Source organism: Macrosteles quadrilineatus, unplaced genomic scaffold (genome assembly GCF_028750875.1).
Source record: "Macrosteles quadrilineatus isolate MER2022 unplaced genomic scaffold, UCM_ALF_1.0 Scaffold_2__2_contigs__length_208266976, whole genome shotgun sequence".
Lineage (NCBI taxonomy): Eukaryota > Metazoa > Arthropoda > Insecta > Hemiptera > Cicadellidae > Macrosteles > Macrosteles quadrilineatus.
This window is the reverse complement of record NW_026542595.1, coordinates 129410918-129555096: the sequence shown is the minus strand read 5'-3', so window position 1 is coordinate 129555096 and position 144179 is coordinate 129410918. Positions and strand designations below refer to the sequence as shown.

Here is a 144179-nt window from a genome sequence, read left to right as displayed (position 1 = left end):
CTTCAAATTTTTACAATTTTGTTTCAGGAAAAAGTAGAGCGAATGCACTTTTTTAATTCTCCTTGTTAGCAAAATGAAATTAATAAATGTACGATTTCTGATGTTGATCTTTGTGGAAATCTACAGAATGATCAATTGATTGTTAGTTTTGTTACCAACCATCGAAAAAGTTGTAACACGCAGGAATTTGCATACAGCACTTTAAATTAATTGAAAATGATTAAGAAATGCTAATACAATTGTTGTTAGTACTGAAATCATTCTTAAAACATAAATAACATCAGATTGTAAACAAACTTCAAACGTTCCATTGCAGTACTTTTGACTTAATTCACGGTTAGTTTCGATGAGAAACTAAGGAATTACACAATCAATATCCACTGACACAAACCACGTCCACACCTCCGTTACGACCTTCTACAAGAAGCAGAGTAATCAGAGACCAAACACAGTTGATTACCGATGGAGTAGGTGTCAGAGGTAGGGTGACCGGAAGCGGCTGATGGTATTGTTTTCCAGACCAATTATCAGCAGGGGTCACGTCGGCCGGTTTCATTAGTCTGATTAAATCTGATTATCAGCGGCATCGAGCCTCTACGTGCTAGTATGCGACGCCAAGATGGGTAGCGGCACCATTCAACCCGGCCATTCAAGTCTCCGGTAACTACCGGGCGTCTAGAGCAAATACAGCAGCGCTCCTCGATCCTTGGGCGAGCTTAATTTGAAATTGACCTCTGAGGAGTAAAGTTCAACATAAGTCAAAATGCAAGGTCATAAAGTTTTTACTGTATTACTGGTACTACACATATGCAATGTTTCCCCGTTTAGGGAATTATTTCCGCCTAAAACCCTGAAATGACAAGACTATTACTTGATCTCACTGAAACATCACCAACTGTAACGATAACCCCATTTTCATATGAAAGTAAATAAACTTGTATCATGGTCATTGGTCATGTGTCTTGATGTAAACAAATGTAAACTTTAAAAAGTTAAGATAATTGACAACAGAATTCGGCACAAACTATGAAATTGTAAAACCCAATAGTGCGAAGGGCTTTTACAGGATATCATCCAAACCCACAAAAGGAACATCTAGAGGACAGAAGCTTTAAATTGATACATAACATGCATATAAAAATTAATATTTCGGGAACGATTTGTTGCACACAAAAATTCAACAAGTTCTTTTAATAATATAAATTATTAAAAATTTAGACGAGGTTATACCATCTAGGTGCGTATTTGGACACAAATATGAGTAAAAGATGAGTGGAATGAAGTGTGATGCCTTGTGTAGCTTTGTTAAGGTTGCGTTAAGTTGCCATGTATACTTGTTAAGTAGCCATTATTATTTATGAAAAGTCCAATGATAAAGACTATATAGCTAGGTCTAGTTCCGAACCATAAAAAAGCTACTACAATTTCTATGGATCGAACTGGTGACCTTTTAAATAACTATAAGATCACTATAATTTGTTATCACTTTAGTTTTGATCACATTTAAGATAATGTAATGGGTGGAATGTGATGCAGGACAGAAACATTGATATCACTTGTGACCCCTTTAATTTCACCGCACATAACAAAAGATTTTCGAAAGGATTTGTTAGCATAATCGGCAAAAAGGTTTAAGGCTCAATGTATCAAGTCAACGAAGGAAGTCTATAATGGTTGTTATTTTGATAACTATCAGTGACGTAGCCAGGGGGGGTCCTAGGGGTCCGGACCCCCTTCCGGTCTTAAATATAATATTTTTTGTTAAATTAAATGTAAAATTATATAATCATACCGTATTGACGTTGGGGTTGATTATTTTCAATGCCAAGAGGGCAAAAACCCCCGATTTAGGGCCTAAATCTTTAAACAATTTTCCCGGACCCCCCTTTTACCTGTGGTATAGAATAGTCCCCAGGCCCCCCCTCTATTTTAAAATCCTGGCTACGTCACTGGTAAGCTTATTGGGAAAGAAAATCGGTCGAATTTGATGCAGGACCTGTCTAATTTATTTGTTTCACTTGAAAATACTTCAGTATTACCAATCATTAAATAGGTTTGTTACTATGGCCAGAACAATTACGATTATCAATAGTAAAAAAAAACATAACTGTATACATAAAACCGTAGCTTCGTTTGATAAATATTTAGCAGCCTATATACTTACCCAATTTAAAATATTTAAAATACAACTTTTTCAGCAAAAAAAAACTTCACCTCATTATTTCCTTTGTGCAATAAATAATAAAAGCAAAGATATTTCCTTCAATACCTCACCTTCCGCACAAAAACAGTGAAACCAATCATACAAAGCCAATAAAACGTTTGATTTAGCGCTTACCGTTTCCTCCGTCGGGAGCTGTGTGAAGACATGTAAATGTAAATAAACCGTTCCAGACACGAAACCTGGTGGGGTTGCGTGTTGGCCAGCTACCACCGAGGAATATAATAATATTCAACACAACACAACACCGTGAGAACGCAGGGCCATTATCTGCCGCTTATCGGCCCACCATTAGCCCGAAATACTCGACATTCGGGAGCACACATGAAGACGTTCCTAATCACATTCTGCACGAAATCTGCCCAATCTGCCGGGCCTATAATTGGATTGTTGGTAACAAGGCGAATCTGGTGAGCGATGGAAATGAGTTTGAAGTTCCCAGCGATACCTTATAGGGAAGTAGGAAAAGGGATTGTGTCTGTTAGGTACATCGTTATGTCAATACTCTAGCCTGAAGCAAATTGGAGTTGATGTTTTAGGGTTGGACACTTATCATATCAATGATTAAAATGGTTGCGAAATTCCTAATTTGTTCAAGATTTGTGTTCGTTCGGATTCGTTGTGTGTAGACAAGAAATTGAAGGTAGAGATGTAGCAGATGGGAGTTGCAAGTCCAGCGTAAAACTTGAAACATTTTACCATGCAGCCGAAAAGTTAAAAGTCTACATACATCATTTGGGAGTTGAAGTTCAGAGGAAGATAATGCAAGTCTCTGGTATTCCAGTTTTGCCACTTTTTTGTCAAGCCGCTTATGGTGATTGTGGACGATAAGTTTAAGGCAGATATGTAGCAGATGGGCAGCTTGTGTACAAGCCCAAGGTAAAAATCGTGACTAACCTTTGATATAACATTTTTGTCAAGTACTTCTACGTGTAGTACCTGTAGAAGATAAGTTGAACCAAGATACGTAGCAGATGGGCAGCTGCAAACAAAAAAGGGGAAAACCAGGACAGACCTTTGAAATTACATTTTTGTCAAGTACTTCTACGTGTAGTACCTGTAGACGATAAGTTGAAGGTAGTCTGTAGCAGATGGGAGTCGCAGATCAGAGTCCAGTGCGGGTAACTGTCGGACGAGAACCACTCGCCATTGGGGGCAGAGCCCGAGGCGTCCATCATACCAAGCTTAGGTCATGTTGGAGCTTCTCGTACGGAGATATCTTCGAAGTCCTGTACATAATATGTATCTGTAACTTGTAAATCTATACTCTCCTTAGTACACGTTTGTGTGAAGGCCGAAGGGCCATAGGACTTTGAATCAGTTTCCAAATATAAGATTAGCTTTAATATGCTATCTATTTATTTTGAGTCAATTAAAGTCAGTAGATTTGTTAATGCTACCCTTGATACTTATAATTACTTCCGTACTTTGAGCTGTGGCCACCGGTACCCCAAATGGTATTTAACCTACAGCCTTTTCTGTCGTGAGTCTGTTCTTTATTTATTTACTTGATACTTACAACAAAAATATTTTTTTTTAACCCTTAGAATTCTTAATGTTTATGAAACGCATCTATAGAATAACCAACGCAGATTTTCAGATAAAATATATTTGATAGTAATCAAAACAAAAATAGAGAATGTGCAATATCAAAATTTTCCCACTAGATTCTACACTGTTGCACCCAAAAAATCAAACACCTATACCATCACCAGCCTAACAAAATATCCTCAAACCCAACAGATTCCAAACCAATATCCTCGAGCACATTTCCGAGGGATCGAGCCGCTCGCAAAGTGGCCGCCACAAAGACAAATCTGTGTCCAAGTGTCACATCTAGACGTCTCTATAACGCGGCTGGCTATCATTTATAACGTTATCAGATACCTGACTGCCTGACCGCTACTCACAGCTAATGTGGGAACCCGATATGGGCCTAATGTCCCGTCTTCCTCCGCTCCCATATATTATGAGCAATTAGTGCGTGTTCACTATGAGAACTCTGCACGCGTTATGGGAGCATGCGTGCGCTGATGTGTGTACAATCATGTTAATTAGAACACGCCTCCACAATGTGGCATTTGGGAGAAAGGGCTCTCACCAGGTTCTTGGGTGTCCCGCGGTTTTACCTCATGGAAAGTCTGTGTGACTTTTGGTTTGGAATGAAAATATTTTATGGAATTCACGTATGGTAAAAAGGGGCTTTAGTTACCAAAAAAAGATATTGAGAAGGATGCCGGCAAACACGCCGTGTGTGGCGAAAAGATTAATTATAGGTTGTCTTGTTTTGTTCGTCAAACCCCCCAGAGGAGAGTATACTGTGGATTTTCAATTGGGAATAACAGAAGCGGTACTAAAGGGTTAATATCACACAAACCTAGACGATAACAAGATGGTACATTCTATTCTACCAAATCTGCTCACACTTTCCAAACTTTTCCTACTTGGAGGTCCATATGTGGCCAGCGGCATACACCCCTATGTAAATTACGTCTTCAAAAGCCGTTCCAAAAAGGACAAAATGACGCAATCTGATAGACTAGCTTGGAATTAAATCAGGGCGAGACGAAAACAAAAGCCTTCCACCACGTAGGATATGTGGCAGCACAAAGACAATCTAATAACATAGATTATGTGAGATCGGGTCCTCACATGTGGGGTTATTACTCGGTGTAGCTACTGCTGCTATCACGCACGTCTGCACGTGTGTGTGTGTGTGTCGGCTGAAATGCGTAACTCCACAGCCTATCATCAACGCCACAATGGACTGGATTATTGGTTCATGTTCGTATTTTTGGGAGCAACTCCGTCATTTGCCTAATCACACAGCGGGCCCAGCTCCGCAGGCCTAACTAGATACCAATGATTGCGAGTGGCTAAGAGCTATTGGACCTAAGAAAATGACGATGCCAATTTAAATTTGGAATTAAATCACGCACGCTATACCGCCCTTCGCGGCGATTTTAATTTTTGGGTCGTTATTAGTCGGGGAATATTAAACCGTGATGGATACTGGTGGGTTGAATGGGGATTAAGTGCGTTACAATGTTACAAACTGTATAGCTTAGATATTTAACCAGATGTGCAATAGTTTGATAAAATATCCAACCTTTTTCACGGGGGGGGGGGGGTAGTTGTTGTCATAGAACGCTAGGCTTGAGACCGGGATTGTATTGGACCTAATTAAGGCTAGACCTAGGGGTTGCGGCATCAATGTATAAAGCCAAAAGTACCCATGAACTTTTGAGAAAACTACAAGTCACACCCCCATAAACCATATACTTAAGATGTTCGTCATGACGGGAAACCATGCGCAAAATTATCCATTATTTCATAAATTGCCCTTTAAGGTCGTAATTCCTTTATAAAGGGAACTTTTCATATACCTAATGTTAAAAATACCGCAGCTGTACTTATCTGTTTGTTATTCTTTTAATTTATTACCTTACTAGTGTACCTGTTGCTCGAATTCGAGCAATTGCGAAGCATTACATGCGACTCAAAGATTATGGAAATCCTCATGATCTACACAACAGTTAGATAAAATCAAAATCCTTTGTAAATATCTTATCTTTTTTCAAAGAGCTGATTTTGTTTAAAAAAACATTTGCCTATTTCTATTTATTTTACTTGGTTGTGTTCTATGACTTTTCTATGTTTCCATTGTTTGCAAATCGGTTATTTCAATGATTGCCCAAGAAATGTAGCACAGTGTTAATTCAGTTTTATTTTTAGCCTATATCAAATTGTCCAGGATTTCTCGCTCTTTACCATTGTAATAATTACACCAACCCAAGTCTCGTCTACAGATGCAATATGCCAAAGAATATCACCTACGTACAATCTCCAAGAAGTGGTAAAAAAAGGCAGAAACCAACCCATACAATAGATACTATAAGTTAACTCCCTAAGAAATAATTTTAAAAGTTACTGTGATATTAGGATTTTCCACTGATTTGGTAATAGAACATTATATTGCAAAACATGACACGATGCAGAAGAAAATCAATTTTAAAATCAGAAAAATCCATTACAAATACTGTACTTCATTTTGACAAATTCAATAAATAACAATTTAAATATTAACAGCTGTTGCATTAAAGAGTAGTGTAGAATTATGCATATGGTCGTAATGTAAACAAATCTGAAGAAGCAACTTTAAAGGCTTCTGGGGCAGAGCCCCAAGGGAATTTACCTCTTTCCTCTTTTGATGGCTCATCTACAGACCAAGACCTTTCTTTAGAGACCCCTACCTAGTTTCTACGCCCAGCCGTTCTCTCAAATTAGCTGTGACAAAACCCCCGTTTTCCTCCATAAGAATAACATGGGATGGGAATTTAAAGGCCACGGGGGCAGAGCCCCCAGGGAATTCACCATGTTTCTCTTTTGATTGCTCATCTACAGACCAAGACCTTTCTTTAGACACCTCTACCGAGTTTCTACGCCCAGCCGTTCTCTCAAAATAGCTATGACAAAGAAAAACAGTTTCAAATTAATATATAGATTAAAATCAGGTGTGATTATTTGTTTCTTTTACTTTATTTTGTGTATTTCAGGTTAACTTAACCAATCAATAGTTTTATTAATACTTACTTATGATGTCAAACGGGGTGAAGCCCGTGGGTAACAGCTAGTTATCACTAAGATAAAATCCATTGGTGATTTGGGCGAGATTTGATCCCGGGACCTCAGGACCTTTGAAGTCCCTTGCCCTAACCACTAGACCATCTCGCTCCCCTTGAAACGGGGAATTATAACAATCATACCCGTAAGAAGAGGTTTGTGTATATAAGTTATGACAGACTGTTAAATAATGAGCTATACAATCACAAACATCCCACTCTTTAGGCTCACTTATATTTAAAATTTGCTAATTTAATGAGTTGCAAAACTGCCATTAGTCACAATGTATTTTCTTAGGAGATTACAACATTTAATTAGGAATGCATTGTGCATAAACACCAAAACACAACCATCGCCATCTACATTTCCAGCTGTTCAATACAAAAACACAAATTACTCGTTGAATACCACTCCATCATTGTCTGCAAACAGCCATTAAGTACCCAGTCGCCTTGTGACAGACATTTACTCAGCCAATTCCAATTCTCACACCTAGACAAGCGAGCGATGCAAGTGCTAGATACTAGATACACAATACGATCTATGTTCGCCGGTGTAGAAAGCTGCCATAAACAGATCCTCGGTCAATTATTCCGTGTTGGCCGCCGGAGAGTTATGGCAATCATATTGTTTGGCGCGCTGCTGCCGTGCTGCGCGGGTAATTGACACGGTCAGCTGATACCTTCTGATCTGATCAGCTGATTTTATCCCGACAATTCACTGCGCCGCGGCTGATCTCATGACGATACTGTTCATGGGGTTATTGTTTCTACGAGTCTTGTCCGTGGACTTTATGTCCGCCATTGTGCGCTACCGCGTGGGAATCCTAGACCATGGAAATATGCCTGGGACATTCTACAGACCTTTCAGTAAAGGTCGGGAAGAGGCAATTTGCTACGTGAGGGAGGCTTATAGCTTAGAGCAATGGGAAGAAGAAAACTATAAATAGCAGTTTTTATAGGTATTCCTTGTTTTCAAAACGAGTAGGAAACAGATGACATTACTAATAGTACCAAGGAGGATCCTCTTGGTTTAAATTTGGTGCTAACTATTCAGGGTGTTAAACAAACGTAAATCGGGAAATATGACTATATAGCAGATGTCCGAATTATACAATATACTATTTTGTTAACTTAAGGAAGGAAGCTGACAACCCTTCATAAATTTAAAAGTTGAGGGCGATCACATTATAATGTGTGCGTTGTTAGTAAAATATACTAAATTTCTCCAATACACCATAATTTATGAACAAGAATCAATCATACAAATACATACCTAACTAAAGTGTATGAGAAGCAAATGAATATAATACTTGGCAGTCTTGGTAGCACTTATTCATAAAATGCCCATAAATTAATAATAAACAAATGTTTGCAAAACAACGTGTATCTAAAGAGCGGAAGCTAATTAATTCAAATATCTTAAATATTTCCGGGACAATATGGAAGAAATTGTGAAACCTTTTCACAAAGTAAGAGGTTATTATATGAGGAAAGAAGATAACGATTAATGTTCCCATTAAGGTTTAATTTGTATGAAGTAAAATGAAATCGTACTCCTAAAATACATTGGTACAACATACATTGGTAAATAACATTGGTGTTTGCTAGTTTATATGATTTCTCTAAATTGTGAATAAGAGATTTCGCTGGAAGAGACTAAATATTTTGCGATCACTAAACGATAGTACACAATTCTAAACGGGATGGCTGCGAAAAAAGCAATTTGAGGTATACAAAATTTCTATATGATCATCGGTAAGGTCATAGTAAAATGAGTTTAGCTTAGACACAAAGTAAAAAAAAAGATTGGCAAAATTCTGAATAAAATTGACATGAAATTACAAAAGTATATGAGACAGAAGGGTATTCATCTAAAAGAGAACAATTAATCAATATTTTGGAAGCTGCTGCATTATGTAAGGACTGATGGCTTATGGCAAAATTATTTGGCGATCTTCGTTAAAGAGTTTTCAGTGGTACACATATATCCTTTTCATTTTGTTTCATATCCAAACAGAGACATCACCTATTCTCTACTAAAAGCAGTGTCATTAAACATAAACAAATTACCATTCGTTTCCGTGTAACCAGTTAAAATTTAACATAAGTTAGTTTAAGTTAGTTTTCTGTTAACATGACAAATAAAAGGGGTTTCTGGAAATTGCCAGTGTTAGGTGAACCATAATGCAAATAATAACAATCTTTGAAGAGCTAATTTAAAGCTGCATAGCATGTTCCTACAGCTCCTGCAGTCTAGCCTTTTTACGTGCAACAATTTTAACGATGCAAACCAGCACATTGGAGCCAACTTATTACTATTAGCGAACTGCCAGGAGGCGATATATTGCAGTTGGTATCACTGGACTCCATAAATCTTCCGGTTGGTAGCTCTTCGCCATCAGCGCCCCCGTTGGCGTTATCTGGAGTTGAAAGGCCAACATTAATGGAACTAGAGGCAACCGTGCTTTCAGATAATGGGCAAATTTATGTCGCTGGAAGCGAACTGTGTGACAGACCGAGGAGTGTTTCTTGAGCTCTCTATTGGGTAAAATATAAGGTAAGTTTTTTAATTTTGTGTTGATTAATATATATTTTCAATTTTACTACTAGAACTGCATTTTGCCATCGAAATAACCAACATTAAAATGTATATGTTGTAAATAATTTCTGGAAATAAAACAGATTTTGATTTGATTTGATTTATTCTTTTAATAAAATTGAGTGCAGTGTGATTTATGGTTTCATTTAAAAAGTTACTGTTACACGGAATGTACTCAAAATATTTGCCATTCCTTTTGTAGACGAATGTTCTATTCTTAACTAAAGTTATGAGTATGATTTGATATGAGTATAGTATGAGTTAATGGTTGTCATGCAACAGTCCTAGAAGAATCAGAGTGTTTAAACATCCTCCCTGTATCTTTTAGGGTTTTTAAACGTTTAAGCTCATTAAAAATAATGATAATAAATTGAATATTTCGTTAAATTAGGTACGTATTTGTTAAGAAATGGCTTTTGTTCATCAGGCAACTTGAGCAAGCACAGAAGAAGCTAGCAAACCTCTTGCATACTCATTAAGATCATGCACAAAAGCGTTGAAACCATTTCAAACATCACTTTTAATTTAGCATTGAAGATGTTTGCTGATTTCTGCCACAACCTGCAACGCATTACCACGGTCAGCACTTCCAGTTTTATCTCCCAACTCCACTGAATTGCTCCTGAGCCGCAACGCAATCCACTCGGACTCAATAACTCCATCAGAACCATTAATCGCCGTAGGAGGGTGCCGGGTCATTATGGGATGAGAAAAAGATCAAGCGAAACAAGTAGAACTCGAGTCTAAGATGTAGGATTAAAATAGTTACAGGTAATTACAGGTTGTGAGGAATGTAGTGGAGGCCATATGTCGCTGAGCGCAGCCCAGTAGCTGACTACCGCACGCACTCGCACCCATGCGGGCGCAGTAACTTCCGATGAGTCCCGTGTACTCGCCACTTCTATGCTAATGCCGCTGACCTTAATTTTCCCGACAAATTTAAGGTCTTGGGCACTCTGCCTTCCTTCGACACGTCCTGTCTCGCTTTCTTATGCTCCCTTTAATTAAAAACAACGGCGGTCCTGTTCCGCCACCTAGTGGGATGCTTCGTGTTTGTTTATTTTCTCGCTTCTCTCCCCGGGGAGCGTTCACCTCGGTGATCAATCGAGGGTCCGGGGTGAACTAGTCCAAATCTATGTAAAATCATCTGGTAGAGGGAAACAATGAAATTTTTAAAGGTATAAAGAGTATTCAATTGAGAAATTGGTCTTTGTACTTGGCCTCGGCATCAGTGGTTAAAAAGAATGATATGGAATTTATCGGTCCTAAAAGTATTGGTACTCCACTACAGCATCAGCGTATAATCAACAAGTCATCCAGTGAATTAACAGAGTTTGTAGTGTCAAAAGGATAATTTCACGTCGATGATCCAACATGTAAATCTCTCCTCCAGAAAGTAGCTCACGTGAACACTTTTATTCAAAACATCCATCTGAACAAGTCTGATAGAGACCGGTCCCACAAATCAGAGGAAACACAGGTTGGTGGATATTAATATTCCGTCAGTGATTACTTGAGCTCGGTCGCGAGCGGCGAATAAACTGGCCTAACAAGAGGGCGGCGTGCACTATAACTCGCGCGCTATAGCCGGTGTCACGGGGTAATTGCAACGGCGGCCATCGGCTACCGCGTGGCTCCTGGTCACTAGTGGTATATACCTGATAGTATATACCCTGATACTTGTAGAGCAACGCTATAGCCGGTGTCACGGGGTAATTGCAACGGCCATCGGCTACCGCGTGGCTCCTGGTCACTAGTGGTACATACCTGATAGTATATACACTGACACTTGTAGAGCAATGCTATAGCCGGTGTCACGGGGTAATTGCAACTGCGGCCATCGGCTACCGCGTGGCTCCTGGTCACTAGTGGTACATACCTGATGGTATATACACTGATACTTGTAGAGCAACGCTACAGCCGGTGTCACGGGGTAATTGCAACGGCGGCCATCGGCTACTGCGTGGCTCCTGGTCACTAGTGGTACATACCTGATAGTATACACACTGATACTTGTAGAGCAATGCTACAGCGTGTGTCACGGGGTAATTGCAACGGCGGCCATCGGCTACCACGTGGCTCCTGGTCACTAGTGGTACATACCTGATAGTATACACACTGATACTTGTAGAGCAATGCTACAGCCGGTGTCACGGGGTAATTGCAACGGCAGCCATCGGCTACCGCGTGGCTCCTGGTCACTAGTGGTACATACCTGATAGTATACACACTGATACTTGTAGAGCAACGCTATAGCCGGTGTCACGGGGTAATTGCAACGTCAGCCATCGGCTACCGCGTGGCTCCTGGTCACTAGTGGTACATACCTGATAGTATATACACTGATACTTGTAGAGCAACGCTATAGCCTGTGTCACGGGGTAATTGCAACGGCGGCCATCGGCTACCGCGTGGCTCCTGGTCACTAGTGGTACATACCTGATAGTATATACACTGATACTTGTAGAGCAACGCTATAGCCTGTGTCACGGGGTAATTGCAACGGCGGCCATCGGCTACCGCGTGGCTCCTGGTCACTAGTGGTACATACCTGATAGTATATACACTGATACTTGTAGAGCAACGCTACAGCCGGTGTCACGGGGTAATTGCAACGGCGGCCATCGGCTACCGCGTGGCTCCTGGTCACTAGTGGTACATACCTGATAGTATATACACTGATACTTGTAGAGCAATGCTATAGCCGGTGTCACGGGGTAATTGCAACGGCGGCCATGGGCTACCGCGTGGCTCTTGGTCACTGGAGGTATATACCTGATAGTATACAGGGTGAGTTTTAATTGTCCCCCCCCCCAACTTTTTTATAAATTTTTTCAAATATCAATCCCAGACCACTTCCAAACATTGTTGGGTAGTAAGTACTTCATTTTGACAAGGTGGCCATTTCCGGCCGCCATCTTGGATCCACCATATTGGATGCAAATTTTTTTTTCAAATGTAAAGGTGGGGTTGTGACCCATTATTTCGAACTAAACTTTTACCCTGATTACAATGCCGCAAACCGTTTAAAAAAATCTTGATTCATTCTAAAGTTATGAGGGCTTTTTAAAACTTTATTTTTAGCCCATTTTAACATTGTGCATTTACAAACTAAGACCATAATCTCAAAATAGTGCTAGATAAAGATAAGTATACACTACCAGTAATTGTCGACCTATTTTCACTTGGTTATGACTGATGTATTTTTTCCGGCCGCCATCTTGGATCCGCCATTTTGAAATGTGATAAATTATTTTAAATATGAAGGGGGCGTTGTGACCCATCATTTCGAACTACTTTTTTAAGCTGAACTTAATTCCATGATCCGTTTTTCATTTTTGTTTTTTGATTTTGAAATATTGACATTTTTAACAAAAAAATTTCAATATTTCATAAATAAAACTTGATAACAAAAAATGGGTTGCGGCATTGTCTTCAGCTGAAAAAAGTAGTTCGAAATGATGGGTCACATCACCCCCTTCATATTTAAAATAATTTATCACATTTCAAAATGGCGGATCCAAGATGGCGGCCGGAAAAAATACATCAGTCATAACCAAGTGAAAATAGGTCTACAATTACTGGTAGTGTATACTTATCTTTATCTAGCACTATTTTGAGATTATGGTCTTAGTTTGTAAATGCACAATGTTAAAATGGGCTAAAAATAAAGTTTTAAAAAGCCCTCATAACTTTAGAATGAATCAAGATTTTTTTAAACGGTTTGCGGCATTGTAATCAGGGTAAAAATGTAGTTCGAAATAATGAGTCACAACCCCACCTTTACATTTGAAAAAACAATTTTGCATCCAATATGGCGGATCCAAGATGGCGGCCGGAAATGGCCACCTTGTCAAAATGAAGTACTTACTACCCAACAATGTTTGGAAGTGGTCTGGGATTGATATTTGAAAAAATGTAGAAAAAAGTTGGGGGGGGGGACAATTAAAACTCACCCTGTATACACTGATACTTGTAGAGCAACGCTACAGCCGGTGTCACGGGGTAATTGCAACGGCCATCGGCTACCGCGTGGCTCCTGGTCACTAGTAGTACATACCTGATAGTATATACACTGATACTTGCAGAGCAATGCTACAGCTGGTGTCACGGGGTAATTGCAACGGCGGCCATCGGCTACCGCGTGGCTCCTGGTCACTAGTAGTACATACCTGATAGTATACACACTGATACTTGTAGAGCAATGCTACAGCTGGTGTCACGGGGTAATTGCAACGGCGGCCATCGGCTACTGCGTGGCTCCTGGTCACTAGTTGTACATACCTGATAGTATATACACTGATACTTGTAGAGCAATGCTATAGCCGGTGTCACGGGGTAATTGCAACGGCGGCCATCGGCTACTGCGTGGCTCCTGGTCACTAGTGGTACATACCTGATAGTATACACACTGATACTTGTAGAGCAATGCTATAGCCGGTGTCACGGGGTAATTGCAACGGCGGCCATCGGCTACTGCGTGGCTCCTGGTCACTAGTGGTACATACCTGATAGTATATACACTGATACTTGTAGAGCAATGCTATAGCCGGTGTCACGGGGTAATTGCAACGGCGGCCATCGGCTACTGCGTGGCTCCTGGTCACTAGTGGTACATACCTGATAGTATACACACTGATACTTGTAGAGCAATGCTACAGCTGGTGTCACGGGGTAATTGCAACGGCGGCCATCGGCTACCGCGTGGCTCCTGGTCACTAGTGGTACATACCTGATAGTATACACACTGATACTTGTAGAGCAATGCTACAGCCGGTGTCATGGGGTAATTGCAACGGCAGCCATCGGCTACCGCGTGGCTCCTGGTCACTAGTGGTACATACCTGATAGTATACACACTGATACTTGTAGAGCAACGCTATAGCCGGTGTCACGGGGTAATTGCAACGGCGGCCATCGGCTCCCGCGTGGCTACTGGTCACTAGTGGTACATACCTGATAGTATATACACTGATACTTGTAGAGAAATGCTATAGCCGGTGTCACGGGGTAATTGCAACGGCAGCCATCGGCTACCGCGTGGCTCCTGGTCACTAGTGGTACATACCTGATAGTATATACACTGATACTTGTAGAGCAACGCTATAGCCTGTGTCACGGGGTAATTGCAACGGCGGCCATCGGCTACCGCGTGGCTCCTGGTCACTAGTGGTACATACCTGATAGTATATACACTGATACTTGTAGAACAATGCTATTGCCGGTGTCACGGGGTAGTTGCAGCGACAGTCATCGACCTTCGCACGGTTCCATTGGAAAACTGAGGGAAGACACCGAGGGTACCTATGGGGCCGTTGAAAACGAACGATGGAAGGCCACAGACGAACAAGATGTAAAGGAAGATGTTGAGGTGTAACCTTAGGTGCAACTTCATGTCTCGTAAAATGTACCACAACACTATCACCTGCAACATGTGCCTTAACAAGTCAAGTAAGGAGACGTGTTAGAGAGGATGCCACGGAAGCCTGTCAAGGTGGTAAGGCCGTCAAGAAAGTAGGATTGTCATCTGATGATGGACTCAGGGTTCTGAAGGTCAAGGAATATAAAAAAGAGTCTTTAAGTGTCAAATAGAGTGAAAGGGTTTCTGGACATCCAAAAGGGAAAGAATTGGTATATGAAAGGAGTTGTTCATCAAGAGGTATGGGGATGGAATGACCTGAATCAGCTGATCGTATACGTTTAATCCCGTGACAGAAGCTGGCTCGGGAGAGGGAAAACTTATGGAGAGTGAGGATTCTGGCGAAAAGGACTTTTGTGATGATTGTTCAGAGGGTGGAGGTAACTCTGATGGGATGTCATCTCTCAGGACTATGGTGGAACGTCACCGTGCTTTTTGGACTTTGGAAGAGTAGCCGAGAAGGTGGTTGACGTGTAAACCGTCTTGGGATATGTACAGAGTTTGCAATGAACTTTCTTAAGGAGAAGATTGTACAAAAAGAAAAATCTCTAAATGTGCGTTCCCAGTTCACTGATTACATACAATGGTTCTATGGTCGTAGGCAATTTAACTAAAGTTTGTATATTACAAATATGATTTTTAACTCAAATTAAGAAGACGTCAAATATTTAGTATTATTTAAAAACTCTTACTCCCTTGATGAACTTTTTCTGGAAACGGAAACAATTCATCTCATGGCTTCGCCTCAAATGGCTTGCGGTATTCTGGAGCTGTGTTTTTGTGCTAAGCATATTGTTTGAAAGCTATCCAAACCGTGTATTCTTAAACCAAGAAAATAAATGACAGCTATAATAGCTATATGTGTACATGTTGTTACTTTTTGGTGAATATTATAATATTCAACTATCATATTAATAAGCTACCGTATTACACATGATTTCGGTCTACAGACTCGCAAAACTCGCTAACATCGCACATGATCAGAACAATCGATTGATTTACTTTCTACAAGTATGTAGTGCGATCTGATACAGTGGGAGAGAGGTGTAGAAAGTCAATGCGAGGAAGCGACGAGAAGCGAGCGGTCATCTGCTCATGAGAACCGAGGGCACGCACACATAGAAAGTACGGCACTTCCCGCCAAATACTTTCCCGGGAAAAAACAACCTTGGCGCGCAATTAAGCTCTAATTGCACGCAAGATGGTCCGATAGCTCGCCCCTTGTGTTCGGCTCTTCATTGACGGATAATGACGGATTCGCACGGCCGTGCGTTGTACGTACGTAGACGTTCGTACCGTGTGAAGACACGGCAATTATCTCGTGCTAATAACACCGCTGTATTGCTCGATGCGTGTAAACATGCGAGTATGTGCGACGATAACTTGGAAACTGGGAAATGTTGACAAGTTAATTAGTTCGGTTAAATATTCAGATGCGGATAACTTACGCTTATTGGGTGCAAACGGAGTCACCGAAAACGGCGGTTTTGCGTGCTGCAGATGTTTTACGATGCGTTTATTCAAAATGCATTGCTTATTAGTTTAGGGAATGGAGATGTTATTAACTTTCGTGCGTTTCATGAAAACATATAAATTTACTGCTGCATCTTCTAAAATCCCCTCAGCACCTTATATAAAGAGATAATTAAGAATTGTTTCAATCTTTTTTTTGGTCCGTTCTTAGTGAGGGATTCATTTGTAAATCATCCTACTTGTGTTTACACTTGACTATGGGAAATCAGTTTTCAAAATGCAATGAGAAAATTACCAAAAAAATACCCGGCATTCTTTGGAGTTAAAGACGTTCATCAATGTCTTTGCTAAGAATATGAATATCCTTTGGTACTCCGGAGCAAGCTCTTCTTTAAACTGACCAACCAACTCTACCCGCTTTGCTCCCTTCTTTGCAACAATTTTTATCTTTATTTATTTATTTGTTGTTATTAATATTAAATTCTTCCAATAACATGTAAAATGAAATTAAGATTAAAGGTGTAAGCAAAGGCTTTGGAAATTCACATCAAGATCCTTTTAATGGAACATTTAGGATAAAATATTAATCTAATTTTTCAACAAAGGAATGAGGCTTATAGTGACATTTAGTTGTCTATAAACAGACCACCTCTACACAATTTGTCATGTTCATCGCCCAACAACGTATACGTAGAATATGGTTGAAGACTATTTACAGATGGAAAAGTCACAGAAGACACATGTCACACTCTGGCGCCAGTTAATGGTGGTAATATGACTCTAGCACAGATAATATAACCCCTGGTTATATTATCTGTGCTCTCTAGTAGGGGTTATATTATCTGTGGACTCTAGACACGCATGCTACCAGGTTAAAATTAGCAATTTCCTAATTTATTGTACAGTAAAGTCTCGCATGCACAGTTTAAAATACATTTTCTGTGTTTACATATTCTTTCTTTATGAACTTTATAATATTCCTCCTAATTTATTTACATGTATGCAAGTCACAAACGGATGATGACGTAAATGAACAATAGGGCTAGGTTTTGAGTTTTACAAGAATATAGTCCCAGTAATATGGACTAATTATGAACGTTCACAATCTAATCCAAGTAATCCTAATGATCCTAATCCTAAAATTTCATAGTATTCTTCCCGGGGAACTTATGCGGCGTTTTCATATTTGGAAATAAAAACCTACTTGAAAATTTTGCAGGGTCCTACTTAAGATACATAATTTGGCTGTTTTTTATTTCAAATTTTCTGTTCAAAACAAATTTCCCCTAAGTCGGAATAGTTTCAAACTCTTATTTTGGTGTGATTAAGATATTTCAATAAACAATACTGTGAATGATTGTATTATAAATCAAAATTCTTCACCAAATCATGAAAATGCATTAAATAGGGGTGAAACTTCCGAAATTAGCAAAACTTATCAAGTCAAATTAGAAAAAAAAAACCAACTCGTAGTAAAAAAAAACTGGGTGGAATTGAAGCTGCATTCAGATTCAAAATAATCCGTCCATAAAAACTTCCAAACCTGTTTTGTAACTAAAATGATCAATTTTTATATAGCAATTTTGAAGTGTAATAACTCACGCTAAATCTACTTCTTATTTATTCTTATTTACGAACTGTCCAAATGAACAGATTACAAAAGTATTTGGTACAGTAACCCAGCCAACATTGTATGCAGCTTGTCACCACCGTGATTACCAGCGAAGGCAGGCACCCGTATCCGCTGTACAGCCACGCGGTGCCCGACGCTGATATGTATATGACGCCCTCATGCTTCTTCACACACGCACTGCTTCGTTATAAACGCCGGTGAAACTTGTTCCTGGAGACCTGCTGGTCCCCTGCCAACATCCTTTGCTTGATGTATGAAAATCGAGACGACGCGCTGTTACCGGAATCTGTCAGTCTTCAGATTTGCTGAAAGCGGTAACTGGCTGTGAAGTGAGTGGTGTTTTCTTAAGCTTTTTACGCTTGTCAAAAATGTGTAGAATTTGATCACTGCACGATTTTTGATCATTTAGGATATTAGGTGAGCCCAATACCACCCAACTTGGAAAATGAAGAATGCCTAAACAAATATTTTTCACCACCGTCATTGCAGCTTAACAACTTCGGTCCTAAAATAAAATCATCCGATATTTTTCAGAATAGGGACGTTACTTTTTAAACTGTGGAATGACCTAAGTTTAGTTTAGGTTAGGTTAGGTTTATTATTTACTGATCAGAAATAATCACAAAAACTATGGGGTTTCCACAGTTTAAATAGTAGTGGCCCTCTTCTGAAAATACCCAGATCGTCTCCTCCAATTGGAAAAATCCCAAAGTGTTTTCTGATTTATTTAGTTAGAAACTTTAAGGTGTTTTAATACGTGAGGAGTGATGGCAATTGTGATCATCGAGATTACGACAACGCACTTGTTTCATTCATGAAATTATGAGAGCAAAACTTATGATTACACAGTGCTAGTATATCCAGTATTTATCCACTTGAATTGAAGCATTTGCAGAAGTACTTCCAAGATGTTATTCACAACCCGAATCCACCCAAGACACGCAATGATATTGCACTGTAATCACCGAACAATATCGGTCCTAAGATGTATCCCTGTGGAACCCCGCACTGTGTTTACTAGCGATTACCGCGTGGCGTGCCACTGATGCGTGCTGCGGCAGCGATGTTTTGCGAGGCATCACGCCAACGGACACGTGAGCACAAAAAACTAGTGCGGACTCCAACATGCACCGCCCTTAATCATACCGAGCACATCCGGTCAATCATTCGCCTAGGGCGCCGCGGAACGAGGGAAGGCGCTACAAGTAGAGGCAGAGATGAACTTATCAATCAGCTGATCTGGAGCTGGGCAGTGGAGTGGCAAGACGTTGGCTGTGTGAATGACGCAAAGGAACACGATGATTGTATGATATTCTCTATTTAAACTAGATTAATTAGCTACGTTACGTCAAATATGTAGTTTTAAATTGATAAAGAATGGCCACCGGAGTACATGAAGCTTGGGAGAGTTTACAAAGAAAATGTCAATAAAGAGCTAAGAAAATGATTGTTTTGACGACACAAAATTAGCTAGGCTATTACCATAATCAAAGAGGTTTGATCTACTTTACACCTGACCTAAGATAAAGTGGACAGTTTTGTCAACTTCAACAACTGTATTGATTTAACAAATTAGTAGTCAAAGAAGGGCCACATTGTGTGCTGCTGTAATGTAATGATTTACCTCACAATTATTTACAATTTAATAGCTTTGGGACGTTAATTTCGGTCAGCAAGAAGTGGCTAATCAGCTGGCATGAGAAAATAATCACTAACCTCACGTCAAATAAGCTGGAGGTTCAATTTACCTTTCATTGTTTTATTATGAGAAACCACAACTTTAACGGAAACGTAATGAGTACTTAACTTTAGTAGTGTTTCTCTTGACTGTTTCATACTGTTAATAGGTACTGTTCTATGAAATGGCGACCATACAAAGTAGGTATTTTAAGCCAAGTATGAATGGAGATGAGTGTAGGATGAGTGGGGCGATCTTGTAGTCTTGTTAGTGACTAAGGCTGACTTATTCCTTAGACACAGCAGTTAATTGATAGCCCATACAGCTAATGGCAACTAAGGGACCTACAGTTTATAGTGGAATCCGAACCACATTTTTGCCTTGGTAATTACGAATTGGTCTAATTATCAGGATAGTACTGCGGATAGTCGTAGTAATCACCCGTGCGGACGTTAATCCACACCAGGGAGTATCGCATCCACAGTGCATGCCTATAAATATCCACAATTCGTGACCTCCTAATAGCTGGATTACAGGACGACACCACCCGTCCCAGTCATAGCAATGTTTACAACGAAAAATAATATTTTTACAAATGCATTTGTAAAATCAAACTAATTTTCAACTACACGCACTGAGATACAAATTTAAATGTTCAAACCCACCAAATACTTCCTTTTCGTAATCCATAGATTGCGTTTATACAGGGTGTTGAAAATGTCTGGAACCAACATTATATCTGGTGAGTGGTTAAAGAAAAACAAATGATATTTTGTGTACGGATAAACTATGGTTTTACTTATCTTTTGGTGCCTTATGAAAATTTTTACCACTTATAGGGAACGTCCTGTGGAGGATGCAGTAATAAGTTTAAATGGAAGCCTATGGTAAATGATACATCATTTTAAAGGTCATTTTTTTCTGAGTAAGGAGCCACAAGTTTCATCTCAAAAGGACCACCCTAGCAAAAATGACGACTGTTTGAAATTTAAATAACCACTTATAGGGAACGTTCTGTGGAGGATGCAGTAAAAAGTTTTCATTGAAGCCTATGGTAAATGATACATCATCTTAAAGGCCATTTTTTTCTGAGTAAGGAGCCACAAGTTTCATCTCAAAAGGACCACCCTAGCGAAAATGGCGACTGTTTGAAATTTAAAAATTCCGTTCCCTATAAGTGGTTTTTTAAATTTCAAACAGTCGCCATTTTTGCTAGGGTGGTCCTTTTGAGATGAAACTTGTGGCTCCTTACTCAGAAAAAAATGGCCTTTAAAATGATGTATCATTTACCATAGGCTTCCATTAAAACTTTTTACTGCATCCTCCACAGGACGTTCCCTATAAGTGGTAAAAATTTTCATAAGGCACTAAAAGATAGGTAAAACCATAGTATATCCGTACACAAAATATCAGTTGTTTTTCTTTAACCACTCACGAGATATAATGTTGGTTCCAGACATTTTCAACACCCTGTATAAGTTTCGGCACACCATCCTGAGGCTGTAAAAGGTTCCATCTTTACGTCTCTTATCATCGACTAAAAAGACCACCATCGACCATACGACCAGATCAAAAATACAAATATATTTATTTTGTCTGCTGGCTTTGTCACCTTAAAATCCGGTGGGAGTAAGGTAGTTGAAAAGCCTGAGGAAACGCAACTTTTGTGCTGAAGATATCTGCTAATTTCAATCTGTGCCTTACCTTAGCAAGTGTTCCCTCCCTTTTCACCACAGAAAATACAAATAGGCCTACAGTCTCCAACAACATTTATTCCTCCCTGTAAGTCAATTGAACCATCACAGCTTTGTTCCGACTGAAGCCCTCGGCGATTCCGTCTTTTCCAATAAATCCACCTGATTAGTTGGACAACGCTAGTAGCTACTACTAATTGTACGAATCAATTTATCAAAGTGCCGGCCTGATGAGCGGCAATACCAATAAAAGTTAATGACGCGATAAGGTCTACCACAATGCCGCATTGTTTATTGTATATTGTACGCCGGTATCTTGTATCTTATATATTGTTATACGCGGCTTGTTAACGATTGTCCCCCGGTTTTGTCCGATTGCCGATGCCGGGTGTGATTTTACGGGTCGATTGTCCGATAAGGCCCAGATGGACGTACGGTCTACTTCCCAGGGTTGTCGTCTGGACGGCTGCATCCCGAAAGCCACGAATGTTAATGGCTATAAGCTGGGGAACGAAAGCCACGACAATTAGTGAAGTGTCGAAAAGGTTTTAATCCTGGGGACGTAAGCCACGACTGCTGTCAGGTCAGGGTGGCAGCTCACAGGGAGAACGGGAAATTTAAGCTCCCTGTTTTACTTATGTATCTCAATCAAGCAAGTTCGTCAGTCCAATCTGAATCCGCCCTGCTATAAAGGTTAGAAGTAGACCTTTGAGCTCTACTAGTGTTTGTTACATATTTTATTCTACTGTCTAGTTATCGTTAGTGTAATATATTTGTTCTCTCTTACAAATATAATAATTAATTTCAAGCAAATAATAACTAGGGATAAGGCTATTACCGTAGATAGCACGGTAAACCCTAAACAGTTTTACTTTTTCGATTTAATGTCCTCAGAGTCCAAATATGTATTAAATCTATTCATATTTACTCAACGAAATTCGTTATTAATGTGTGACGGACGATTACTGAAGTTATAAAGGAGAATTAACCACCAGGATCTTCTGACTGTTCACTCTGAAAATATCTTAAAATCATGTTTGTTGCTAGAATACTATTGCTTATGTATAACTTAGGTTTACACGTTTAGACATAATTTTTAAATAGAAGGCTACAGTCAGTTCTACAATAACTTTATTAAAAAGTTATATGCAAATTTAACTTACATAAACACCGTGCTTGATGTTTTATTGTGGTACTTATAACCCTCAGAGGCCCTAAACAGTTGCAGGTTCTCCTCAAATTACCAGTAAAAGGTGTTATTAAAACTTGATGTCATGCATATACATTTCTCAACAAAAACCTAAACAAATTTTGTAATATCGTTCAAGCGCGTATAGTTGACACAATACATGAACTCCTATTAAACAGCAACTTATTCAACAGCAATTCCAAGAATTTGCATTTTTATTAGGCTATAAGTAGGAATGAACGGGATTGCACTTATAAACAAATTCTGATCTTTTTTCTTGAGCACCTTCTTCTTGACATTTTCTTGAATAAATAATCTTAGTAATTGGAGAAGACAGGTACCATGCCTCAAAATAATATCTAAAATTCATAACTGCCATGATATCCCAAATATGAGGAATGGTACTAGTAGGGTTACGCAGCATTCAAATGACTAATTCCAAAATACCTTACCCCAAGCCAGAAATCAGCTGTGTGCCCTATATGTTCTGTAAAATATTACATGCCCGTATGGTGCTGGTTCTTTAAAACAAGTACAGTAATGTATAAGACTTTAACCCAAACAATGTTATGCCATATTATACCATATTCGCCGCATCTAAGTTGGTATATTGAATCGGTTGGTAATGAATTTATGTGTAATAATCATAAATTAAATATTAATAAAAGGATAAGACCATTAAAAATATTTGTGTATTTATAAATTTCTTTTTATTACATTACAAAGTTGTAAAAGTTAGAGAAAATACGACAAAGGTATCCATATTAAGGAATGAATGTAAGTATTTAACATAAAGACAAGCTTGATAACTGATCTGCTACTATACTAATATAGAACGAAGAATCAACCATAAAAAATACTGACGGAGTTTTTAAAGTTATTTATAATACATACGAATAAATGTAATTGTTTGGATTTTTGAAATTAAATATCGACAATAGTCACAGTTATTATTTAACAAAAAAGAGTGATAGAAGATACACCTCATCACTGCATTCAACATTACAACATGTAAAACTAAACATGTAATGGACTTCCGTCCCGACGTAAAACCTTGTATAACTTAAGTTTTATGTGTAACTTTTATCGTTAAATAAGCATATTATCTTCCATAATACTCAATACAATAAGGGGTTTTCGTCATACTAAAGCAAAAACACGGATATTTATACCACATGCGTTGCGGGTCTAAAGTAAAATTTTTATTCCGAGTAAAAATAAGCTGTTATAAACAACAAAGTGGGAAGTTATACGATAAAGGTTTTCGTCAATATTCGTCAGCCTATGGCCGATCATGTAAATTATTCGTACACATAAGTACGTGTAAAAACCCTACACTTAAGTTTTTTGTCCTAAGGACGCTTAAGTTTAGAATGAATATTGTTCATATTGGATCGAAAACAGTTTTACCAATACAAACAAATTTATCTATTTACATATTTGATATTGATTCTACAGGAAATGAAACTAAAACAGCAAAATAATTAACTAAGTGATTAACAGTCATAATATACATGGAATATAGGGTTTCATTTGACTGCTCCCTCATTATTCTTAGCTCTTACGGCTGTATTTGAAATCCGTTGAGACATCATCAAACAGCTTTAGCAAAATATTTGCGTCCATCCCTGCATATTATAATTGTCATGTTCAAGTGAAAGATTCCCGTTTCTCCCTCGCCCCTCCCAACTACCTGACCTGCCGTCGTGGCTTTCGTTCCCAGGATTAAAACTTCTCAACCCCTCGCTAATTGTCGTGGCTTACGTCCCCCCAGCTTATAGAGATAAACATTCGTGGCTTTCGGCCTGCGCCCGTCTGGACATCAGAGGTCGCTGGAGGCTGCACATTCTGTCTGGGAAGAGGTACTCCGGGGAGATCAGGGCTTGCTGCGATTACCACCTTTTGCATAGGCGTCTTTGTATTTTGATGACATAAAAACTGTAATTGATCAGCTGATTTTAGTAAATTATCCTGGCTTAACAGCTGTTCTTAGTCAGTCACAAAACTGTCACCTCACTAACCTCATCAACGCTCTTCCTCGCCTTAAAGTACGCATCGTGTCGGTTTCGTATGAACCCACCGTATCAACTTTTGTATATTTGGATTATACAGACTTTTTTAACGCTACCCAAATGATACAACTACCTTGAGACATGTTTAACAACAAAACCAGCTCATATGATGGAGTCTATGTTTTCCTAACTTGTTGGCGATCCGCTAATATGCATCGTTCCAGTTATATAATATTGTGAATTTCTTGTGAAAATGCGATAATTTTTGTTGCGTCAAAAAACCCCGTATTATTAATTCAAAATGGCTGGTGCAAGTGTTTCGAGTCGTAAGTTGTTTAAACGTAATTAATTTGTTTATTGTACCTGCTTCTTTCTCTCATGTTACTAGACAATTAGTTTTCATTGAGGTGTAATCTATCTAATTAAATCTCTTAAATTAATTTAAACTACTCTTAAACGATTGGGGGGTTTTCTGCAATAGAATAGTTATTAGTTCATTGAGTTCCTAATCCATGTTTTGTCATGAATATTATTAGGGAAATGATCTAATATCCGAACAAACTACCAAGTATATTCTAACAAAGTATTTCAATGTTCTCGTAACATAAGCTGTTTCTCGACACGTCTAAAACTACACTGTATTTATAAGGAGTTTATAACAGTGCGGTATATAATTTGCTTAAAACAAGTGTCTGAGATTTATTCAAAATAATTGTATTTATCGGTTAAATTTAGCCTAACTATTAATAAAATGCCACGTGACTTTATTTTGTTATTATGGAATTTAATGCATTTGTTAGCATGAACTAACACTCTTACCTCATGTATAGATTTTTAAACACATTATTAGTTGTAGCGATAATTTACTCAAAGTTTGTTTAGGGACTCAATGTGCGACAAAGGAACTCATAAATTACTAGATAAGTTGTGAAAATTACATAACTGTTATCTAACATTGATGTCATATGTGCAATACAATGCCGCACGTAAGTTAATTGTTTTGGTCAGTAAACCATGCAACTATTAAAGCTAAGAATAGTTTAATGTTGTTAATAGTTCAATAGTTATATTAATGTAAGACAGACATTTATATATAAAAAGTAACAATGTAAAAAGATTGTTTTCAAACAAATAATCCACCTTAGACGAAAGAAGAAAAAAAGTAAGAGTAAATTATGTTGACCAGATCAGTAAGGGTTCAAATAAAATTAAATGAACCATTGTTTTGCACAGCAATTTATTTATACTGTAATAGCGTTAAAATGTTCAACAACAACAAAAAACCCACACAAATAATTGAAATAAAAAGTATATACTCTTTTACATGCATTAGAAGGTCGATAATGTTATAAATTTTAAAAACCAACTATTTTCCACACTTGTGAAAGAGATCAATGTTTCTGGGCTAGAAATTGGCCTGATTTGTGACACAGTTTCACAAGGCTAGTCAAAGAGTCTTCAATACTAATCAAATTAAGTAAATCATATGTCCTCTCATTGAAATATCTTTGTAGTTAGGTAGTTTGCTGCTCCTCCTGCTGGAGTATTAGTATGAGGAAGCCTCAGTAGTTTGTAGCTTTTGCAGTAAGTAATATCATAAACGGAATATCATGACCTATTGTTTATGTTATTTTGTTGTTTATGCTTTTCTATGTTGTTATTCTTTCTCTCTTATTTAAACAGAATCTGTTACCACTATGGTCATCCAACTATATTCAATTCTTCTTTTCTTTTACCTGTTTATATACATTATACTATTGTTATATTTATTTAATATTTGTATTGGCTTTTTATTATATTTTGTTACGTTATTTCCTATTCATATTGTTATGCATTATATATTGTTATATCGTGTTGTTGTATTTATTTTTCTATTATTGTATGTCTGCCTTTTAAATGCTTTCTTAAACTGTTATTTTTTAGATATCACATTTTGTCGTATGTTTATGTATTGATTGTTTGGCCATTGGAATAGAAAAATAAATAAATAGAATCAACAACCATTATACTAATTCACTTCCATGAAATTATAGGTACTTATCCACTAGTAAAGCTCTGGGACTTGTTACCACAACACTCTCTGGGACTTGGACCACCTGGGACTTGATTCCTGATAGAACTGTTTAATGTTAACAAAAACATAATGTATACCTTCTCAAATGAATTAGTGCTCTTTCCTGAACAAATTATATGGTCATTTTTTCGAATTGAGCTTATTGGAGGGAAATCTTCTTGCCTTACGCCTGTGTTTATCCCACAACAATCCCGAGGATGGGATAAACTCTGGCATAAAATATTGTGCTAATCCGAAATCTGCTCTGGATTTAACTCCCTACGCCACCCAACCTCTACAAGCAACCCGTACATTTCCTGTCGGCACATAAATTACCTCCAGCTCATTTGGAGTCGGAACCGGGAGCCAATACCGATGCGGTAGATAACCAACGCAATTTGCGAACAAATTAAATGTAGATGGAAGATTATTTTGTAATCTGTTTTTGAAGTCCGATTCATCGATCTAGTGCCACGGGCGACCCTATTGTAAACAGAGATTCGATAAGGGAACCGGACTCGGGCGATCGCAGATAGCGGCCGGTCATTGAAACGGTAGGCGAGCTACCTGTTGGCGCTGGGAGCCCAGTGATTGGTCGAGACGGTGTGACAGGGAGGTGAGGTTGTTTCTGATTGGCTGAGAAGGACTCCGCCTCCTCAAGACGCCGGGCCCACGTGCCGCCCGACCTTGCACTTCACAGTCGTCTTGTAACGCTGCGGCAGCACGCATCTCGCGGTCCTGTGCGATGATAGTAGCCAAGGTCGTCTAGTTGTGTTATCTGTCAAGTGTTTGTGATAGACTCAGCGATGGAGACTTGTGTTCTGATCCCGCAGGAGTTCTCGCTTGTGCTCACCCCGGGGTTTGCCAAGAAGAGGGGCCCCGACGTCGGAGTCAGTGTGTGGACCAATGCCAAGATACCCCAGGGCACCCTCATCTACCCCTTCCAGGGAACGATCCGTCTGGACAAGCTGGAGGTCTACAGCTACCTGGACGATAATGATGTAAGTACCATGAGCTGTCAATTATCAAAGATTGTATCCCTCCATTCTGTTGTCATATACATTTTATTCTTCTCTAGTAAGATCTCTTTATTCACATTTTTTGTGACAGTAACAATTTGATTGCATTAGTAAACTGCTACTTGTTGCCATTAGATAATATTGATAAGAATAAATTCGTCCACATTAATCAGAATCCATCAAATGCTCACGGACATCAGTCCAACCCAGCATCAAAGTCTCCAAGGAAAACGAAGCAGGAGGAGATTCTATACTATTTGCTCGGCATCTTTTCATGATGTTCAACAAACAGTGTCTTCGTATTGCAAATAAATCGTAATAAAGATTAATTTATGACAAATGCAAATGATTTATTTATCATATTCAAATTCATGCCACCAACATTATTTATTTTAAATACTACTACTCAAAATCAGTAAATTTGGCGTGTCCAATTAAAAAGTGAAGAGTAAAATTCATTGCCGCTGTTATTTGATTCATTTTTTTTATCAAGTTATTTTTCTATGTACCAAATAAGCCATAAAAATTGTTCGGTTGACAAGCTACCAATTACTAACTTATTTGGCATGATTACAGATAAATAGATTAACAATTAATTAATTAACGTTTTTTTATTCGACTACATTCAAAACGTAACATAATCAGTATAAAATGCCAATTAAGTGTATAAATTCTTTAGTATTTATTTGTAAAATAACACATACTCTTTTTAATATAAATGGATCATATCAACAGATAAATCATATCATGGTGGAAGTAAATATTTTCTTCCACCATAAAATCATATAAGCATGTAGCCATTGAAGAATACGTTCACTCTGATTTTCAAATAAGTTTCAAAACAATTTTAACTTATGTCTATATTATTTCAAAAAAATTTGTTTTAAATATTACTACTAAAAATCAACGTAAATAAATAAACTAAGAACCTTAACTAGTAAAGAGTTTAACGTACATCTTTGACACAAATTTCAACCATATCATTGTAAACAATGTAAAAAATATAAAAATAATTTTGAGAGCTAAAAATATTTTGAACATACTAATACTAGAAAAATTGAATCAATTATACCGCATCGTACAAAAAACAGCCAATGTTCAAATAAAAAAAAATACAGTAGTACATAATTTTCAGTACACATTTAAATTTCGTTGCAAATGCTTCGGCATAAACAATAAACTGGTCATATTATATATCAGTTGACATCTAAAGCCATTTTCTACACCATTAGATGTGTATAACCACATAGCTCCCCTGTTTAACACCCTTGCTAGCCTTCATGCTAATAGAAATACCACCCTGTTATCTTCCGTAGCCGCAGTAGGTATTGTACAGTAGCCACGTATCTTTATATTTTTATCTCAGCCCATAAAGTTTCATTTCCAAGCTCGATATTTTCTTGCGCGACTTGTAAGGTGCTGCAAGGTCGAATATGGCTTGCACAATGCTAATCATTCCATTCACTGGTCGACAGTGAAGGTCCTTACGGACGATTGAAAATGACACTTAACTTTGTTTGACGTGTGTATTGGTCTGAGAAATTTGATTTGTAGGCCACCTACATACATTTAATAATAAGACCAGAGAGGAAGGGTTTTGTTGTGTTTTAAGAGTGTTGTATGTAATAATAAGACAATAGGATACGTTTTACACATTTTTATAAGTTTCCCAAAAATTTGACAAAACTTGTTAAATACATATAGATAAAAATATAGTAGGGCCTATTGATAAAAAATTACCCCAAGTGTGTGTTTTCGTACAATAATTTAACTGCAATTTATATTAGTTTCTGATACCTTTACTGGCAAGGAATCTTTACTATTTGTTTTTTTTTATGCAAAACTCTTGAGACTATAGACATGTTATCTGTAGCATTTAAGGGCTTGTATGTAGTCAAGGGAGTCTATATGTTAAATAGTAACTGTAGGGTAATATAAACCCTCCGTTACTTGTACTAATAACATTTTATATCAATTTTGAACAGAAATGGAATTGCAATAGAAACACTTAACCGTTCAACTCTTTCAGTGTCAAGTGAACATTTTGTTTGTTTTTATAGTTACGATGTATTAGAAAATGTTGACTTTTGTATTGATTGTTTGGAAATTAAAGTAGATTTATTCAATGATAAAGAATAATATATGGAAATTGAAAAGTAATTTAATCAATTTATTTAAACTATGAAATGAGATCGCGATCTCCTAAAGTAAGATAACCAGAAATACCGCACTAACCCATACAAATAGTGCGTTTTAGTCGGAATCAGAATAAAAACCTTTTTATTTCCAAAAGATACAGAAAACTAAAATTGTAATTTAAAATTTTAAAGGTCACTAAAATTGAACAGAAGTAAGATACGTGTGGGCTACAAATAAAGATACAAAATTCAATTGGTACATACTATTAACTAAAAAATGAAAAAAAATGAAGAAACTATAGAATTCTTTAACAACAAAAGTTACCTCAACCGATAGTTAAATTTGTAGAAACTGTTTTCACCTTTCGTTAAGCTATGAAGTGAGTTAAAAAGGGTGTACGCACATTATGGCATGTTTTTACGAAAATTGATGCTGAATAAAGGAATATATGTCAATAAAGAAGCCCATTTAAACCCACAATTAAAGCAACTGAGGTATCAAATGATTCTAAATTCGAATTGCAAGCTGGTTCTGCGCCACGGAGGGTGTCGGTGTTAACACAGGCATTTCACGGTGTTTAGGCATCTCGGTTCACGGTCCGCAAACCCAACCTATGTTTGCTCATGCCACCTTTTATTTGCCAATTACTCACTCACGTACCGGAGAATTACCTCTGATGTTTACAGCCTTCTAAATTACGTTGAACACGCGTAAAAGCGTAGCTTTGATAGAGTTGCTGTACATTGTATGGTATATAAATTAGGAGACTGGTTAAGAAAATTAAACCCCTGTTGCGTCAAACTAATTATAATAGTTAATGTCGTAAAAATCACAAAATGTCTGACCATTTAGAATTTAATCTTTAAAACACTAAAATGAAGCACCAATATAATGGGTTTTATCTGAGTAAAACATAAAATAAAAACTTAAGGCACAAAATTACATTTTCAGAATTTATATTCTGAGGTTTTGCTATTAGTTGTTGTCTAAATAGCAACTGCCTTCGGTAACATATATTTTGTACGTCAATATTACCTGTTATTTATATTAGTTTTGCATATAAGATACCCCGTGTAGTAAGCAGTAAAGTAGCTAAAGAACCAATAATATACATCAAACAAAATATGTCACCGGAATTCTTTTTATTTTTATATAATAAGTTATGCAACAAATACTCCAATAATGTACATTTTACATATTTAAAGGCACTAATTTAACCTACAAAGCTAATAGTACCCGCATCTTGTTTATGACGTGCGTGTGCTTGCACTTTATATTAGTCCTTTTCTCACATATTTAAACAACTTCACAAAGAACTGTTTAACTTTCACTGTGCTGTCTACGCTGGGAATTAGATTTGTTTAGCAAATAAAGGACTTGGAGAGAGTTAAACATAAGTTTACTCTGTGTCGCGAGAATCATACTCTAATATCACTTTATGACTAAAACCAACATTTACTGTTTATATAATTGTCAACAAATGAACATTTGCCAAGTACGATGTGACTTGAACTCTCAATAATGCACTAAATAGGCCGATGAGCTGTCAGTTAAGCTAATAAAAGTATATCAGCAGTGATGATATATTCCTGCCTTTTTAACTGGTCTCCATGATCGTAATTTAATTAGTTTCAAGTAAAACGATAAGGAAGTGCAGCATATATAACATATTTATTTTAGAACTTCAACCACAGACAATATAATTCAATAGTCTGTGCTTCAACGGTATACTATTAAAGATTTTATACGTTTTACTTTACTACTTTATAAAACAGGTATAACAGGGAGAAATGTTTCATTACGTGATTATAAATTTAAATTGTACCTCCAATATGAAAAAATCTAGTGAACAAACTCTTGAACTTACAAATTTGTTTGGTTGTATTTTATACAAAAAAGTATTAGAAACAATTTCTTTGAAAATTTTTAGCTAAATACAACCATTGCAAGCTTACAATACATGATTATTATCACTAAACAAAAAACATCATTAATACATCAAAAAAGTATTTCCACTGGGGTTAAATATCTACTTCAAAATAAAAACCTTCACAAAATTTAAGTCAAAATACGATCCAGCTTCCAAGTCACATTTGCACAGCCCTGCAACGTCATAAAACTCGAATACTCGAAATTAACCCCAAACCCGAGTTAAACACACTTAGGACGTTTAGCAGAAGATTGCTTACCACAACAATTAGCGTAGAAAGATGAGTCAAGGTTCCATTCAAATTTACCCCGACCCCTTCCCCTGCAGGTGATAGTGGAATTGTCAAACAACTCTCAGATTATAATATTGTACCGTGTAATAGCGCCATCTTGAGCGGTCCCTTTGAACATTTGATGGTTGAGATTATGCAAAACATATGACGAAGTTGCAGTCGGTCGAGACTATTACGTCCGGTTCGGATAATTGCGTTTGGTAATTGAAAAATAAATTGTAGATAAACCGAGTCTGTTTAGCCGCCCAATGAAGTATGTTGTAAGTCTCTTTGTTGTAAGAGAGGTTTGTAATATGTAATTTTCCTTTTGAAAGTAAGATGTTGAGGTAAATCGGTAAATGCCTAATGTATTTGGTGCGTTAAATGATTTAATTTGTGTAGATTAGCTGGATATAGATAAATTATGTAATTAATACTAATGCTATATTTAGGCTCATTGTTTGATATACGTTCAAAAGTATGGGAATTATTGTGCTGTGTACAACCAAGATATTTAGTGTCATGCGTTTTAAGTGCATAACAATTGTTTTTTTGTTTTAAAACATAAAAGTAATCACACTCCGCATCGGTTTTATATTTGGACACGTGAAAACGTGAGACATTTTTACATTATAAATCAAGCGTATTTGTAAGAAAAACATACAAGTGAATATACAAATGCATACCGTACAGTATGTGATAAAACCAAAATAAGATAAATACATAATTTAACTGGTCGTAGTATCCATTCATTAACCAAAAATAAAATAAAGGATGCAGCGTGTGCAGTGTGTGTGGATTGGTGTGAAGTTATTATTAAGTTGCGATTCAAAATAAAGTTAACGCCTATAGGCCTATTAAAAAGCAAATTTTAACAATGCAAATTTTCTATGCGTTGAATTGGAGGTTAACTATATTTGTTCACCATATGTTTAAGAACAGAGCAAAGTCTAAGTTCTATATGGAACAGGAATGGTTTTCGCCCATGGTTTTTGTAATCCTGAGGTCATAGATCATCTTTGTGAAATAAATTCAACAAAATGTTTTAATTAGAGATGTTTGCTTGAGGGAAAGACAAATGTACAGGCATCCCAATATACATATACATATCCGCTGATATTAAGGAAACTATTTTGTTACATAACCCACATAAAATTACAATATTGATATTGATAATCCAGATTACCACATAAATTACAAAATCTCTCCATATACAAAATTACCATTCAGCTATTTACGATGCATATTAAGACATAAATATCAATTGATGTAAGACCTATAACCCTACATATTAATTAATGCGTATAACCGTACAATAAATATCAATATATATAATCAATAAGCAATAACTGTAACCGATAAGGTCAGCAGGTTTAACACAACAATCACAATGTTGGAGTACTGCCAACCTAACACCGTTAACTTAGTATAAAGTTGGCAACAGTGATGCTGTCAAACCTGTGCACTTGTTGGATATGTAGTGATCTAGTGCATGTGACGTGAACTTATAGAAATCCACTTACTTTGCCAACAATCTGTCATTCTGGTTGAAAAATATCTAGAAGTAGATGAGCCGGGGAGGGTTAAGTTTTTTCTAGGAGAAAGATGCAGGTCCTTTTTATACAAGAGTACAGTGCAATTAACATATTTCTTGGTGTAGCATAAAAACACACCTGTGCATTTTTAACGATCAAAACTATTAAAAAGGAAAAACATAGTATAAGAGTATACATAGAACTACTGCTGGATCAGTTCTAATCAATATAATAATTTTGAAAGATATTCTAGCTTACGATATTAAGTGTACTTTTTGTTGTCTAAATAAAGCCGTGTAAATAGCGGCAGTAAATCTTTACTAATTATTGTTAAATATATACAGATTTTTCAACACGCTGCATGTGTCGCGTCAGGTGTTACTAAAAACATTTAAGTTAAATTGTCATACCCAAATTCGAAAGTTTCAAACAAGGATGACTTTATCGTACACAATTTTCATGAATAAATTACATTTACTACTGTAAATATACGTTATTCACGATTTTAGTTTTTATTAAATGGCTGACAGTAATAAATTACTTCAACAAATTTTAATAATACAAAAAAGTAATAATTTAGTCATTTTCGGTTTTCAAAACCAAAACCAATTGCTTGTTGAGGACAACCACCGATACCTAATGCTGAATTGGACTTTTCACGGCAAACTCGTCAAGGTATGTCAAAAGTTCCACACCAACTACAAAATACAAAGTCCAGTACAAAATTCACATTCCTATCTGCAGTCAATCATCTTCAGCAAAGGATTTCGTTTCCACCCAATCCTACCCCATTTCCTGATTGGTTCGTCACCACGCGTAAACAGGGCGCGGTGAAAGAAGTTGTAAAACCAATCGTTTGACCATCACTAAAGCTCTCTACGGTCGGGTGGTGCACAAAACAGCTGATCTGTAGCTGACCACGGCACGGGCGACTGCGACCCAGAATCCTATGGTAATGACAGTCGGACGACGATTAGGCCCGGACCGTGACGTCCGCGTGACGCTCTGATGTCTAGATCATGCAGCATCCCGTTGGAGCAGGGATTAGGCGGGAAAGTGAATGAGTCCGAGGAATGGACGGATTCGGAGGGAGACATCAACAGAAACTCACGGACTCGGCAAAGTTGAAGAACTTTGAGATGGCCAGCTTTGAGAATCGAAATTTTGGTTTGAGTTTGAATTTATCTTCAAATGGATTCAGAGAGGAAAAAAACAGGAACGAACATACACTGAGAGGAAAAATGGGGACATTTGAATTAAGAACTTTGAGTGTTTTTGTTTCTGGCACTCTTATTTATTTTATAGAACAGATACATGGACAAGGCCAAAGATGAAATGGAAGTGATTCGGCTTCAAGATACATTTTATGCAGTATGTATTTATGATGATATTTCTGAAAGATCCAACTCTTATGCGTTTATGCACATAAAATCTTTACAATTTCTGAAAAAGTAAGTATTTTTTTATTTATAAAAGTCAAACCACTAAGAAGACAATTTAAATCGGCTTAACAAATCATAGTATCAAAGAAGCACTATTTTTTGTGTCTGTTAGTAACATTGAAATATTGTTTAGAATATGAAGTAGAATGAAGTAAAATATTATCTTGATGAGATCGAAGTTGATCACATACTTGTTGCAAACAATAATATAAATTCACAACTATCTCCACCAAAACCAATTCAATTATTCCCTATTTTCTTTTAAAACCCATTAAGACACACCGTCCAACACTTGTAGAACCCAAATTCAAAAAGATCACAAACGTAACCCTCCATATGTTTAAACTGGAGCTAAAACAACACGACCGCTGTCAGCCCGACCACCACGATTGTTTTGAGAGCAACAGGTGGCAAAACCTGTCAGGAACAAAGACCATAAGTCAGCGAAGAAAGTGGCAATGCCACATCACGGTGGAGGCGGACGATGCAGTCATCAAGGTTGACGATGAGAAGTCCTTCCCAGGAGTTCCCAGCACTTCTTTGTTGGCACTAATTGCGAGGACTTTCACTGAGTAAACAAAATGGCCTCTGTGACAAGGTCATCAATGTCAAACTGGGGTCTAGGGCGTGGGAGGTGCAACCTGTGATAACAACAAAAATGGTGTGTGATAACAATAGACTTCTCTGAGGTGAAGTATCCTTCCTAGCTGAAAGTGGGTTTGCATATTGTGAATCAATTGATTCATCCTAAGTGTGATTTCGTGGGCACATTTTGTTGCAATAATTGACTGCAGGTTATGTTCATTTTATGCATCCAATAACTATGGTTTCGGTTCTCTCAAGAGGAGTTTGAAACGTAAGGACGGATTGTACAGATTTAGTTTTAAAGATTGTATTAACCTCTCTCATCAGTCTATCCTGTGAGGTAACGAGCTAAAATTCGCTTGGCATAAGTTAGGCAAAACCTGTTCTAGAGGAGGAATGGATATCCAGAATACATGTACATTTTTCATTAGCTACATTTGGCTAGAAAATATAAAGTCAAAAGGCACTTAAGGCTATAAGTATGGCTTTTCACAAAAGATGGTTTGGATGATCGATTATTATGTACTCTTTAAAAAGACACTAAGGAAACATTAGTCTTAGTGGAAATAATTTGACATATAGATAGGTAATCCTACAATGTATAAACATCCAGAGTAACTTGAAAATTCATCAACTCTTACAACAAACTGACTTTTATTCAAAATACTCAAGACTACTACTCTTGCTCAATTTTAACGAACTTCTTCACCAAACAAGACCTCCAACCACCTTCACCTCAAACAGTCTTCCCAATTCTGAGATAATTGTCATAGTTGTCGCTGTCCAAGCCACGAGCGACGACCGCGAGACGCGTGCAGCCCCACGCGCTAACGGAGTCACGCGCTCAACAAAATGTCAATTTTCTAGTAATTTCATGAGGCTGACTGAGCGTGGCGTGGCCAATCGCTTTATGTCACCTGGACGACGGTTGTTCACGCTGGACTTTGGACACTACGACGGAGCTTCGAGACACTACGAGATGTACACCAGTGTGAAGAAGATGTAACAGTTCTTTTCCAAAAAGAATAAGTCAGGATATACTACAGCCGGTGCACTGATTTCGAGCACTCACTGAAGCGGCAGTAATGGGATCGCTAATCCTGTGGTGATTTCGAGCATGGAACCTCCAGGTCTAGAAGGACAATGCATCTATCTGTTTATTGATGAAATAGCTACCTTAAAATATATCATTGATTTTGGATCATAGGCAGCCTAAATAGGTGTTCACAGTCTGAGTTAACAAAAACGTACTACTGTATTATACAGTTCAATTTTGTTTCTTAATTAAATTATGGGTGAAACCATTTTAAGGCTTTTTCAAAGAACCAACTTTGTATCTTTTGCATACTGATCCCGTTGCAAGTTTTGTATAAATGTCTAAATCAAAATTTATTCGAACGAGTTCGTGAACAAGCATGATCTGACCATGGGGACGGAGAATTATGATGGTTTTATAGGGTGAATTTGGGTTTCCCTATTTTTGAGCGTCAAAACTTAGGATTCCCCGATTTCTTTTCACACAATTTTCGAAAGTATGTTTGTACGGTTAAAAGTTCAAATTAACAAATTGAAAATTGATTCAAATAATTTAATCTATACGAAATAAAATTCAAAACATCGTAAATCTAAAACACTCAAGTTATTCTTGTGCAGAGTAAGTAATTTTATTAGTTTTTTGATATATTTCATCACATTTGAAAAATTTGTTTATTTCATCCTAAGCTTTTATTTTTTTTTACTATAAAACAGTCTAAACTAGGCCTTTAGGCCTAAATAGACCTTTCCTGTGTCAGAAAAGTACTAAGTATGCGTTAAACGTAATGGTATCTAAATAGAGAATACATCTGACATGTTTAAGGAGATATTTAAGTATGGATGGAATAAATATTTGTTTATTTAACAATGGAAAATGAAATCAAATTATAAAAACCTAGATTGTACGGGTCGGAATTTTACCCCCGGACTTTTACCCCCTTCATGAGGTAAGCTCAAAATGTACGGCCTGGATTTTTACCCCCGGAATTTTACCCCCTGGCCAGATATAGAAATTATCAAGGATGATTGATTTTCGTATTTCTGTTTTTAATTAATTGTAAACATTTTATTATTAAGTAGCCTATCTTTATTTATTTATTTTGTAATCTCAACTAAGTAAACAGAATTCACTGTTTAATTTTTATGATCGGGATTTGCGTTTGGGGCCAACTGTTGGTTAATATGTATGTAAAATAAACTGAGTAGCTCATTTAAATGATAATTGGGTGAACATTTCTTCGTGAAGAAACAATAAGACATATTTTGTTATTGTTGCAATACAAACGGAAAACATTGTTTTACCACGTTTGTATAATAAATCGTTAAAGAAATCTTCGAATCAATTAACGTTCTGATGTTTGTTTATACGTCATATTAACCAACAGTTGGCTTCAAAGATCGAATCCTGATACTCAAATTTCAAAATTTTAATTAAAAACCTGTTCGATTAGTTGATGTTACAAATAAATTAAGATAGGCTACTTCATAATAACATGTTTACTATTAAATAAAAACAGAAATAGGAAAATCAATAATTCCTAATAATTTCTATATCCGGCCAGGGGGTAAAATTTTGGCCCGTACACTCTAGGTTCTAATAATTTGATGTGTTCTGATTAAATTCACAACCGTGAAAATATTCATTTAATTCCGCGAAACTCAAAAGTTCGCGGCCGGAGTTTTACCCCCTGGTTTGTGACGTCACGTTTGCCCAGGGGGATAAAAATCCACTACCTCCATACAGCTTAGCTCCGCCGGGAATTAAAAAAAACCTTGTAAATAAAAAAAAAACATGGAGTAGCCTACATAATATTTATACACGTATTGCATTTTAAGTAATGATTCAAGCAAAGAAGGGTTTCAGAGGTACAGCACGCACGTTGTAAGGGACGCACCCGGAACGACAGCGGTATGCAGCGTATGACTTTATGACAAGATAAGACGAGGCATTCTGTGACTTCATTTCAATAGCGCCCAAACCGAAACGTACATACGACTGTACAGTGCGTTGCGCAGAGAAGAAACGAAGCAAAGGAAGGACACCTGAGTACGGCAAAAGTTTATCGATGTGAAACTAAAACAACTGAGGGACTCGCACATTAATTTGTTAACTTTTGTCAAGTGTGTTGGCCACAAGGTCAGGAAATAAATGCGGTAGTTTGATTTGAACGTTTTTCCTCATCTCCCCTATTTAATCATCCTTAAAGTTCTAGGAAGGCCAAATGCTCGAAATCACCAAAGTATTAGAGAACCCATTATTGCCGCTTCAGTGCAATGCTCGATTTCACCGCGTTTTGGGTTTTCGTGCTCGAAATCAGTGCGCCCACTACAGCAGATGAATTTTTAATTGATGTCACTGAAACGGTTAGGGCCTGACTGATTCATCATAGGTTTTAAAGCAGAAGTGTTTATTCCAACTTTATGACCATATTAACTTTCCGTTTTTAAAGTTACTGAGACGTATTAATCAGAAACTAAGGGCTTCTCCGTGTACAAGTATGAATTTATTTTCTACAATTTCAAGTTAAAAAATATGCTGTATTCAGCCTAAACAGCTTCAACGTGATATCAAGAAGTGTGCATACCTTCTTGGACTGTGTAGAGTAACTTTATAACTAAATAAAGATTAGATAAAACTAATATTTGAATACTTTCTCTAAAACCCCAAGTTCGATAGTGTGTGTAACGAAGTTCAAAATTACCTAAAAAACCGAGAGTTATTTTAGCACTATCTACGTTTTCAAATTGGAACTTAATCATAATCCCTGGACAAATACAATAACGAAACCTCAATTTATATAGTTTATTTATCAATATATATGAAGCACAATCAAGTACAATTTGAAAAAGTCGAGTGGATTAAGTCATCAGTGTTTACCAGCGTTAAAGTCTCTACACGAACCTGATACAACAAATCACGAAAATACTACTTGTACAACAATGAAAATACCGAACATCTACATAATTTCAACGGTTACATTTTACCATTCCCTCCATTGTAAACAAAACCCAAGTGTTGTACCGTAGTACACAGCAGCGATGGCGGCCGAGCGATCGTGTGCGGCAACGTATTGTCTCCAGTATCAAATTTGGTTAGCGACAAAGACTGGCGGACAAAGGGAGTTTTTGTGAGATGAGACCACGCGATGGCGGCCATTGTCAACGACGTCGTAGACTCTTCAGCGTCCTCGGGTTGTCACAATGTCAGGACGAGGATGTCCAGGAGGTCGAGCAGGGAGAGAGCAGAATATTGGAAGGAAATATTATTTGTTGTGCCACGAATAGTGAAAAACAACGGTTTAAGTAACAGTGGGTGTACAGGTGAATACATTTGGAGAGATTATGTCTTTCAATCGAAATTTCAATGACTAAAGTCAATGTTAGAAGAACTCTAAAAGGCATATGCTGCTGCTCAAGTTGATTTTCAATTTATGAAAAGAAGTAAAGCGAGGTAATAACTGCGAGACTTTAATGTAAATATACGTGGTTTAAAAGTTATTGAAATTTTTAATACATAAACTGGGTGATTAGAACACATATGTATGTTTTCCATCATCTTATACTTGGTAAAAATCTAGCATGTAATCTGGATTACGTAATATCAGAAACAACGGTGTTAACTACAAACTACAAAATGTTATGTGTATTCTCAGTCATACACAGTTCAACCACATTCCAATTGTCTTTATCGACACATAAAACCGTGCTGTAACACTGTTTTAAAACTTTGTACCAGTAAACAATATACAGTATAACATTGACTGGACCATTTACGAAAGAATAGCTTAAAACATTACTACTACGTCCTTAGTAATTAGGTCCTTAGTAATTAGTCCTTAGTAATTTAATAATTGATAAATTAACGCATTCGAAGTACCTATTAGTCAGTATCGCTCATATTACTCAACCTAGGGAGATATATACATTTATTTAAACTATTAACTAATCTTTTCCAAATTTACAACCCAGACCGATTTTTTCACGTCGCCTCCCGCTCCAAAAACCAGACGCGATTTCAATAGAACAAAAGGCATCACCGGAGGCACTGTGGACGTTTTACGTAAATTTACAACCGATTGTATCACGGCGGAGATTGTATGCGAGATAGCGACGTCGGTGGCGGTGGCAGCGACTGAAGGATCTCTGACACTTATTGCCTTCAGCCGGGTAATGAATACACAGAGCACAGCGGTGGGTGGCTGTGTCGCTTCTGTCATCCGTATATATCTAAATTACACCGGTCGCTTAGTTTCTTGCTCTGTGTAACGGCGACTCTAGTAGTTCACCGCAAATTGAGTCATAGAGAGATTGATGCGACTCCTGGATACTCTCAGTAGGAAGTGATTATTGTGTAGTCCTCGATGTAGTGCTCACTGGTTTTAAGAGATCGTATGGTTTTTGTTTTTATACTCACAGTACCTTTTTGAAGAATTTTGAATTGAGTGTAAAACATTTCGGGATTATTGTGTGGCACTGAAAAGTTATGTCACTATAAAATACCCCCGCCGCAGCAAACCTGCAGACTAAGCGAATTTCCATTAACCTGATTGGATTTATACTAAAATGCCTCCATAAAAATAGCACATTTATTTCCTATTTAAATAGAATTAGTTTTACGAGTACTTAGGTTTGCTGCAACAGGGAGGGTAAAAAAGATTTTTTTTATAAAATGATAATAGTTTAGTAAGAAATAAAAGTATTTTCCAAAATCGATCAAAATATGTTCATAAACAAGCAAACTATAACAGTTGACTTATTCTCCATAAGAATAACATGGGAATTTTAAAATTACAATTTTTTTGAATTTTCTCTATAACAATTAGGCGCATAATAACGCTTCAATATACTAAATTATTTGTTTTTTTAAGCTCTACAAAATGGTTTAAAAATAAATTATGAAATTTTGTGTTTTTAGGGTCAAAAATGGGAAAAACCTATTTTTACCCCATAAAACCCCCCATAAACCCCCGTTCCCATAGTCCGATCATGCTGGTTCGCGAACTCATTCAAGTTTATCCCACCTTACACCTTCAAACCAAATTTTATCAAAATCGGACAAAAATTACTCAAGTTATCGTGCGGATGGACACACACATATATATATATATATTAAAATTAAAACATATATAACAAAGTACCCTTTTAGTAATTATTTTATTTTTCATGACGACATGTTTCGGAACTAAGACAACTAACAATGGACTTAGTTCCGAAACATGTCGTCATGAAAAATAAAATAATTACTAAAAGGGTACTTTGTTATATATGTTTTAATTTTATTATATTAGTAGCCCTAAAAATGCAAGAAAATAATATATATATATATATATCTATATATAGATATATAAAAATTTGAACGAATGGTGTTTTTGGCCTCTGGGGACATCAAAATGAAAAAGTAAATCGGTCCCGGGCTTAGGTCTTACCATGAGACCTACGGTAATAGCTACTTCCCTATAGGGAAATTCGCTAAAAATACCTTCTGATATATATAATTTTACCAATGTGCGCTGTAGCGGTGCTGTTGCTTGAAACAATGAGTGTCTGTAGTTCATAAGCTACAATGGGAGATTCCACAATATAAGAGATGATACATCATGCTTCACATTTCATGACTATTTGCCATAATGTATTGAGATCGTGAGCAGTGTTCACTTTGCAATTTTTCTCGTGGTCATTTTCTTATTTCCTTAGATGGTATCAACTATAAAAATGTAGTAAAAGGAAGCTTTTCAAAGGTCTTAATTTAATAAGTGCTGAAACCAAGCATTTCAATCTTGAATCATATTTAAAGACAAATTCACCTACAATCCAAATCACACTGTTTTAATAAAGTAGCAGGGGTGCCCATCCCCCCCAAAGCTCACGTCGCAGAATCCCCCCCCCCCAAATTCGTTGTTTAACCCATGCCGGAAAGTCTGGGGGCTAACCCATAGTAATGTTTATAATGCGGGGAGGGAAGGGGTGCCCCCGACACTTCTTTAAATTTATGGGAATTTAAGCGTTTGAATCAAACTTTTAACCCAATTTAAATGGACAATTTTCCTTTAAAACTCTAGTAGCAAACTATTTGTTAGTTTAGTTTTAATTTAAATGAGTTGGATTTTTAACATGCACACAGTTTGAATCAAAATTGGCCATGTAGTTTTTTTTAAATCCGATTTTCCATGAGTTAATAGGTTTTAAAAGGGAAAATCACAAAAGTTGCAATAACTTTTGAACCATATTTTTTACGGCATAGAGGGTTTATACAATTTTTGTCATAGTCAAAGTGTAAAACATGTTAATTTTTAATCAAAATCGTTCGGGCCAATTCTGAGAAAATTTTATTCATCCATTATTTTATAGGGTTTTATGGAATATCACTATTAAAAATCCAAAATGAAAAAAAAAAAAACATCTGGAGAGACCATGGATTGGTACCTAAAATACCAAATTTCATCAAAATCGGACTCGGAACACAGGCGTGGTCTGTAGCTCTGTACCATACATACACACATACAGACAGACACACACATCACTTCGAAAAACACTTTTTTGGGATCAGGGTTTTTACATAAGCAATTCTTTTACCATATTAAATTGTAGGGGAGAAAGTACTTGAAGTTAAGTAAAAAAGTTTGAGATATTTTCTAAATTGCCCTTTGATCCACTTCTGAGTTTGGTCCTTTTTAAATAAGTGTAAAATATTCAGTCTCAAAAATATTACTAGGCCTAGTATATTTCGTGCCTAGGGCCAAAACGAGGTTTTGCTGGTAGTTTTTAAGTTCAATACGAGGTCGAGGACTTAAACACGATCGAGAACTGCAAAACCATTTCAGTCCGTGGTACGAACGTTATTATTCACCACCCCACACTATACCCTATTAGGTACCACTAATTCACCTCAATGATAATGCACTGCACACTGATATAGTCAACAAAACTACAACTTTAAGGTCATGTGGATAAATAATTTCTGGAATCAGCAAAAATAATAATAAATAGTTGCTAGGCAGCGGTGACAATAAAACAACTCTATTGCAATGCTATGGATACTGATTGTGTATTTAAAACGGGCAGCTGATTTTGCGGCCCTAGGGATGAAAAACCTGCTCGATCCCCAAATGACGATGACAGCTGGCATGCCCTGCAAAACGTAACTTTCAACCACCAATTGAATTAATGTACCTATATGTAAAACAGTTAAAAACATCATAGTGTGTGGTAAAATAGTATATTACGTTACTAGTCCTGAATCCCGTGCAAGACGAAGTCGAGTAGTGGGGTTTTTTTTATACGAGTCCGGCCAACACATTTTGGACGAGTGACGTACGATAGTTTACGCCATACTACTAAATCCGTTCAAATCCCTATATTACCACCAACTAAAGGACTAAAAATCACTAGTCATAACCTCTAAGAGAGGTTAAGTATAATCAGCTGATTGGTGTCCGGCAAAACTCATTACAGTACAGTAGTACTGTATGAAACCCCATTTGATTAAGGACAAACAGCTGTTTTCTGGACTAAATCCTTGCATGGGAAGTTCGTCAAAATAGTGTAGTGTGGCGTAAAAAATAATTATATATCTATTCTAAGTAAAACCAGTAAAATTTGTTTGAAGCTCTTTCTAGATTCAAGAAAAGACAATAACAAATACAATTTAATTAATCCAGAATCATGTGTTTCAGTTCTTGAAGTTCACGTAAACATATAGCCTATCAAAAACCTTAATTAAATTGTCACAGTACTGTATGTCAATTTCTTCCAATGAATAAATGACCCAGGCATAATTATTTGGGAGAGCCAAAATATTATCACAAGCTTTCATGTTGTTGTTCATGTTATAAAAAAAAACAAAATGATTATCATTATCATAATACTGGTTTTTTATATGAATCAAGAATATATTATAATAAACAAACCTAAAAAACCATCAATAGGTTCTCAAGGCAATGAGACTATTTGAGAATGAGTTCATAATGAAAGGTAAAAACAAACTCAAATCGCAGATACAATTTAATAAGCAACCATAATCCTTTGACAGCAGTTGGCATGGAGTTGTTCTCACTGTCAAACATGATACGAGTCAGAAAGTGGAAATCCACATAAAAGTATCTATATATTTTATAGCAATTATAAAATGATTTATTAATCAAGATAAAATGTCAAACGGGATTTTGATTGCATAATTACCCCAGTAATAAATTAAGGAGGTCGTAAAAATTATCTGATTAATCTTTTATGTGCTTTTAACCAACCACTGGCTTGAATCCCCCCCAAAATCATAAAATCCCCCCCAAATAAAATTCTGATGTCGCATTTTGCGACATCAAACCCCCCTGTGGGCACCCCTGTAAAGTAGTAAACAAAAACCAACAAAATTTACTATCACGTTTAGAAAATCCTAAATACTACCAGCCGTACCAGTAAAAACCATAAACCATTTGCAAAAAGCTTTATGACTGGAGGTAGAAATGGAATGATTAAGTGCGTCGTCTCGTACACGTTGCAGCGGAGCAATTAATATCTCAAGTTACTCGGCAAACTTGGTTTATTTTCCGACCGAAATGCCAACAGCTTCTGTAATTAAAAGGCGACGGAACCCTTGTACGGACGACAAAATAAATGACTTGAGACAGAAGCCATTTAAATAGTTTTAGGGCGCATTAGACGAACACTCGACATTCCTCGGTAATGATGAGTGTGCAGACGACGCACATACTCGCTTGCTAATGTGCGAATTTTACATTTCTCCCGCCTTTTTTGCACCTTGTTATATGTCTTAGTTTAGTTTTTATTGCAGAGCGCATTTATAGTTTATAGCCGTTAGGGAGGTTCTTAGTTTTTTTTACGTAATAAAGGTTAAATGAATAATTTTATCAATAACGATGTTAACTACAAAATACACATGCGATCATACACAATTCACAAATTAACCGTAAAGTAATAAAGTTTACGATGAAATTTAAAATAAATTACTTATTTTACTACATGTCCTTTCAATTTCTGTGGTAAGCCAGCGATACTATCTTAACACATTAAACCAAAATATCGGAGATTTCTCGACTACCAGCAATTCCTGTAATCCGGTAATAGAAAACCAAAAACCTTAAGGTGCTGACGATTAGTTTCTTTTTAGACCTAATTTTCATGACTTTTGCTCTAATAAGTCTTTTATTCCAAGTATGAAAAACTGTGACAACTTTTCTTTAGATCAAATTTTCCATTTACCATAAAGCGTTAGAGATGCATAAAGCACCCAGTAATTTACAAATTTGGTCAATAAGGTTAAGAACACTTAAAGCAAAACTCCGGTTTCCTACAAGTTAAAGTAATTCAACAGTGTACAAAATAGTCCACTATCTAGGTTTAGGTACACACTTCCTATTAACACTACTCGATCACATCACACGTAATCAGCTAATTTACCACCGCACCAACGCATCCGCAATCACCACATTTAATTAGGTGGATTCCGAACCAGCGGGTTGTAAACCGAGCAAAAACCCAACTCATCAGAGGCGGCTGGCAACGGTGGCGAACTTTACCATAAGTGTAAGGAAAAAGTAAACTAAACCGTGGAGTTTATGGGTAATAAACCCGCGGACAGCGGATAATGAGCATTAATGACGGGTTTACGGCAGATCTAGTCCGGACTGGAGTGGAGCGAGTGAGCGAGTCGGTCCTAAAACAATCGATAAATAACCCGCGGAGACGTAATGGACCTCCGGGCCCATAACGAGGTCCATTAACGGGTATTGAGAGGTCGGGTGTCAGCGGTCATGGGACTGTAGCGCACCCAAGTGCAAAATATGGACTGAGAAGAATTTACACTATCTACGTAGTTTGAAATTTAGAGAGATTTTTGGACGTGTTTCAAAATTGAACCTGTAGCAAATAAAATCTAGTGTCATGGGGTTAGCAGTCCATTAAATGTATTTAGTTTTCTGGTGTTTTCCTCTAAGTTCACTAAGATGGTCATGGGGCTTGAGGATGGTCCGAATCCTTGAACTCGATATTTCCGATGTTTTCTTTTGCATTGACCTTTTTGTTAATTTTCTAGTTAAAAAAGTTTTCAGATGACATTTTGAAAGAGAGATTAGGATAAAAAGCTGCATCATGTTGATAGTTTATATCCAAACTAGAAAACTGTTTCCAGACCCATCAATATGTTATGTGCGCACTAAATCTCAATCAACAACAAAGATTATAGATAGATTCTCTACGATTACAAACTGCACGACTTTTATGGCGATATGATATTGGTATTCTGATCAAGCAAGACATACACAGTTGCAATGTATTACATATTAATAGTCACTTAGTAAAGTCAGGAAAATTACAGGTATTACGATCAAGGTTAGCTTATTAATCCTTAACTACGAACGATAGTTAGTGGGCGGTATTATGATAGTGAGGCTTTTGAAGCTTAATAAAGCTTTAAAACATCTATAAAATATTATAGATGTTTTAAAGCTTCTTCTTTTCATCCAACCAATCATAATCCTCATGGGACTTCAAGCACGTCCAGCTACGAAGCTTTAACAATAATTCTAAATTTCCTTCTCATAGTTCCTTTTTTAGCGAATTTCCCAATAAGGAAGTAGTTATTACCGTAGGTCTCATGGTAAGTCCTGGACCCGGGACAGATTTACTTTTTCATTTTGATGTCCATATGTGCATATAAATATGTGTCCGTTAACGCGATAACTTGAGTAATTTTTATCAGCTTCTGATTCAATTCGGCTTGAAGGTGTAAGGTGGGATAAGATTGAATGAGTTCACTAACCAGCATGATCGGACTGTGGGACCGGGGTTTTACGGGGGGGGGGGTCTTATGAGGGTAAAAGCTGGGTTTTCTAATTTTTGACCCTCAAAACGAAAACATTCCATCTACCATCTTCGTCCGTAGGTACCGTAAGTATCCATGTTTCTTCTTACAAGTCTATAAAACTTCATTACAGTACCAATTTTAAAAAGCAATCTTTTAACCAAACTTCACTCTAATGCAACAATTCGATCCCTCTTTCTTTATCCTAGTTTTCATTACGCCACAACTTCATCCTCGCACGTCATCCTCTTAGGCCTACTAAATCCTTCGTCCTACAAGTCCATCAACAACGAGGCCCACGCACTCGGGTTCGTTCACATGGAAGATCCAATCGTCAAATATAGACCAAGTGTTTACGGACTCGTTTGACGGGTTGCAAGTGGATCATCTGCGACAGAACGGTCCGATCCTTGATCGCTCACCGCCATTTTAGGACAACTTTCCACTGCGACTCTCTTCACTTGCACCGCTCTCGTGTTTCTCTCGGTTGTAAACATGATGTAGAAATGCGGCGTCGGTAACTACGAGTACAAAGTAGGCTGGTAGAAGTGGTCTATGTGGAAATACTCTAGGTTGTATTTAAGGATAATGACGTTTATAGTACTCTAATGGTTTATCTTCTTGTAGTGGAGCGTTCAGTGTTTCCCTATTTTTACGTTATGAATCTTAAAATTTGTTGAAGAATTAAGTCGAATAAGTTACATTAGTTCAATGCTACTACACATAAAATTAAACTTTTTTTTAGTCAATGTGTCAGTCGAAAGCGCAAAGTATGTAAAAGTGTAAAACAAGTTCAGTGATGTAGTGGATTCTCAACTCCCTTCTCCACCATATAAAACTGATCCAAACAATTCATTATATAATGAATTATATATGTATATATATAATGAATTATACTATTCATTATTACATATCGACTCAACCTTTACTTTCCTGACTACACGGACAGGCCTTTGAGGCCTATGTAAACAAGCAAATAAAGTATAAAGAGGTCACCAACCTCTAAATAACACAAAAGTGTATTTAAGACAGTTTGGCTTTAGTGGGCTCTTATATATGTTTGGTTGATTGAGAATTAAACCGGTTCAAAAAAGAGTAAATATTATTTAACGCGATTGTTGGAAAGTTTATCTTTTACCCCCTAATTTTACTTTTTTGTTCAACTAATTTAGTATAACCACACTTATATGTCCAAAATGTATTAGTACACACATAGTCTTAACTAATTGAACATAACGATTGATGTATTCAATATATAAATGCTCTGTTCCATATCCTAATCAGCAATTGAATCCATTTCAAAAATCCAAGATCGGTAATCCCACACTGTGCTGTCCAGTTTTACTCATGCCTCAGTACACCCGTGTCACACACTCTACAACTAGCTGCGATTGGCCACGCACGCACGCGCAGTGATTGATCGTGTGTGAGCGCGTGTGTCAGTGTACAACACTCCACTAACCCTGATCTCCGGACGAACCGCATTCTAACACTCGCCCAAGACTGGAAAAAGTGACAACGCTACCACTACAGTCAGTGAGCGCTTTATTCGGATGAGGAATGAGCCTTACGTGCAATACCGGCTTGGTTACACGTTGTTAATTCCAGCTATGTCAACAGAAAACGGAGTGGGTTTGCAAACATTACTTTCTCTAACAAGGAGATTAGGGGTTACGTATGACTTTGAATTCGACTTGAGAAGAAAGATCAATAGACTGTATGATAAAAATCAGGTTTTATATTTGTGGGAGTTTGTGGATAGTTGATCGTGTCTTTTCAGTAGGTGATGCCTATTGGATCTGTTCTCGTAGAGTACTCGTAGTATTTTTCGTAAACAAATGTGATAGCTGCTTTATTCGAGTTATTTTCATCTCTAAACTCACCATTGATGTTTTACGAAGCTAAGCATACTGTACTAAGCCTTCACTGTTTAGACACCAATTAAGTTCTTTATGTTATTTGAAAGTCTATTTGGCCAATCAAGATTAGTGAATAACATGTACACCAAGGTCCCTTATTTTACCAAGTGAGAGACAGAATTCACATTTTTTACACAATCTCGTTCAATCATCTACACTTTGATATAGATTCATTTAACCTTTTAAAATAAAGTACTAATCAATAAAAATAATCAAGTACTGAACTATCTATGTAAGCCTTCCAAGATCAGTAAAACTTCCAACAATTCTTCTCTAGGAAATAATTTACCATGTTCTTCATATTTATACGGTGAAGGAGGAAATGGCTGACAAGGCGAAAGCGTTGTCTTCAAGCCTTGTCAATGGATAACACCATTCATAGCTTGAACATGATCACAAGGCAGGCAGCTTCTGTTGCTATGCTGCTGCATGGTGCAGCAGTTTTATATGTACGGCACGACACACGTGGTCTATATACCATCTAGGGAGAGGCTAGTGTTGGTTAATTGCTAGTCTACAATATCGCTTATTTATTATTTATGTTGAATGGTTACAGTTTTCAACGTGGTCAGAGTAGAGTACACTGTATAATCCCCACATGACTCACAGAAAAGACATCTTCGCTCCAGAAAAGTAACATTGAAGGAGTTATAATGTAGTTCTGTCCGATGATTTTGGCTTTGATTGGAGGATTCAAAAGCCGAAAATGTTAAGCAAAGGCATTATCCGAGTAATTAATAAGTATAGTGTTGTTGCTAGTTCCAATAGCTAACAATAAAGATCATAGTTTGTGTATAAACAAATATGGGTGCTTACCTACCAAACCGGTCGCAAATCTGCGATGGCTATGTCGACCAGGAGCTTTATAGAGAACATAAGGAACTCATTGTACCGCATTCGCAGGCCATCACACTGATGAACTGCTGAAGGCAATGGAATGATGGAGGTGCTAAAAACGAGCCATGTTGTACACCGTGTCCATTACAATATCACACTTGCAAAACTTTAAGGGGTGTTTTGAGCCAAGAAATAATGAAGATGGTAAAACTGACCCTTGCACGGGCTATTTTGTGTAATCAATCAATAAACGTGCTATGACTAATACTTGTACACCCTCTCTTTTATAATGCAAAATATTACCTACAAAAAGGACTTCATCGTCCAATAAAAAGATTAAGTGCTAAAAGCGACACTCTACAATTTCATCCTTGCAAAATACGGAGTAACGAAAACTGTGATTTTGTTCAGTAAGATATTGCGTTAAAAAGAAACCCATATAAAAAATGCGTGGGGATTTCCAATGAATCAAGTGCTATAACTGACCCTTGCACACCTGTGAGATTCTATAACATAATCTTTGCAAAATGTGATTTGAAGATATGAGCAACTGCTAAAACCGATCCTTGTACACCAAGCACACTGCAATTTACCCTTGCAAAATACAACCTGACTGAAATTCAGTGCCAAACGCGACCCTTGTAGTTAATCAAGCACACTATAATTTCATCCTTGCAAAATACGGTCTGACGAAAAGGGCTATTTCGCCGGACATGTTGACAAGAGGAAGTCCGAAGGAAGCCTGTATCGCGGATCGCACTGCGGGCGAGGCCGTGTATGTTAATGTCCGATACACATCATTCACCGTGTGAGGCTGTAGACATTTACATACCTTTTACCCGCGGCCCTTCCTCCACATTCACTTATCTCCCCGGTTGTTCCTATCAGTACCGACTCTGTACAAGGTAGCGATGTAGACTACAGCTGGGATGTCGACGGCGAGCCGGTCATCTGGCAACTCCTACGGGCATTATAGGGACCTGTCAAATCGGAGATGTGGTCAGCTGTAATCGGCGCGATAGACTTGTCTTGATGGAAGATTGACTTTTCTCACGTCAGTCGTGTGACATAAGCAGTTAGTAAAACAAAAAAAAAAACAAAAAACAAATAACATGGAAATGCAAAGTTGTTAAGTGAGCTAGGAGTATTATTGAGGCTGTAACATCTTTTAAACCGATTTCAATGTCCTTTGGTGCCCTCGAAAAATGTCACACGATATGTTGTTTCCACTGTAATCTCAAAAGTATCAATCTAAAAATAAGCAATCATCGGTTCATAAAAGATTATTACCTTGGAAAACAGCACTGGAATACATGTGGTTTTTATTTGAACCAGTAAAACAGCTCATCTCCTTGGATAAATTATATCAGCTGTAGTCCGTTCACAAAATGTAGGCGATTTAAGCGGGAGGTTTCCTGGGTTCCCTCACCTCTTATCACATGAACTGATCAGCTGTTGGCTGTTGTTTCAAAGTTAGGTCCAGGTGGAGGGAATTGAATAGCTTCTTCTTAAACCACCTAAATTTTGTGAACGGAATATAGGTGTTCCTGCAATGTCAATATCATCATGTAGAAATCACTAATATTCTTCTTGATCTTAATAACATCGTGCAACTTCAAAAACATCAATTTTACAGCTGAAAGTTTTACCAATACATCTTTTACTGCAAAGTAACGTTACACATCAAACATTCAACTCTTACAGTAGTTTTTCTCATGCATTCTGTTTATGTATACATGATTTCCTCAACCAATAACCCACATCTAGAGCCTCTAAATTACGATGAGATGCCGGACATAGCTCGTCCTCAAGTGCGAGGTTCCCAGTGCCCCGTTCTGTCACAGATACCGCGGACAAGTAGGATTCCTACACCTCGAATTGTCCTTCAGGACCAGGAGCCGATATCGTTCGGGGTCAGAGATTCCTTTGGGATCGTGAGAAACCGTGGTCGGTGACGGTGGCAGCGGCTTGTGAGGGAAGTATGTAAGTTTGCAAGATCGGGCGTCAAGAACTTTCCAATTTTATGTTTGAACACAGTGGAAGATCTAGACTTTTTCAATTTTGATAAATTAACTCAATGTGTTCTTGAAAATAATAAAAATTTATGTCATTCAAAGTGTTTAATCTAATAGTACGAAAAAGTAAGGTTCGAATTAAATATTGCTTTCCCTCATTTCGGGTTTCGAGGGGAAGTTAAACCCATTCTAGATCTATACCTCAACAAATTATAGTTTTGTATAGGCGAAGGTTGAACTTATTATTTATTTTGATTTTATAAACTTTTATTAACTTTGTGTGTGTATTTCGTGTAAATGAAAATCCCTTGGTGTATGGTATTGTATCACCGTATCACAACACTACATACTTCGTCATATTATTTGGTTTCCTTTCCACTGAGCATTCATTTTCATCCGATTCTTCACCTCTTACAGACCATTCCGAATCTGCTGTACAATATTTTCTCTCCTCAGCCCATACAACTGTAATACCTATACACAAACCAAGGAACACAGCCAAGTTAGCAATGGGTACACGACCACCGATCATACCGGCGTGGAACTTTGGCGAGAAGTCACGGCGAGTTTTTAGTCGGAACCAGTTTACACCTGCCCAATTTAAAGTGGACCATCCGATACGTTAACACTCGGTAGCCGAGTCGATGACCCGAAATGGCGGGAAAACTTACCGAAACTCGGGTCGGCCGGTCACGACTCCATACATCACAACCGCGGGAGTCCGAGCAGCCACCACCACTCCGCCACCTGCGCCAGCATCAGCTGTCCAGCTGATTAATTAGCTCAACAAACATTAATTATTGCTCCGTCATAAATAATTTATCGGCCGCTCGGTAATGTTTGCGCCTTGTAGTTATCAAGTTTGGAGGTTATGCCGTTGAAACGTCATCGGGTGTTTCAAAACGAAATGAAGATTTAAACCCACTCAAGCGTTTTTGGATTTACCATATTTAGATGTTACCAATTGATCAGAGTTTGTCTACTCAATTATCTAATTCCGTTGGATAAATCTCTTAAAATATGTTTTTTGGTCCTTTTGAAATTTGGCTTGGTTTCCAAATAAGCCAATGAGTGGTGAACCAAAATTGACTCAACGATCTAGTACTATTGTAACTGTAGCTATAAAATACTAACAGGTAACAGGTAACAGATATTAAGAAAAAGTTTAACTTAGAAAGTGATTTGTTAAAGAAATTCTCATGTAGGAACCATCAAATTTGAAATGCACTTGTGGATTAGTTAACTTCTCAGCAATCTAAATCCTCACAAAAGTTCAGCAACGAAATACAAAAACGACTGAAAAAAAAAACTTGCTTAAAGAAAATTGAAAAGTGTCAGTGCCTACCATGAGCTAACGGAACTGTACACGGATGTGAGAAGACTTGAGGCCTTAGTCCAATTAGTACAGATTATGCAGAACCAGCGACAAACGTCTTCTCTGGTTTGTCAGCGTTGCCTCGAGGGCGGAAGGATCACACCTCCGGATAATATGAAGTGAAGACGAGGCTTAGCGATGATAGATATACGAGGAAACGATGCTTGTAGTACAAAAACAGTTCGTACAACTGGGGCAATTTGAATTTTAAGTGGTAGAGTCACTGCAGTTACTATAAATTTGATAGTAACAACACCAGTGATCTTTTTGGAGTTAGACCTGTAAATATTTCTGTAGAGATGATTTTGGAAAGCTTGTTGGGTAATTGAAAGATAGTACTTTGAATTATGAATTTAATTCTACATGCTAACCATGAAAGAAAATATGTATGTAGTAAGTTCCAAAGACTTAACTGAACAGTTTTGTGTGTTTCATCCACAAGTTAATTATTCAGACGAGATTCTTAGTAACACATAAGTTCTGCAATGAATTACCCAGGTTTTCCTCAAGAGAAAATATTATAAGAATGAAAATATATGCTACGTGACTTAAAAAAATGAAAAAAACCTTTGGTTGGATCTCCATTCAAATATTTTAGGAAAATCTAAATAAAATTAAATGAATGCAAATGTTCTTTGGTAATCACCCCCCAACAAAAAAATTACCCTTTCTTTCTTCCTAGCGGTAAATTGATACGCTAATTTAAAATCAACTTGTAAAACGTCTTCGCCGCTGTTTGTTTTCCTAGACAGCAGTCAGTTAATGACTGAAAGTAAACAGTTCGGCTCCGATGAGTGACCTCTTCTGTCAGGTAATTCAATAACCTGTCTGATGATGGATGCAGCACCGTAACTGGCTAATTCGCTCCTCAGTTCTGTGTCTGGGCTAAGTACGGTCAGGTTTACATGCAATCTGCCTCTGACGAATTCTACACATCTGAATAGTCAGATGGGCAGGAATGTGTTAAATGTAATATATTTTAAGGAAATTATGAGTGGAAAAGAATTTGACGTCCCTTTGACGCCAATCCGGTGGACTTCAAACTGTCCGTTTGATTGATCACAATCTGGATTGAAGAAAGTATGTTTTATATCCCAACACTTAGACCTTACATTTGTATTGCGTTATTGTATACATCACCCGGGCATTTCTCATTGCCGATTGCCCTGTCTATGCAGATGACGTCCTCTATAACGCTGGCCTGCCCCCTGTAATTATAAAATGCAAATCGAACGAAAAACCAATTCTGAAATTAAAAAGACAGGATCCGATATGATATATGCGCGAGAACGGATAACACGGACGGAGGCATGTCTCCATTAGATGGTGGCAGATGTATCGAGTTATCGACTAATCGATCGTCTCTACAATCGATCATCGACCGCAGCGTTTCCTCCGCAATTACCTTCCATTTGGACAGAGGAAGCGGGCGATTTGGTGCTCTTATTTTAACTGTTTGCGGGCGGATATGATGTGGTCGACCGGAATCGCGAGGCCTTGTTAAGAGGCGTTGACATCTTGATTCCGGCGCGATTTAAATCGGCCTGACAGCAGTGGGAACTCCGACGCTTTGTGGTTCAGCGAGACTTTCAAGGCTCGTACATAGGTGGATGTACTTGAGACTGTTGTAGGCTACCTAGAGCCAAACTATAAAAATACAAGACAAATTAACTGCCATTGTCAGAATTATTGAAAGAGACAGGCCCAAGACGGCCACCTTCTAATGAATGAAAGTACAGTTGCACACAAGAGGTTTCAGTTTGTTCGGTCTGTCATGGGCGGCTCCAAACACGGAGGGTATAATTATCTCCCTCTCATCAATCTTTTATGTTGATGGATCTGTTCCCATTCACTCGTTATTGGTAGCGTGTAATACCTAACTGAATTACCATAATGCGTCCCAAGACCCTCCAAGCATCTACTACTTAGGAAAGTAATATTTCAAAGAACGCAAACTCTAAATCCCTCGGAGATATCGTTCGGGAACTACTTTGTGATATATGACACTAATATGATGTATTCGCGAGAGTTTTAATGAACATCTGTTGCAAATTGAGAAATGGGCAAGCACTTGCACTTGGGTGGCGCTTCCAGTCTGTGCGAGATGAAATTGATGACAAGAGTTTTCTCCGGTCGCCATGCCTGGGGTCGCAGCGTCGTTAGGTAGAATGTATGGCTGTGGTAATTAAATTGGAAGTGCGCTGATGACCGCGGCGAGTGGGTCATCCTTTAAATAAATCACGGCTCTAGGAGAGAGGCCCGCGAAACTGGAGTGCGCGGTGGAACGACCTTTCTCTAATGTCAACACTCGTTTTCAGAACTTCTAAGTACTTTCAAGAAATTGCAGTAGTGAGTACTCTATGCTCGCACGCAAAGCTTTCTACCCCTGGGCTACCAATTGCTACAGCACTCCTCGTTGGGTGGTGTTTGTTGAAATTGGAATCCCATCAGCAGAGGAAAAACTCGCTGCCAAACTTTCACATGATGCTCTTTTGAGAATGGAAATACAAAAGATTTAATTTACTGTCCCAAAAACTAGTAAATATTCCAGGTAGGAAGTGAACAGAAGGCCATACCATTGCCTTGGAAACAACGAGAATTAAAAACCGTACAAAGCGTATTTTCAAGATACAATGACCTTACGCCAAAAGGTGTCAACGAATATATTCATTTAAAGTCTGATTGCTTGATGTGACCCCATAATAATTCTTTCTCAGCCAACCCACTCCACCTTTAACTTCAAATGCTTCCCATAGCTCTAGATAGTTTTCTATGTACTTCCTTATCACCGATCACAATTATCACCTGCTTACGGAGTGCTTTGACTAATCTCAATTTACATGCATGACCGGTCTGGTAGACAAGTTCAAGATGAGCGAGGTGCGAGGTCATGGACTCCAGAGGTATTTGCACTGCCCGTATCGCCACTGATATATCGCAATACTGCAACCGGTTCGCCAGATTACCGGCATCAACACCTCATTCACCCGACTCCGAAAAGTGAAGATCCATTAGTAGTTCGATTACACGGTGGAAGTTCTGCGTGGTCGGGCGTGGCACTGCGTCGACGTAGCGGTGCTCAAGATGATCTCATGGAGTAAGCAATTAGTTTGGAAAATATTTCGAAATTCAATAAGATTGCGGGTATTAACATATTTGTCATGAATAATCTGATGAACCGGTGTTTGTCAAAGACAAGTACGTTATTTTTACAATCTTGGGTACGGAAATGTATATTGCGATTAGAGGAAAGAATTCATACCTGGACCTTATCGTCTGCCCTTTAACAAACATCACTAAACTTAGAATGCATTTTAATAGCATACAAGTAAACACAACACTGATTAACATTCGACATACGTATGTATAAGGTATAAGGCAACCTTGCACAAAGTAATTGTTTGAAGATGCACAAAACCTACTCCTACTTATAACCTACTCCACAAAAACCTACTTAGGTTAGATTTATAGGATTTAGAGAAGTCATCATAGGGATTGTCTAAAAAAAATTATACGCCTTTTACAATCAAAGCACTCGATTTTGTGCCCAATTAACAGACCAAACAAAATTAGCCAAACCATTGACAAAACCACCACCATCAGTCACGGCCTGAATATCTCTAATGGGAAACAAACTCATAACATTATCTACAGTCCATCATTGCACCATCACGCCCGGCTTCTGAGTTGGTTTTGAAAATTACCGGTATTGTCGGGGGCTAATATATCACGTCAGACCTTTGACCTCCGAATTTCAATCCATCTTGGTCGACATTGACGCCGGCTCACTATAGCCGTGATTGCAACTTAATTATACGACTTTGACGGCGTGGGTTCAAACACTAATCATCGTCGTGGGCCAGCCCGGCCGATACGTTTTTGATTTACTGATAGCAACTCGGTTATCGACAGGCTTATCCATTACCGCAGACAAGAAGCCAACAATCAATCATTTTCTTTTAGTTTTGACATTAGGTTTGGAAGAAAGCTTGCGTTAGGTAGCCAGACGACCTTTTCTCTTTGGCAGATATTGATTTTGTAGTGGGTGGACATGCCTGCTTTAACGTACGTGAAAAGCACAGTCCTCCTTCCGTGGTAGAGATGTGTATAAGTCTTTCCCCTGTGGATTTTTGTCTTGTAAATAGAGGCATGGGTACATTGTAAACATAATTAGAGTTATTTTACCTATGGAGTACATATGGTGAGGATTGTATTGAAGATTAAGTTGTGAAATTAAAAACTACGAGTGCCTCTGATATACAATTCTCAGCATTTAGGTCTTCTCTATTGATTGATAATTGTGTATGAGGAACATGCACCTAATATGTAAATAATAGTTGAAAAATATAAAAAATCCTATGATTAACACATTTTTTTTATAGAATACTCCAATTTAAAAGCTGACTGTTTCCTCACTTAAACCGCACTCACGACAAGTAGACATCAAACTGGCGACCGTAATTCCCTATTGCCTTACCCGGTGACAAATCGCTCGAAACACTATCGGTTTCTCCGAGTGGTTTACCCATATACTCTGGTTTGTCGCCGAGATGGCCTTGATCGGATCGCTCATGATCGCGGCCACTGCCCCGGTTCCGATGCCCTTGTACTCTGTGACAACTTTCTTCGGCGGAGGAAAGTAGCCGCCTTATCGGGCGCAGGAAACTGCAGCAATTAAGTCCTCTTCTTTATTTAACGGGTAAAAACAGCGTTCAGGAATCCCCGCTGATCGAATCGTGTTAATGCCCCATTACGGTGCAGATAGAAGTGGATGTCTCTACAGCCGCTGAGTCCAGATGCGCTGATAGCGGCTGCAGCGCTGCACTTAATGGATTGCCGTTTAAACTTTAGATTAATGCAAATACCGCGGCGAGGGATAGAGTCGTGAGTCCTGAGGTGGAGTAGGTAATCGAGAGTATGTGGTATCTGATGAGATGTTTATGTGAGTTTGGATAAAAATCCAGAACGAAAATACCATATTTCATTGGGATTATTTGGTGGCATGTCTAAACCGACAGGAAAATTGCTACAACAGTACTTTCTTTTTTATCCACTGTATCGTAAACCAGTTTCATCATACGTATTATTGTTGCTAGTCCATTGACCATTTCTGCTCTCGCTGCTTTTTGGATTGGGTACACAATTTGATGACGATTCTATACAGAGGTGTTTCTAGAAATGTCAGAGTTTGGTGATAGTATGTGTTTTATACAATTGGACTAATTTGAGCCCTTCGATGACTCTAAAACAATTTCAGTAATTTTAATGATATTTTACAAACAGTTATCACAGGGGTGCCCATCCCCCCTAGACTCATGACGCACCCCCCCCCCCCCAATTGAGCAACAGCCCCCCCCATATATGATGTACACAACAAATGAGAAACATTATTCCCCCGCCCAGCACTATTTGTAAAAACTATAAAAGAAGTTTTATAATTTTTTTTTAGATATTTAAAACTCAAACCCAGTTAATCTATATCAATAAAGTTATAGTTTTGTCTGAACATTTGCTCAGAATTATACATATTTTGGGTTATTTATGTTTTATACATTGAAGAAGTTGAAACATGTCTTATCTCAATTTATGTCCGTGTGTCACGGCCCAGAAGGCATTTTATAAAGCTTCTCATGGCCTACTCTAAAGAAAACTAGAGTACCGATTATGATTCTAATGGTTTAATTGTATCCACAGGATTGGCGAGAGAGTTCTTATAGCCATTAAAATATGGCCTTACTATTTTGGAAATAAAATAACGGACGGTCAAAAACACAATTTTGTATGATTTTTCTAGTTTATTTTCTCCATGTTTACTACCTACGTCATTAATTTATGAAATACTAATAATCTGTTAAGAGAACACGTCATATATGAAATTTTTGCTGTTTTTTTTACGAACATCTGTTTTGATAAAGATTCCTTTTCCTAGCTGTCACTGATATGTTTACATAAATGTTGTTTAAGAATACTGTGTAGGCCCTAACCATTTCTGATCACGTTTGTAACTATTTCCGATCACGTTTGTAACTATTTCCGATCACGCTTGTAAGCAAATCCAAAACCAAGTGAGTGAGATTAATAACCGTGTGGCTTTGGCTTTTATAACGGGTTTGATTCATCACGAGTACTAATATGTAACTGTAAATTAAATTAAATAACTAGCCATCATCCAGGTCGGGAACCGGAGATTCTGTGTGTACCAAGTTGTACTTGAATTTTGATTACAGGGAAAAGACCGTGAATCAGTGTTGTACAGGACTGGAAAACTTATCTTTCTATATAAATAAAATAAGAGTTTTATAAGTCACCTCAATTTAAGGAATTTTTTATTGCCAGAATATCCATATAGCGTTCTTAACCTCTGCTTAACGAATTGTCAGCGTCTTTCTCGATATAACGATCCCCTCTCCCTCCCTTTAGAAACATCACAGCTCCTTTGAAAATGAAATGGAAACAACGCTTGCGCCAACAATCGTCTGCTCCGTTTTACACTTCTGTCTGCTGTGCGCTATGTTACAACAGATTTCAGATACAACAGCTGGGGAATGATGACGATATAAATGCTTAGTACACTGTGATTGAGTAATTAGAAACCATGGTAACTTTAGTAAGGCTGTGATTGGCCAATGAGTAGGCCTAAATATGGCGACTTGTTGAATTTGTGTATGAATTGAGGAGAAACCTATTAAAGAACAGAAGAACAAAGAAAGAGAATAACAAGATTGTTCTCGTTACATTCTTTTTTAAGAGTGTTTTAATTATCTCTAAATATAATTTTACACTTTTTTATTACTTATCTATCAATTCCTATGCTGTGATACAGCACCTATCGGCGTCTATCATGAGCACGTCTACCTTATAACACTTTCTAAAGGTTCCTTTAATAGGCTATTTACGTTATTTATAGCAATGCAATGTTTGGCTAGTGATTAGTTGAGTTTGAGTTAGCTACAATTTTAAACGTTGCCGTTTGTACAACTGAGCCAAGATAAATGATTTGAAATTTATAATAATAATGATTGTGCAATATTGAATTTCGCTTATAAAAATGTAAATCGTGACGTTAATGGCTGTTTACAGCGTTTTAATGAGTTTGTCTTCTGTTTTTATACTATATTGGATTAACCGTATTTTTCATTACCCCCCCCCCCCTCCATCACCCTATTAACTCAGGTAATCGAGTATCTACACAATAAAGTAAAGTATTGCAGCCTATGCTACTTGCTACTTGATTGTATTTTAACGAGCTTTATGTCAACAAAGCGTTCTGTGCTATACATCGAAGGTGTTAATTCGCGGTGTAGCTGGACGTGTCTGTACCACGCGTTATCCTTTATCTATCACAGCAGTTGAGCCATTCCGTGCCCTCCCTCTTAGATCTCACGTCTTGTTAATCTTAAATAATAACTTTCTACACGAATCCTAAACTATCCTAAAATCCTATTTTAACTAATTTAATACAATAATATAACTATTGTCATTAATTAATCCACTTTCTATCTGGCGACTTCGTAATATATTTTGGATTGTTGTCACGTTGAACACTGTTGCAATTGCAATTAGCTTTAGCCACCCCCCCCCATTTGAATTTTTTGAGCCCCCCCAAGAATTTCAATGACGCAGTCTGCGTCACAGCCCCCCCTTGTGGGCACCCCTGGTTATCAAGCTCAACAAATCCATAACATGATGTTCACATGCTATAGCAACAACATTTTTACAATGTTGACCAATTTGATGCAAAAGTCGCTCAGACTCATCAGAACACTTCTTATCACTGACATACAACTGACAAGTGTCTGCACATCCTGTCGCTGACTCCACCTCTCTATCCGGAGGTGATTATGTCCTAGAAAGTCCCTTCCTGGCTCCGCCCCCCGCCTAGTGCTGGTCACCCTAGATTCGCCCGCGCGGTCGTTACACTCCTAATTGATTCGGATCATTCATTCTTCGGATCGTCTCTGCACCGCCAACTCCTCTTTTTCACTTCCTTTCCTGTTTCAGGTTCTAATTATTTTTGCAACTATCTTGGTTCCGTTATCTTAGATGGACGATTTCAATATCTTGACCTGTTTGGTGTTTTGCTTCTAAACTAAATCCTACAAGAAATTAATGATTTTCGAATCCTTTAAATCTAGAAAGATAAAATTGGATCGAATTCAGACAACCCAACCGAATGATCCTCATCAAGGCTGAAGAGCTCTCGGAACAAGTCGAGGAGCGGAGTAATGAAGTCACATTCGTGGTTTGGCAGCGGCAAAGTCACAAATCAATCCAGGTAGCGGGCGATTTGCATCTAAACTGAGGGCCGATGAACCTAGTCCATAACCCACCGGTCCTTGTAGGGACCAACTGAGCAACTAGGCTCGAGCCTGCGGGGATAATCTTTACCGTATTGAAACCACCGATGGTTATGAGCTCCCCGGCTTACCGAGGCAAACTTTGATGCAGTTGGCTGCTGTTGATGCGGGGCAAGTTTATGAAACATATGGCAACTCATGTATTTTTTTCTGAACACATTCTCTTGGTTTGTTTAGCCCACAATTTTCAAGACACATATTAGAATTCTATATTTTTGTCAGTTAACGTACGACATTTCTAGCTCACAAGAATAAGTAAACCGTTAATTATAGATGCATTAAAGTGAAACATACATTCAAATTCTTCATTGGAGCTGCGTCCAGGTTCGTAATACAATTTTACAATTTTGTAATCAGTTATTAATTGGTTCTAGATCTAGAATATGAATGAACGATGTTTTACCTCCTGTACTCTTAGGCTTACGGGGACCCAAAACGAAATATCTCAGTCCTAGATCATAAATTCTCAATGATTACCGTAATGGCTATTTGTATATATAAACTGGCTGAAATTAGCTAACGTTTCTTTACCTCAAGGATATAACTCTTTCAGCAGAAGTCACTAAATTCTAGTGTTGTAATGTTGTAAAATTGGGAAAATGTTGTATTTTGTCGGTACTGCGTTTTTTAAAGACCGTTATACACTGACTATAGTATATTGGGCTGCTGAGACAGGGACTAGAGCACCTTGATTATCGGAGGTTCCCACCACCAGCTACCAGCTCGTGTGAGCTCTGAAGCTGTCCCATCAATAAACAACCAGTCCGGGCTATCCGACCGTGCTCTATGGCAGCACATTCCACCCAGTAGTTCACACGCTATAAGTGCTCTTGTATCTGTTCCCCAGGCGATTACATACATATCACATCGTAATGGAGTAGATACTTTGTTATTGAAATGCAATACAAACGGTTTTCAAGCTGAACTATAGATTGATAGATTGTGGTACGTTTCATGATTCATTTGTGCTGCAATATTTTTCAAAAACTGTATAGAAACAAAATTAAATCTAGTACATATCCTATAGACTACCACGCTACTTATTTAAAATTGGTTAAATATGACATTTCTAGGTGTTGCTATTTACTCAGTAAACATGTAAAATAAAGTACGTGTTAAAGATGGTCTACGTAATTTTCTTATAAGTACTTACCATTGGGGCAAAGCTGGTTCATTGGTTTTTGCACCTGCCTCGAGGTCTTGGAGGCTCAGATTGAGTCCATGGTTTTTTCTTTTTGATAGTTCTATGATCCAGTAGTTGTTTGAAGTCCACCCATCTAGAAATAAGTACATACCACTCAATACAAGAAATAATTTTCTGCTATTTCACCCTCCCCTCAAACAGCCACGTGATACTCTTTGATATTAGTATATAGAAAATAAAATACACATTGGTATCAGTAACACTGTTTTGTGAATCTGGGAAAACTTTAAAATTCTTCAAGGTAGGCTTCCAGTACTTTCGTGGTAAAACTAGACTCGTGGTCTTCGGGGGATGACTGCGATGTTGAATTTAAGAAGATAATAGTATGTATGATGGAAACTGTCTCCTGACTCTCCGTCTACATGACTCGCCATGGCCATTAGCCAGTCTACAGGTAGACAGAGGGTCAAAGACAGGTTCCATCATATATACCATAACTTATTCACTTCAACAACGAGGTCATCTTCCAAGATTCGACAAGTTTACCTCTTAGATCAGCTTAGAAAACTCCACATCTCTAAACCTTAACTCCTCACAATAGTGCTCAGAGTGGATTCTGGAGTCTGACAGGTGCAATTGGGGAAGCAATCTCAGCGGGCGGGGAGTGGAGTGACGGGACAACGCCCGATTTAGAAATTAAGTCGGCGTGGAGGTGTTGAATTACGCGCTCCAGTGACCCTCAACAAGCGATGTAAACAGGGGCGCGTACCGTAACGCTGGGTGCTACAGCGTAGCGCGTAGCCGCGTACCGTACAGGTGCTACGAGCGCGGTGCTGCGTGTTAGCTCGGGGTGACTTGCATCTTGTGGCAAAAACTGCCCATTACTGTGACAATGGGCGGAAAATGGCGTCACTGGTGGTCTCGGGTTCAGCATGGAAAACTCTGTAGAAAATATACGTTACATGAATGTAAAATGTCTTCATTGTGGTTGTTTTAATACGTTTCCATTTGTTGAAACAGGGTTTGTCGTATTGGATTTCGAAATATTTCAATCTTCAGTTATAGTTATAAACGTTTTAAATCTACACAAATCCTTAGGGGTTATTAGTTTAGTTTCAATGTCTCGGACATTGGTGGATCGGTGCGAGAAGAATAGGCTACATCTCCGAACTATCAGCATTTACAGGGGTTTGGGCAGTTTGCTATTTTTACATACAAAATGGGAGGCCACTGCCATTAACAAAAGAAATCTGTGTCTTGATTAGGATAAAAAGTTGATCTCCACAAGGTCCAGTCAAGTCAAATCTCCACCTAAATAATTGGATCTCGGAATAGGAAGGTTTAGACAGATTTTGTTGACGTGATGTTACCCTGGATGAAAGTCTCTTCAATAACTTGACACAAAGTGTTAAAGGGTCCCTCTAAAAATATGTTCCACTAGAAAAGAAAAGAAGTTTGTCATGTTAAAAATTGAATGTAAATGTGAACGAACTTGGAGAAACTTTGAGAAACGACGACCAATGTGATTTATATAGGTCGGACCAAATTACCGAAATTCCCTCACTCCGGGAGGCTTCATCACGTCATGACTCGAGGCTCAGCAATAAACTATGGTGTTGATGGCAGCCAGGCGCTCCGAGGATGAAATTTGCAAACAGATCGTAAACGTCGGTAAGACCTCTAAGTCAATCAAAGCTGTCACATAATTTCGACGATTAGTTTATCGTTAATTTTATAACAAGAGGAATCAATTTCCTAAACGGTGTGAGATCAAAAGGTATATGTTTGGAATACATTTAAAAATATTGCAATTTTACAATCATACGACAAACTCCTGGGATGTTGCAAACAAATATTTGTAGCAATAACCTTGCATCTTCTACACAAAGGGGCTAGGAAATGGTAAGCACACAGAAAAAAAACACCCATTAGGAATGTATCAATATCAGTAGGAAAGTGTGTAAAGTAGAGACTCTTGTACGTTAGGTGTTACAGAAGTGAAAATGGCGAAAGACAAGGGCTTCATAACAAAAAAAAAAACACAAAACTATTTCAGTCTCAAAACAATTCGTATCAAAACCGTCACAGCAATCATAACAGAAAAAGCTAACACCACATGGCGCTAGGCACATGAATATTAATACGCGGGAGCTACTTGGCGGCGCGGCATGGCAAGTAGAAGAGTCTGAATCACTTATCACGTTGTCATTGGCTGGTCGTATGTTATCAGTCAGCTGATGATTAATATCAGCTGGTGGGTTCCCACAGTGTGCGTCGGCTGGTAGATATACGAGGTTGGAGATCGTAGCGTTGCCACCGCGTTCAGGAATTAAAGTGAGGTTATGTTGAACATGTGACAATAGGTTGGTTTAATTTTTGTAGAATTGGATCAGCTGATTCAGGAGACATTGTTTTTTAGCAAAAGGTTTGTTCAGTAAAACAGTGTATGCATTATACCAGCTTGAGGGAGCATCGCTTAAAGGTAAAAGTGGAGGTACGAGAAATAATTGTAAAACTAATTATTGCAATTTTTAAAACAACGAGGAAAAATAGTAGCAGTATTGCTGCTTTATTTGTAAGTTAAAGAGATGGTTTTAACAATTTGCAAAAATATTAACTGTACGTGTATCAACTACTAACTGTTTTAAAAGATTACAAAAATATTTCCTTAAATTATTTTTTATTTCGAACACACATCACAGAAGAACTTTTCGAAGATTTTTTAATATATATTACAATATGGCTAGGCTAATAAATCTGGTTTAACGTTGAGAGAATCGTTGTTGAGGTGCGTGGGTTTCTATTTAACCACTTAATAACCACTTCTGTTTAACCCTTAATACATATACGTAAGACGTTTCCTACTTTCTTTGATCTTGGAAACGATAAAACTTATCATTTTAGCTTCAAACAATCCAAGCGAAAAGTGTAGTAGAGCAGAAATTACGAAGGTGAATTCGTAGCAAAATCTAAGCTATCACTTGGTTATAGTACTTCTTCCCATCGCACCGCGTTTTTCAAACTTAATGAACTTCGCTCATCTCGCGAGTTTTACGACATGTTAAATGGACCAGATCGACCGATGACGTCACCCGGCTAATCCACCGTTATTAAATTATGAATTACAGCCGCTTCGCCTCTTCCGCGCAGATATAATCAGGATGTATTGCCAGTGAAGCGGTCTGCGCGCGGTAACCCTAGAGCACCATTAGAGGAGGGCATTTGTCACCGAGGACTGCGAGATAACGTTTATCATCAGCTGAAGAGCTTCCCTGTAGTCCCAGTGGGGTCTCGTGAAATATACGGACTACTGGGAAAACTGAGGGAAAGGTCAGAGGAAGTGATATAGTAGGATACAACGAACATTGTTTGATGACGATTTTGTAAAGGCTTTTGAATCACTGGGGACTCAAAGTGATGCATTGGAAAGACAAGAAGCTGGGATGTGGGGACAGCGAAAACTGAGGGAAAGGTCAGAGGAAGTGATTCAGTAGGATACAACGAACATTGTTATATGAAGATTTGGTAAAGGCTTTTGAATCACTGAGGACTCAAAGTGATGCATTGGAAAGACAAGAAGCTGAGATGTGGGGACAGGGAAAACTGAGGGAAAGGTCAGAGGAAGTGATTCAGTAGGATACAACGAACATTGTTTGATGAAGATTTGGTAAAGGCTTTTGAATCACTGAGGACTCAAAGTGATGCATTGGAAAGACAAGAAGCTGGGATGTGGGACAGGGAAAATTGAGGGAAAGGTCAGAGGAAGTGATTCAGTAGGATACAACGAACATTGTTATATGAAGATTGGGTAAAGGCTTTTGAATCACTGAGGACTCAAAGTGATGCATTGGAAAGACAAGAAGCTGGGATGTGGGGACAGGGAAAACTGAGGGAAAGGTCAGAGGAAGTGATTCAGTAGGATACAACGAACATTGTTATATGAAGATTTGGTAAAGGCTTTTGAATCACTGAGGACTCAAAGTGATGCATTGGAAAGACAAGAAGCTGGGATGTGGGACAGGGAAAATTGAGGGAAAGGTCAGAGGAAGTGATTCAGTAGGATACAACGAACATTGTTATATGAAGATTGGGTAAAGGCTTTTGAATCACTGAGGACTCAAAGTGATGCATTGGAAAGACAAGAAGCTGGGATGTGGGGACAGGGAAAACTGAGGGAAAGGTCAGAGGAAGTGATTCAGTAGGATACAACGAACATTGTTATATGAAGATTTGGTAAAGGCTTTTGAATCACTGAGGACTCAAAATGATGCATTGGAAAGACAAGAAGCTGGGATGTGGGACAGGGAAAACTGAGGGAAATGTCAGAGGAAGGGATTTAGTAGGATACAACGAACATTGTTATATGAAGATTTGGTAAAGGCTTTTGAATCACTGGGGACTCAAAGTGATGCATTGGAAAGACAAGAAGCTGGGATGTGGGAAAGGGAAAACTGAGGGAAAGGTCAGAGGAAGGGATTTAGTAGGATACAACGAACATTGTTATATGAAGATTTGGTAAAGGCTTTTGAATCACTGAGGACTCAAAGTGATGCATTGGAAAGACAAGAAGCTGGGATGTGGGACAGGGAAAACTGAGGGAAAGGTCAGAGGAAGTGATTCAGTAGGATACAACGAACATTGTTATATGAAGATTTGGTAAAGGCTTTTGAATCACTGAGGACTCAAAGTGATGCATTGGAAAGACAAGAAGCTGGGATGTGGGATAGGGAAAACTGAGGGAAAGGTCAGAGGAAGGGATTTAGTAGGATACAACGAACATTGTTATATGAAGATTTGGTAAAGGCTTTTGAATCACTGGGGACTCAAAGTGATGCATTGGAAAGACAAGAAGCTGGGATGTGGGACAGGGAAAACTGAGGGAAAGGTCAGAGGAAGGGATTTAGTAGGATACAACGAACATTGTTATATGAAGATTTGGTAAAGGCTTTTGAATCACTGAGGACTCAAAGTGATGCATTGGAAAGACAAGAAGCTGGGATGTGGGACAGGGAAAACTGAGGGAAAGGTCAGAGGAAGTGATTCAGTAGGATACAACGAACATTGTTATATGAAGATTTGGTAAAGGCTTTTGAATCACTGAGGACTCAAAGTGATGCATTGGAAAGACAAGAAGCTGGGATGTGGGATAGGGAAAACTGAGGGAAAGGTCAGAGGAAGGGATTTAGTAGGATACAACGAACATTGTTATATGAAGATTTGGTAAAGGCTTTTGAATCACTGGGGACTCAAAGTGATGCATTGGAAAGACAAGAAGCTGGGATGTGGGACAGGGAAAACTGAGGGAAAGGTCAGAGGAAGGGATTTAGTAGGATACAACGAACATTGTTATATGAAGATTTGGTAAAGGCTTTTGAATCACTGGGGACTCAAAGTGATGCATTGGAAAGACAAGAAGCTGGGATGTGGGACAGGGAAAACTGAGGGAAAGGTCAGAGGAAGTGATTCAGTAGGATACAACGAACATTGTTATATGAAGATTTGGTAAAGGCTTTTGAATCACTGAGGACTCAAAGTGATGCATTGAAAAGACAAGAAACTGGGATGTGGGGACAGGGAAAACTGAGGGAAAGGTCAGAGGAAGTGATTTAGTAGGATACAACGAACATGGTTTGATGACGATTTGGTAAAGGCTTTTGAATCACTGGGGACTTGAAGTGGTACATTGAAAAGATATTAAATCCATACGGTTTACTTTAAGCCCTGATGAAGTAGGATGGTTAAAAGGGAGATAAACTTTAATATGAGCTTATCACGATCTCTATAAACTAAGCTCAACGGTAGAATATAGCTGGAGTTCAGCAATCTATGAATAAATATGAAACAGTAAAAGAAAATTGCAAAACTCAAACAACAATAGCAATGAAACGGAATCAAAAGAGTGTTTTAGAACCATCACTCATTAGGTGAGGAAAAACTGCTCAATCATTAGAATGAAATGGATTTAACAAATCAAGTTTTACGTTTATTGAAACAAAAGTGTCAAGTCAGTTACCTATGACGAAATTGTCAATAGCCAAGTTAAGACGTATGTTCGCAAGTGTGTATAAACTCCTTTCTAACATAAATTACGATTGAGTATCGTAATCAGGTCAAAAGTGTCACACATACATACGATTGAAATATAATTTATGTAAATATATCTTTTTAAAGCTGGACTTCCCATGCAGTAACTCGAATCCTTTTCATCCGCCGACTACTTACCGTCCTACTGCACCGGACAAGATTATTACCACTAAAACCCCAGGAGTTGCGGGTACGTCTTGATACTTCGGTCCGCTCCACCGTTAAAGTCTCCGATGATGTCTTCGCGTCGTCCTGCTGGAAACGATCCAACGGCGACCCTTGATCCTGCGATATTATCTCAATAGAATATCCTACAAGTTATCAATTGCCGTGACCCGCGGCTTCTGTCTTGTCTCCAACTTGTAAATCACGTCCGTAAATTAAACTTTCGTCGGCATATTCTCTCGCATAATTAAAACGAATGCTCGTATAGATAGAATTCCTCGGCGTCCTGTTTAATATTTAAAGTGCCGGTCCGATTGTTTGGGTTCGTTAAACCTCGGCTAATATACCGCGAGGCCATATAGGTTGACTGGTAAATTGCTATTCGCCTTTCGCGGTTTTCATAAGGCTTCTGTTGATAATCGAGCAAGTGGTTCTAGAATGCTATAAATTCTGCAATGCAATACGCCGCCGTATTTATTGTTGTGGAATTTAAATGTGTTTCATTATGTGGTTGTCATTTGGGAATCTTATTACGTATTTTTAGTTGGATGGTGAAGATATTCCACTTTAAGTTATTTTCAACGTTATGTATTTTTCTATAGGAATCGCTCATGAATAACCAACTACTCTTACATATACCACTATTTAACAAGTACGGTATTGACAAATATTTGTCCCGTAGTTTCTATGGGTTTATCTTTGTATAACCTTTAAGAAGCTCCAACCTTTTGGATGCAAAGCTATAAAGAATTCCCTCATCGTCATCTATGCATGATCGAAATTATTGCATGGATATGACACCAATAGTAAAAAAAAAAAAAAATATTTACTATATTAAGTCTAGAATGAAAACCTAGATTTTTTAAATGGAATCATTAATTGGTGACCTGCTGATAACTGGCATTTGTGTCAAAATTCGATCTTCAGAAACTTTCAGAGACGAGCACTGTAACCACTTGACTAACGAAAAAGCATTCCATATACTAAAATGGAATATATAAATTGTCCAAATTTTGTATATACTGTAACATATATCCAAAATTGCCACAAAAACTCTTACATCTTCTTCGCATTTCATCTCGTAGGCTACGCAGACATATAAATTAAAACCACTCAAACATATAAGCCTAGTTTGAAGCATAAGCCTTCAATACAGCAAGACACCTCACTTGACCACATTGTGTCACTTAGTATGCTAGATACCAAGATACTATATCTGGCCATCGCACAGCCGGTAGATTACAGTGTTGCAGAGTCGGTGGCGTTTAGTGGGAAGCAGTGCGGCACATCGTCCAGCTGTGGATGGTCAGACTTGGGCACCCGTGAGCCGCGTTCACTCGACCAAGACCCTACTTACATACATCAGCGAGGTTCCGGTATGAGAGCAGCTAGCAGATACCGCACGTCTGCATTAACATACGCGGTGTACCGTGTACCAAACATGCGGAAGAGGAGAAATCGCCACCTGAGAAGTGGCATGCAGTTGTCAAGTGAGGTGTTGAAAGTGTCGCAAAAGTTAAAATGGAATGAAAACTATCTTTTAAATTTACTATTCTTGTGTACCAGCAATGTATCATGTTAATACACTAACATAAAAGGTTTACAGATCTTATGGATTGGCAATAATTAGTCACCTTAAAATTGAGTTGACCAAATAGAAGATCAGTCCGTAAACGGTTGGTTCCCCTTTGTATCAAAGAGAAAAGAACACTAAGACACGATTGAAACATTTCGTGGACATCATCTCACTATTCTCACTCAAGCGTTGCTGGATATTAAACACACAACAAAACAAGATTCACAAAGTAGTATGAAAAGTCTAATACAGTATCCAAAGTCAATAGCTATATCTACTTGATTTATTTGGACTGAAATATTTTGTGTGAGTAAGAATTAGGTAAGTGGGAAAACTCTTAACATGTAGGTAGCCCATCGGAAATCGACCAAGTATTAATTGCACCGAATTCTCACTTAACCAAATGATGACACTAGTCAATCATTTTTTGTAAAATCACCCAAAATGCATGAAAGAAATTGATAAGAACCAATTATCTACATAGCATTTATTATTTCAGGCGTACTATTATCAGATCTGACTGAAGATAAATTAGGCTGAGACTCCTTAAATGGATGAGGCTCCTTACATAAGTATGACACTTTTCATATTTGTTTATATCAAGACTGAATATCATACTGAATCATACTGAATCTGTTAGAAACCACCTTCTAATAGATTCAGTATGCTTTGGTGTAAATCACTGTTCGATACAGTATACTCAGGAGCTTAAAATCTTGAAGTAAGACTTACTCTATGACAGATTCGAAGTAGAGTCCAAATCCTCAAATTTCCTTTACATTTTTGATCTATTACAAATGTATGATGTTTGCATAGTTTCCCATAACAAGTTTAACATACATAAAGCATACATTGTCAACTATGATGTAAACCTTACATAGACCAACATGCTTGACACAGCACCGCTCTCGAGCAATCTCTACAGGCTTGAGGCGCTGGGGAAAAAGCGACTTTTTTGTACAGCTCGTAATTTACAGCGCTGGCTACCGGGCCCGGGGCTCAGACAAGACTGGTATTATGTCAAAATTATCCCCCACCGCCTCTCGGGCACGCTCGTCCAACACGTCAGTCCTAAACACCTAAGTGGCCTTGCTTTTCCACAGAAACTAGTCGCGACATCACTTCTTCGTGACGCGAAGCCATAATGAACTGTGTACCAGCTCTCGCAGTCTCGTACCTGTTGAACGTCTTGGGTATGAGAGCTGTATTTGCTGTACACGTTTTGAAATGGTTGTATACGTTGCAAATCTTTAGGCGAAAAGTTTGAAGTTAAATTTAAATAGTAAATTCTTATCATTTGATGATTAGCTGATATCACTAAAGGTCTGATCTTTAAAGGCTTACATTAAATTGCACGGCTTGGCAACCTAAGTACGTATGACATGCAACATTTTTTGAGTTAACGAGTGTAAAATATGTGGAGTGTAAGCTGCACCACATCCGAAAAATTTCGGCATTTTCAACAGTTCGACGACGTCTTCTTTAAACTACCGACATATTCGATTGCAAATTATAATATGTTAGTCTTCCGATATCAAAGTACGCTGTTGAAAATTGCTCTTTGGGAGATGGACCACGCCGTTGATATGGTAAATATGTTAAACGGCAACTTACCAAATTTGTTGCTTTAAGGTTGAAATTGCATGTTAAATTGTAGCTTTTCCAAAACAGAAATAGCTTCTACAACACCGAAACGGCCAGAATTTTGACCAGTTTATCGACGTTGTCGTCCTTGGAAATCATTGTGCTCGTATCTTTTGAATGTCAAAGCAGCAAAGATCTCTCAATATTCTTGTCTTACGAAACGCCACCGTTAGGTATGTAGTGACAAGAGGTTTGATTGCCTAAGCCCATTACACACGTTCCAAAAGTGTCGATAGCAAAAATGAAAGTACCAGTGATGAATAGAACCATTGCATGATATAGATGGCTGCTGCACCACTGCATCACTATACTCTGAGCGGTGAGATGTGCGGGGGACGATATGGAGCGGAACTCCCGCCTGGGGCGTCCGCTACCCGCTTAAACACCCATTCATCCAGTGGTCGTGCGTCCCGTAGCTCCTGGATCCGATCCGACCGATATCGCCGCTACAATATCACCGCAATATCACCCTGGCTGCAGCACAGGCTGTTATGAGAGATAGTTTAGAGAGTAGTAGTGGATAGTTTAGTGTTCCTATTATGGAGACTAAGTTACTAATGATTTGATACGTTTTATACACGGCTTGTCTATATTTTCATACGGACGATTAAGTAAAGTTTCCTTTTTAATATACGGGTATGAAATGAAATAAATTGATTAACGTTTGGTAAGAGGGAAATCGAGTATTTTGTTGATCTTAGATCTATGGCAAAGATTTTCGAAAAAACACCGGTGAAAGTATATAATATTTATTTGAATGGCAGTGAAATAATCATCTCCACACGCAGAAGTAATTCGGGGGTCGTTAAGAGAAAGTTATTGGTCAATAAGGTTTAACTATTATACTTATTTTATTTCAACCGAAGATACCTTCCTTCTTTATCGATGAAAAACTAGTATTCACAACCAAGTAAATGTAAAACTTATAAATTCTACTTTAACTCTAAAAGAAGGCCTATCTGACAAAATCACGATCTGTAAACCACTTAAACTAAATAAATAAACCACAGAGGTACACTTACAACCCATAACACCAAAACTAGTCTAAGGTTGGACCAGAACAATGAATACAATCAGATTAAAACATACAGTAAAAAGAGAAAGGGGATATCCCTAGTAACAATCCGTCTACTGGGGAGCGACTGAGGTAGCAATTACCCATACCTAGCCCGTGGCGGAGCCCCATACACCACCTCCTGATGACTAGGTGAACGTCACCTCCCCGCGGGCCCCGTGATCTACCAAGAACCCCAGGAAGTGCCAGGGAGTCGTTCCAAGGAGTCGCCAGGGTGTAGTTATCCTACCACTCCTCTGTCCGGGACATGCAAACATTCCGTCATTAGGATAATCACTGGGCAAGTTTCTACTGAAAACTCTCCCTTGCCGGGTGCGGGGAAACTATAGGAAAAGTAATGTTGAAGTTGTAATATTTCGAATGTTTAAAGAAAGTAGTTAGTAAAGATTCTGACACATAACATTCATTTGATCATACTGGGTTATGCATGTGTTAACTTAAGAAATAAGCATAGGATTTTACATGAAGTTAAACGTAATATGGGACTCAAATTAATTAATTGGCATAGAGTTGCTGGCAAAACTGATTGACAATCTACTAACCAACCATACAAACCAACGGCATGTTTGAAGTAATCAAACTATAAACTAGTAATACCTTTTTAATAGCTCAGTAGCTATTTAGTTTGACAGTATCATAAGTATCGCATTTACTTTCAAAAATTCACCAACGCCTCTAAAAGTTAGGATTTTATCACATAAAATAATAATTTACTCCTAAAATAGTGCTTTAATCAGCAAAGTCACCAAAACACTAGACGTCAATTCCAACCTTCAACGCTTCACCACCCAACCGCCAAGCCTTTCAATGACGCCTTCGCGGATGTCACCTCTCGATGATCCAATTATCAGAATTGTCTCTCGGACGCATGTTACGTCCAATCAGCTGACATTCCATAGACCACGACAGCTGTATTATCCCGCGCAATTAATGACTATCAGTAGAGCGCCCACGTGCGCCTCAGGCTGCCACACAGGCTAATGTAATACGAGATTTACAAATTAACTTCCTACTGGTCGCCTTTAGGTTACCGACCCTCTCCTCACTTTTGCACGCCCACACATTCACTTTCGTGCAGTGGGTTTGATTGTAGAAGACATTTCTTGTTGGAATTCTAATGCAGTTGGTAAGTGTTTTAGTGAGCTACCTTAGATCTGATGTAAAATATTTTCAATAGACCATTCAGTTTAGAATCAAGAATATTGTTTCAATCTTCCTATTGCGCATACATAGTTGTTCTAAGGTGTTCTACATGGATGTTGGTGACCGTTGAAGGAAATCTTACTCTACTGAATTAGTAGCTAATATCTTCTGGACCAAGCCTCTTTAATCAGTTCAATCACCATTGTCAATTTCCATACAGAGATTGTAATATACAACACTTAAGTTTTTAAAGGGCCCCGCGATCAATTTTAGATACCCACTTCATCCACTGGTCCTCCGCAATCTTCGGCCTTCCGGCTTTCTCTATTCAGGCTAATTTCCTTCTTCGGCCAAAATAATCCAAAACTCGTCATATGAGCTACCGAGCACTTGAGCACTTATCGCTGGATCGGCCTTCGTTGTAACAACTCAATCTTTACACTCATCAACTTGCGGTTGCCAAATTGGGTTTGCTGCGAAGCGAGGCGGCCTCTCCATGACACCGTTTACACCGTAACTTGCTAAAACCGCGTCTGTGACATCAGATTGGCAGTAATTCTACAAATCTACGATGTAAAGATGGGTCAACTTGGGTTGGATCTGATCTGCCTTTCGTTTTACATTACTTCAATAGGCACACTATTCAGAGTAGGTACTTAAACATAGATTTTTTTCATCCAAATCTATTACTGTACAAGAAAGGGCGTGGCACTTTTTACACCAACTAGCAAGTGTGTAAAGCCAAGTCATAATAACTCTCTCATATTTTACAGTTAACCTACGATTTTAATCAAGCTGCAGCCTTAAGTTTACTGCAATAACGTGTAAACAGCCCAAGAGTTACTGCAGCCATTCAACAGAGATGCGGGACTGTAAGTCTAGAGGCGCGAAAGCTCACTGCCAACATGAAACCTAAAATTAATGAGATCTAGACGAGATAGCCCCGGAATTCCAGTTCTGCAGTTACCTCGACCAGAATCACGGTTAAGAGAAACTAGATTTTGGACTCGGTTACCTGCAACATTCTGACGTTTAGAGCTCTCAGAGAAACGTCTCGTAGAAGTCATATTTCTCAGTACGGTATCGTTATGTGTACAGCAGAGATGTTTATGGGGGATCTGATGAATCTGTGAAGGCTTATGCTTTGTTTTGACATTTTGAAACATGAGCCTTTTATAAGTGGGAGAGGCTCTTTAAATGTAGAAGAGTTATAACAGTGAATATAGGAACCAGAAAGTGCGCGATTGCGACTCTAAATTACACATAGTCAATAATTACACGTAAAAGACGAATTGGAATGACCGAAAGGAGTGGACGTGTTAATGTGTTTTTAAATTTTGAATTCCAATATAATAGGGTCGAGCTGGTCTAGTGGTAGTTTTCAAGGCTTCGGATCCTGTAGTCCTGGGTTCAAATCCTGCCAATCACCACTGGATGGTATCTATTTGATAATGCGACTCTCTAGGACTAGGCTAAAGTAATGTGAAAAGAATTTCCGGGCTTGCTTGAACCTAGAGTCCTAGGATGAGAAGGTTAGACAAAATAAATACCCCCGCCGCAGCAAACCTGCAGACTAAGCGAATTTCCATTTGACTGATTGGATTTACACTGAAATGTCTACTTAAAAATATAACATTTATTCCCGATTTAAATAGAATTAGTTTAACAAGTACTTAGGTTTGCTGCATCAGGGAGGGTAAAATTTTTTTTTTTTTTGTAAAATGTTAATAGTTAGTAAGAAATAAAAACATTTTCCAAATTTGATCAAAATATGTTCATAAACAAGCAAACTACAACAGTTTACTTATTCTCCATAAGAATAACATGGGAATTTTAAATTTACAATTTTTTTGAATTTTCTCTGTAACCGTTAGGCGCACAATATCGCTTCAATATACTAAATTATTTGTTTTTTTAAGCTCTACAAAATGGTTTGGAAATAAATTGCAAAATTTTAAGTTTTTTGGGTCAAAAATGGGAAAAACCTATTTTTACCCCATAAAACCCCCCGTAAACACCCGTTCCCATGGTCCGATCATGCTGGATCGCGAACTCGTTCGAATAAACGTAGGTTTACACGTTTGTACCAAATTTCATCAAAATCGGATCATTTTTGCTTGAGTTATCGTGCTGACGGACACATATATATATATATATATATAAATATATAAATATATATATATATATGAATTTGAACGGATGGTGTTTTTGGCCTCTAGGGACCTCAAAACGAAAAAAAAAATTGGTCCCGCGTCCAGGTCTTACCATGAGTACTACGGTAATAGCGAATCCCTATATGGGAAATTCGCTAAAACATATAAAACATAACTAAAAATCTGCCTATGGTTTGATTTGTTTTGTACTCCAACCCCACCGTGTGTAATCACCCTTAGTAAGCTTTTCTGAATAAAAGGATGCTCTCCAATTCCAGCAGCAGTTCACCATTTCATCACACACCAAGACACTCTCCCATATCCTGCCACACTCTCGCCATCAACCTTGACGTAACCTTGTGTGTTATCAATCCATTGTTATCTGTTCATTAGACAACAATCTCCCATGAGTTATACAGCCATGGTCCATAATCACGTAATGGTATACACATGTTCACACTAGGATATTGTTCTTGTTCGGAGTTGGCCGCCAGTAAAGTAGACCTAATGGCTTCATTAGTCCGCCAAGTTGACCCTGTCTCGTAACAAGGTGGCAATCGTGACTGTTCAGACACCTTGGTTTATTGTACGACCGAGATAACGGCAACGGCAGCAATATTTCGCTAGGTGGGTGAATTTTGACGGTAAGTATCCCTGTTGTGGGTGGGCCCGTGTGTTTCGTTGGGTGGAAAGTATTTTAGTGAGATTTATCTGGAACTATTGGAAAAGAAGTGAGTGTTTTCATTGTTTTCCCGTTTTCCTATCAAACTCCTTTTAGATGGTTCATCTTCACGAAGAACTTTTAAGCTTTGGATAACCATATGGGAAGAAGCCTTAGATAAGGCAAGTAAACTCAGCATTAGTTGGATTAACATGAAAAGTCTGGGAGTACTGTTTCATTCGATTGAATAGCTTTTCTTTGTTGTTTTGTGTGAGGCCCTTGACGTAGAAGAGTTGTTGTTTTCGTGAGGGAGCCAATATCTCACATCAGCTGTTCTAGGACCATGTCCTCATAACGTCATCTGAACAACAAACACGAAATCTTTTAAGCTGCTATTGCACTGAATTATCGTTGTTACAAACCTCATTACCGGATTAACTGGACAGCTACATGTATATTCTCATATATTCTAAACTCAGGACGCTAACTTGTCGTAACTCAATTAAAGAATGTTCACAAGTGATTCCAAGCAAAATATAGAGCACTCTTTCATATTCAGCATGATCTTCCCTTGAATCCTAAGCTTCTAACTTATCTTAAGTGTTTCTTTCGAGCCACCCTCAGCTTCACAGTGAATGGACCAGCCAAGGTCACACAACGTCTTTATTCAACCAGCTCACGCCTCTTCCGAAGCAGTTTTCAATTAAACAGAGGTGTTCACCCCGTTGAAGAAGGTTCCCATTTCGGAACCAATTCCCATAGGCTGCCCCAATCAGCGCGTGTTCAGCCCTGCCCCTTTATAAATAATAACAGCCGAGCGTGATTTAGTGGGCCCGCCCCCGGCCGAGCTCCTGTCTGCCGCGCGCTGTGTGCTCTACCAGAACCTTGGAACACTGGTATAGACGACGATTAACCGCTTCGGAGTCCAAAGAGCAAACTGTACTTTGCAAAACTCATTCACCAATCCACGTGTAGAACTGAAACCAGTTTAAATTGCAATATAGATTCACATTGTACCTAAGAAGTAAATTCTTGAGAGAATGGCATGTTAGAATTACCACAGCGTCGTCAAACTGAAGGAAGAAATTGTGAATTATTGTTCAAGCTGACATTTTACATGCTAGAAAAAGGTAATGAAAAAAAACCATATACCAAACTAAACTATGGAGAAGTGTAATAATATGTCTAACAGACTAAGATTAGCTTGTTCTTTGAAATTGTCATTTATTAAGAACCCAATATCAAGGGAAGCTTGGTTCAATATCGAATCATGAAAAGTGTTTCCTTGAGATCAACAAGATTTCTTTGGTATATTAAGTTGAAGGTGAACTCTTTACCCACTCCAGTCGGGGCTAAGGCTATGCGGAGGAGGAAGACACAGTAATGGTGTTATGTTTAAGTATATCCTTAGAAAGGTATTAAACACTGGCGAAGAGTTAGTACTTTCATAGAACTATTCAGAAAAATAGTCTGCAAGCTTCCTTCATTGGCTCATCAAACCTCGATTTCCCCCAGCTATGATCAAATCCTAAGGAGTTCAACTCAGTTTCTCCCTAAATAACTTTAAATTTTGGAGCTTGTCACCCTGATTTGTTCTGCGCCAACTGCAGATATCTCGTATCAGGGAGCGGAGTGTTGGTTACGAGCTCTCGACCCACTAAAGCCGCCAGTTTACGAGACTTTGCTGTTTATGAGGCCCGCGTTATGAGGCGGTCACTCATTACGTTCACAATCACTCAGCGAAGCAACCGAGTGATGTCTTCATTTCAGACTACAAAGTGCTTGGATTGGTCGCTTTATGAGAGGGATCCTTTACAACCTGATTAGATTGCACCATTTTGGAGGGATATTTTTAGCAAAGGAAATGCTTGGGTTTTGTATTTTTGGGCTGGAGCTTGTTTGATTCTCGTGGTATATTTGAGGGAGCAAAAACTTGTAATGATTTTACCTATGTGAGGGATATTCGTTTAAGATACTTTGCTAGAGTATTTGAATCAACATATTCTTAGGCATGTTTTGAAACACAATTTTTTGTTGGTTGCTCCAGTTTCATCTTCTTGCTTCACTTTAGTGTATGAAGGAAGGAAAAACCCTGGCTTTGTTACTAATTTTACATGAAAAGTAGCTAAAATTATGAATGAATTTGATTTGGTTGTTCGTATAAAAAACTATTCAAACTATAGCGTGCGTTGATTTCCTTCTTCATAAAAGCTACACCAAGCCTTACAACAACTGTCATTGATATATAAACTCTTGCAAAACCCCACCTAACGACGTTATGTGTTTGCTATATTTTCCGGGTAATTGCTTTATAATGCAGCCTACTAGTTTATACTACTCACTTTATGTACTTTGCACCTTAATTTGATCCCATTATCGTTATACAATTACAGTTATAATCTACAATTCAATAATGTGTTCAAACAAGGTACAGCTGAATAAGACACAGTCGGTAGAGTAATCCATCATTGTGAAACGCCACAACATATCAAGGACGAATAAAAAATATAATACTCAAAGGAAATCCAATCCCATTTACTTCACTTATTCTCGCGTAAAGATTGAGTTAGAATGGTTGAAAGCGATATAATAGTTGAGAACCACTGGTATTATGTGATAATTGGCTTGTGCGCAAACAAGCTTATGGTAGACGGTTCTGTTCCATTACCAAGGCCTTGGTTGGTTCATTACCAAGGCTTGGCAAGATATCTGCGGTCAAGTTATTGGCAGAGAACGCTGTAAACATCGATTTATCGATAAGGAAGTATTCGATAGTGGGTTAAATAGTCGGAGACACTCATTGTTGTACTGATTAAGGAAGTTCATTAGAACGAGCGACTGTCACAGTCGGTTGTATGCTCATTAACTTTGATTAGTGGATTTCAGACTTTCTGTAGATAAAGAATAGTGTTTTCACCGCTTCATTGATTGATCTAATTTAGCTGTGCACGTCTCACGAAAATAATGTTCAAACAAAACCAATTATTGCGAGTTAATTCACCTCGCATAAGTAAAGTTTGATCTACGCAGGTTGTTTCGGCTACGGTAGATTGCAATACGATAATTCAGCTAATACCGCCTGAATGTAACTGCGGGAGCCAATCAAATATGGCTGCCGCGCAGCTTCTTAATGAACAAACCCAGATAAACCGATCCAGACGGAACGGTGGCCTATGTACACCCGGTAATAGCACTATCTGAGGATTTAATTACAACTAAATTATTCCCTCTTTTAATTGGATAAGATAACGATTTGTGTCGGGGCGAAATTGAATTCTTAATTTATCCGGGGGCCATTACGGCCGGCCGATATCGCTACTGTAGATTGGAGCCGAAATTTATTCTCGGACGACCGCCGTATGTTTATATTGATTTCTCACCTCGTCGCAATTATTTCGCCGGTGATTTGTTGCCGACGACTCGAACGTCGTTTCGGTTGTTGCTACCGTTCGATAAATAACGTCGGCGATTTCATCTATTCGGATAACTCGTTTGTAGTCCAAATGTCTTCATGATGCATAAATTACTGCGAGGAATGGTTCGCGTTCAACGCCACAAGTGCGTATATCAAACAGACGATGTTTATGTCAATCGGAACGTATGGTTTATTCAGTAGTCTTGTTCCAGGCCGGGTCATATTATAGTTACCTGTTCACTCTACATACGATGGAGTAATTCTTGCGTCTGAGACGCGTTGATTGCTTCGAGGGTTGAGATTTAGTAGGTGCGGTTTTAGGATTCATATGTTAAACAATTTTTGCAAGAATAACCCTGATCGACTATTCTTGTGGTTCTTTTTCTAACAATGAAACAATGTCAGCGTTGTTTACTGGTGGAGCAACTTTAATAGTTTGCAACCAGTGTGCCAAATAAAAAAAAAACTCTCTCAATCTAACTCTTAAATTTCCCAAGACAATTTCTCAAAAGTTCAGTGTGAAAATTTCATTTCGCCCTTTCTGTTTCAGATCCGACACAGATTCGGCTGCTATGACGAAATCACAGAGGTAGACCGTCGAAGAGTTCGACATTGCAACTGGGTACGCTTCTTGCGGACTGCCAACTCCTATAGCCAAGAAGTCAACATAATAGGCACCAAAGTCAAAGGTAGGTTAGAGCACGTTTGGAATTATTTGGTTGAAGAGGAACTTTCTATATACCTACCCAGGAACATTTTTCTTAATCACATTTTGGGCCAAAATAAACGGAGTCGATAATTTGGAACTTCTGCATCATTTGGAAGAAACAATTTTTTTGAGTACTTATTAGTCAGCCGACCATACTTTAAGCACAGCAATTCGGTAAGTGAGCAGATTTTTCTTAAATTATAGAGGTACCTAGGTACCGTATTTTACCTTCCATATTGTTGCGAGTAAATGTTCGTACAGGTCACATAAAAAGGGTTAGTGTAATATCTTATGTTAGGAACTTTGAAACAAATTAATTTGTTGTGCACATAAATTCAAAGTGTTATCAGTGCTATATGCAAACATAAAATGTTTGTAGTAAGATTTTATCCGCACCCAACATTTTTATTCATCAATCTTCAACCTTATGCCTACGATAATAAGTGACCATTTGACATTCTTCATTTTTCTCTTTTCCAACACCTTTAAATTCTTGAGGAATAAATCATTATCCTAAGAACCAATTTACGTATTTAACTGAATCATCCATTCCGCGGCTCTAGAAACTCAACAAGTATGCATTAACCGCTAGAAGTTACATGATTCACAGATCAGCCAGCCGGAAGCTGGGATTCGTGGGTCGGTAACGCACGATGAACAGTGATCACCATAATCAGCTGATCCAAGGACGCTGGAAGGTCACCGCGGTTCGTTGAACAGCTGATAATCGCCACGCGTCAACCATAGTCCGATTTATGATGACAAATTACAATGATCGGTCCCAATAAACTCGCCATGATCGGTTTACGAGCGATCCGCTACCGGTCGGATAATCGCTCCGCAATATAAACATGCGCTACTCTAGTAATTGGTTCTGCTGAGATACTGCCAGCACCATATGGAGCACTGGGAATAATCTCAATTAATTATGTTAAAAAGCAAATATTACGTTCTTTGCAAAAACTGGATTTTCCTAATTCGTAAAATATTAGTTTGTACAACCTATTACTATAGGTAATAGGAGTATTAGGATATTGTGTTTTCAATATACATTGTGTATAGCTAACACAATTTAATTACGTTGCAAATATCAAGGGTTAAATAATATAAGGTCACATTTTTATTATATCTCCAATGTGAAATACATGACTTGTAAAATGTTGCAATATAATCATAAAACAACTTCTAATATTGAATTTTTTACCACATTAAACGACTATTTCAACTGTATAAACCATTTACAGCCGTTTAAAAAAAACATAAAATACATTATAAGTAAAAATTGAGAAGTACCTAAATTTATAAAGTCGGTAGTCAAAAAAAGGGCAATACTCAAAAAAGATAGTGAAATCGTTGAAAAAAAAAATCAGTAAAGTAAATTCTATAGCTAAATACCCTAAAACCTAAGCTTTGACGTTTATAATACATAATTTTAACCCAAAGTTTCTTTTGGACAAGTATCTACAGCATCTAAATCATTTTGATGTAACTGAAAGTACCTAATAAAAGTACAGCCAGCCTTATACGTAAAATAACTTGTAATATCAAAGAGAGACTTTTCAGACATAAAAATAGTATTTAGTGTTCAAATCTACCTCATAAATATACGTGTATGTATATTTATTGCAGGAGAGCCGATATACGAAGCAGTCAAGACCATCCCCGCTCACTCCGAGCTTGTGGTATACTACTTGCCAGAGAGGCCCGAAGAGGTGTTCTTCATGCCTGCTGTGCACTATTTGCGCCACTCTCTCTACCGCCGCACCATGGACACAATTTTGGAGGGTATGTTCCGTTTTATCAATACCCATGGGAAAGTAGTGTAAAGTTGTAAAATAGATTGAAACCCCCTAAAAATTGATTGGCTGGTAAGCCCCTTAAAACTATACTATGGTGTAAATTTTGTTATCGCTATTTAGTACGATCAATTTGTGAACCTGAGCTAGCATACATGAACAAATTTAAAAATACTCGTAACTGAAAGGACCTATTTCGTTACTCTTCATTCCATAACCCTTCATTTATATATCCACTATTTCTAAATAGGGTGTAGATAATACCAAAACAAACAACGTCAGGTACTAGATAAAACACAATGTAACTTTATTATGTAATTCAGACATAAAAATAACAAGATATTTTGAATATTAAACGAAAGTTATTTGAACAAAACCAATACCCTGAACGTTATGTGAATATGAATAATTGGCGTCTATTTTGTAAGCAAACCCTTAAAAATAATCAATTTATTAACCGTGACGTTGTAAACAGGTGACATAACCGTCATTTATTCATTTTACTGTACAACTAAAAATAGTTTCTTACTTTAATTACATCATAGTCTTATAACTTTTGTGACACTTTAAGAACATTCCAAATGACAAAAATTTCAAATGATGACACAATCTGAACACAAAACATGCCATAAGATTTGTTCAAAAGTATAGTGTTTACAGGAAACGTCACACTTCTAGGACACGTTAGACTAGCAATAGTTAAGGGAATTTTATTCAAACAACCTTGAACAGTGACTCCTTGGAATTTCTAAACCCCAATTGTTCCACATTTCTGTACTCGATAGAAAACACTCGGTCAGTTTATTCGCCACGTTGTCACCACTATCTTCACATCGACGGTAGCGACAAGCCCATGTACCGATCTGTTTGCTCCCCCATAAAACCTCCATGTTCATGCGAGGTGTGCGGACGAGGTTATTCATGGGGCACGAACACTCTGCGCAGAGGCGTAAATTTATGTCGATAATGAATATCAAATAAAGTCGGAAAAAGCACGATTTATGTTCGGGTTATCAATTTGTCGCGTAGAATTTCCCCGGAAGATAGATGTGCAGGTTGTAAATCGGTCTAGTTACCGAAAAGTCATAAAGCATAGGAGAGTCTCTGTGCGGACGATGGTGTGGGCTGGGAGTGGGACGGCTACTGTGTCCAACAACTGGTCAGAGGCTGCTAATTTTTTTACCGATGAATTTAGTTGATTGGTTATTTCATTGTCCACGACGGTGTTCAAAAATATCAGCTGCCTATTTTTCAATATTTTTGAAACTGGTTTTTTTCTTTGGATTTTACTTTATTGCTCCCTTTACGTATTATTTAGATTTTTGTCGAACTGTAAAACTACAGAAATGGGGTTTAAATAATATGTATAAATGTAACCCATAAAAGTATTGCGTTTACTAGAAATACTGTAGTAACTTATTTTCTTAACAACAACGCTAAGGACACCAACACACTCAGTACAATAAAGAAATATTATTCTTGACCCATTCTGTATATTTTTAGTAATCGACATTCCAATAAGATTATTTAAAAAATTTCCCATGATCCTTTTAAAGGAGACTACCTAATAAAACGAGTAGAACCCTTAAGTGCCGTGTTTTTATTTTCTAAATTAGATACTCATGAAAGTAACCACTGACTTCCTATGCAACATAACCAACGGTTGGATAATATGTTGTCCTAAAATATCTACGATAAAGGTTTTTGAATGAGTATTGTGTTTTATATCATTGTGTGCGCCTCTCTCTCTCTGTGTTTCCTTTTCCGAGATCTTAAAAAGAATAAAAAAACTCAATTTTGTAGAAATTGCACCACAAATCAGCGTCGTTTGTCTCAAACCACCAACCTCCATGTCAATTCGACTCTGCGGATCCCCCAAATTGCATCCCACCGCTTCATTTCCCTAAGCCATTGACTATTCTGGCCAAAATGGTGTCCAGTGCTGTCCCCCATTACAGATCCGCAAGTTCGTTTCCGTTGGTAAACTTAGTTTTGTAATTGCTAATGTCCCCTGGTAACGGAGCCGCAATCCAACCAAAATCTTGTAATCATAAACCCGATTTGGGGGAATTGCGGTGGCAATTATGATCCCCCTTCATCAAACTTGGACATCACTTCGGCCACGTGCGCCTCCGCTTCAATAGTTCATCTCTCTTTGTTTGTCCAGACCAATGAAGCTATTATTGTAAGATTACCTGAGGAAAATGTGCAATGGAAGCCTTTACAGAAGAATAGTACACTAACAACAATAACAAAGGTAACATTCAAAATATTAAAAAAAATTTGTTTAAGCTTAAGCTGTCCTCAAAAAACGATTCTATACACAATCTGAAAGCAAGTGTCATTTCTCAACCTTCTTTGAAAGTGAACACCAATCAGGATTTAATTTGTCTAGAAGGATTATAAATGGAGCACATGTGTATAGTAGGGAATTAACAATTCATTTATTCAAATCTTGGAGGATTACTTACAATCGTAAACACGTTTATCATCCCATGGTAAATCCACACTTCTGGAGAGATTTCTGAATTTTTAGTCATAGGAAAATTTCGTCATTTACCCGTATTGTCTTCAGTGTACTTTTGACCACTATCGAAAACCAACTTTTTCAATATTGTTACGGGTGGAAATTTTACATAAATAAGAAACTATACACAATATCACACGAATGCAACAGTAGGCCACTTTTTCAATTCTACCAACTAGTTACATCCAGCCTCCAGCCTTCACTAAGGAATGCACCGATGTAGCGCGATGCACATCTTCTGTCAAACCGCGCGTCGCAGTCTCCGATGACGGGTCTATTGCGACATTCTTGCACGAGTCTCAAGCACAGTTTTTCACTGAATTCCCGTAACGGTGTCCGCAAATCAATCGAAGATCGGACAATAGCCTAACAGGACCAGCCACGGGTGGACGTGAGTATCGTCTGTCCGATTTGAAATTAATTTCATCTTCGGGGTCCGGTAACGTGTGGTCACGCCTGGTTACTGGGCGCTACTGACCTGGTTGGCTTAAGTACACCATCAGGTACATGATACGTAGTCGTGTAACATTGTGGCCTGGAATCATGCATTGACTGATATCTTCAACCATTGCTGACACATACTTTTATTACCTTTGCTGTCACGAGATTTCTGCCAATGTGAATACTAATTGATAATAAGGAAATTAAGTTGTTCAATACTAGAATACTTATTGCGTCGTTTAAGTTGACTTGTATTTAAGATATTTAATTAGAGTAATCGTTTATAATAACTCCACAATGAACTCTATGTAGAAGGGACACTGAATTTTTCTAACTTAATTCTCTTACGTCTTGTAATACTAACCTGTAAAAGTTAACTTCTCAAAGGAATGAGATAAATGTAACATCAAAAACTCACCTAACATGGTATGATTAAAATAATTTACTTTACAAAATATTCATTAGAAGATTCTATTGGTAACTTTTATATTAAAAAAAATTAAGATATGGAACTTAAGAAAAACTTGGTAAGTTTTCAACACTTAATGTTACTGTAGATATGCTTCATTACCAAATATCCAAAACGTACTTATACCCTACCACTTTTGAAATCTCAAAAATCATTTAAACTTCATACATCTCATAACACACAAACATCACTACGCCGCTTTACGAACAACCTCACCAAAAACGGACGACCTTTTCGTGGACCGAACAGCCTTCCTACTTTGTAGCTCATTATTCAGCCGAGTTCTCACAATGACAATGGTCGGACCCTTTGTGTGCGGGAATGTTCGGTTATCTCGGCTGAATATGCATCCTTTGAGTGATAGGATCATGCGGTACAGGGATTCGACATTACTCACCGGTCAAAGCGGCCGACTCTGCTGTAATTGCGCTAAACTCTCGGTGCTACACATAAATGCTTTGTTTAGAATGTCCGATGGCTCTTAGTGTGATAGGTAACCGGTTATAGAGCCATTCATCCTCGCGGCTACTTTACTTTACATTGCTGTTTGTGCTGCTAGTTTGTTTTGTAGTAGATTTGCGGGGGGTTGTTTTTCAGGATGTGATTGTATGGATTGGGTCATGCTAAGGTTAGTATGTGCTTGTATGGACTACAGACGTAGAAAGAAATCAACAATCAAAGTGTATCTGCCGTTATGTAGAACGAACTAGTAGGAGAATGGATTAAACATAAGAAAATGGTTGTGATGTTGCGAATCCCAATAATGTTACATTCGAACACGAATATTAATTTAAAATTAAATATGTTAGTTTTAAGCGGATAAATAGGGTGTGAACCTAATGGAGACAGATCCCTGTACGATGATTAAAAAGGTCCTAACTATAATAGGTATGTTTAATTCAATTGAAAATGTGTGTGTGTAAAAGCCAGTTATCTTCTAGGGTTTATATATCTAGCGTTTGTAACCGAGATTCAATTATACCTCCAATCCTGCTACTTACTAACACCTACTCAAAACAACTTGCAGAGCTAGAAATTTTACCAAAAAAAGCATGAAATAATTGTCAACCCCAAAAAATCTAATTAAAACATTAAACGCTCACAAGTGAATTCCTTCGTAACGAACGAAAACCCGTTCGCAGATCTCACCAGTGGACGTGTGAGGAGTCGCCCATATGGCAGCGGGCGGCACTTTGTCGGTCGCCCAAAGCGGGTCTCACGAAACGTAGGGACACATAGTCGACATTCTGGCTACCGTTTTGGCCGCGAGCCGCGCGCCGCGCGCCGGACGGGCCGAATAAGTTACCCGGGACAGCACAATGGGCCGCAAAGAAATAATCAGGGGAGGGGAGATTGTTTATTGGGTCGCGTTTGCGTTTTCGGTGCGACTCCAAGACGAGGCCTGTCGGGACAGTCGGTCATCCGCAAATCGGATAATTATGTAGATTCTGCGGCTTCTGCACAACGCAGATGTCCACAGCTTGGCCGGGTTGTGCTTAGGGAATTACGCCGAATCTTTACAGCTTGAACATTCTGCAGCGTTGTCTTTTTGTTGTGATCTGGTTTATTCGGTCACTTTTATCTGTCTCTTGTTCATGTACATTTCGAACGCACTAAAGTCTTGAAAAGAGTTGTCCGTAAAACAAAACAAGCTTCCTTGATTTCTAAGGGTATACTAACTTAATTTAAATCCTCCCTACTGCGTCGTTTCTTTCAATTAAATGATCCTAATCCTTCAAATCAAACAATCTTGTCAAAACCACATTTTGTTACAGACTCTCCTCTAGATTTGTCCATGTCGTTGCTCTCCAGAGCTCTCATCACCTCCTCGTCCTCTACGGCGTCGTCACCTCCTAGTGGTCTGGACACAGACGAGCGGAAGTCCCTCTCTGGGGAGTCCTCAGGGGCGTCCACGGCCGGCGACCTGCTCCTTGAGACACCCGGACTCCGCCCTCAACCGTCACCCAAGCGGCCTGCTAGAGGAGAGCGGACGTTACTTCCATGTGAGGTTTGCGGAAAAGCCTTCGACAGGCCGTCACTGCTCAAGAGGCATATGAGAACACATACAGGTAATGTTATATGAGTACTAACTAATCTTGGTTCTCGTCTAAATAGGATTTAAAGACATTCTTCACAGTTTATTGAAGACCAATATATTCCAAAGAAACCTAAGAAATCGTTATATGATTTGGTCCTAGAGATTTTAATACACAAATCATTCTCAATGTATATTGACAATACTGTAATTAAATATGTTAAAGCGAAATATAGCTGGCGTATGAATTTTCAAATTTATCACCAACTTACAATTCCAAATCCATGAATTCAGTGAAGAAGCTACTACAATGGACTCAAACTATCTTACACAATATTATAGAACATTTTTACCTATGCAAAAACTGAAAGGTCTTTCTTGGGATTGTAGGAGAAAAGCCGCACGTGTGCATGGTCTGCAACAAAGGGTTCTCCACCTCGAGTAGTCTCAACACTCACAGACGCATCCACAGTGGCGAAAAGCCACATCAGTGTCAAGTCTGCGGGAAGCGGTTCACTGCTAGCAGCAACCTCTACTACCACCGCATGACGCATATCAAGGTATGTACTACTTATACAGGTGCTGGTGTAGTTCACTTCGCAGAGGCATGATCACACCAAGAAATGTGTAGCGGAAGATTTCAAATTGACCATTTTCCTCATACTCATATCAGTGTACCTTTGAGATTTTCCACTTCCAAAATTGTTGGAACTAACACAAGAATCGAAAACAAGAATTTGTCATTGTTGCAATTTTCATCCTGGAATATCAGCAAAATTCTTGAGAAATCTTTATTGCAGCGAAGGGATCCTTCCATAAGTATGGAGTATGAAGTCAATGCCATTCAAACTCTAGAACTCTGTAAACATTTTGTAGAAAGTTTGCATGGCTGCTTCTTCTTTATAAATATACCTAGGTGTAGATGATCAAGAAAGTTTACACCCTAAAATTCAAGAACCCTTGTAGTAATCACCCAAAAATAACTTTTCTGCTACATAGCATCTCAAATTGCACTACTATTGCGATCCTAAATTTATTCACTAGCTTTTGAATTATCACACAACTGAGTCACCACTTTTACATCCGCTTTAGATCACTTTCCCGCGTAGGAGAGAACTTACTGCTGCAATGTTTTCCGCTAGACCAGCCTCGCTTCTAACGAAGGGAGGGGGCAATTATCAAAACCAATAAGGCAGAAAAGGTAGCCGTCAGATTTATGAGCCCTGTTTAATTATTGTTTCGCTACTCGTTGGCATAACTCACAACATGTGTGGGAGCCGCGCCTCAGGCCCAACGTATAGTGTACCTCTCAATAACTGGCTCACGGTACGTTGATACGCCCTGCGTTGTAAAGTTATTGCACACTTTTACCACTCAAATTGTTGACACAGTTGAAGCAGAGTGAATGGATTTATATGGCTAGAGTAGTTCAATTCTCAAGCTAAAAAAATTTAATGCCTATTGTCAGGTGGGTTGTTACAGATGCTTGGACATGCATTGCAAAATTCGTTTTAGGAATTGTTAAGTCAGTAGAATCGTCAGGAGAAAAATTCTTATATAAGATATTTATAATTATGATTTTTCTATAAGAACATCCGATGAGTAAAATATTTAAAAATACACCATTTTGACAAAAATCATTCATTTACATATATTTTAGTATCGTATTAAGTTCATGTTAGAGCCACACGTTACTTCTTTCATATTGGAAAAATCTCATGTAATAATTAAAAATCATGGGTCTTTCAATTATAAATAAGCATTGAAGTACCAAAAATTGATATTGTGGCAAGAGTTTTAAAATTGAATAGTACAATGGTTTCTTGTTAAATATCTTTATAGCGTATTCTTTACTGTTACAAAATATATATTTTGTACAACAATGTTATACAACGTTACAACAATGCAAATAGTTATGAAATAATAAGAATCTTGATTTTACACTATTTTCCACCTTACATTTCAATATTCCAACACACCTAGTGCCACCACACGTAATGCACATATCTTTGGATACAACCTCAGTCAACTTTCAATCGCCGTTTCAACACACTGGCAATTATCGAGAAAGCAAAACTGGCGAGGATTTATGAGAATGAATGAGAGTCGAAGGGAATTAATTGTGGTTGTAATTAAAGCAGAGAGGCCGCAGGTCAAAGTGCAGTTGTCCGGGTTAGCGGAGACTTAACCCGAATTAATCTAGCTTAAGTCCTGATTTATAGGGGGATCGCACGAACCTTAATTGCTCATGACCTTGTACGTGGTCCGTCAAGTCGTGGTATCGTTGCAGGTGTACCACAAGGGCGCATTTCTAGACTATTTTTGTTTTGCTTAGTTTTACCAAAAATTACTGATAGCTATATGTTTATCAGTTAACTGGAAAATATTGAGTAAAATATCTAGCATATTCAGATACATCCTTTAGAGAATGTCTTCCCGAGAAAGATTTGATACGTAAAGTGTGAAAATTGAGGAATTTGCTTTGCATTGGTTAATCTGAGTGCAAGCCAAATATCATTTTCACTTTACATTACACTGAAGACTGAAGAAATATGATTGTTTGAGCACCTTGGGATGGGATGTGCTTGCCTCAATTTTCTAGATGAATCTTAATTTCATCATTGCAGTACAAAAGAAAGACATCAATCGTAAACCTGTACCTAGAAGAATTCCATGCTATGTGTATTCAAAAATGAACTTTACCCTTTACGGTTCCATAAGATTATAAATCCTCTCTGTAAACTCCAACAGACTCCCCTACCACCCACAGTGGTTTACCACACATCAATTAGGCATAATTGGTAGCGACAAACGAAAACTTCTGGAATCACCGCCACTGTGCCGCGGTCCTACCAGGCGTCGAAGTAAAAATCAAAGGGCCAATTAAGTAGCTTATTTGAATACACAATAGAGTGCGCTAGCCGGCCGACTACCTCTTAATTAAATTCCGCAGAGAACAAAGAGGATCGGCCCGGCGATGTCTATCTGAGATACAAGACAAACCAATTGTCCAATTATTACCGAGACAATAATTGACGCTTGATAAGCCGTGAGGCATGGCTACTGGGGATAATTGGGGACATTCCCGGGCCTTATGGACCAGAGGGGCAAAAAGCGCGGGTATCTGCTGTAGAGACCATCGGGCCTGAGAAGTTGGTCTGGGCAGAGTTGTGATTGAATTCTCGTGGCCAATTCAATCTCTGAATCTATACCTCATGCTTTTTTATGCTATAAAGTTATTGCTTACAACTGAAGAGCTGAAGACTTGCAAACGTATAATAAACGTCAAATTTATTTGCTAAACATGAAGGAACTGTAAACTCTGTTTACTGACACAACTAACTCTTTCTCACGCAATTCCATTCAAAGGATAAAACCAATCTACCTATATGTGCAGTGATTTAAATATTGCCTGATTTTGAGTTTTAAAAAGCAAAGGAATTCACACGATTTCAAACAGAATCTTAAAGTATACCATTATAAACCAAAAGACATTCTTTGAAGATCGTTCTGACTAAATAAAGTTGAAGTTGTCCACGAGCCCATCTGGACCCTGCAACTCAATTACCAAGCCCGGACCACGCTAGTATGCTAAGTAGTTGCAGACGATATCCGAGCTGTTCCCATAAACCCAGACACCCACTCGACGCTCACCTCGCGGGTTTCGGGAGCCGCTGGGGCTTAATTGGTCCGGAGGGAGGAGACGGGGGTGATATGCAAAACATCTGATAGCCTATCCTCTTCTCGCCTACCGTGTGAACACTGACGTCCGTAATTTGTGGATCCATTACAGTTCTGTATAAATAATTAGAGGCGCGCAGATTGCATCTAAATATGTTAATCAGGAGGTGCACACTCCTCCGCAGAGGGCCTCGGTTTTGGCGCTACGTGGGTTTTCATCTTGTGTTTTGATGTGTAAGTAAGTGAAAACTGTATTTCAACACGAGTGAAAACTGATTGAGGTTTCGGACTCGGATCGATTTTGTGTGAATGATTTTTTTCCATAGGGACTCGTGAACATTATCTTGAATAACTGTATACGAGGGATTACAGACAATTTCAGTCTCACTGTAAACGCCACATTTACCTTACTCAATTTCATCTCTCAAGTTGTTTTGACAGAAACCATCACCAGGCAGGACAAAATGCTATGCTTCCGCTTTCGACGCCGTGGTTGCGATTCCCTGTAACCCACTTCGTTTTCCAATCCCTTCCAAATTAAAATTATGTTTCTCAATTAACTCATAAATACCTTGTTACCCTCCTTTTGACGTTCCTCTAATATCTCTTCCATTTTTGACACAGTGAAATGTTTTTTACCTAAAATCTTCCTTATTCATACTGTACACTGTTTTTCTTTCTGTAATTTCTTTTCTTCTGATATCTCACCTTCTCCAGCAAATCCTCAGCCATGTTCACACTGTGTCATTTCTACTTCATCATGTCTACCACGCTAGTCTACATAAGCCCAGTCGATTATCTCCACGTTGTCTCTCTACTCCCTCCCATCCTAGATCGCCCACCGATCAAACCATATCCCAAACCCCGGGATCCAAGGCCACCGGTAGCGACTACCGAGGAATGTGTCCCAATTAGGGGCGGGACATTACCCATCCCGTGCTTTCTCCCTATCTAAATTACAATGGTTTTTGTCCGATCGCAGCCCCGGGCACTGGACGCGACGCTACATCGTAATCGGTTTCATTACTTAACAATCGGCTACTGCTTGATCTCGCTGGGCGCCGCGATCCAAATTGCGGGGACGTTGTCGATGCGTTTTTGTAATCCAGTTCAAATAGGTGTCGGCGAAGACCGCAATCACCGGTCTAACTATTTATTATGGTTACTCGACAAACCCGAACCCACATGAGAGCGACGACCTGTTTATACGCGTTAAACACAGGTGGAAACTTGCCGTGTGGTAATCGATGACAAATTTAATTTCTTGACAACCTTGTTTGTAATAGTAAGGCTGTGAGGAGGAGTGCGTAGAATATGTGGATATGACGCCAGAGTATTTTATTGACTGAACTATGTTTATACGTTACATAATTTCTTCTAATAATCTTATCTTTGATGTTGTGAAATTTAAGCTTTTTGTTTTTTTTTTATTTTTGATAACTAAAACATATTGAAGCCAAATTTGTTTAGTTTAGTGAATTTACTTACTGGCATTTATTAGGCTAATTTAATCCAAATCCTATACAAAATCCTATAAATCATTTGTGTATCCCCAGTAATATTTCTACATAACATCTTGTTTGTATTCATGCATTTCACACAATAACAGCAATAATCAATCAGCAAAACATCAAGAGTTTCGCAGAAATGATTTACAAAAAGGTGTGACCTCCACCAAAAGGCGGCGGTGTTCACAGCGTTCTTCGAGAAAACAACTTCACAACTGCCTTGACTATGGGGCAAAAACAAGCAGATATGTTAAGCTTTCATAACTAGATATGTTTTATTTATTAATTTAATACATTTCCTGCCTCATGCGGAATGTGCTCTTGGGAGAAAAATACTCGGTCCTCATAGATCAAGGACGATGCGATTAAAAATTACAGCGCACTATATTAATGGTCAGCTATAGATGATGATTGACCATAAACGTAACTATATCTTTTTTTATCAATATTTAATAGCTGAGAATGTCTTTATGTTACAGTTTAGTTTTCTATGGCCAGTTTGATAGTAATTAAAGTCCGTGGTTAGTTATTAGATTACGCAACTAAGATCGATGTATGGATTCGAGATTTTGTTATGTATTTGAACTAAATGTATTCAAAATAAATTTTAGCCCTTTTAAAGGGTTACCAACCGTGGAGTTGTTTCTGAAGATTAACAAAGAATGCATGTACACAGACCTACACAAATCAAGCAAAATATCTATAACACATCAGAAAAAGTATAAATAGTACACAATTTACACAAATTAATGTTTCCCCCTAATTTATTGTTAGCTATCAAAATTATATAAAACCTAACCTAAAAGTGATCTCCAGTTGTTATACCAGGGAAGTCCACTGAGCTAGAGATACGACTGGAGGTAGCACTGATATAGAGAATTGCGAGACTTCAGTTTCCATTATTTCTAGGGGGAAAAGAAATTGCTTTTCAGCTAGGGGATTGTGGGAGTCTACATACACAACGCCATGCGTACATAAGATGATTACCCTAGTTTAAACCAATATAACAACGTTTTACAGCATCTCGATTTTCTAGCATTGTTGCCATGTCAGTACTACAGTTGTAATTCTAACTCAGTTACTAAAAATTTTGAAAAGGACTATGGTAAACTTTGGATTCTGATAATTTTACCCTACACTGACAAGTTTCTGGGTCAAAACACACAGACATGAGTGAATACTCGAACTTGACCGGTGTTCATTGGTAGCCGAAGCTGAAGGAATCCCAGCACCAATCGGTCAGTTTATTCGCACTACCGTCCGCAGTAAAAGGTTCTTATCCGGACCGCCTTTCCCACCGCACTAAACCACTAACGAGCTGCCGCTTTGTTTTTATAGCCCGGCATTAACTAACAGTAATTTATGTTATTCCGAACCGAATTTTATACGAGGAGGGCAGTAAAGTGTACCGGTCGGCGCGCGGCGGCAGGTGAGTCGGTCGAATAAGTTATCAAGATCTGCCCACCCCGCATCGCACGGAGTTAATTGTTTTATGGCTGCAATCATTTCGCAAACGCATGCGAGACGGAGTGCAGTCGAGAATTTCAAGGATTGCATCCACCAGCTCAACGCATCCATGAGGTCAATCAAAAGTCAATGACGAAGCTCAAAAATGAAAAGTATCGGGAAGTTTATAGGGAAATCCTACTGAAGAGTTCTAGGACAGAGTTTAGTCATCAATTCCAAAGAGTTGCATCTACCTGAACGCACGACGCACTCATAAGGCCAATCAAGAGCCATCAGTGGTAAAAAGTCGACGTTTTAGTTGGTGGAGAGCTTACTGAAGTAGATCTAGGGCAGAGTAAAGTCAAGACTCTTAAGGATTTGCATTGACCTGTATGAATAGAATAGAACAAATGTAAACTTACCATGAAGGTAAAATAGTGGTAACTGTCGTGAAGAGTAGTAGGAGAACCCACCGAAATAGTTTTAGGGCATAGGTATTCAAATGAATCAGTGAAAATATGGTTGATTCATTGATGTAAACCGTGATACAACAAACTATTGTGCCATTTTCTGGGGAGCTGAGTAGTTAAAGTTGATCTGAAGGTCGCCAGGTCGTTTCTGGACCCAGATGCTATTTCACATTAGACCATCTATTAATCTAAGGTCAACATTAGATAGTAACAAGGGTTCCTACCCCCTTACAAAAGCCCATAAATACCAACGGCGTTCAAGCACACAAGATGAAAGTAAATCTAAGATCAGCCAGCAAGGATTGAAAAACTCAGGTCTCCCACAAGGGCCTGTTCTCGGCCCGACAATGTTTCATGATGAATGGCTCTGACACGTCGTGTCGGTGCAGAAATGATATGCAAGCCAATCAGAGGCGAGATTGTATCTTCTACAGATAATTATTGAAGCGATTAGCTACCGTGCCCACTCCTGTACTGCTGGAGATCACTCTCGTCGACTGCGCAGTTTCTTTTTTGGGACTCGGATTGGCTGTGGTTGAGTTTGAAATACCTTGAGAATGCACTTACTGTTGATATTTGCATTTTAGAGATTAAAGGTTGAGTTACATGATTTTAACTCACTTTAAGACTTTGAGTACAAAAAAAACCTTCATCATTACATGAACTCCAAAGCAATACGCTGATCCGTAGGCAAATTAATTTAACCCTTCCATGGCCAGAGTTTTCGAGAGAATCTTTTAAATAAACTTTAAATATATTCATGCTAAACTAAAATTAATTTGAACGTAGACTACTATAAAAATTGTAAACTTGATGTATAACAATTTCAAAACCTTTCGAGTTCTATTAAATGTACTCTTATCTGAAATCTTAATTCCTTTAAACCACACGAATAAGAATTATGAAGTGTTAAAGTATATTTGGTAGCCAAATCACAATATCCTATGCAAAAGTCTTATACCATAAAACATGTCCGATACGTTATTCTTCCCTGAGGAACACCTTGAACTCCAACAACCACGAGTGTCCGCAGCCTTATGTACGAACCTCGTTCAAGAAGATCCTCGCTAACAAGTGGTGGAGTAAGACATAGACAACCGTCTCCACGACAATCCGTCACTCACTGTCCGTCTGTCCGTCTGTCCGCCTCACATGCAAATATTTGCGAACCGCTGTTCCCGTCGACAGACGCGGCGACTTCCTCGCGACGGACGTCGGGATGTTCGTTACCAGTAATTGGAAAGGCGGGGGAACAGATGGGGAAGTGGAAGACAACTTGTGGAAGACAGAGGAGGAAAGGAAGAGTCGAGTTCACTTTCTGCTCAGCTAGTCTTTGTTAAAGTTTCTTATTCATTTAAAGGTCTTTCGACGGACATGTGTACTTTAGTTACTGGGAATAAAGGAATAGAATAGCTAGTCGAAGATGATTTTGGACGAAAAAGACAGAGGAGAGTGCAAATGAAGAGTCTGAGATTACCTTCTGGTACTACAAAGCATATTTTATATAGTATATTAACTCTGTAAAGTATATATTAAAATGCTTAGAATAACGACAATACTTAGTACTTTTTCTGCCAGACGCTTAGTTTATCAACGGGGAATATGCTCACGAACAGGACTTTATAGAGTTTAGTTTACATTCATATCGTAAACTGTGGATTATTGACAATCTTATTTGAAATTAATCCTACCCCATTTCTATCAGTAAAGACTTGACTAAGGTATAACCTCCCTCCAGTCTGATAAGAAGCAAAACACACTCGCAGGTCGAAAGGGAAGAGACCATAAAGAAACACTTTCTTCAATTCCCATCTAGATCTTTTAACCGGTTACACAGCATTATGAGCGGTATTAAAAGCTGACAATTAAAACTGACCTCTGGTGTGGTCTAGGGAAGACTCGACGCTTCGCTCGTATTGCGCGTCGTAGTGCCTCCGAAGAGTCAGCTCGTAAAGCCCAAGGAGAAGTTTATTAGTGCGCTAAAGCTGTCCTCACGGGTATGCGCTGCATTAAGCTTTACTATAAATTAATAGCGCGTAACTGCCATCCCTGCCTACCTTGCTGGGTCGCACTGAGTAGCTTGAGGATCACGAGCGATGACGAGACGTGAACATTTTCATTGAATGGAAATTATTATATTTTACAGTTTGAGATAACATGTAAATCTGTACCTGATTTCTAAGAAAACCCACCATTTTCATGTTTACAATATTCAATAAAATTGTAATCCAAATTCTGTTCCCAATAAAGTCTTTCACTACCAGGTAACACAAGTCCACTCATACAGATAAATATGACAACTGACATCTTGAATCTATATATTTAATACACAGTTGTAACACTGTTTTCTCAGTAATTACTGGACCGATCCACAAGATCTACGAGTCAAATTAAAGGGGATAATGCATAGATTTGCCGAACTTCATTAGAATTCACGTTTTTTCTAAGGGTTAAGACCTACAGCCCTTCAAAGGTTGAATCATGTTTTTTATTCTTGAAGAAAATATCTACACTCTCTATGAGTACCTGTCTATAACCTTTGTTCAACCTTTTTCGCTTGCAATCGATATATTTAATGTCAGCATGAAACGTAACCAACTTCAATATATCATAAAATTCTGACCGTTTATTAATTATGTTTTTGTTCCTTGTTAGTTTTGGAAACAACAGCTGCCAATGCCAAAAATGCCATTCCCAAACCCTAACAAGCTGCCCCTCCCCGTCGTATATCAAATTGCTCTTGGTCTAAATCAACCGTGAGATTATCTAAACGGTCCTAACAGTCGTCTCCAGATGAAGACCTAACTTATGACAAATAAGGACCTCCACAGTAACGAACAGACCACCTGCCCCCTCTGACTCCCCTTAGGTAGGAACTGCTGGCGCTTCGTTTCCGGATGTCGTTTATAAATTATGACAAGAACCTAGAGTCCTATCGGATTTCTAATTTAGAAATTCCAATGTAAATAAGAAATACAGATTGCATCAGTGTGGAGAAAAGTTTGCATAACAGTTGCATATAATGAAGCGTGCAATACTCAATTCTGCTCAAGGCATATACTAGTAAAAGGGATAGTTTGAAACCAATAGAGGTCGTAGCATTGATCAAAATACACTTAAAAATTAAATTGCTCTACGAATATGAACATGTTCAATATTATTGCCATTGGGTTTTACATTTCAGTTGAATTTGGGAAGGAAAAACTTACAAGAACTGTAACTGAAAATGACTGTACTTCAAGCATTTGATTCTGTAAAACTATTACCAAAGTTTGGATTAAAACTCTGTTTTGAAACTTGTATAGGGGCTTTCCATCCTTGGTGCGTACTCACAGGCTACGACTATCGCAAAATAATTATAATTAATTTTTATAGCCCCAGAATTGCGTTTAATGATCAATTGATCATATTATCATCAAAAGGATTCGTAGTAGACACTATTTCTCCTCTCTTCTGTATCCACCCACTGCCCATTAGCACCCACATCCTACAACTATTATCTTTCATTCACTTCACCCTCCAATCCTACCGTTCCCAGCTTCTCAGGAAGCAATTTGAGGCGTCAAGCTGATCCTTAGATCTTGGACGGAAGTGAGAAATCGCTTTTCGACACCAATTCACCCCCGGTCCATAAGCCATAATTTCTAATGGGTTTTATAAAAAGAAGAAAAGAAAGGCCGAGCTCATAGTACAATAGAGGTGAAGACGAAGGCAATGTTCCGTTACAAAAACACTCGAGCACCTGTGACCCATAGTCCACGGTAATAAGACAGTTCCGCCGACGATCGTCCCAGTGGCCATATGCCTTCTTGTCATTACATCCACCCTCACCTCTCAATCGACTGCTGCGTTTCCTGCCGCATCAGGAGATGGGGTCGGTAAGACGGATTTCGGAGTGATTATGACGTTAAACTGTGCTGGGAACTTTGAACAAACTTCCGGGTATGATTGAAGGAAATCATAACTCATATTGTGTAGTTACATGATAGATTAGTCAAGAGCTGAAAAATTTGGTATTGGATTCGTTTAAGGTACTGCTTGAGATTTACAGCGTACAGAATTGGCTCAGCCGAACACTTGAATCCACGATTGGAACATCGATACGAATGTTTTTTGCAACATTAAAACGTCGATGGGATTTGAGACCACATTAAGCAAGCTAGGCTGTCTATACGCTAACGTTGTTACCCAAAATTGTTGCAGCCTCATACAATTCACATAAAAAATACTTAAACGAAATGCATCGTTAAGATCTGCAATAGTTTAAAACTAGAAGTAGGTGCCAAAACACATTTCAACCAACCTTCCAATGTACTTTCCCGCACGCCTTTACAGAATATCTCACAGAGCACGTCCTCTTTTCGCCATAATTACCCACTGCTCACCGACTAATATTTCGCGCTCAGCTGTTTCCACTGCATTAGCATTCATATTGACCACCGGAGGTGCTAACTGGGGGAGGCAAGGTAAGGTTCTGGGAAGATAAGAGTGTGGGAACGCCGCGGAGGAAGCGCCGAAGACAGTTGCAGTTCTGCGCCGCTGCCCCGCTCACTCATTTTTAAGACATTTGGTCCGACGCGATTGTATTCAAATGTGCCGCGATAGCTGAGTAAATCAGCTGGACAGACGTCCTGCCTGAACCACCGGCATAAAACAATGTCCGACTGTCTCTGTTGAATATTCCGCCGGCGGATTTTAATATCGGATCGTATTTAAACGACGACATTCATTATGCGAGGCTCGGTGACGTGGTCGTATTTTGTGATGTTTGACTTCATAGGCTTCTCTGTTGCTTGGAAAAAATGTTTCACGGGATAGGAAGACTCAATGAAGTCAAACTATTGAATGAAGCATTGAAACCATTTACACCTTCCACCGTGTTTTGCTCTATAAATTGTATATACAATTTTATTTTTTTCGCTAGCCATTTGCAGCAAACCACTCTCCTTGTATGCAAAGGTTAGGGTCAGCTGTCAATAACAGTATCTCAACAGTAAAAGCCAAAAACTATGAACAAGATGATATTCCGGTGAAAATAGATTATTAGACCTACCAATTTTTCGGATCCAAGCAACTGCTAGAGGCAAGCTTCTACAAACTCTAAATAATTTGTCTTGTGAATGTTGGTAAAATGTAACTTGCACATTCAAATTAGCTACACACGGAGCATACACCTTAAACATGCAATTCCAGCTGTTTTCGGTAATCCAACCTGATATCAATCACAGCAAATAATCAAACCATTATCCGCTTCAAGGTTCAGGCATGAAGTTGAGATCTGCGCTGATTAACATAAACCATACGAAACAAAAATCTGCAGAATCGTATATCGGTTGTGACACGGTCACCAAATCCCAAGTAGAAAGCCTTGAGTATGTCTCCAAGATCCGACCACATCGTGTAACCGAACCGGTCGTTAGATGGGCATTGGTAGCTGTAAGGGGATCCACCGCAGCCGAGGACACGGCCAGATACATTTCACGATGTTCCACTAGTCTTTCCCTGATTGCGGTCCATTGGATCGTTTACACACCCAACCAGATTGGATTTGCTCATATCATTCGTTTCTGATTGCCTTGGACACCAGTTACATATCGATATATTATTTTCTTTGCAAAAACGTGTCTTGTTGCAGAAAGGGTTTTCTTCAAGTGCTTAAGGTGTAGATCCTTTGGTTGGATTTTATGTATGAAAATACAACTGAAACTGCAGCTGAACTTTTGAAGAAAAAAATTTGTTGAGATCATGAGATCATATGATCTCAAAAGCTTAGTTGGTATTCATCCACTCATCATTTATACCTTGAACTTACTAATTGAGTATAGATTGTTAAAAAGGAGCTTTCCTTTCCTCGCTGATGTATAGCTAAAGCCTTTCTTCGTTGACACTTTGGTCACTTTAGAGTTTATAATCATTAGTCTTTACTTGCCATTAATCCAAGTAACATTTTGATCATGCCAATCCAAAATTATCTGCCACTCTTGCTGAATCCGTGGTATAATCATTACTGTATTAATAGTGTTATTACTGCAAAACCGTTGCTTTCCAACGTCAAAGTCAGTTGAGAACAAGTCAAAAATAGTTATTTTTATTTCGACAACCATGGAACTCGCCGATTCAAAATCATTTTCAACTCTTGCTGAAACCACAATAGAATCATTACAATAATAGTATTATTACCCCAAAACCGTTGCTTTCCAACGTCAAAGTCCGTTGAGAACAAGTAAAAAATAAGTAAATACGTCAAAGTCAAAACCGCAAGGGTGGCGTGGGAACCGACAACGAACGTAAGGTACAGGTGTTGTAATCTTGGCCACGTTACGGAACAAGGGTTTCCTTAAGGACAATCAGATGTGCCTTTGTAAGCCATCGCCCCTTAATCGCCTCCTTGAGAAGTTCCGCCCCTGGCGTAATAAGCCCTACATGTCGTCGAGCCGGCGAGCCGTGAAATTGAGCCAAATATACTGTCATATTTCATACACGGCAGAAAAACGTTGGGACTTGTCGTTGGTAAACCTGTTCACCAGGTGACAGCTGGAATTCAACAAGTAGAACTCAATTAGTGTTGGGGAAGTGTTAGTAAACATTGAGGCAGAGGAAGATTAGAAATGGGCTAGAGAGAACATCGGAGACCAGGATGATTCGAACCTTAAAATTTTAGTGAGTTTGGAGTATGCAACTGGGCGTTTGGGTGGGGATTTTCTCTTACAGCTTAGTTGTGTTTTTTCAGTGAGTAACATAACAATAAAATATGTTTGAATAATCTTAAATTCTTCAATAAGTCAGAAACTAAAAGAAATATTAAATCTTTTTGGAAATTATGTTTTTTTTTATTTAAAAGTGGAATTTCAACGTATTTATTTAGCTTACTTCAATCTCAGTGTTTCAATTATGATGAAACATAATCCCTGTAAAAGTATATGAAAATACAGTTATTTTGTTTGTATACTACACTATTAGGATATATACCTACAATATATTATTATTATTACAACCAAAACGTAGACTTGGTAAACAAATAAAACTGTAAAATAATAAATAAACATAAATAAATAAAATAAATTATAAATAAATAATAAATAACAAATAAACTTGTCTGGAACTATCCTTGTACTCAAAATTCCTTGGCCGAAACTCCTGGACTCGAAATCAGAAAACATTCAATACAAACATATTGTAATATTAACCATTACCAGTATAGGGATTACCGTCGAAGGCTAGCGAAGACTGAGCACTGGTGAGGGGGCTGAGTGGTTCAGACCCCCAGTTCCTTATGGTGTTCCCACCCATCCAAGGAGAACCAAGACACCAGTTGGGCCGCTAGCGAGAGTGAGCTTCCGACTTATTGTTCTGTAATTGCGAGGCCCATATGACGATGACCACCTTCGCCCCATATGCCGCTTCCTTCCTTTCCCACCCTTTGTTTTGTTTTCTTATTAATTAGTCAAGGAACCGACGGACTAGCGGCCCCCCTGGCGGAGAATTGGGCAAGCAAAGTTGGACGTAATAAGATTTAAAATAGTGTGGGAAACTGTACCAGGAAAACTAACACGATAGTGTAATTGTATTGTTCTGGTAATTTTCTTAGTTCCCTTATTAGTTCATAGATGGCTATTTTTAGTTAGAGATGGTGGTTTTTGATCTTGGAAATTTTATAGTAAGAAAAGAGTTCATGATAAATCTAATTAGCGTCAGAAATGTGTTACATCACCAGAGGGTCTTTTCTGAGAAATATATTCCAAATCTAACTCTTGTATAACCAATTGAGATGTAAACTCAATTAGGCGCATTTGAACCCAAAAATATTGTGGAATGTAGGGAGATGCCCTGATCAATTTCTTTAGCTCAGACTATTATTAAAGGTAATGATGAAGGACCTCTGGGCTTAGCTACGAACCATCAAAGAGTTTCTGACTCTTCTCTGGACCGGCAACCTTTTGACTGCCAAGCAACCTCCATAACCACTCATCTACACAGCTTAATCAATATCAACAAGAAATATGAGCGTTCGTTCACTAAAACAAATATCAAAAACTTGAATATAATTTTCTACAAACAAGTGCAATAGTAAATCCATAAGTCCAAATATTCAACCCCAACCCGGTGGATCTAGAAAGTTGAAAGTGGAGCTGGCGTGACGGGTCCCATCAGACGGAGGCAGAAGAATCGCCAGCGGCTACCGAGATTTAATTGTCGATAACACGTTGATTAGCGGCCGGGGTCGTGTACAGATGCGAGATTAGACAAATGGAAGCCGAGGCCGGCTACCGAGGTTTATTGTTTGACTGTCACGATCCCGTAATAAACCGGGGCCGATAAAAGTTGCACGCGCTTCGCTCGCAATGAACAATTAACTCTTTGCTAACAAGGATCGGCCATCGCAGACGTGCTACCACCATCGCGAGAGTTCGCGCCCTGAGTGATGGATAGGGATGAAGAAGTGGATTGAGACATTGCCGAAAAAATGAACTGAGTCATTTGGATGAAGACAGAGGTTATGAGAGTCTGGATAGCACCTATGGATGAGGATGAAGAGGAAGTATTGGTGAATAAAGAAAGGATGCTAAATACAGCTGGATACTTTGACTAGAAACAAAAACCAGTTTGTAGTCAACTGTGTATTGGAAATAACAGTGGGTTGTTAGTCAATTTTGTGGACATATATTTCTGATTTGTGTAAGGAAATAACGTGTATTTAGCTTACTTACTAGGATAGGACGAAATCCAGGAGTCTTGGCTAAGTAGGTATAAATGAAGAGTAATATTAAACCATTGGTGAATGGGCAACATCATACATCAGAACTCACACCTTAGAATGGGAGGTATATTAGAGTATGAGCATCAATAGATGTTAAAGATCAAATAAATATGTCTGAACCACGAAGATCATACAAGTTTTGGGATCACCTTGGAAGTTCACCTTATTGATATGTAATCATAGTAATTGTAGAGGATACAATTCTTGACGTGAACACTGGATGGACAAACGTGTTATTTAACTTGTCGGTGTACCTCAAAGCATATTTACATATTTCGTAACCCCTCAACTACTGCATTATCTTCCTACTCCAATACTGAAGACAATTACCAGCACGCGACTTCCTAGAAACATTCTCGCAGCCGATCCGAAGCATCTTAACCATTCGCTACAGGCGTTTACGTTCACATAAGTGTTCCTGTATTGGTTCCTGGTCTCTAGAAGTGAGCGGAAAAACGCGAAGCTAGATTGTGAATGTCTTTTAAATACAGAATTGGATGTTTATTACAATATATTTTTAGTTATTTCTAATGCATTTACATCCATTTAAAGTGGGAAATAATTTTACAATCAATATTTTGCTAAAGAAGTTACGCAGACGAATTTACAAGGGAACACTGCTGGTGGTAAAAACTTAACCAAGACAATCCTATGGATAGCTATCCTAAAAAACATAATTCTCTTTTTACAGTAGGTATTATTGTTTCACACGAACAGTTGTTTCAAACTATACACTATTTCACATCCTTCACATAAAGGTTTGCACAATTCCACACCAACATTCCTCCGAGGCGCTCATATCCTTGTACGACTCTCAGCAAAACGTTATAAAGCAATTGCAATTAAGTTGTGTGAACACCAACCGGTACTTTATGGTACTAATTGTCCCCGTAATGAATAGTATGATAGCCTTGGTGTAATCACTGTTTGTGTAGATATAATAGAGTAGGCGCGCGGTTCCCATGGAGGATCTGATATGGACAGGAAGTGGCTAGGAGCTACAAGCGATGGCGTGTTAGAGGTGATATACCATCAGGTGTTCCTCGCCAGATCCTGCTTCAGTATTCCTGCAGTGCTGGAGGATATTCTGAGCCTACACCTCATAGCTGCAAGCTATAAGCCGAGAAAAATTAAAATTTAGGTTTTTCAGCCTTGGAACATTGTTGGTTTTGCTCAAGGGAATTTAGAAGTAAATAGAATATATATGTATGGCCGTAGCCTGTTTTCGTATGGTTTCAAATTCCCAAGGTAAAGAACTAAGGGAAATCTATGCAGACTGAAACATAATAGCCAAAATAAAAAAAATAGTAGACTGAGGTGGTCTGGTCCTGTGAAGCAAAGACAAGAAGATTCGGTGTAAAAAATGGTGTATGGTAATCTTCCTCGGGGAAGACGACCTCGGCTAAAATGATAGGACCATGTGTGAAGAGACATAGGAAAGTTTAGAGCAGAGACGGGGTGGATGAAAGACAGAGAAAGGTGACGACTTGTTAGTGAGTCCAAAAGCCTACTGTGATTTGAGTAGCTGCGTAGAGAACGTTTGAAGAATGATCTGAGAGTTACAAGTATTGGTGTATAGATAGAGTTAAGCTACAACGCGTAAATAATGAAATTGCAGTGAAAGGTCTTTGACATAAATTACGATTTCTCATAAGGAAACTTTCAGTATCTACCATATTGCATTAGGCATATCCAAATTCTGTTTGAGGACCCAAAACACCCTACGATTTTCTTAACGTATCATCATACACCGTAATGTTAATTCTACAACACTGATCCACCTCAGTCTACATTCTCCCATGATACTGGATCAACCACAATTCCACTCTAAATACACAAATTACGCATGTCCGTTACACCGTTTCACCCATCACGCAATGCCCAGCCTATCCACCTGTTACACCAACCTTCTCACAAATCAATCGGCGACCTAGCCAACTGTGACCGTTGTCTTGACAATGGGAGATCAAATTCGGAAATGTGACACACATTAGGTTTCCGGAGGCGCGGCGTGACTTGGCGTGACAGATGCGTCGTTTATGCTCGACGCCGCGACGCGTGACGACACTGGTTATATAGGCGCTGATCTAGACACAACACGCCCTGGGAGGTGGTGCTCCTTACGTGATGGTTGGCTGGGTTTAATATACAGGTGGAGAATTGGGTTAAGGTTGTTGACATGTTTGAATTCAGCAAACAAAAGAAGTATAGCATCGAATGGTCTGTGGGAGATGAGCGGGTGGTCAATTTGGCGATGATATTGGTCACCTTTGCTAAATCTCCCGAAGACCAAGACTAGAGGGAGTACTTTGTTCGTGGAAGTATACCATCAAGAAAAGAACTATACCCTAGCATCTGACATGTGTACAGTATTATCCAATTACCTTACCTTACTTAGCTGGCCACTCAAATCTAAGCAGGTTTTTGGCCTCTCCAACAGCTCTGTGCCATCTTTCTCGGTCCCTCATCATCTCCTCTGTAACGGAAATAATTCTTCTCATATTCCTTCTGACTTGGTCCCACCATCGCAGCCTTAGGCGCCCTAAAGGTCTTTCTACAGGTGCAGCATCCGTCACTGTTCTCAAGACTGACTCTTCAGGTCTCCTGTAGACATGTCCTGCCAATGATAAAATATAGTAAAAATACATATACATATACATATACACATACCAATAATAATACATGTAGTAGTATTATCCAATTAATATTCACAAAAGTTCTTACTCATGAAAATCTTAGCTACGAAATAGTTGGAATTGGTAAAATGAAAGTACAATATCCGACGCTTTCAAAAGATTGGACTAGGTTTTGTATCAAAGTGTTAAGCAACTGTACTTTATAATGAATTAGCCTCTGGATCACTTGAATTAGCTATGACTATCAAAACGACCCCGTTTTGACCTGAGATTTAGCACGGGATCATTATGACACAGGTAATGTAAACCTCTATTAGTTAATTTATAAGTGTACTTAACATCTTAAATTTTTTTCTCTTACCAACGTAAATAAGGACTTCTCCTGTGAAATTTCCTTTTCTTCAGTACTGCACCATTATCCAAGATAGATCATCTATTTTTTGTAATCCACTTTACTCTTTGGGTTCATGAACATTCAAGTTAATAAACCCATTCGGATATAGCCATCTAAAATATTTTGCATCAGTTTGAATGGAATATCTTTTGCTAAATTTTATCAAATTCCCATACAAGAATTCTATCACCGATGAAAGGTGTACAAGATCTTTTACCGCTCTACCTTTCCTGTTTGAAACTGCATTACACTTGGATTCAGATTTTTACAAATATTTACAACACCCATTTCCACTACATCCATTCCATATTTGACTTACGAAACAATAAAAACACACCACAAGGCGCCATCCAAGCGCTCCGGGGTGTGTTCAAAATTGAATTAACACCGCGATAAATTAACAGCGGCTAATGGAGTCATTTTTATAAATGATGTCGATCAGATTCAATATGTTAAAATCACAACAGGAGCTGTTGTACCATAACTCAGGGCTAATGCCGTGTGGCTCACGCGAGGCAGCCATTACCCCTGTTAGAAGCTGAGCCACAGTAATGTCTCGTAATGACGGGCATGCGCCCGACAACATGAGCCACGTACCTTCAATTGGCCCACGAATTGCTTTATTCCTGATAGTCACCATCTAGCCGTTTGTCAAATATTATTTACGGATAATGATACACTTGCCAGGGAGCAGGCAACGCTGTGTTACTGGAATGGTTCTGTACACTAGTTATAGAGGGAGATTGAATTGGGACCTGTGTATGAGTTCTCTGAAGAATCTTTGTCGTAATTCAGCTTTACAGATTGTATCAGAATCATTGTGTAATAGATGTATTGGGTGAATGCAAGAGCTACTGAACCAACTAAGCCGAAATTTCACACAAATGTTTATTACTATCTTTAGGATTGTCTTAGGTAACGTCTTGTGGAAGTTTCTAGTTGGATCTTTTGAAACTAAATATTGTTTGGAAATCGGTATTATTTTAGTACAATAGTGCATCTTTTAAGATTTTATATTTCACTTGTTAATAAAGTTATGATCCTTGTCCTGCTGAACAAATGATTTAATTAAGTAATTTATTTTGAAAATTAAAAAGTGTTTTTGTTTTTATAACCAATGGTGTTACTTTCTTCTACAGTACTTACAACTTTAATCTATTTTGCGTTATGTCCAAATCGTGAATACGTGTAGGGCCTATCTATCAAGTAACCAAGTTTGAATGCTGTGTGTGGCATAACCATAACTCTCTTCGGCGAGATCTAACATCACAAAACTATATAGATATTTACGTTTTTACACAAAGTAATTAGCTTTAGTACATTAAACGCAATGGACAATAAACAGCTCCAGAGTTAAAACCAAACCTGAGACGGTTTCACCGATGTATTTTTGCCCATAAACAAGTATCCACTCCCGGAGAGGAAGTCACGGTCGGGAGTTATTAGCTGACGCCGGAAACGTGTAAGGAACGACGGGAACCGATCTCGCGCATCGACGGCAGTAAGTCATCGAACACGAGAAAAATCGTGTTGGCCGACAAACCTTCGGCTCAATCGGAATTTCAAATAAAGACTGGTGAAAAATAACGGGCAGAGGCGTAATTAATCGGCGGGAACGACTGGGAGCCGGTGAGATATCGTCGGGGAACATGCGATCATCGCAACCGCGCCAGCTACTGGACTAGGCGCCGGCTAGTGGGCGCGGTGGTGAGATTTATACATGGAGAAGGTAATTTATGTGAGTAATGTCAATGAAAAAACACATGTTACCGATTGATCGATGGATGTATTTCCTTCGTGGGAATTCCAATAAAATATTAACGTGGTGTTTCAAAAGGGCTTAAGAATTGAACAACCTCTCCTGCCATAGACAGTTTGGATTTAACGTACACAAATGTAACCAATCATATTGTTGTCGAGTTCAAATTTACTTTTCCGAACCGTACACTTTATTTATTTGTTGGAATAATACATTTTCACCCAAACACCCCTAACAAGTCAATCACGCGCAACATTCTCCACATACTGGGCGACGCCCGGGATTCAGACACCCAATTACAGAGGACAAAGGCACCCAAAAATGGTCGGTAACGGCTCGGACAGGCGCTCTAAACCGGGGCAGAATGCATAATAAAAAGCCCGATGGACGATTTGGCAGATTCCGGCCCGCATCTTCGCTGCGTGCCTGACGGCCGGCAAAAACCCAGTAATGCCTTCGCCGTGCTGTATTCCACCCGGGACTTTTTGTCGCCTTCAATTACGGAATAATTTTAAGACGGCTTTTTCGGCTTTCATCGGGTTTTTGTTATAATTTGGTCACCGGCCGGGTGACACCTTGATGATTCGGAAGCTGGAGACTTGAGGTGAAGATGTCAACTTGAGTTTTAGTTTTGGCAGTGCACTTGGGGGGAATGTGTAAATCTTTGAACAAAGCTTTGAACTCTTAGTAAGCTAGTCAAGAAAAATAATGAAATTACATTCAAGGTCCCCTGGTTGCAGCCGAACCTTTATAATGTGTGCTCATGACTCTCTTTACAACGCTATCATTACAACTGAACATAATTTGGAGATCGAATGAACATTTCTCTCTCACTTTACAGTTTCAATAAATGTACATCGACAAGCCATTCTTATTCATTGAATTGATTTATATCCTAAGCACACTATGCATTATTGTTACAACTAACGCTTATTTCTGTTTCAGGAGAAGCCCCACAAATGCGGTTTGTGCTCCAAGTCATTCCCGACGCCGGGCGACCTCAAGTCACACATGTACGTCCACAACGGCTCCTGGCCCTTCAAGTGTCACATCTGCAACAGGGGCTTCAGCAAGCACACCAACCTCAAGAACCACCTCTTCCTGCACACAGGTAGGCCTCTCCTAGAATATACGTTATAATCAAGATATTCAATTCCTAAAGAAGGGTCTGCTGTTGAATGTATCGTGAAAATATTCCATATTCCCATGTGAATTAGACTTCCACCGTGAAATTACCATAGCTACAATAAAAACTCGATGCAATGGCCAATTCATTATTCAAATAAGTAGCCTTGAGAATATTAAGACTATTAAAAACTCGGTTAAACTGTATTAAAAACAAACTTTACCTCTATTAGGAGGATTATAAATGTATTCAGGCGTTTACGTAATTTAGTAGCAGTCCCCTGTTCAAAACGTCGTTTACGATAAACCGTGATTTAATATAGTCGAGGACCGTACGCCGAGGATCAGCGATCGGTAAATGAACGCGTTTAAATTTAGTAAATTGTTTTCTGATAATGGGAGAGCGGATGTTAGCATATAGATAGGGACGATTTGCCGCCATAATAGATGCATCAGAAGTATGTAAATGGGCCGGCAGTAAATAAGCGCTGACGACACGGCTGCGGGCTAGACGCGATTTTTACTCTTTGTCCGAGTTTAAGAAACAGTTTGTACCCTGACCGGTAGCCGTGCATACATTAGGTGGTAATATACAGTAAGCGCTGGGCCCACGCGCGTGCCCGCTGCTCTTATTTACGGGGTAATAACAGCCTAGAACCCCTACCGCACTGAGACCAATGGTAATGACTGTAGTTGATCACATGACATCACGGGGTTGATGCACCGATATACTTGCAAAGGTCTCTTGCTGCCTGGAGAAGCTAGGAGAGTCTAGGGTAGGGCAATCGTAGTTCAAGAGGTAGCAGAGAATGTCGTTACGGAGGAGTGCCCAAGAGCTTGGCAACATGGGTTTGAAAAGACAATGCTATTCTTAAGAAGTTTTAGAATTTGGGATAGGTTGATCGAACTGTAGGGGTTTCTTCAGTATTATCAGACAGCATAATAGTGGAGCGATGGCAAAGAAAGGGATCTTACTAATGTTATTTCCATGTAAGCTTAGTAATTCCTCATTGAAGCGGATTGGAGAACAAGCCATTGCCATCATAAGCTGAAAGGGAGATACAGCAGTTACACATTCTTCGGTCAGCCAAATATTAATATAATCTTGCTCCATAACCTGTTAGACAAATCTTTAACTATTCTCAACGCTGCTTTAAAACACTTTTGTAATGACTGATGATTTACAACAAAAAAATCCCTAATGTTTGGTTTGTACTTCATATTCTGACTTTGAACAAAGTAAATTTTTTCAATACATTCCAATTAGAAAAACCCCTATTTTGGAATAATATAAACACTGTAGAGCACCCTCTGATGCGATGGTTACCTTCTTATATCTTTTATCCATCAAACGATTAAACATCCCCACATTTCGTGCACTGGAGCGATCACCTCAGTCTACAAGCATTTAATTCGTAAACCCCGACTTATTACCTAAAGCAGCGTTTACCCGAGCCACAAATCAACCCAGCCATTACAGTCAGTCGAGGCTTAGCCGCGTAATTTCACGGGCAGTTTGGTCCACGGTAAGTCCGTGAGTTATGGGCAACTCGGAGCCGCGCTGGGCCAAATTCGAGTCCAGAGCGGCCGCGGGCCCGTCATTATATTACAATTAACTTATCAGATGCAGCCCATTACCGGCCGTCCCGTCAATGGCGCTGGTTCACAGTTAACGTGTCATTTCTCGATGCTATCGCTCAAATCATCCAGCTTCCCCTGTCTCCTAATTTTTAATCGGCGCAGTTTTTACGCTGATGACTGTAATACAGTAAGTCCGCTAATGGTGGCTGAAGTGCTTGTCATGCTGTAAGCAGTGTATTGATCGGTGGCTTCATCATGTCCCTTCTTTCAATTATACTGACGGTTGGAGATGGTGTGAGGTTTTGAATACGGAATTAATTGGTTGAACGAACTTGAAGTCTGGATCACTCCAAAATTTAAAAGATGTGACATGAATTTTTCCAGCTGCTGAGAATTAATGTGGTACAGCTGTAATAATTGCAGTAGACACTGGAGTATCCCATTTCTTCATCAATTTACTTAATTACATCAATGCAACAAACACTTAAACGCTCCTGGAAAATTTTGGAACTCCACAATTGAATCCAACTATTGTAACACCGACTGTCAGCGATCATAGACAATAGCTCTCTCTACATGCCATTCTCTTCCACGGGTAATAACTCAAATTGGTCAACAGGGGACAAACCAAAGTCAATAGTGATTGTTTCGAAACGTCAACAATACGCGGTAATGTGGCATTGTCGATATTACAACAATTAACTCTACAATGAGGGCAAGAGATGAAGCAGTAAATGCATTAAAGATGAGCGTGGCCTCGCGGCTGAATGAATGAGGTAACATCACAACTGCGCTTGCGCTGTACTCCGCGTCTGCGCTGTGACTCTGACTGTGTCTGCGCCGGGATTGACGGATTGGACGAGTGATTGGACGGGTCGACTCAAGTAATTGCCCTAATGTCCAATGACATATCGTGGACGTCTTTATTTAGATCCTGTCAGATATTCAGAGATCCCGTGGAAGAAGAATTGTATTTTATACAGTAGTAGGGCAGTATTCATTTGTTTTGAAGTATATTTTGATCGGTAGGGACGTTTATATGTATCTATGAACTGTTCATAAAGTATTGCAGCATCCTGTTCTCAAATATTCTGATATAGTTTAACACTGCTCACGTTACCGAGTAAATTGTTTGGAGACCCCAACGCACGGTTGGACCGATGGCGTGGTCTCTGCGAATTGCCTCTCTTATTAGTTACCGGTAAAAGACACACAACGATCAAGTTCTTTATGATAAATAGTTATCGGAATTTTATTTTACCTTGATTGATTACAAATACAATTATATCATACAAATTGTATCAATAACTAATTACAACGATTAAGAACTATTCCTTACAATTTAACACAATACTTGTATTGTGGGAATATCAGAGTAAAATTATTAAACAGCTCCCTGGTAACGATACTCTTAGAAAATCGGACGATGGAAACCAATTCTGCCTCACAAAGACATTCCACGGAGCCAAATAAGCATGCGACATTCACGAACCTGTGCGAAAACGGTGCATAATTACTTTCCAAACCACCTTTCAACTCATTGAGTCGTGAACGACCGTAGAGATGAGTGCAGCTCAGTTGATTGAACATTGAAGCGCGGAATGGATTACAGAGACTTTGACGCGCAGAACCAATTACACAGGTAAACAAGTGACGGCGCGCCGTGTGAACCTGTATAAGGCAGTGTGACACGGCCTGGTGAGTTGTGCTTTAATTGGGTCCGCAGGTTTTGGCATGTTGCTGAGAGCTTGAGGGATTGGCTTCTTTGATAGATTGTAGGACCGTATTTTACAAGAAAGCATACACTTTATGTAGATTGATAGTGTATCTTGACCTGGTGTTTTAGAGCCTACTAGGGAATGAAAGGGTCAAGCAAAATGATGCATTTGATGATTTGAAGGATTTTGAAGCATATCTTTGCCTGGTCGAATGTTATGTAATTTCCTTAAAATATGGGTTGATGAACTGTCATGAAGCTACATATACAAACAAGCCATCATGTTACTATGTTTCGATTCGAAGTCAATTGTCTTCCTTCCTTTGAGATGTCATATTCTTAATGAAATCGGAAGATTCTAATTCAAACCCCCCAAAAGCGGTACAATTTACCTCTGTTTTTTTATACATTTCCAAAAAATCATCAAATTTCTCATGGTTTTCATCTGAGGAAGTTTTTTCCTCGTACCAAAGAACTCAACTTTAACTGATCAATATTATATCAACCCAACCAGTCCACACTCGAAACTTTTAAACTTTCCAGCAATCCAGTTATTCTTACTTTTCCCCACAACGTCCATTCTTCAATCCAAAACCTACAATGTTGGCCAGTACCGTCTCCACTCGCATGGAACGTCAGCTCACGTTAAGCTCCGGTAAAATGTGACGATTTACAAACTGGACGATCACCAGCGAAGGTATAAATAACTCCGGGTCAAAGGTCAGGGGGAGGGTCGGGCTGTATTTCACGACAACATCTCTATTAGACGATGATACGTGAGTGGTCGCGGCTTAGCAGCATTGTGCCCGTATTTATGGGGTTTGGGGCCCGTTGCTGAGCTCGTACCACCTGCCTCCATCGTACCTCCAAGACTTGTGGTTGTGGCCAGAGTGTGCGGGTTACTACAAGGTTAACTAGAAGAACATATTTATACGGGCTGTACTGATGTCAGTCAAGCAATCCTTTCACGTATGAAAGAAATGTTCATATTTTCCTGAAAAAGCTACATAAACCCTGAGACGCGTTATGCTTATAACTTAAGAGAATAGTAGGGCTAGGATCTCACCATAACTTCATTTGCTGACGTACAAGACATTTCAGTAATAAAATATTACAAATTTGAATCGTCATAGGACACAAACGTAGTTGTTACACAAACTCTCCTTATCCCTTAAATCCTCCTTCCGTTCAAAACCTTATATTTGGAATCATGCTCATGGAAAGAGTCATTAAATGTTACAATTAAAATAATATGAAGACAATAACGAGTTTGATATGAATCAACTGACACTTAAAATCCATGATTCGAAATTGTAAGAAAGAGATTCATCGAAGTGATTGTTTTGAAATGATTCATGCTGCTAATTTCTATACACGTATAGTGAAATACCTGTTAGTTTTTTTTCAATTTCCCGCCATTTCCACGTCATAACTCGTCATAACTCGTACATGTGATCGGTTACCCTCCAATTGTTCAGACCATTAAAGACGCCCCAGGCTGAGTCATGTGACCAGCTTCTCCTTGTTACACATACAAGCCTTCATGTTTATATAAGCATGCAATTTTCTGTTGAGTAAATACCAACCGTGCGGAAGGAGTGTGAGTTGATTACAATTCTAACGATTTATTCTAGAACAATACAGAAAAACATTGATGTACATTGATTACTAGAATAGAACTACTTATTGGAAATCTTGAATGGAAGTGACACCAAGAAATCTTGGTAATGGATGGAGATGAAATTCTTTTGATTTTGCCACGTTATAGCATTGAGAGGTTTTGAGATAACAATGTGATTGGTTCGTTTAATTAACTAATAGCTAAATAATTAAATGTGCTTGAATTACATACTGAAGTTTGGGGATCTCGTATTGCCTTTGCTTGCATTTAAAGAAAAAAAATACATTAGCACCAATTGCTACGAATATTTATGCTGTGACTACGACGGGAACATCACCATTTCAATGACCTATTGGCAATTACTTTCTGATTAATGAGGAAATGTATTAATCTTTTAATTTTAAAATTATTGCAGGTTTCCTAATTAACCAAAATAATTATACATACACTTTTGGAAAAAACTCATCTCATTTACAAGTAATTACTTTAAAACAAATTTAACTCTTCCTAGAAGACAATTGCTGTTGTATGAACGATTGACTTGTCGCATTTCAAGAGATCACAAATGTGCATCTCAATCGTTTTGTAAAACTAATGTTCTAAACGTACTAGACTTCCCCCTAATTATATTTCTTAAACTTATTAGCATTTCCTACTTGACAGTTGACTGAGAGACTCAATTACAGCTGATGTACTACAACGGCCAAATCGAGGGATGTGGAAAGTTCCATAACAGGTGGAATCGAAACAAACTGTACAATTGAAACCTTTACAACTACAATGGAATTACATTCTCCAAATACACCAAACCCTACAATACCACATCATACACAATACATGCAACCAAGAACAAACGGTAAATGTGGTAACGAGTGTTTCGCGTGGACATTCCGCGAGAGCAGCACATGGCACAGCAGGTGAAGTGCAGGCACCTGCCTTGACTCTGTAGGCACCTGCCAGGCACACGCCACGACACAGGTACACCACCACTTCCTACAACACCGGAAGTAACGTACTTCCACCCTCGATAGCATCTACTGGTCGATCACCATCAGGGGAGAAACGGTTTTGCGATAAGGGAGGGTTTCCAGCGGAATGTTTTAATGAGCGTTTTTGTAAGGAACTTGTTTTGTGTTAGTTGGTTTTGATAAGAGTTTAATCGAGGATACACGTCTGAGCCACACACATTGTATTATTTGGGTATTTGTTAACATTTTAAAACATTTTTTGATATTTTTGAACATTTATTGATATTTTTGGACATTTGTTGATATTTTGTAGAATGAAATTATTGCATTGACGACACTATCCGAAGCCGCAATAGTGATCACATATCGATCGTTACTTAAACAATACAAAAACCTCTTCATTAGTGATGGTCAAAACCAGAAATTTCGAATCTCAAAACCGAAACCGAAACTTTAAAAAAACGAATCCCGAATCTCGAATCCCAAAACCTAAACGCGAAACTTTTTTACTTAGCTGGCTACAAAGGTCAAGGTTACAAAAAAATACACATAATCATAAAATGTTAAGTATGCAATCAAAACTGAAAGAGATCGACTCCTGACCGTGACATAACATAAATATGTGAATGTGACTGATAATCTTAAAACCCAATACAACATAATTTTTCATAAACAAAAACAACCAACAAAAAAAAATTAAACTTCTAACACCAACATAAACATGAATAGGTATTAGATTAATTAGAACATTTAGTGGTCAATATATATTTGTGTTTAGTAAATATTGATGTGAAACTGAATTGTACCAGTTATAGTATTTAATATACCTTTTGAAGTTCAGAATAATCTTTACTTGTTTCATTACTGTTAATGGTGATGTTTGCTCTGTTTCTACCAGCTTGTTTGGAAACAGCATTGAAAACAATAACAATCGCACAAAAAAATATCAGCAGTTTAAAAAATAAAACTGCCAAAATCTTCAATTTCGAAACTTTTGAATCTCGAAACTTGGTGATCGAATCTCGAAACCGAAACTTTTCCTAAGTTTTGATGGTTTTGAGATTTGAGATTCGGTTTTGACACATCACTACTCTTCATATCGAGAATACTTTCACCCTCAATAGAACATGGAAACCTCCTGACTCTTGCTGGCCGGAAAAGAACCTGGAACTGGTGCTTTTTCAGTTGCACCATTTACTTTCATAGCTATTAGATGAAGAACGATATTGCAAAGTTTTTTAACAGTAATAATTTTATCTTTAAGATATATCACTTACATGGTTGAACGAATAACTTTATCAAAACAAACATATCTATGTTAATTGGGAAAGAACTGATCCATCGTAATTATATTTATAAATAAACCATTTACAACATCTTTTTAGCTTAACCATGCAATACACATCCCATGTGTTTATGTAAACATGTATTAGATAACAGCCACATAATCTCAGTCCATTTTAAAATAATTAGGTTTAAATTTTCCACTTTTTTACTATCACACGTCACTGGAAAATCAAGAGAAGCACAAAAACGCGCATTTACTGGATCACGCCCCGTGCGCATAACCCATACGTGGCAATCCCAGCTGATAATCTGATAAATCATCTGTTCCAAGGCCAAGGTCAGATTGTTGGCAGCACTGCTTGTGTGATAATAACACTCGAGTGTGTCAACAGGACGACATATCTAGGTGGCTGTTGTTGTACCACATAATCAATTGTGACTTTTCTGTCAAAGTCGTGAGTTTAAATACATTTGTATGACGAAATATGTATTTTATATTTTTTTGAACCACTCAAGTACCGGTATTTAAAATTTCACTTAAAATAATATTAATATGCAACATCGCATTACAAATTACTTTATGTTTTGCTAACTAAACTGGTGTCAATTGTAACTAAAAACAAGTTTTTCCCTTCGAGTTGGTACCATGCTATATTAGAATAACATTAACGAGAACAACTACATTGTAGGGCACTAAAACCTGTTTACTGGTATGAATTACGTCATATTCTAAATGGTGGGTATTTGAGCCTACATGATTAAATAGAGTTGGTAAAATCATTCATGAGGAATATTCATATTTTTTATTCAGCAATAATTTTTCACAAGGAACTGGTTATGACCCTGTGCAATCCTAGCTTTTCTTTATGGACACATTTACTATCAAATGTATGAACAGCAAGGAAACAGTCTTGAATAGGTATGTCAGTTGATCATAAGGTATTCAAATAAGTTTGAATTGTTAGTTGACTATCCTTTTCAATTTATGGCTAGTGTGCTATTTGTGGTTTTACACTGTAGATTAATTGTTTAAGGATGTTACATACTCTTTACTAAACAGAGAACGAATAATTTTCTTCATACAACACACTATTGCCAAGCGTAAAGTGAAATTCATAAACCCATTGATGACCAAATACAACTAATTTTAATCCTGATTCCCTCCAAAATTACCAAATATTCCCTCCAAAATCGGATCTCTGTGCAAAGTTTCCGAAGGCACATCCAGGGTTGACCCTAGGCTAACCTCCAAGCACGACTTTGGCTGCTCCGGTACACCACATAAATCAATCGCGATCTTCCCGTCCGTTCAAATTAATCGCGCTTTTTCACTCCGCACTTACAGTGAAATTGGGACCACAAAACTGGTCTGAGTCTGCTTTCTCTGCTTGGCGTGTTGGTCGCAACATCAGCGCACCTGCTTGTGAGATACCAGGAATCTCACAGGGGCGCATTCTCCGATCTCACGTTGAAACATCAAGGTCAAAGAGATCTTGGACTTTTGATTAGTGTGAGAGAAGTGGAGTCCCAAGTCGGTCTTTACAGGACTTTTGAAATTCACCCTATGTAAATGAAGATGACGTAAATGAGAAATAGTGTGTGTATTGTATAGTCTGTATGGAACCTGTCTCCTGACCGGGTCTTCTAGAGGACTGGCCAATGGTTTGAGGCCCAAGTCAGTATGTAGATGAAAGGTTAGAAAGCATGTTCCAGCATACGGACACTGAAAGACAAAGATGTGTTTAATTACATTTCATAAAGGAATTAATCTAACCTGTGGATCTTCCCACCAATATTACCCAAACTGATGAGATGTCTTCATCTAGAATCCACAGGCTTAACTTTGACCACCTAACATAATGCAACCAGGCCTATCTTAACCTACTCACATCACCTTCATACGCGAACGGCAAATTTTAATAGTGAAGGCCCTTTTATTGCAAAAAATCAATACATGTTTGGAGGTTTGTTTATTTAAGATTTAGTGATGCATTGCCACGCAATCCACTGTGTGTTGAAGACGCTTGGTTTGAAAGAATCTATAGTGAATATGTTAAACTATGACGATAACAAGCTGAAGTGGTAATCCAAGTACAGTAGTAATCCTCTATTTCATTGTGTTTCAAAGAAACCCAACAGATCCATACTTGATCGAGCCACCTCGCTTGCTGTGCGAATCTATACAGAAGGTTGTATAGTAAATAAATCTGATTAAACAACTATGTACATAGTGACTATTTCACCACTCCATTAAAAACTAAATTAGTTCACAAACACAATTAATTTTTACGTGGACTTATGAACGTCACGAGATATCCACTAACGTGTTTGTACCATCAATTACTTCATTTAATTTAAAAATAATTTCAAGTTTTCCATCAAATAAAACCTCATCTCGTTGTCTAAACATAATTTTTCCATTGTGCAAATCACAACCAATTCCTCATATATTTTTTCTAACACAACTAGTACTGATGCCCCGAAGTCATTTCACGGTACCGTTATTCTCTTCTCGATATATTTCACAAATCCATTAAGATTATTAGTTTTTTCTCCTAGTCTGATTTCACACGCCGCGCCGCTGTCTGTAGGCCGAGGGTGTTGAGTGTGCCTTTTGATTGATAGAGTTGCAGTATTGTATTGTACTGGATGTAATGAAAATCTTTGTTCTCCGCGATTCGTTCCACAGTAGCAAACCCTTTGTGTGCTATGGGTCTGAGATGAGGAGGGCTGGAGGCGTAGAACGAACCCCTGAGGAGCACCGATCTTTGTTCCATCATCTCGATTTCGATCACCCTTGGAATTCTAGCTTCCATATAACGGCAGTGAAACCGAGGTTCTTATGAATTATACCGATAAAAGTCTTCGAGATTTTCCTTGTAAAATAGTAGCAGATCCAACTCTTAGCTTTGAGTTTTAATGTTCTTGGCATTTATGTGTTTGCAAGGATGATCCAAACCGTGTTCTTGTTACTCATCAAAATATGACCAGATTGCACCCATATTTGATAGTCCGGTGATGACTGATTCCATTGAACAAAATTATGTTTGTAATAACGAAATGTCACTCTAACCAACCGAAGCATTCGTAATGTTTAGGCATAGTACGAATTTGACATTTAAAAGATTTTAAAAATTACCCTATCATTATTTATTGGTTTAGATTAAGAACTAGATTGCAGATTGAGTGATGTCATGATACGGTATTGGTATCGGTGGGAGTTTCAACGCCTACGGCAGGTGATATACTAGCCACTAGTGGCAATATGAATCACGGATGTCACATAACTTATCGAGCAATAGCACCGGTCGTTGCCGGTAATTCATCCGGTATTCTGCAACCACATCCAATTGAAGTCACCACCTCCGATTATTGTTTCAATCTCTTTCACTATCGTCTGTGATAAAAAGTTTCGAAAATATTTTGCTTTGTTACAGCCATACACAAACAAACAACCTATTGATACGTGGATTCGATCAAAAGGTCGGTATTTGGCTATGCAACTAACATCTTCCATAAGTTCAGGACACTTTCGCGATTTTACCTTCAATGACACTTGGATCGTAGATATTCCATGCCATCGAAAAGAATATGAAGAAGATGAGGTCCCTAGCAGATTTGGAATCATAACATCTTCTACTCTTGTTTCAGACTTTGTAATTGAAAACCCCGTGTGACATAGCAATCAGATTTGACCTGGGTTACTCTTACGATGCCAGTTCGTATTACTCACTGTACTATTTTACTAAGAATTAAGTGAATGCACTGTTTTATGTCATAACTCAAACTCAACTAACTTTATTTACCTTTTTTCAAACATAGAATAACAAATAAACATATGATAATAATTAATAGAAATTAACAGGTGTTATGAAATAAACTGTTCTCACAACATCCTCCCTTTTAAGTTTGAAAGTTCTTCAACCAGCTTGGTTTGTGTATATTTCTCTTTGGACGGTTGTATGGTTCTGTTTGATGTGTATTTGCTGACAAATTTTGTTCACTGTTTTCCTCTCTTAAATAAGGGGCAAGTTTGAGGTGGAATCGATTTCTTCTCACATTCCTCTTATCAGTTTCAACAATATATGAACGAGGGCTGTCCAGGATTTTCACAATTTTGCCATGTCTTCTAAGGTCCACAATCCAAACTGGGTCTCCTATATGAAGAGGATTGAGAGTTTGCACTTTGTGCCTTCTATCATAGTTGTGTTTGTACTTCTCACGATATGTTTCTTCTCTCCCTTTTAGATCCTTTAGATCTGGTTTTCCACTAAGCAAATGTTCTGTCTGAGGCAATGTGCTCCGTAATCGCCTGTTCATAAGAAGCTGAGAGGGACTGAATCCATTCCAGAGGGGTGTCGTTCGATAGGCTAGAAGCGCTAAATAAGGGTCTTCCACATTTTTCTTTAGAATCATTTTGGCGATTTTCACTGCCGCTTCAGCCTCTCCATTGCTTTGGGAAAATTTTGGGCTACTTGTTACATGCTTGAAGCCATAAACTTTGGAAAATGTCTTGAAATCTGAATGTTCAAGGACTTGAAATTGAGACCCATAGTCAGACCTAATTTCTTCTGGAATGCCGTGTTGACAGAAAAAGGCTTTGCATCTCATTATTACTTCTCGTGATGTTAATGACTCTAATTCAGCTATCTCAAAATATCTGGAGTAATAATTTGTCACAGTCAAAAACCAAACGCCTTCAAGTTTGAACAAATCCATCGCAAGTGTTTTCCATGGCCTGTCAGGGAACTGTGTGGGAAGCAATGGTTCATGACTGTTCCTTGAATGTTTAATACAAGTAGGACATGGTTTCACCATACTTTCAATGGCTGAAGAAATTCCTGGCCACCAGACTGACTCTTTTGCACGTAAACGACACTTAGTGATTCCAAAATGACCTTCATGTACTCTTTGAAGTGCCCAAGACTGCAGAGCTGGCGGAATTACAAGTCTTGAACCTCGTAGTATCATCTCATTATCAACACTTAGCTCATCCTTAACTGAATTATACGGTTTTAGGTCATCTCGTAATGATGTCTTAGAAGGCCAACCTTGGATGATTATTTTTTTCAGTTCACGTAAAGTCGGATCTTTATTTTGTTCCTCCAATACTTTAGCAACTATGCAGTCGTTTATATCAATGGACGACAAAACCATTTGAACAAACGCTTGAGTTTCTTCTTCTAACTCACGGTCATCAGTACCTGAAAATGGGAGAGGTGCTCTTGAAAGAGCATCAGGAACTAGAAGCTGCTTTCCAGGAATATAAGTAATTGAAAAATCATATCTCATGAGACGCAATCGAATTCTTTGAATTCTTGGAGACAATTCATCAAGATGTTTGGATTTCAAAATTTGAAGTAGTGGTTTGTGATCTGTTTGTATTGTTATTCTCTTGCCAATAATAAATTCTTGAAACTTTTCACATGCCCAGGCAACAGCTGTAGCCTCCCTCTCGATGTTTGCATAGGTTTTTTCAGAAGGAAGAAGGCTTCGGGATGCAAATGATACTGGTCGTATAGAACCATCATCTTGAACTTGAGAAAGAGTTGATCCTAGTCCTTGAAGCGAGGCATCACAGGAGATAATTGTTTCCCGATTTACATCGTAAATGGCTAGGCAAGGAGAGTTAGTCAAAATGAGTTTTATTTCATCAAATGCCTTCGCCTGCTCTGGACCCCATATCCATGGAACGTTGGCTTGAAGTAGTGAATTCATTGGGGCCAAAATCTTAGCTTTGTCAGGAATAAACTTACCAAGAAAGTTTACCATCCCATTGAACCTTTGAAGTTCTTTTACGTTTTTTGGGCAGTCCATTTTGAGAATGGCGGAAACCTTTTCCTTATCAACAGAAATTCCATCGGATGAGAGGAAATGCCCGAGGAATTTAATACTTGACTTCCCAAACTCAGTTTTGTCTTTGTTAAGTGTCATTCCTACATTTTTAAGCTTTTCAAGTACTTGCCGAACAACTGTATCATGTTCTTCTTTCGTTTTGCCCCAAATCAGAATATCGTCCATATGGACTGCGACATTTGACTGGTTGTCTAAGATTTTGTTCATGCATTTCTGAAAATGTTCAGGTGCTGATGTGATTCCAAATGGAAGTTTGATAAATTTAAAACGTCCAAAAGGGGTAAGGAAAGTAGTTAGATCCTGGGAATTTACATTTAAGGGGACTTGCCAAAAACCACTGTTTGCATCAAGTTTTGAAAACCATTTTGCTCCTGAGATTGAGCTGAGAGACGTTTCAATTTTGGGAATCGGATGATAAGACCGCTGGATGGATTCATTCAACTTTGTTAAGTCAACACATATGCGGACATCTCCATTAGATTTAGGCACTACTACCATTGCTGAGCACCATTCAGTAGCATGCTCAACTGGTGTGATTACATTATTTTGTACCATACTTTCTAGTTCTTTTTTCACTTGACACATTAGGGGTAAAGGTACTGTCCTAGGAGTGGTTATTGCGTATGGCTTTGCGCCATCCTTAAGTGCTATTGTGTAGGGATCAGGAATGACGCCTAGACCACTAAACATTTCATGGTATTCGGTAAAAAAAGTCACTGTCTACCTCTGCAACTGAATTAACAAAAGTTAAAATTTTCAAGTCCTGTATTGCTGGACGACCAAGCAAGGGTGTTATGAGTCCCTTCACTACGTATACCATGTGATTTATTTTAACATCTCTGTATTGAATATTAGCTTTAACACAACCTACAGTTTCTAATTTTGTTCTACCAGCCCCAAACAACTCAACTAGAGTCGGCTGGATCCTACTTGGATCAACTATGCCAGGGGGAATTACTGTTACATCTGCCCCTGAATCAATTTTAAATGTTTGTGGTTTTCCCTCAAATACTAATTCTAGTTTCCAGGGCTTACATTTTGACCCATCCCCAAGTGTACCTATGAATATTTTATTATTTGAAGGTTCAAGTTCACTTACTTCATTTTCGTCAGTTACTTCCTGTGCTTTAGATCTGCAGACCTTCGAAAAGTGACCAATCTTTTTGCATAAGTTACATGTTGCGCTTTTTGCTGGACACGTGCTTCTTGGATGGGACGGTTTATAACCACACCAGATACATTGCGCTGGGTATTCTTGTTTCTTTTGACGAAACCTATATCCTTGATTTTGGTTTGAACTCGATGACGTAGTTGCTTCAATTTGAACTCTTTTCTCATCACATAAATCTGCCTTATCTTTCTTTACGTTATCTGCATGTCTTATTACTGTAATGGCCTTGTCTAAATTCATCTCGGGATCTAGCAACAAGCGATCACTAAGTTTCTCATCATTTAAACCCAGTATTAGCACCATCAACACCATTTCATCATTAAGTGAACCCCAGTCACAGGTTCTAGCCAAGGAATGGAGACTAACTATAAACTCTTCAACTGTTTCATTAATTTTTTGTTGTCTCTTCAAAAACTTTGCTCTTTCAAAAATTAAGTTCCTCCGTGGAATAAAATGTTTGTCAAATAAATCTAAGACTTCTTCAAATGTTAGCGTTGATTCCGTTGCTAAATTAAAAGATGCAAAAATCTCATCAGCTTTCTCACCTAATGTGTATATAAGAGTGTTGATTTGTTTGTTCTCAGACTCTTCAGATAGCCCAGATGCTGACCGATATCTTTGAAATCGTGTTTTCCATCTTGGCCAATCTGCTGGTACAAAGGAGAAACTAGCTGGAGGTTGAATAACTGAATGAGTGTTTGATACAATGATTGACTTCTTAGTTGAATTGTTGTATTCATTTTCTCTGCTTCTTTCATTTTCATTATCTTCATAGTCAGATTGTTTCGTTCTTGGATTTCTCTTCTGAGGCATAGCTCTAAACCGCTGCCACCATGTACTATTTTACTAAGAATTAAGTGAATGCACTGTTTTATGTCATAACTCAAACTCAACTAACTTTATTTACCTTTTTTCAAACATAGAATAACAAATAAACATATGATAATAATTAATAGAAATTAACAGGTGTTATGAAATAAACTGTTCTCACAACACTCACATAGTTCTTCAACGTCAGCCGGATCAAGCATCGCAGATAGCAAGTGGCTCCAGCTCGTAGCTCGTACAGTAGCTGGTAGCGGACTAGGCCCATTACTTGCAATACCCAGCGATAAGAGGACCGCACGTCTGTTTTGACAGACTTCGCCTGATTGACAGGGTTGCCAATTATTCTTGCTAACAAGCTGATTTTCCCTGCTGATCCAACACAATGCACTTTGTTTTCTAATTGAGACCTCTAACTTATTAAACACTATCATAAGCACGTTCTGGCCGTTTTGTCATTCGTGTAAAATCTTAGAAATGATTGTCAACTCTTAAATGTGGAACACGATTGACAGTGGAGAGCAGATGAGATTGGTTTTGAGACATTTCGAAAGAGTTCGTATGTTGTTATTTATTATTCTAATGAATTAAGTACGTTATATTCTTGCTTCGATCTTACTGGATCGTTCTTAAACCCGACGTTCTCAAGTATACATTTTCCACGCCACAGCCTTCCTGCAGTAGCATCGATAAAGGCAAATAAGCGGAAACGAGATGAAGATAGTCTCCACTAGAAGACAGATAGACGCAGCGACTTGTCTTATTACTTTAGCGAACACAGAGGAACAAGAGTAATAATATACAGGAGCGCAGGAGCAGAGAGAGACAGGAAGAAGGTGCGAGGGAGAGAGAACACGATCGGACCGAGAGGCTGTGTTTTATGTTAATGAACTCGGACCAATTACAAGTTAATTTCTCCCCGGGAACATTACGTATTCTGGGCCCGATCATCCACCTAAATTATACGCGTTTCCATCTATTTTATTATATCGGCCGGGAGACGGCGACACCGGCTTGTCGCTACTGGCCGGTTCATTTATAACCGAATGTTCCGCGGCGGCTGCCTCCGTGTCGTTCGCTCCCTGTCTGGCGTGTACCGTGTCGTTCGCGTGAGTCGTGGCGTGGCGTGTCCCGGCGGGGGGCTGCCGTGCTGCCGTGCCACGTTCAAGGACGATCGGAGGTCCATTCACGAGTGGGAGGGTGGTGGGAAAGAATGGGAGATCGACTTTTAATGATCTTCCTTCGAAGGATATTGTTTAGGGGTGGGAATCGAACTCGCTTAAAATTCACTTAACGAATCTTGGGTTCACTAATGATGAACGTTCCTTTTATGAATCACGTTAGGCTTAAACACGTATTGCAATAGGAACTCTTGGTGCGGAAAGATTAATCCTCAAGACCAATGTTATGAGACAAATACATTTTTAGTTAAACTCCTCTACTTCTTCTTTGGGACGTTCTAAAGTGACGAACCCCTTACAGCTTTTCGGGACTATTTCCCTTCAAAATCTTACAGATCAATCTAACACCTCCACCAATGAAATCCCCATCGGCTGTTTTCCACTGAAACCCACCTGGTAGAAAACGAAAAAGGAAGCGGTGACCTTGGACGGACGAAAGTGAAGAAGCTTGTTGTCTTTGAAGTTGAAGAATGCTCGGCGGCCGCGGCGGCGGTCCGGCACAATAACCAGTAGCCGTGGTCTATGCAGATGTCCGCCGACGTGTCTTTGTCCACATACACCAGTCAAATAACCTCCGGACGCAGTGAATCAACCGCGCCGGCTCTGCACACAAAGGCTAACTTTTCAATTATTGGCGGCTCTGCGTATATCACGGGCCGCATTTAAATAAGTCGACGTCAGACATTACTCTACCTGGCGTCCTATTAATTGAACCGTGTTGTCAATCCGGCTCATATCTGCTGCTTCTGAATCATCACGACTCAAGCGAGTCTCCACGACCGGAGATATGCTGGATTTATTATGTCGCTTGAATCGTATCCAACGTGTAGAACGTATCCTTTGATATGCTGCCTGATACTGGTCAGTTGTTACTGTTACTAGAGAATATATAAGGTGATATATTGAGATTGATCTTCTATCTTTTTACTTGAAAGTTATCAAATGTCAATATACCACCACATTCTTTGGGCAATAATTTGACTGGTTGGTAAAGATTGCCTTTTATTTAGAAAGATTCTGTTATCTATATCATACTATTTTGACGTTTTTTACTTTGATTTTGATGTTCCCTTACGATTTTCTGAGAAAATGCTAACTTTCATGGTCCAATCAAACAAAGATGAGTGACCAATTTGTGAGAGTCAGGTACTGGTTTTCGCAACGGTAAGATCAACATTCTAAACCTCAATTGTACGTTTATGTTCATGATAAACCCATCTGGTCACAGAAATATATCTACGAATACGCGTAATTCCATTCTACCCTTGTAAAGAATTATTCAAGAACGTGTCAGGTTAATATTTTAAATCCAAAATGTGCCTTGTCTAACAAACAACACAAATCGAATTCAACGCTGTAACTCATAACAACAATGTAACCCAATCAAGTAATCCAACCACTCGTCATTCCAGCAGAGCTCAATACACGCTGTACCGATGTACCGCGTACGTGCAAACATCACCGACCCGTCACAAGATTGATTCGCCGAGTGTGCAGCAATCTACAGAAGCTGACGCTGGACGTAGATGGCACGGGCATCATTTACAGCAGCAATTTGAGTGGGGTGGTCGCGTCCAAGGCCCACTGCCGGGTAATTGACGATGTTCATCTTAAACGGAAATTGACAGATAATTGTCCTACGGTACAATATTTGAAAGAAGCGAGCGCTGGGCGCCGCCTCGCCGGCTGATTGCTTCGGTAGCCGTGATTTCATTTTGACCAGATTGGAACCGGATTAGTCAATCGCCGGTTGCAGCTGATACCGGCCTGATGAGCCTCGATTGCTGAGAATACCAACGATCGTTCTGTCTGAGCACCCTCGTAAAGGATAGTTTGTTTTGCCACGCAATTGTGGAGGTGAAATAGTGGAGTGTTTTGCACGGTCCGGGGATCTTACAGCTGACTCTGTGAACTGCGGATGTTTACTTTGAGAATATACTGTGGTTTATTCCTTTCTGTATTTCAACATCATAGACCACCCAAGGTGCTTCACCTACTGTCATAGGCTGGGGAACTGGGTGAGATTTGAAAACCATACTAGCAATGTCCAAAAACTTATTTTCCGACCTTATGTTATTATATTCGTTAAAGGTTTGGCAGTCCCTACACTGGATGCAAATATATTATTTAATGACGCCTTCTTGACAGCAGAGACAATCCCTTAGACACCCCCGAATTCAATATGGAATACAGAAACACAAACAGGCCGATTCCCGACAGTTCAGTCCATTGTTTTCTACGTTGTCTCGACAGGAAGACTGATTCCGAATCGTCTCGTGCCGTACTTGGGTATCCATTTCCTAATTGACACTGAGCCACGAATTCCGTCAGTCCGGCGTGGCGAGACCGCGTGCTTTCAGCGACTTTCTAATTTAAATGTCGCCGTCCACGAGTCCCGTCTTTCTTTTTGCTCGGCCCTTTTCGAGCTGAAAGCTTCCATTTATCGGTCTCCGCTGCTTATGGAGATCCGAGTCTCGGATGTCTAATTAAAATACTTGAGGACAATGGGCCAAGTCGCGGCGCCGTATGGCTCGGAAGAGGTCGCGTTTCGTGAGCGACTGTTGGAGGAAATGTCTAATTGTTGATAGGCTGATGTGCTGCTGCACGTCGTGACGTAACAGAACGATCTGTTAAAGTCCGACAGTGGAAACGAACTGTGAGAAAGCACCCAGAACCATAAGTAAGAGAGGTTATTCTAGTCGATTCGTAAAACTAATACGCAAAACTTCGATTGAAGGGATTGACAATAATGATGAGGTTGCATAATAAATATGTATTTGGCCTGGCATATTTTATTTGCCTTCAGCAGTGTTGAAAGCTATGCCACCATACAATTTATAATGTTAAGATTCTTATAAAACTTGACAAAACTAAGTCAATACTCTGGTGTACACCCCACCAGAAACCTCCAACCAAACATCTACAAGTTCGTAAACACCCTACGAAAATCATATACCTAAAAAGCCGAAACTCCCACGACAACGAGAACAGATTGAGAACGAGGCTGAAAAACAGAGCATAAGAAGACGAGAACGAGACGACTCGACGACCACCTACTTGAGCCAATGGTCGAAATTAAAAAGGCCGGAGTCATCAGGCTCTAACCACAGGAGTACTCCATTAACGATCAGGTAGCGGATCATCCAGTCGTCATTAACGTTCTAATGTCTTTGTCCCTATTCTCGGGTGGGCCTCTGCATACAATGGGAGTACGCCGTGTACTTGAACCCTTTTGCAATTTGTTTTGCACGGCCCCCCGTCCTGATTAAACCCGCCCGATTGTTTTTCGGTTGATACATGCGTGGGAACTTACCGATTAAATATTACTTCCTCTGCGCTTCTGCGTCGCTTTTGTCCATATGTTCCGCCGCAATGTAAATTATCCGCCTCACTTGGTTGGACATCGGTTCGTATTAATTATCCTGATCTGTTGGCGGCTTGCTTTATCTCAAGTGTAGGATACATAGTTGTGCGAGTGTTGATTTTTACGGTGGGTTTTGTGAGTTTTTTTGATATAGATGCGAAGATTGTTGTACTATATATCTTAGTGTTTTTATCGGACTGGCTCATCTGAATCTGTGGGAAAGGGCATTTTCCTCATGAGCACTTTTGGTTCAAGGTGAAGTCTCAAATTAATATATCAAACACCAAAAGGCCTTTGTCCTATCTCAAACTACAATTTATCTCTGAGTGAAATTCAGTACAATTCTTTTCTGTTCTCCTTAAGTAAAATGAAGTGTCTTGAAGTAAACTCCTCTTAGACAAATACCACCAATTTGAAACCCTGTAGCTCGCATCGTCTAAAAGGAATATCCAAAATCCCACAAAAAACACCTACTCCTTTTATGCTTTATAATAAAGACAATCATGGGATAAATCAATGGTTTGTAAAGATATCCACACGTGAATGGAGTCTACATTATAATTTAGGAAGCAATGAGAATCTAAGAACAATAAATATCTCAGCTGCAATAATCATTCCAATTTCAACAATGACACACTACATAATCATATGGTCTATACACTAGCGTGGGGGCCTTTAACCAGGGACACTACCCACAGGGTATCCAACTTGACAAAAACATATTTGAACGTTTGCACACAAACATGGCGGTGCTTGCGGCATCACACTGCGCTATTAGTTAGAATCAGGTAAATTGATTGCGCAGATCCTATCTTGATAGCAAATAGGCGCAGCTTGCTGCCCGATTATCAACCGGTGATAGCATTGAGGCCGCCATTATTTATGGCGATTAAATCGTGGTTCAAACTGTGAGATGCGAATTTAATCGGACATTCGACTATTGACGTGTTATTGGTTGTTTTAAGTACATGTTGCGGCTGTAAATATAGGATAATTAGATGTTCATTAGTGAAAACCCCAACAGTCTTTTGTAACGTGTCGATTGTTTATAGTAACGAAGATATACGGGAAAATGCAGGCGTACAAAATTTACCATGAAACGTTACAATGATTACAAAAGAACTGAAAATCACAAACTTATCCCTACATTACTGATAAAAGTTAAATTTCGCAACTCATCATAAGGAGGATATTCACATTACAAAATAGTTTGTTCCTTTAAGAACTATTTTCTAGTTCATAGTTGTCCTGCAATACACCAGATTAGATAGTATAGACCATAGAAGACTGTAAATAAAAACTCTTTTTGCATTTTTGCCACTTACTTGTTTTATACATCGATTTATATAACCTAACTTATAGTCTATATACATCGATGGTTTTATTCATCCAGCTAAACGGGTGGTTATAATGTTCACCTAGTAATCAAAAGGTCGCCGGTTCGATCCTGAGAATAGTTGGTAGCTTTTATTAAGGTTTGAAACCATACCCAGCTGTCCTTGATCATTTGTGCCCTTAATAAATGGTCCTGGATAACGAAAAAGCTTATCGAAGCAAGTAACAAAGCTACACAAGGCGTTTCACTTCATTCTACACAAATCCTTCACTCCACTTAAATCACGCACCTACGTGGCATCTCCATCTCAATTATTGGCAATCATAGTAATTAATATCATCACTTTACACTTTAGTAAAACAAGATTATTGGGAAAATAATTAAATAAATAATAGGCTTAAGGTTCGATAATGTCATCACGTCATTTCTGTACCAATAATTTAGGGGCCAAACGAAAGATCCACGTAAAATATTTGTACAATAGAACAAACATTTAAATTTATGTTTCTTGGTGTCATAACACCAATGTTTCATATAAAGACATTCACGATGGTTTTTGAGCGGCCAGAAGAACCATTTAATTTTTGAATCCCTTAAACATTGAGAAAAGGTTTGTGGAAATACTGAAATCAGAAAACCTGTTTACCCAAGTTCCATTCCAGGACGTAACCCTATTTTGACAACTATTCCCTTCTACAATTCCCACCATTTGTCCCCAACAAAGTTACCCGAAGACGCTCAACAAAATAATGAAACCCTATAAGGCCGCTTGGTATTGTCCGCTCACAATAGACCTGATATTTGTCTCAGATACTGTAGCTAACTTCTCAACCGAATTAGGATCAGCGAGGTAATTAAATATGGCCGACACGACAGCCGATTCACAGATTAGAGTCATTAAGTAATGATTGTCAATCAGGTTGAAGTCTGTATCGCAGATCGTCTGTCAATTACTAGACTGCCGTCCCTCGGCAGAATTTGTCAACCGGAGTCACAAGCTTGTGTCAGTTCCCGAGGGATCGGAGGGAAACAATGGCTGGATTCGGGATGAAGTGGTGTTGTTTCAGTAGCTGTGTGTTTTCATGTGATTTTTTCAGTTAGTTGAGTAGTATGTGAGTAAATATAGTGTCGACAGTAAGAATGTTATGGATTCGAAACTGAGATACAGCAGCTTTTCGAAGGTTAAAAACTGGACCCGGCCATACTTATGATAGGGGTTTTAGCAAAAATACTGGTCAAAAAGACAGATCTTCGTTAGTACCAAAGCCACACTTATAATTTATATAATCCTAAACTCACACGCAGTTATGGTGCATATACATAAACTAAGTACGTCATTGTAATGTGAAAAAGTGTTAACATTTTTTAGAAGGAGGGATTGTTTAGAAATAAGAACGAAGTAACGATAGAATGTCTTAAATTTGGGTAAAAATCTACTTAATAATTTTCGAGTACCACGTGAAATATATTCTTTGTTGAGATTAAACTCAGTGTGTTTAAGAAAATACACTGTAAGTGAGTGTGTGAATCTAAGGAAGGAAAAATTGAGTTTGGCATTTCACATTCAAAATTGATGTGATTGTTTTGTTATCTAGTTTCCAGCAATTTGGTGTTTAATTTTGTTAGAAAAACACCCACAAAATAAGCTTAAAAATCGCTAACCCAATGCACAAACATGTTTTGAGTATATCACCAAAAAGTCTCGTCTAAAATATACTTTACCTTGAATTACATTTCCTTATAGTATTCTTTTTTTGTTACGCCACAAAACATTAACACAGCTGTAATTTTCACCATGAATTTTATCATTTATTGTTGAATGCAAACATATAGATATTGCGATATCTACAGCTATTATACATAAATCGCTCATATTATAAATTTCCCATCACAGACTATCATCGTCACTTTACTTTTGTTAAAAATTTTAATAGTAGTTTTCACAAGACCAACGTATTTACAGTATACAAATCAAAATCCGATTGGATCGAATCAAACTAAATCGATCCGATAACAATCGATAGTCAAACGTCACCTAGACAATACCGTAATGCAAATGACAAGCTGTATAGCCCGCGGTCGACCTATCAGTCATAAACAATAATTAATACCACGCTGGATTTTGGCGCGAAATCGATTTTGACCTAATTAGAAATAGCAATTGTTTGAATAATGAAGAGCCTTGAGCCCCGCGTTGACCTGGTTCACCATTCAGCGAGCAGCGTAGCTTTGTTTCTGTTGATCGAACGGTCATAGTGCGTTGCAAAACTGTGCATGACAACATGTCAGAGGATCACATACACTTTGATCGATTTTGTTGGAAAAAAGTTGATAAAATACGGTAATTGGTTAGAAATACATTATTAAATTTACGCCACACTACACTATTTTGACGAACTTCCCATGCAAGGATTAAGTCCAGAAAACAGCTGGTTGCTTAATCAAATGGGGTTTCATCGCGCACTACTGTACTGTAATGAGTTTTACCGGACACCAATCAGATGATTATACTGTATTTGGGTGGCAATGAGTGGCTATAAACAAAAACATATCCTCTCTTAGAGGTTATTGACTAGTGGTTTTTAGTCCTTTAGTTGGTGGTAACAAAAGGATTTGTACAGATTTAGTAGTATGGCGTAAACTATCGTACGTAACTCGTCCAAAATCCTTATTTTCAGGATGACTAACGTAATATACTATTTCGGAAGTCCGTCTACATTAGGTGACAAACTCTGTAATATTTCAACTACTAGTGCAGCTTTAACTTTATTCAGCGACCAGACTATGGGGGAAACTGTGATTCACCCCATGACAAACTAGTGGTTAAAATCACGTTAATTGAAGGATAATTTTATTATAGATACTACTTGAGCTACTAACAAAGAAAGATAGAAAACACTTCATTAAAAATTTGTAAATGGTTTAAACATATTTATTTTAGCCTATAGTTGATGTTATATTTGTGTGTACTTACTTAGTGGCATTGCGGATGATTAGGCATTGCACATCTGATAGTGATAACACTAATACATTGGGAAATCCCAATTGAAGACTTGTATTAAATTAAATCATCCTTTCTTTTTCGCAATAGCCTTGTAACGATCACACCATTTTGAACTGCAGTGCCTCCTTTGTTAGATTTCTTACATTTATATCCTTCAACGTAGATGATTAAATAAGTTATATAGCTTACTATTCATACTAAAATATACGTTGATTCTTTGTGTTTAAGGGAATTGTTTGTTTTCAGGAGACAAGCCTCACGCTTGCGAACTGTGCCACAAGAAGTTCGCTTTAGCATGCAACCTGCGGGCTCACATGAAGACGCATGAAGGTTAGTGTTTTTGGAAACATTTTGTTGGTTAGATTTTTTCAAAAGAAAAAAAAACTTAATAAAACGGACAAATACCTTCTGCCAATGGTGTTTGCTTGGGTTTGTGACTGATTCGAAAACCCAAGCAAAAGAGTAGCCTATCTTTAATTTGTATGATAAAAATACTGAGAAAAAGTATTCATCTGCAATTCAAAATGCTATGTGTTTCACTTTCAACTCTTTTCCTCCATTTACATTTAGTTATTTATTTTACGTATGTACGTATGTGTGTTTGAGCTATAAATAATTTTCACAGTGAAGAATCCCATTAACAAATTGAATAAAAGAAAGATGATGCACGTTTACATTTGCCTTATTTGAATATTGGTTTTTACCGAAGGCAAAATAATTGAGTGGCAATGGGGATTATTGCCCTGGTCTGCGATTTTACAACATAATGCCATAGACAACGTCATAACAAATAATGATCACCGTGCCACCGTGTTTTTCACAAATAAATTATCAACAAACATGTGTTTAATCTAATGGGGAAAATAAACGGTTGTCTAAGACTCGACATATCGTTGTCAGTGACTACCATTTGAATGTACAAGCAGTGCATGATAATCATAGCTCAAGATATTTTACGTTATACATTCTACTTTTAACCATGGTTTGGCAATGTCTCCAAGGTATTTTCCCCGCAGCAAAACCACCTGTGGGACGGTGATTACGGACTGTTTGGAGTCTTTTAAAAATTAAAAGCGTATCAGCCTCAGACGACGCCAATTGTGGGCTGTGGTGGCGCATTACGCGGGACGTTATGGCAAGGGGACCATCTTCCAAATCATAGGGTCTCCGGGCCACTCAAATTTGACCGTGCGCTTTGTGGTTTGTAACTGACTCTCTTTTCAAAAACATAACGTGTGCCAGTGATGTTAGAGAATAAAGTGTTAAGATATGATAAGTCATCCAACGAATATTAGGACGAAATGGTATGAATTTTAACATAATCAAATTACGTAAGTTGTGTGAATCGTTTGCCTTAACATCTAGTTTTAACATTGTTTGATAATAATACAAACATATACTTTCGAGTCCTTTGTTACGGTTTTCGGTATAAGATTTGTTTATGTTCATGAGTAATGCCATTTCTGATCTAATTTCTAGGGCGCGGGAAGGACGGGTTCAATCCTCGACACATCCACAAAACTTTAATGGGTTTGGACCGCTTTCCCTTAAAAGTGGATGGACTTCATTACAAAAATGCCACTGGCGTAGATACGAGAAAAAAATTGGGTTTTTCCGTTAATCTACAACCACTACTTATTTTATTGCAATTCCGATATTTTTAACAGTTAGCCTAGTCTATAAATAAATTAATTATAAAACGAACCAAACTTTCTGATTCTGGTAGTGAATAAAGAAAATTGCAATAAAAAAGCAGTAGTAGTGTTAACGGAAAAGGACTCTAGTTTGTAATGGTTATCCTAAACTGTAATAGCTGTTGTATACAATTGCACAAATTATCATATAATAATTCGTGATCAATTTGAATCAATACCAAGTTGGTACCAAAAACACATACTTTGACAACTGCAAGTATCAAATCGTTAGATATAAAGAATCATTCGAATCACCCCAAGCAGAAGTTATGTACTTCGGAGATTTGGAAGCTATGATCAAGGAATTCCAAACCCCAGTCCCTCACCCTGGGAAAGGCGTAATAAAATGACAAAATCGCGGTCTGATTGTAGCCCTGTATTGATGTTATTAGACCGGTGACACAGGTAGTCTACCACCCGTTCATCAAAATTCCATTTGGTTAGCCTAAGCATTTGATTGTTATGATTAGGGTGAATCAGGCCTATCGGACCGTGGCGCCTTACATCGCTTGGGGCGGAACAACCGGCAAACTTTTGGACAACCTTCAATCAGTGGTTGAATAACTTAGAATCTAAATTTCTGGAATTTCATGTGTAATGTTTTCATTCATTTGGTGTTGGTAAACTTGTTAATTCTTCGTGATTTAATGATTGTTCGAGGTAAATTTAGTACCTTAAATGTAATCTCATGTATTCTTGAAAATTCAAACTTGCTCAATACAACACGTCTAGTTAAATAATATCTGCTTACAAATTAATTCTACAAAAAGTAAATTTAGCTTAAGACGATCTTCAGTTTGTGAACATTTTGTTTATGTGGTACTGTATTTTCCTTACCATTTAGTAGGTGCACCAGCGAAGATAATTTATATGTGAATCTAATAGTTTTTCCTCGTCGTTTGAGATAGTAGGCCTACATATATTTTTTTTTTAATTTAAATTCATGATAAAAATAAGGGGGTTTGAAGTGTCGTCATCAGGTTTTTGGTTTAGTATAACCCTTGCTAATAAAAAAATTCTACTATTAGGCCTACATCAGAATAGCACTATCTTCACATTTTTTGTAATTTCTTCCAAAACAAATTATTCTCAGCTTATAGTTTCTCCCACATGATATTTTAGTCTATTTGTAAACAAACTCTAACCTCACCATACTCCAGCAGGTGAGACCCAGGAGGAGTGCCTACGGTGCGGCAAGGTCTACCTTCCCGCGGGCCAACCCTCTCACGGCTACTGCCCGTCCTGCGCCGCCGCCTGTCCCCCACCCCCGGGCACGGAGTCCTCCATGCGCTCCTGCGGTGACTCCGGCAGTGAGGAGTCCTGCGCCACTGAGGACCGCGACGAAGAGGATCACAACTCTCAGGAGCCGCTTACCGTCTCCTGCTGATAGAACACACGCCAAAATATCTATAGTAAACAAATCCGGTTTTCTCTAGAAGGGCATTTTAAAATGTCTACGTTTTGGTTGGTCAAAAAGCTAATGATAATATCGTTTCTGTATGAATTCCAAAATGTAAATCTGTATTTGACTGGAATCACTTAAAGTGCTGAAGTTTTGTTGATACAAATCCAGAACGTTCAATGTATAGACAATTAACACTCATTGAAATGTCAGACTGTTTAAATGTTTTATAAGTTTGTCTCCTTTAAGCAATTTTGATAAAGCCAAAGAAATATTATGTATCTCACATCTCAACTATTTTGAAAATATATTCACTACTAATCTCTTCCCCCGTACTCTACCAATAACGATCAACCTTTCCACCAAGTTTGTTTTTTAAACAACAATTCCTAATTTATGCAATCTTAAAGAGGGTAAACATGTAATGAGAAAGGAGTTGGTTGTAGAGGGTGGAGATTCTGCCTCAAAGGTCTCGGGTCCAAATCCCGCACATCAGCAACTACTTCAGGCATGTGATCACAAACTTATAGGCCTAGCCAGAAGATTTGTGTGAAACGGTTTCAGGGTAGAGCCTATGGTAGTTTCTTAGGATGTGGAATAAGGACATACAAAAATTTAAATGCTTGAAGCATAAATAGCTTGACTATATAAAACTTCTGTAAACACCTATTGCTAGCCTAAATACTTCAACTTCCAAGTCCTTTCAAAAGTCAACTTCGAGGTCAAAAAGTGCCATCATTATCTCGATTATTTTCACAGCCTACAAAGAGCAACTCTTTGTCCACCTGGCCGCCATGTTGCTGCCGGTAACTTGGCCGTTATCAGGTGATCTGACGGGTCGTTATCAGTGTATCAGCGCCGCCTTGCGAGGCCTTCATGATCGATAGCCCAGATACCATCGCCGTGGCGTATGGCGCGGTATGGGTGGCCCGATATTCAGGTCGGACTAATTCCCAACAAATCACTCGCTATTAGTTACCGTCCGGGTGGAATTATTCTAAATCAGAGCGGGAATCGCGGATTCTTTTCATTTTTTATTCGGCAAATTCCTGGACTGTTATGCTTTTTCACAATGTTTTTATCTGTAGCCACATTTTCATTAATTTTTATTTTCATCACTATATCAATAAAGTAGACAGCACAAAAGTGGCTTGATATCTAATATAACTTCTGTTTAATTGACAAATGGAACTTTGACATAAAAAGTTGATGCAATTTTATCGGGCCATTTTCACGTTGTATACTCAATTGAGAAGGAAATGCAACTAGACAGGTTTTAACCCAAAGTTGAATAAACTTTTATTGAAAGGCCCTTTGTTGCTTTGCAACAGTTTTACAGATCTTTCTTTAGCTAGGATTCCTTATTAAAAATCGTCAATTTAATGCCCGTTCCGTGTGGGCTATTAAAGGTCCTTCAAATCAAACCAGCGATTTTCCTCATTCCTTCATAAAAAATATTTTTATATATGTGTTTTTACGCCTCAATTAACTTTTGCTACACTGCCATACAAACTTAACTAAAATGAATAAAAACTATTTTATTCAAACCGGTTTCTTTTGGGAACAATATATGCTGTCAACATTTTACAAGTAAAAGAAGAAACTGAAAAATTCGAATTTTCAAGTAAGAGACTCCCAGTACGGGGAAGGAGATACGTACCAATGAATCAAATATTTTCATTTTACTTAGTAAATTAAAACCACAAACAATTGCTTTTATCCATATCACTAATAAATGACGTCTTAAGAAGTAAAGAAACATTCAAATTGTACAAATGTAACATGTCTTGCCAGTGTACAAAGTCCGTCCTTCTATTTAGTCATAGCTTTACGAACGTGATAATTTATTTTAATATTAGTTAGCTTTTACTCTATATGATTAAAATGGTAGAAACACATGCAAAACTGTGGACTGAGCTTGTGATTTCTACTGGGATTGATGTTGGTGTACGATTTGATATTTATTTGTACATAACGATACACTTTATTAGTTTAGAATACTCAAAGCATTTTGTAAAAAGGATATATTTATTTCCTTAGCTTATGTTATATTTTAACAAAATCAAATGTCAAAAGCGTTTGATTGCACAAAGATGTATTGTGATGTAATTATAGTTTATTTATAGTTTGATGTCTTAAATTGTTTAAGTGATAGTGCTGCAATTTTGTGTCTTTTTCCATATTTTTACAATTTGTTGTCGTTTCATTTAGGAGTTGTGTAATACATACAAACACTGTTTTATTGAAAATTCTTATACAATGTACCTACGTAAAACATTACTCAAAAAACTTATACGATTTTGAAATTTAGATTTTACTACCGCTTACATATTGCTCGTATGTACATATGTATTTATTGCAAAAAAAACTAAACTCCACCTGAATATGCTCAACTGCTCATTGTAGCTTGGCTAATGTACAATAAATGCTTTAACACTGGTGTTTCATAATGTTTATGTTAGTGTGCATATATATCTAGTCATGTATATACCGATGCTGTACATGTTGTTTTGAAATTACTATATTATTTTTGTAAATTAAATAATCACGAGTATTTACTGCTTGATTATTCAACCTTCCCACTTAGATATATTTTTCAGCTGTGTTAAATTGGACGCACTGTTCAATTTATTGTAATTTAAAAAAGTCATAATATAATTTAATTACTTTTATGAAAAACTAAACCACCCATTAATTCTTGTTAGCTATGCAGAAGAGTTGGATAGTGTACGTTTTGAAAAGTAGTACTGAAAGGAATGTTACATCGAAGCAGATCAAACTATGTTCAATTGGTCAATTTGAGAATATGATCACTGAGCTGTGTGTGCTTTGATTACAAAAAAACAATTCGGGACATTTCTCAAATTTTAACCATACAAACTTTAATTTTAGACAAAAGTTAAGTTAAAATATAGCCTACCAAAGGATTTCAAACTTTTTTCTCGGCTTGTGTGCATCAACAGGGAAAATCCACGCATACTGTTAGAAAGATATTTTCCTGAATATGTGTAGAATACATTTATAAATTGAAATAGGTTCAAAATAAACACAAAAATGAATTTGAAATAAAAAAATTACATTGGACCTTATGGGTTGCCATGCTGCTGATGAAATAACAACGAAATATAAACAGAAAATCCAAACAAATAGAAGAAATTCCCATCATCGAGTATTTATTTAAAATACAAAGATAGTGAGTAGGCTATAAATAAGAGTGAAATCGATAATTTGTCTAGGGTTAATCAGACACACTGGATATTTTATTACCTTTTGATGTAAAAAGTTAATAAAGCTTTTTATCTCACCATATATTTATATGTGTGTGTAATAAATTAACCTGTAAGTAAAAACCAAAATGTAGTTTTAGAGTAATACACTGGAGTACTGTACTATTGACCTTTGGGTAGTCCCATATTTTAAAATATAAAATAAAAAGAAAGAACCAAATTGAATTGATAAAAACTAATTTCATACAGAAAAGTAATAGTAGATACCAATTATGTATATGAAAAGATTGGAAAGTGATAACGTGTAAAAATCTAAAATTCTGAGCGGTAATTTTTCGAGTAAATTCTACGTAAAAGATGTTTAAAGTTATAATTTACCTGAAAAACCATGATCATGTTGCAATGGTATGGAAGGGATACTAAAACAATGTAATAAACAGTTTGCCTCAAGACAATATCCACGGTTTGTTTTGAAAAAAAAAATTATGCTATACTATTAAATATTATTAATCAGTAATTTGAAACGAAGGTGTCATAATTTATAAACATGTAAAGTGTAATATAAATTGTATAACAAGTATTGTTAACGTATCGTTTTTAACACAGTTACCCCACAAGTACTTTAAAGTTCTTCCAATTCATTTAATCAAGTAGGTATACCTCAAGACACCATAATTGTTTAGACATCATTAATTTCAATTATAAGCTAAGTTTAATTGCAATGTAGGAGCAATGAGTACACAAATACAATCTCAGCTAGAAAAATCCATACAAACTATCTAAAAAATCCCCAAAATCCAAAACATGCCAAAAATGTGAAGTCATCTATTTACCAACCATAATATTACGATCACAGTGTTCCGTTTCAAATTTACACCTTACGCTGTCTATTTATTTCACCCCCAAAACATTATGACACTTGTCAACTTCAAGATAACGTCACTTGATTAGACACATCTCACAGACTTTAGCGCATCTCGCCTCAGACACATCTCACACTGTTTACAGCTCACAGACAACCACAGGTTCTCACGAGCAGTTCTGTTCGAGTCACTAAGTTCGGAATATACGAGAAACTGGTGTGAAATTCTTCCGTTACGTTTCATAACTTTGTCACCAGGAATCGCATCTTGTCACTTGGCTTTAAGAAATCAGGCTACATAAGAGTTTCTTGTAATTGAGTCTGGAAAGGATTTCGCACTGCGAATTGCCGAATCGGGAGGAAGTGTGGTTTAATTTAGCTTGGGGTTTACTGGACAGTTTGATTCGTTTTGCTTGGGATAGTGAGATTGAAATTTGATTTTTCCTGGGTAGGAAAAGTGATCCAACCCTGAGACTTATTCATTTTCAGGTCTTATGTCCCAAACACAGCTCGGGAATCACTACTCATATCCTCTAAGAGTAGTTGTTTTTGTTTATAATCACTCATTGCCAAATATAATAGCTGTGTGTAACATTGTCATAGCTGTTTGGTGTTCGGTAAAAGCTCATTTCAGTACAGTAGTACGTAATGAAACCCCATTTGATTAATCTGGCGGCAAACAGCTGTTTTCCGGACTAAATCCTTGCGTGGGAAGTTCGTTTTAACAGAGTAGTTGGGCGTAAAGTGTATTTAAAAGATATATTTATGTGCTATGTGCTTGGTAACACTGATTGATTTCCTAATAAGCTTAAATTTATGAGCATTAAATGTTTTGTGGAAATATATGTTTGTTTTTTTTTTTTTCAAAAAGATTAAGCTGCAGAAATATTTGTCTACTATATTGTTCAATCACACTCACAGAACATAAATAATTTGATTGAGTATATTATCAATGTTTACCCAATGTACATATCTGTATGTACATGTTTTATCAATGTACATATTGCTCATTTTAGCGAATTTCTCTATAGAAAAGTAGCTATTTACTTTATCACACAAGGATTCAGTGTAACTTGAGGTTATTTAAGTAGGAAACAGGAGAACCAGGAAGAACTGAATTTTTAACTCTATATTTGACATATAGGGACTGTACATGCATTAACTGCTTAACTAATCTAACAAGCCTATCAATACGGATGGAAAAGTACCTGTTTCTGTGTAGTATGATGCCACTACTACACTGAGCAATTTGCTAATTTGCTAATTTGCTACAAGTAATAGCATATTTTACATTTTAACAAATATTATGCATTCAATATACTGTCATTATCTATAACTTACCTTACTCAAATAAGACTTAAATTTGTAGAAACTAAAGGCAGCAACTCATTGGCTTGGTGGCTATATCATCCAGACGTATTCCTCTATTATTAACTTATTTGATTTCGAATTGAATTTCCCAAAACAGTATCTGAAATATATAAAAAGCTTTTTAGGATTTCATGTGTTAAAAAAACCACACAAAGCCTCAAAATAAAAGTAATATAATTTCGCTATAACTTGGGTTTCTGCATTATTTTATTACTGTATTTGACTGTTGTCAATTCCTACCGAAGTTAAATTCGCGTTTTTTTACAGTTAGGTCAAATATACAGCAAAGATAAACAAAAGTAAATTATAAATTAGGTGGGTGTTTAGTCAGTAGTTTAGACAATTGCCAATCCTTATTAATGAATGGGTATTTTTAAGGTTAAATTAAAGGCACACTATCGAAATATAAACAGTCTAATATGTGTAAAATATATTTAACATAATGAAATAAGTTTTTATTACCGTTCTGCATTTCAGGCGTTTTCAATGGATATTGGTCTCGTTTGGTCTGATTTTAGTCGTGTTTAGAATATTTTAAGAATTAAAAATCAAAACTCTAGATCCTTTATAAACCTTTTTGAACACTAACTAACTTAAATTTGTAGGCTAACAAATAAATACAAGAATATGTGAAGTCGACATAAAAAACACAGAAAACACTGCGACCACTAAGGAGACGTGTGTCTTAACTGGAAAGAAACGCGTCAATATTCGGCGACAATGAGTTAACAGCTGATTGTTGAGAGACTGCAGGTGTACCAACATAGAACAAATAATAACTTTGATTATGAATGACGTTTGCGAAGTTGTATTGCAAAATACTGTGTGCAATTGATATTTATTTATTATTTTACGAACCAGATGATTTCATTGTTACACGTGTTTGTTTTATTTATAACGAAGTTATAAGCAAGTTTTGGTTCAATTAATCTAGAACTGAAGTATGTTTTGTTTTTAATAGTAGTTGTACCCACGATTACTAGGGTTGTACCTACTAATTGAACGTTTCGGGCGTGTTATTTTATTG

At 38.2% G+C, this 144179-nt stretch overlaps 1 protein-coding gene across 2 annotated transcripts; it reads left to right on the top strand.

Annotated features, from left to right (window-relative positions):
• Nucleotides 1-27267: 27267 nt before the first annotated feature.
• Nucleotides 27268-140238, top strand: LOC128987320 (zinc finger protein 227-like). Of its 2 annotated transcripts, none has more exons than XM_054408100.1 (8): nucleotides 27268-27597; nucleotides 81482-81620; nucleotides 83270-83425; nucleotides 88649-88942; nucleotides 89299-89468; nucleotides 110506-110671; nucleotides 134843-134926; nucleotides 137454-140238. In XM_054408100.1, the coding sequence occupies exons 1-8, from the start codon at nucleotides 27403-27405 to the stop codon at nucleotides 137675-137677; spliced, it is 1428 nt and encodes a 475-aa protein (XP_054264075.1). In that variant the 5' UTR covers nucleotides 27268-27402; the 3' UTR covers nucleotides 137678-140238. The 2 variants fall into 2 exon arrangements, with proteins under 2 accessions (XP_054264075.1, XP_054264074.1); XM_054408099.1 differs by having other exon boundaries at nucleotides 137451-140238.
• Nucleotides 140239-144179: the final 3941 nt, after the last annotated feature.

What these genes read in the sequence shown, in the direction of transcription:
- LOC128987320 (XM_054408099.1), top strand. Translation starts at nt 27,403, where the DNA reads ATGGAGACTTGTGTTCTGATCCCGCAGGAGTTCTCGCTTGTGCTCACC. An exon ending in ACCGCATGACGCATATCAAG is followed by an intron (nt 89,469 to 110,505) that starts GTATGTACTACT and finishes TTTCTGTTTCAG; the next exon opens with GAGAAGCCCCACAAATGCGG. An exon ending in TCACATGAAGACGCATGAAG is followed by an intron (nt 134,927 to 137,450) that starts GTTAGTGTTTTT and finishes ACCATACTCCAG; the next exon opens with CAGGTGAGACCCAGGAGGAG.